The 114,656-nt window shown below is 44.1% G+C and overlaps 2 protein-coding genes across 4 annotated transcripts; one reads left to right on the top strand and one right to left on the bottom strand.

Annotated features, from left to right (window-relative positions):
* Positions 1-5,936: 5,936 nt before the first annotated feature.
* Positions 5,937-79,720, bottom strand: nr6a1a (nuclear receptor subfamily 6, group A, member 1a). 2 transcript variants are annotated; one of them, XM_058070804.2, is made up of 9 exons: positions 79,473-79,720; positions 17,554-17,784; positions 14,032-14,087; positions 13,277-13,437; positions 12,476-12,706; positions 11,228-11,482; positions 8,164-8,285; positions 7,931-8,083; positions 5,937-7,456 (listed from the first exon to the last, which is right to left on the bottom strand). In XM_058070804.2, the coding sequence occupies exons 1-9, from the start codon at positions 79,537-79,539 to the stop codon at positions 7,326-7,328; spliced, it is 1,407 nt and encodes a 468-aa protein (XP_057926787.1). In that variant the 5' UTR covers positions 79,540-79,720; the 3' UTR covers positions 5,937-7,325. The 2 variants fall into 2 exon arrangements, with proteins under 2 accessions (XP_057926787.1, XP_057926788.1); XM_058070805.2 differs by lacking the exon at positions 79,473-79,720 and adding an exon at positions 28,586-28,746.
* A 2,409-nt stretch (positions 79,721-82,129) lies between these two features.
* olfml2a (olfactomedin-like 2A) lies at positions 82,130-110,004 on the top strand. Of its 2 annotated transcripts, XM_078789236.1 has the most exons (9): positions 82,130-82,540; positions 93,625-93,888; positions 95,189-95,296; positions 95,367-95,543; positions 97,071-97,314; positions 101,308-101,601; positions 103,375-103,560; positions 106,641-107,543; positions 107,577-110,004. In XM_078789236.1, exons 1-8 carry the CDS (start codon positions 82,472-82,474, stop codon positions 107,243-107,245), a joined length of 1,947 nt encoding a protein of 648 aa, XP_078645362.1. In that variant the 5' UTR covers positions 82,130-82,471; the 3' UTR covers positions 107,246-107,543; positions 107,577-110,004. The 2 variants fall into 2 exon arrangements, with proteins under 2 accessions (XP_078645362.1, XP_078645363.1); XM_078789237.1 differs by lacking the exon at positions 93,625-93,888.
* The last annotated feature ends 4,652 nt before the right edge of the window (positions 110,005-114,656 follow it).

The raw sequence follows: 114,656 nt of genomic DNA on the forward strand, positions 1-114,656 counted from the left end.
TCATCATCATCAAACCTGATTATGTCAGCTTCAGACCTGTCGCCATATCAAATATTGTCAATTATCAACTTTTTTTTTTTAGCTTGGTCGTATATTCTGGGTCATTTTCATGATGGAGGACCCCGTTAAAAAGCCAAGATTCTACGACACGTAACACCTCGTTTATTAAGGAGTGAACAAAAGGTTTCCCTCGCATTCTGTGTGGAAGTGGTGAGTTTTTGTCTTCCTCCCCACTCCATTTGATACACTTTTATGTTAGGGTTAAATATCGATTTATTTTAAGCACAATATGAAAAACAAGCATGTCGTTCATGTCAATATGGAGTAGGTTTGATGCGGAGGTCTCGTGTTTCAAGATGGCGTCGCCCGAGTCCAACCAAGTTACAGCAGCTCCGTGTCTCCTGCTGCATTTTTAGTGTTTAATAATTATTTTGGTCCTTCTTGTTTTTGGTGCCATACCGACCCTTGAGCAAGAGTGCAGCTGCGTTTGTACGTTTGTAGCTCGCATTCTTGCTCCACACTCGGGAGCAGCTGTTAGCTTTAAGCGCCTTGAAGTGGCGGACAACGGGAGAGCAGAGCGTCAAATGCAGGAGCAAACTTGAACTACAAGTCAACGCACAGCCTGGGTGGCAACAGCCTCCACACCAATAGTTGGGAGCAGAAGTGAACAGCGAAAAAGACTGTATAAAGGTTGCTGTATAAAGACGGCATCAACCGTGTTTACCATCTGTCGTCATGGAGAACGTGAGATGGAAGAGCTAACGGGGTTAACCCGCCTACAAAGAGACGGCCGCGTGTGCAGCATGATTGCACTTATACGTATTACTATATTCACTTCAAAAGTTTGATTTCAGCGCCTATTTTTCTATAAGACTTCCTAAGACTTTTCCATTATTGGTTTATATATCATATGTGATATTCAGCCTAACTATATGGAGGTAGGAGTTTTGGTCCGTATTACCCAGCCCTATTTTAAGTTTAGAATAAGTAGATCTAAAGCTAACACGTTAGCTCCGTAGCTTTCTATGCATGTCCCTTTCTATGTTATGTCCCTGAAGGGATGCCATAGCCTGTGCAATGTGATGTAAACAAAGAACAATGGGAGCGTAAAAGTGACTATAGGGGTGTTAATTCATGTCTACAGGGCTCTAATGTTCAAATTCATATTTAGAGTCATAAAGAGGTTTTCTATGAAAATATTCTGTTAATATTAAATCCTACATTGCAAATTAACTTATTGGGGTATCTTTTTTTTAGATTGAGATTTCGCACTTTGGTCGGCAGTCCTTGAACACATCATAGTTCATTCATTTGACATTTAATGCTTTAAAAGAAAAGTGTGTCAAATATAGATATTTTATGAACGTATCAATTCTTCTTAGCTTTGTGGATGCGCTGGTAGGCGTGGAACCCGTACTTGGTTCCTTCCAGTGTAGTGCTGCCCCTCATCGATTGCAGTCATTGTGTACTTACCGTACTTTGGACACCCCCCACCTCATGGGTTTCTTTTATCATGCCGTGTGATGAAAAGAAAAGAAATGAACTGAAAAGTCAATCAATCAAGGACATCGTGGGTACGCTTGCATAACGTTCACATTTATTTGTTGTTTTTTTTTTTTTTATCTCCTAACACATTCTAAACATGCTTTGAACACATCATGGGTCACATTCTTTACAGGTAGTCAAAGTAACGAGCAGACAAGATTCCCAAGGAGAAAAAACATGACGCGGTTTCATTTGTCTGTTCACAGTAAACAACAGTATTTGAATGAAGGTATTCCCTGAGATGTGTACTCGCCTCACCTCGTACTCCTGTACTACAGGCTCCCACGGCATCAGACCACCGAGGTTGGACACGTTCCACAGGCAGCAAACACGACAACTACATTTCAGTTGACGAGTGGAGGGGACGTCGTTAGCTCTTCCACGACGACGTCATGCTAATATCTTTATCAATAAGTTAAGTCCAAACCCCGTGATAAAGGCACACGGGCCCGTGGTCTCGTGCCACGGTGTCAGGGTCACTCGACCGCGGTGGAAGCACGTCAACGCAAGGAGATGTCAGCGTGACCGCAACTCCATTCCGTGATTATTGATAATTCATCAGATATGATAGCAGCCGCCGCTAGCTTCCATGGCAAACTGGTGAACAAAAGCATTCAAAAAAATACAAACTGAGAAAAGAAGAACAAAAAACGAGGAACGGTACACATTTTGGGGGGGATGAAACACTCGGTTTCCTGCACGCTACGCATTTAAAGAATCAAACACGACATAGGCTAGGCTTTGGCTAGCAGGCGTCATGGTGATCGTTCCGAGCTTGAAAACCTTCCATCGTTAATGAGGAATTTTCATTTCCTAAAAACAAGAAACGCTGTAAACCAGGGGTGTCCCAACTCCAGCCTGGGGGCCATTTCCTCATTTTAACAGAGATAAAATATTACATAATACACGGTAACACTAATATACGGTGGAATTAGTTTTTTATGGATAAAAAACACAAACTATCATGGGTTCATCAAACCAAATGCCCCCCCCCCCCACTCACGGTGTGACCAAATATAACAAGTAACTCAAACGCAATGCAACTTCACCACACCACAATGCCGGTATTGACGCTTACACGCTAATATACATGCAAAATAATACTATCCCACAGTACTCCCTCACCACAAAAATATATGAATTCATAAATCATGCTGAAATACTTTCAAGCATTAAAATGGCTAAGGTATTGAAAAGGCCCATTTTGGTACACCAATCCCTCACACGGGCTACAGTGTGGCCGTAGCTCACGGCAAGCTAAAACTCAACTCTGAGCCTCTGATGTCACTTCCTGTCTGCCCCCCAAGGCTCCCCTAGCTCGCCTATATTGGCCAATAGGAGTGGAAGGGAGGTATTTCATGTCTACTGTTAGAAAGTATTGGGAAGGTGAACAGCTTTACTGTGCTATTGAAATATTTTATTCATGAATGAAGAATCCTACTTCACGGAAATGTCTTTCTCACGACCGAGTATGGAACCAGTTCTCCGCCACAAATGAGAGATTAGCGTAATTAGACTAATTTACAACCCACAAAGCATGCTGGGAAGGATGTTACTCATTATATTTGCTTGCACCCTGAGGGCGTTTGGTTTGATGAACTCCAGTACATAGAAAGCACTTGCTCGTGTAGTACTACAGTACAGCGGCAGCAGGAGGCGCTACTCTGTTGTTTTCACATTCACACGGGACTTTTCATTTGTTCAATTAACTGACAGAAGTTTGGATTTTTCCTTTTTTGTAGTCGTTACCAAAAGGTCACCAAGCAGTTTTACCATCCCCAAAATACTGCAGTGATTGTGGCGTACCGTTACACCCCCGATAATGCAACATTCTTCATCTGTCACGGGGGGGTGCCTGAAAGGAGAAATTCATAATTGGTGTGTTCCAGCCAAAGGTAAGAGAAATTTCAAGCTGCTGCCAGACACACAGCAGCGAGTCTGAGGTAGAGACGTACACGAGGCAACTTGCTGACGTTGGTCGTCAGGTTGAAGCACTTTCGTGAATCTGAGGTGACTGAGATTAGCCACACACGAAGAGAAAATGGACAAAACAATAAATAAGACAAAAAACAATGGAGTGATATGTGGCGTCAGTAAAATGATGACAAAAAGGTAGTTTCAGCGTGTACATTGCAAATGGCATTTCCTGCGTATTGAAAAAAAGTAATCCTGAGAAAACTGCAGCGAGGTAGCGAAGGCCAGTTTTTCAAGCGGCTGAGCAGACGCGGTTTTAAAGGCAACAATCCCCCTGATCTTTGCCCCATTGGCCACTGGGTCCTGGCCAAGGTAGTCCTGGATCAGTCAATGATAGCGGGGCGGCAGGGGTGTCCAAACTATGCCCATCTTTTAAAAGGGGAGGGGCTAAAGGAGAAATAGTTTGAAGTTGTTTCCTTTAAATATGTTTGACTTCTTGGCAGATTGGATGGGGTTCAGCCTGTTTTGCTAAATGTTTCCATAAAAGGTCCGGACACCCCCGTCTCCGAAAACCCCCAAGATAGCTAATTACATTTGATTTGACTTTTTTTTCAACGTTTTTATTTGGCCAACTTGAGTCAACACAGAAAATGAAAGAAATGAACCCATAAGAAGCCAACACTTCAAACGTGTGCCATACGGCTTTGTGCTTGCTCCAAGTCCCCAATGGACACGGAACATGGAAACGTTTTGGACTGGTTGTCATGTGACTATCCGAGGATAAGGCTTCCCCAAAATGGAAGGGTATTATGTACGCCAGCTCATTTCCGGAGTATTGGTTTCTGTTATCCTGCTTTAATGTGGTGTCAGATGTTAAATTCAACTCTTCTTACTGCAGTCCGTCAATGATGTCGTAGAAAACGAGCTAGCAATATATCGCTAACAGGCTCTTCGTCTTCAAATTGCTATGGAAAGCCTGTCAACGTTTGCGGAAAACAATAAAAATGCCAAACTGGTACATTTGTATATATATATATATATATATATATATATACCGCTACTATTAACAAAACATTAGAAGAGTACCGCAACTGCTCGGGTTTACGAGCCAACAAAAGCTGGTATCTTCAACGATGGTAAAGGTCTGCTCGTCCAGCGCCATCATTTCCACGATGGAATCGCAGATGGCTTTAGTCCTCAGGTCGTCGCTGGTAAACATTTTGGGACTTTTCGAACGCTGAGGTGATAGGAACTAGCCCTGGGCGTCATAGCAAAGCTCCATGGTTTTATTTTGCAGAGCATTTGGCAAAACAGTGACGAGTCCCGTGTTCATTTTGTCGGCACAAATGGTCTCCGTGTAATTTTACTTGGAGCAGATTTGGGTGTGGGTTCTTATGGGTTCATAGCAGTAGGAAAGAAATGGAACATGGTGTATGGTATATTACTCCAGGATCAGCACGTAAAAATGTGTCTGACATCACATCTCCTTTCATAACTGGCCGTGCACAACGGGAATGCGTTTTAAATCAAGTCCACCAAAGGTAAAAAAAAAGAGAACTGAGGCTTTCTCCTCATGCCAAGAAAAAAAGACAATGAATACATGAAGTATAACAAAAACCCAAAACATTCACAAAAACTACATAGGTACATGAAAAGGCCTAAAAATCAAAAAGAGGCTAACTGAGCATTTGGAAGGGAAACACGGCGATGAAGAGCAGATATTGGAACGCTGCTCATCGCTATTTCGTCAAAAAGTCTCGACCGCGTTTCGCTTTCAAACCTTCACCTGCATGAAGGGGCAGGATCACGCAAATCAATGTTTTTTCCTACAGCGGACCTACGATGTCCTGTCCTACGTCTACTAACACAACAAGCACTTGAGCAGGTCTCTGAGTAACTCCTGAATGCAAGACATGACACTCACTTTACCCTGTTTCCATCCAGGCCAGTCGGACCTGAGAGAGGAACACACCGGGTGGGCAGCGGCCGAGGTCTCTGAACCTCACCTTTGTGTGCAAAAAAGAGAGTCGTTGCAATGACTGCATTTTTGTCTGCTTGCACATCACAAAACGGATAATCACAAACGACACAAAAAAGTCGAGTAATCAAAGACGATACTTCAAGCGATTCAACACGATCATCTCGTACTTCAAAAATAAAGACCGTATTCTCCAACAATGTGCATATTTGTCACAGAGAGCAAGCACCAGAATGCTCGGAACCCATCGATCCCTCGCTAGAAATCCGACTCAGGTTCCACTGATTATCTGCAAACGCGGCAGGACATTCCTTGCTAGTCACATTCAACTTTACCTGAGACAGTTTGGGCCAGGTCTCACCTAAATCTGCATCTCGGTCTGTGCAAAAGCATGATTGGACCTGGCAGGACCTGACCACAGTCTGACATGCCCACGGTGCCCACGGTAAACACGGTACCCACGGTACCCACGGTGCCCACGGTACCATGCCCAGGTACGAGGCCATCGGCATGACAGTTGATATGAACCGGCTGATCAGTAGGGCTGCAACTACTAACTAAGACTTTTCCTAGTGGCTTCATCTGAAGCTCCTTGTTTGGGTTAAGTCCGTCATCGGGCACAAAATTCCAGACTAAAGGTGCCTTTGAATCCTTGGCTCCCAGTCTACCAAAGTCTTTCCCTTTTCCCTGACAACTGCGCCCTAATGATTGTTTTCCTGGTCCGTTCATCTGAAGCCTGTCGCAATATGAATCAAACACAAACGGCGGTCGGGTCCATCAGTTCTCCAAAGTCAAAGCTCATATTGTTTTGACAGTCGTTCTGCTTTCATGGACGGTGAAAGAAATGAAAAAACCTTCATATTTGAGAGTGTGAAATCAGAGGACATTTTCATATTTCAATGAAAAAACGCTGACTGCAATAGTCGGACATGGTTGCAGCTCTACTGATCAGTTAGTCGCTTCCCCCCAAAACACGCCTGTTGAATGTAAATATGTGTGCAGGTTCAGCAGCATTTGGAAGGGAATCTGGCATATGTTCATCTGTCCATCAGATTGATTGGTTTCTTATCCCGATCCTTCAACGACAAGATTAGTTGTTTTTGTTGAGCTGCAAGCTCCATGCCCGCCGATGGGCATTGAGAAAAAAAAAAAGCATTGCATAACACTTTGGTCAAAAACAAGACAACAAACAGCAAAGCTAGCTACCCTCCAATACCCTTGCAATAAAACCTTACATCCCCAGTCTACGATTGTAAAAAATACCCGTATTCTCCTTTTCCCAAGATCCCAAAGATCCAAATAGCTGTCACCTTAACTCGTGGAATGTTACCTTGACACGACTTCCTCGCGTAAGCAGAACCATCCAAAAAGTCCATGCAGATAAAGTAGCTCTATTTCATACGTTTGCTGGAATAAAAGCGCGTTTTATCCATGTTTGATTTGCACAGCTCTGGTCAACATTCAGCCTGTGAGTGAGGCATCCACTGGGATTCCGTACTGGACTGGACGACTCTTCATTAACACCACAAAAATAGCAATAACATCTTCCTGAGGTAGTCTCAAAACACTTGCCACTCGTGTCTATCTGCCCCCATCTGAATAAAATAAACTCTTTTTTTAAGTCTAGCTCTAACATGGCAACACTGACACATTGAGCAAACTGGATACACACGTGTAAACGCCAAGACCAATGCATCTATGAGCATTTGTTTGTACAGAAGCATGTGCACAGTGGAAATCAGCATACATTCAGCTCTGTCGTGTAATAAATATCACAAGAAAAAAACAAACTAGCTGCTTGTCACATTCACAAAAGGGGCGACCGTTCCCTCGCCGTGGGGGGTGGGGGCGGTGGGGGCGGTGGGGGCGGAGGGGGTCAGGCCGGCCTCTAGTTTCCAGAGGAGGTGGTCACGCAGGGCGACGGGCCAGTCCTGTAGCTGGTCAGGCTTGATTTGCAGGAGTGCAAGACTGCTTTGAACAAGAGAGGGAGCTGCTCCAGCGGGACGTTGACCAGCTTACCTGCGGACGCACCACACGGGATGACAGTGTTAGATTACCTTTCACTCGCCCCAAAGCCACTGAAGGCCGGTCTTGCTGCATGGAAGGATTTCATAGTCAGCCTCTGGGACTTTGCCGGTTCGGCAAACAAGCAAGAGAGATGCTACTACATATGCTAAGTTGGAACGTAACGTTCCACGTATGACCTCTAGAAGCCTTCTTCTTAAGGCGTACTCTCACTCGGCCATCCATGCTGTGCTTCGAAAGCAATATTGATTCTTTTATGTTTACTGTACAGACGGAACTTGAAACTGCCGCCAGGAAAATGACAAACACAAAGTGAGAGCATATTCAAGAGTCAAATGCCATGCGAGTACTATAAATGTGTACATGTTGGCAGGTCTGCACTAAAATGAAAGCCAGGGGGGCCCGCCCCACTGTTTGAGCCCACAGACGAGTTAACCAAGAAAGATATTTGAAACATGCTAGCCTTACCTGCGATACAGCGAATCTCTGGCAGACACATCATGATCTCAGGGAAGCGTTTGGGCTGGTGTGGGTATTTGTACTCCGTGTAATCCTGGCACACATACCAGTAGCGCTTGTTCAGCTGCTCGAGCTGAGAGATGTTTGACAGTCCTCTGATATCTGCAGAAGTGGAACAACATTATACCGCAATGGTAAAATATTCAAATATGCAGAGAGGGTGGTCCTGGTTCTCCTGGTACCTTGATTTAGGAAGTTGATGGCTTTCATGCAGGCGTACTCTTCATTGCTAATCTTCAACTGGTGGAACTTGCGGAACAGATATATCAGCCTCTCCATCACCTCCATGCCGTCCTCACTAAAACTGAGCGAGCACACAGACAGTCCAGCATCAGGCCTTGTTCCACAAAGCCCAAAAGAACCCACACCCATTTCTGCTTTTGTGTGCTTGGACCTACAGATATACTTCCATGTCCATCCATTTTCTATATGTTCACTAGGGCCGCACACACGGCATAGTGACAGCAATCCTTTCTTTTCTTGATAGCAATTCTTTCATTATTCATTCACAGTAATCCCTTGTTTATCCCCGTGAATTGGAGCATAAATAAACAGTTCATAACCTCATAAATACACTTTGACCATTATTAGAACCTTCAAGACACGAAACAACACCCCTATAGGGTGACCTTATAAGGTCACCTTTTATTCTTACTTAAGTCTTCTATTCTCTTATTGTGACCACAAGACACAAGTATCGTAACTGCTTAGAATATCTACAGGGGTTGGTTGTAAAATATGTAAGCATCATGGTGGTGTTTTTTGGTTTTCTTTTGGGGGTTTTCATGCATGTAAGAAGGTGTACACACGCCCGTCCACCGCTGCAGGAAATGAAGACAATAACTTCATATCCTGTCGGTCAATAAGGTCTAAACCAGTGGTGTCCAAAGTGTGGCCTGGGGGGGGGGGGGGTTCTGAAAATATATTTTACAAGAAAACTGAAAAACAAAACAGCAAAAATGAAAAAAATCAGCAGTAGTACAAGAATAAGGTCAAAATATGAAAAAGTCTCAATCGTATGACTATAATGCATTAGAAAAAATAACTTTATAAATAAAAAATATTCCTTTCATTAATTTTTTTAACAAGAGTTGAAATATTAAAAGAAGAAAACAAATTTTTGGAAAATTAGGTTGTGAAAAAAGTACATTACAAGAGTAAAGTCAAAATATTATGGGAATAAAGTCATAGTAAAATTGTTGGAAAATTTCAATTTTACAAATAAAGAGAAAAAAATGTTCTTGTTTGTATAGGAGAGTTCCATATACTTGACATTTTAAAGAAACATTGTATTTTTTTTAAGTTGTAATTTAAACAAAACAAAATCAGTTGTGGTTTTTGTAAAATTAAGTCAGAGAAAGATGTGGGAATAAAGTCAAAACATTACAGGAATTAAACCACACTAAGAAAAGAAAATTTACAAAAATTATACAAGTAGAAAGTTGAAATCTTTGGGGAAAAAACAGCAAAAATGGAGGAAAAAGAGCAGAGTGCAGAATTCATAATAATAATAATAAAAGTTTTCACATGTATCAAAAACATGAGATGCAACTTTTTTTTTTCTTGGAAGATATGTATCGGTAACTTCCGGAACCAAAAAAATGCAAGTGGCCCTTCCATCCTTGGATTTTCCAGTAAGTGGCCCTCGCTGGAAACACTTTGGACACCTTTGGTTAAAACACGTACAATAATACATTTTAATGACAATACATTTTATTTGTATAGCGCTTTTCAGAGTACTCAAGGACACTTTACAGTAGAGAAAAAGAAATAAAAATGGAGTTGTATGACACAAACCACAAAGCTCTTAGCTTTTGGTCATGGCCACTTGCCAGGCGTATCTGCATAGGTTCTGTCGGGGAAGGTAGACTTCCTGTTAAGAAGCATCTTACTAATCATGCTTCTCTTTGAGACAAAGAGCCACTTCATCTAAACATTATCGTTTCTGTCTCCTTCACTTCCCTGAAATAGGAGCCGCCGCTATAAATCCCAAATTCACTCCTAAAGCTCCAGAAATCCAAACTAACCGAGGCGTCAGGCCAGTGTTGTATTTTACGTGGAAACGTGTCACAGGGTTAGATAATCCCAGCCTGATTTACACAGGCGCGACCCCCCCCCCACATCCTTTCCTACCAATAACCAGATAATAACATCACATGGCGGATGAACGGTGCTAGCCGCTGCTCTGCTTTGCCGAGTCCTCCTGTTCACGGACCGCTACGCTGGCCCCCGTCCAATTCCACTCTTGTGCTCCCCTCCAATGATAGGGTACATTATCCAGCATTGGAGGATACAGCGCTAACAGACCGGAACGTCTGGCTGTCTACCTTCATTCTCTGTAAAATATTAGCTGGCCATTATCCCAAAATCTCAAATCCAACATGATCCCAACGATATCTAATAACAGGCGTCGTAAAACATGTCAACTGGGGGCAGCGGATCAAGCTCTCGTGCAGCATTCAGTCTTTGATTTACTTCAATCTCAATTCTATATGCCAAACAAACCCACACACACCCACACGTTCCTGCAAGGTATGCTGGGTAGCTTGTGGTACTTTCACTTTTTGCCATGTTTGTCGCAGTTTTGCTCGATTGCAAAATATGTTGAGGAGGTCATCAGAGAAGTAAACAAGGAGGAGTTAACATCCTCTTCAACGTTTTATTGTTCATAGTTCATATTGTTGCCACTGGGCTACCCAGCATGCCTTGCGGAAATACTAGTTTGAAGTTCGGCGCTTAGCTGTTTTTTATCACCCACCTAGTAGTAGTAGTAGTAGTTGATTTATGTGACGCATTAGCTTTGTTTGCAAGTAGGTCATTCTATTTGATGACCACATACTATATATATACTATATATATATATATACTATATAGTCAGCCCCTCTGCTCATTTGTTTCAGCCAGTGAGGCCCACAAATTTAAAAGGTTGCCCACCCCTGTTCTAAATACAATTTTTAACCATTAGAGCCCTGTAGCCATGAAATAACACCCCTATAGTCACCTTTACACCCCTATTTCCCAACATAGTACACATGATAAGAGAAAATGTGTGCTTCTGTGTGGAAGCCATGTTGGGGGTTCAGAGTTGCGTTTTAGCTCACAGCCGTAAAAGTGGCCCGTGTTAGGGATTATTGTGCCTGCTTTTCAAACCTGCAATAAAAGCCTGTTTTGGTGGCGATCAAGTCTGATGATCTCACATGACTGACACCCGGTGAGCAGTTTAGAATGTTTTCCACAGCCACTTACCCCTGCAGCTCGTCATCAGACGGCGTGTACTTGGCAGTGACGTCAGCCAAGTCGCCAAAGATCTGGGCACTGTAGATGGTGAGGCAGGAGAGCAGGATGAGCTCCTGCCAGGTGGAGCTGAGCAGGCAGGTGTAGTCTTCGATGGAGAGTTCGCAGAAGAAAGGCAACTTCTTGATCCACGAGATCTGGCGGAACAGCAGCTCGTCGGCCAGGCGGCACAGGAGGGCAAACAGCTCCACCTGGGTGACCTTGTAGCTGCCACGCCAGCAGGGGGCCACAAGGTACAGGCGGGATTACAAACACATTTAAAGCACATATCTTGTTTTAGATAATGATGATGCTCTCATGCTGCATGCTAACTGTTAGCATGTTGACATCTTAGCCGTTTCACTCATTGGAAAATAGTGTACACCGTCATCGATGCTGTGAAACCGTTCCAGCGACTGGATGGCTAACCTCCTTCAGTACTTAGTGCTATGTTGCTGTTGGCATGTTAGCATGCTAGCATGTTAGCCATTTGACTCATTTCAAAATGGTGTATGTATACATTCACTGTCAAATCACTTATATCTTTCAGTACTTTGTGCTATCTTGTTAGTTGCAAGCATGCTAATCGTTAGCATTTTGGGCCTTCTAGTCCTTTGACGTAGTAGATACCTCCATGGCATATCATTACAGACTTGCTACCATAAAACGGTGAGCATTCTAGTCTTTTTCCTCAAGTGAGTAAAAAATAGTAGTAGTGCTACTAGTAGCTATGCCATCACATTTTTGGTGCGTCATGCTATCTTGCTGGGTGCCAGAATGCTAACTGTTAGCATTTGAGCCATTACACTCTTTTGAAAATGTCGTACACCTTCACCGATGATGTAAAATGACGAATAAACACACTTAATCTCTTTCAGTACTTAGTACTATCGTTTGACATAGTACATACAGTACTTACATGCCATATTGCGATATCACGACAGAGCTTCTTTATCCCTTTCGGTACTTTTGCTATCTTGCTAGCATGCTAATTCACATTTTTTAGATTTTCCTCATGTGAAACGGAATCTAGCGACTGGCATGATGCCACATCTACGCCATAGAGCCCACATTCTTACGTGGTTACGCGGATGTACAGCATACGTTGACAGAAGTGCAGTGTTGCAGTTACCATAGCAACACAAATGCAACCATGCCGCCCCTAAAATGTCTTCCTCCATACGTTTGTCCAGGTAGCAGAAGTTTCCCGGGCGCACTCACCCATCCTCTATGAGCATCGGCGTGGCCAGGGGGGCCAGGTCTTCTGCAGCCACCAGCTGCAGCACGAGCGGGTGGGACTGGGGGTACAGGCTGCGGGGCTGGGGGGCCAGCAGGCCGGATTGGGCGGCGTAGCTGAAGAGATGTGGTAAAAGCTGGTAATGCGTGGACATGGAGGTGTTGATGTACTGGTCCCTGAGGGCTGCCGTGTAGCCGTTCATTTCCATGGAGCGACTGGAAGCAGACAAGTTCAAAGGTCAAGTGAAGTCAATTGTAATTGTAATTGTAATGAATGAAATGAAATTGTATGATTGCATGCATACTACATGTGCAGAGACCCTAAGGACGGCGTGTAGAAAGAAGGCTTTATGAAATGAACAGAATGTACGGAGCGTGTACTTGCATGCCAGGGCTCGTGCCGCGTTGGCATTTCGTTATTTGTCTTCATTTTGTCTCGGGTTTTATCGGATGAGACAAATATTCTGGTGATTGGCTATCAGCTGATAGCGATAAGACTATTTCTCTAAAATCAGGCTGAAATAAATATTTGTCCTTGCCCAGCGCAGATAGACAACCGGCTCGTCTCCACTGTGAGAAGAGCCGATAGCGCGGCGAGTTCTTTTTGTTTGATGTCATCAAGACGGCTGCAGCGCCACAAACGCAGGCATTCTTGACGCGATGAATACTTTAAGCGGACTCTGGCCAAGATGAATGAGGCATTAGACTGTCAGGGACGGCTCATTATCTGGGCAAACGGCCGACAGGCGGAGACATGCAATGGAGTGGATGAGGCGAGCGACTCACTTGGACGACAGCGTGGAGACGGGGGACGGCTGGTTGCCCTCCGAGGCGCCGTTGCTAGGAGAGCTGTGGTCGCTGTCGCCGTTGTTGCCCCACGTGTGCTCCGGGGCGTCCTCTTTGAACTCCTGGCCTGACATAATGCGTTCAATCTCCTCCTCCGTGATCTAAAAACACCACAATGGCGCACATTTAGCGTATGTCCTCGTCACCAAAAGTATTCCGTGAATTGAGCTCCTCGCTCAGATGTTGCGGCGCAAGGACGCCGCCGCACAATGAAAAGGACAGTCGATGGAGGAAACAAACACCCGTGTTTAGCAACGTGTACTGCACTCATTAAAATGGACAGAAGGCTATATTTAAGCAATGAATATGGCGCGTTGCGTCCATGTGAAACAGCAATGGATTCCTCGTCATAATGGAATAAATGATGCAGCCTTTCAATGGACTGAGTGAATTGACTTGGAATGAATTACAGCACATCTCGGTTGTGTTCCCCGAGATACTTAGCCTCATGTCTCGCATTCTCCTTCCAGACCATTTGCTCACTCGCCAGAGTCAAAGACAAAGCAGCGCTGAATGGAGAAGACTAATGCATAGTGACGAGTCAAGGTCAAGGCCTACTACTGCATCGTGCGTTTACTTCGCCAGCCTCGTCCATGATGGAGCCGCCTTCACTCATCCTCTTCCATCAAACGCCGGAAGCCTGATTTCAATGTTTGTTTACGGGAGAATGCATATTTTACTGTCAGGTGACTTACCTGAACCGGTCCGATGCTTTTGTTCCTCCCTCCTGGCATGCCGTCCTCTCTGATTGCTGCGTGGCAAAGGTAGAGGAGCACTCCATCATTAAGTTCTCCGTGACCATGTGGTGACCATCGTCAATCCCAAAGAAGCTAAACCCTTTTCTAATCCCCGCAAGTCCGTTTTCACTTTTCGAAGAAAACACATCTCATTCACCCAACGTGGGTAATAACTCATAAATACTGTAATGTGGTGGAAAATACAGTTTAACTGGAAAATTATTTTTTTAAAAACAACTGTAAAAATGAACAAATCTTCAGTAATTGTGCAAGAATAAAATCAAAATGTTAAAAGAAAAAGTTGAAATTTACCAAGAAAAACTCGTAATTTTATGAGAATATTGTCATATCAGGAAAAATGAGGTAGTTTTACTTGCACAAACAAATTATTCAAGAAAGAGAAGTTGTAATATCATGAAAAACAAACAAATTGGTATTTTCTGAAAAATAGGTTGGGGAAAATGTTATAATAATAATACAAGAATAAGGTCAACATATTATGGGACTAAAGTCATCATTTTAAGTTGAAATAGTTGAAAAATGTAAAATAATAATAACAAAAAACCCTGTAATTTTAGGAGAATAAAGTAAAAATATTGTGAGAAAAAAATATGTATTCCAACAAGAAGAGTGTCACTATTTAGTGGAATAAACTCATAATATTACGAGGAAAAATGATGTCATTTTAATAGCATAGAGTTGAAATATTAAAGAAAAATTGTGTTGGGGAAAAAGCAATGAGAATGAAGTCAAAATATTCTAAAAAATAAGAAGAACATTTCCAAAACTTATTTCAGAAAAAAGAGAAATAGTTGGAAAGAAACAGCAAATAACCCCTAACCCTAACCCTAACCCTGCTGTAATAAGCATAACGCAGAGGCTTTTACCTTTCCTAAAAGTATTGTCTACATGTGACCTGCCATTAGCTGGCGACCAGACCAGGGTGTTCCCTGCCTGGGTGATGAATATATAATATAGTCAGTTTAACAAGTTTAAAGTCTTCCTACAGGTTTCCCATCGCTATGATATTACTTTTATGACCATGCTACTATCATAATTAATAGCATAGTGATGCTAAGTCATTTATTTCTACCTCAGCACTATCATCAATCCTACTTTCAGATAAAGTACTGCCGTGTGGGATTTCTCCTGCTTTTTATTCCTTCCTGTTTTAGCTGGCAAGACGACAGGGTTTGTCTGTCAGCTAAATTCATAAAACTTCTTGCGATATGTTTCCTTAAAAATGGGAGTCAAGCCATCAGTTTCATGAGTCGAGACAAAAAGAAATGAAATGTTCTCCTACAAATCAGGCTTGACAGGCGTGGCCCACTTGGCCACCGGGGGGCGGTATAGGACCAAGGACCAAGGACCAAGGACCAAGGACCAAGGACCAAGGACCAAGGACCAAGGACCAAGGACCAAGGACCAAGGACCAAGGACCAAGGACCAAGGACCAAGGACCAAGGACCAAGGACTAAGGACTAAGGGAAGCTCCCCTTGGCAGGGCCAGGAGCTGCAGGCAGCATCCCAACATCCCAACATCCCAACATCCCAACATCCATTCCACACATGCGGCTTAAGGCTGGGGAAAATTATGGATATGAATCCATACATGGATGCGCATGCGCGTCATGCGACTTCATGGCTCATTCACTGGTTATGGATGCAATTGACGGTGAAAACTAGATTCATGGCGATGCGTTTGTGGCTATTAAGCGCCGTTTTATTCATGTTCAACCTCACCCCTTATGCTGTTCCCCAGGTGCCATGAATGCACCATCCTTATTTCACGTTTTGTATTGAATACGGACAGAAGCCGTGAGGCACATAAACTACTAGTAACTACTAGTAACTACTAGTAACTACTAGTAACTACTAGTAACTACTAGTAACTACTAGTAACTACTAGTAACTACTAGTAACTACTAGTAACTACTAGTAACTACTAGTAACTACTAGTAACTACTAGTAAAACAGCACGGACGTTCGTAGCAAGCAGCAGCAGGAACTTTCTCTGTTTAACCCCCATGCCCCCCCGCAACGTTTGGACAAAACGTCCGTCGGACGCCGGGAAAAAACCAAGTAAATCAGGTGAGAACAAGTGGATCTTCCGCTTCTTCTTGAATTTGGAAACAATTTTAAAAGGGTAGAAGTTGTTTTACACTTTCTGCTGCTCACTACTGTATAGTAGTACTAGTGTATTACTGTATTAGCCTGCTAGTGTATTACTGTATAGTAGTACTAGTGTATTACTGTATTAGCCTGCTAGTGTATTACTGTATTAGCCTGCTAGTGTATTACTGTATAGTAGTACTAGTGTATTACTGTATTAGCCTGCTAGTGTATTACTGTATTAGCCTGCCAGTGTATTACTGTATTAGCCTGCTAGTGTATTACTGTATTAGCCTGCTAGTGTATTACTGTATTAGCCTGCTAGTGTATTACTGTATTAGCCTGCTAGTGTATTACTGTATAGTAGTACTAGTGTATTACTGTATTAGCCTGCTAGTGTATTACTGTATTAGCCTGCCAGTGTATTACTGTATTAGCCTGCTAGTGTATTACTGTATTAGCCTGCTAGTGTATTACTGTATTAGCCTGCCAGTGTATTACTGTATTAGCCTGCTAGTGTATTACTGTATTAGCCTGCTAGTGTATTACTGTATAGTAGTACTAGTGTATTACTGTATTAGCCTGCCAGTGTATTACTGTATTAGCCTGCCAGTGTATTACTGTATTAGCCTGCCAGTGTATTACTGTATTAGCCTGCTAGTGTATTACTGTATAGTAGTACTAGTGTATTACTGTATTAGCCTGCCAGTGTATTACTGTATTAGCCTGCCAGTGTATTATTGTATTAGCCTGCTAGTGTATTACTGTATTAGCCTGCTAGTGTATTACTGTATAGTAGTACTAGTGTATTACTGTATTAGCCTAGCCGCTAGCGCATTCATATTAGCAGTATGTTTAGCAGACAGGAATATAAATATAGATTCCACTATTGAAAGTGTCACTTTAACTTGTATACTGTATTTTTACAGCAGTAATTATTGTTGAATTGTTTGATTCCACCACTGAAGCACTGCTATTGGAATTGCATAGCCGATGGGAAAGTGGGAGGAAAGTTGTTTTTGGAAAGTTGTTGCTGTTTTAAGATGGCAAAAAGAACGATGAAGAAGTGGCGCATAGTAAAAAAGACAAACAGCACTTTAGTAGAATTTACCGCCACGTGCCGAGAAGGAAGAAAGCCAAAACCTTTTTGGAGGACCATCCTGAATTCCAGTTATTCCCTAATTTACATCATGTTGAATGACATCATATGGCAAGAATTGCACCATATCAGATCAGATTGAATTGCTGTGAACTAAATGGTTATGTCCGGAAAGTTCCAAGTAAGGTTAAAGTACGGTATCGCTGGCAGGGCATGGAGATGAGTACGGAATGGTCCTCCGTGCTGAGATTGGCGGCGTTCCACTTTACCTTTGCGGTTCATCCCCATTTGGAGGCACTTGAGCAGGCGGCAGTACTGGCAGCGATTGCGCTGCTTGCGCGACATCTCGCAGTTCTTGTCCCTGCTGCATCGGTACACGCGCTTGTTGCAGATGCTGCGCTTGAAGAAGCCCTTGCAGCCCTCGCAAGAGATGATGCCGTAGTGCAGGCCTGTGGCTCGGTCGCCACAGATGAGGCAGGTACGCTGCTCCGCTGGATCATCTGAACAAACACATGGAAAACATATTAAAAGGGCAAATGTTGCGTTGCAGTCCTGGGGGTGGTTGGGGCTGAAGTGCTAGCGAGGCGCTTGCAAATCCAGTGGGAGTTTGTGAAATTGGATTTGGTACAAGGACAGAGAACTTTGCATATTTTTATTCATTCTAAAGCTCTGATGAGGAGGCAGCAGCCTCTCTACGTTTTCTAATTCTATAAAAGTGATGAAATGATTGCATTAACAGATCAACTAACAGATGAACACGCGTATAGGAAGCATAGGAAGCATAGGAAGCATAGGAAGCGTAGGAAGCGTAGGAAGCGTAGGAAGCGTAGGAAGCGTAGGAAGCGTAGGAAGCGTAGGAAGCGTAGGAAGCGTAGGAAGCGTAGGAAGCGTAGGAAGCATAGGAAGCATAGGAAGCGTAGGAAGCGTAGGAAGCGTAGGAAGCGTAGGAAGCGTAGGAAGCGTAGGAAGCATAGGAAGCGTAGGAAGCGTAGGAAGCGTAGGAAGCGTAGGAAGCGTAGGAAGCGTAGGAAGCGTAGGAAGCGTAGGAAGCGTAGGAAGCATAGGAAGCGTAGGAAGCATAGGAAGCATAGGAAGCGTAGGAAGCATAGGAAGCATAGGAAGCGTAGGAAGCGTAGGAAGCGTAGGAAGCGTAGGAAGCGTAGGAAGCGTAGGAAGCGTAGGAAGCGTAGGAAGCGTAGGAAGCGTAGGAAGCGTAGGAAGCGTAGGAAGCATAGGAAGCGTAGGAAGCGTAGGAAGCGTAGGAAGCGTAGGAAGCGTAGGAAGCGTAGGAAGCGTAGGAAGCGTAGGAAGCGTAGGAAGCGTAGGAAGCATAGGAAGCGTAGGAAGCGTAGGAAGCATAGGAAGCATAGGAAGCATAGGAAGCATAGGAAGCATAGGAAGCGTAGGAACAGGGACGTCAGTTTCTTTATTTTGGTGGTGGGCTGAAGACGTTTGGGTCAGTCATGAAAAGACGAGCAACATGTCAGCTCTAATTTCCTGGTATTTACATCTGGAGCCGATACACAACTTGGAGGTCGCTCATTGGAACATGTGGCTGACAGGTGTGTCCTACATCACTTGTTCAATTCAATCAATAACTTATTCAATCAATAAATTGCACTGGATGTCTACGCTCTGTTTCAGGTTCTGCTTGTGTAGAATGCATTTTACGGTGAAAGAAACAAAACCAGAGAGCTGTCCATGGGTGAAAAGCAATCATGGGAGAAGATGGAAAGTCAATCAGAAGCATCATTGATCACGGTCACTACTCCATTTGGAATGTAAGAGTAAGACAGGAAGTGAGAGACATGGTGCAGGTAGACGGAGGAATAAATCAGCAGTTGACAGGAACATTGGGAATGCTGGAAAGAAAGAGCCTAAAAGGAGTGTTGGTGACATCAGCAACAACCAGCAGAGGGCAGCAGTGAAGCTTTTTTATGTTGGACTGCTCATGGAAGACTTCATGAACTAAAGTACAATGGCTACAACAGAAGATGCAAAGAAGAATACCAAGGCCTAGCTGGAATTTACCAAAAGGTACAGAAAGGAGCCTCACAAAACCATCAGGCCATAAAGTTGAAGAGCAACATGGCGAGGGATTCCTGTGTGTCGTATGTATTGGATGTGCTGGCCTGCTGGGCTGATGATGAACATGGATATCACTCTCTATCACACTGCTCTCCAAACGGGCGGGACCTTTACCCCCCAGGGGACCCGGGGGCAAGCCAATAACGGTGGCAGACATGCCTGTTTAATGAGTCTTTTCCCTGCGGAGCATTACTTTAGAACGGGGGTGTCCAAACCTCGTCCACGGAGGGCCGCAAATGGAAAACGAGAAAACAAGGATGCGATGGCTACTATGATATATTTTGTTTTGTTAACAGGCTCAAACTAATCCATAGTATTAGTTTTATTTTTTCAAATTAGAGATCCTTTATTTTTGCTTATTCTTCCATTTTTTGCATTTGTAAAATGCTAACTAAACAAGTTAGTGGACAGAAATGATTACTTTTCCTTCCTTCTGTGATGTGTCCATCACTTCTATCCCTCCATGTGCCGCCGTTTACTGTACATCACCCAGATGTACTTCCTGGAGGAACACGGTCCAATGCCTTCTCCAAGTCCCCAAAATACACATAGAATCATTGGGCACCCTCAAGGACCCCCAAGGACCCTGCCAAGAGTGTAGGGCTGGTCCACAGTTACACAACCAAGACGAAACCCACACTGGTCCACCTGAATCCGAGAGACTATCCAACAGATGAACCTCTGCTAGACCTTACCAGGAAGGCTGAGCAGCGTGATCCCACAGTACTTGGAACACACCCTCCTCCGGCCCCTGTTCTTAAAAGGGATGACCACCAGTCCAGTTTGCCAATCCACAGGCATCGCCCTCGATGTCCAGCTGCTATCCTCTACCGAGGAGCCATCACATTGATCAACGTAGAAGCAGGGGAGCTGCTACGTAGCACAAAGGATGTGTTAAGTGGGCCAAGGCGTGCTACAATTGGATGAGTGAGCGTATGCCCTTAATGCTGTTTACCTGGGGGGGGGGGGGGGGGGGTATTATGTGACTGTCACCACTCGTTGGACTGGTCAAACGACACGGTGGTGCACTGTGACTCCAACTATCACTGAAATGAAGAAGATATTTCAGCTTGAAACGAGGGAGCATGCATGAGCAACCAGCCAGCAGGCTCGTGCATTTTGGAAATTTGAATTTCAAATATTTACCAAATTCCAACTCAATACCATAAAAAATCCTTTTGGTGTACAATAATCCCTCACCACTTCATAATTGCCAATTGTAAATAAAAGCAACTTCTAGTTTAGTCAAGTATTTGGATCTATATTTGGATCTATATTTGGATCTATATTTGGATCTATATTTGGATCTATATTTGAATCTATATTTGGATCTATATTTGGGTCATTTCCAGTATCCAAAATGTAACCTTGCTTTGGTAAGGCTGGTGGGCTTCCAGTGCGTCATGTCCTGCACGTGTACAATTGGTTCAGTGTCATGGATGGATGACACTAGAAAACACTGCCCCTTGTGTTTGGGAGGGGAATTGCACACGTTGATCTTTGAAAGCGTGAGGACAGCGTGGGAGGGACGCTGCTGTGACGACACAAAGACATAAAGCCAGTGTAAGCCGCTCTGGGGGGGTGGGGGGGTTGGGGGTTTCATGGAAAGCTGCAAGGTTCATGTACTTAAAGGTAAGCAGAAGGACACCGGGTGGGGGTGGCTCACTCGGGTAGGGTAGGGGGACATATGCTATCAAGTCTTTTGATTGGGGACCTGAGGACTTCTGAAAGCCCAGGGATGGATTAGCATTTAAAAGGTGAGAGCTTTAAATTTGCTCTCCATGCAAGACAATGGGGCATCATAGGGTGACACCATCCTGAGATTACTATTTCTTTCTTTGACTGATTAACGCCATACGGGGGGGGGGGTTAAGCTATGACATACTATAGGCTATCTCCATCTTTCACCAGCAGGATATTCACTCTTGCTGCATCTTCACATAGAAGCAAGAAGCAGGATGGTCTTTGACAACCAGTGAGCATGAACTTATCAGACCATTGAGGAATTACAGAATCAAGGTTAGAACCCCGCTTGGGCACATTTCACTGGGTTTCACCGCACTCTCATCTGCACTCTGGTTCGTTGTACTTCCCCTACTAAAACCGCAACAGGCAACAGAGGATGCGTGATGATGCTGATGCAGTCGGGAGACTGGAACCACTCATCCATCCATCCATCCGTCCATCCACCCATCCATCAATCCATCCATCCATCCATCCATCCACCCATCAATCCACCCATCCATCCATCCATCCACCCATCCATCCACCCATCAATCCATCCATCCATCGATGAATAAACAAGCTCAGCCATGAGAAGACACTAACTTTGGATATCACTCTTTTTGCATATCACTTTTGTTGGCCACACACTGCTCCCCGGCCTTTGCCACTGGTCCAGATCCCCCTGGTCCTGATGCCAGGAACGTGTGTCTGTTTAACCCGTCAAACAGGCAGGAAGGAAGAGAGTTTACTGGTCGGTTTAATACATCACAAAGGAAATGCTGCTTTTAATACAGCCAGCATATCAAGAAATGCTGCAAACGTTTTATCAAAAGTATGAACCGCCTGTGAGAAAATACGTCATACACGGCAATACCACAACTTTACAGATTCTAAGATGACACATGAAAGGGAATATTACATTATTAGTATTTGACATTACCATAACATTAGTGTTTTATTTAGTCTATAAATAAACAATAACATATCTTTAGCTATAGCTATTAGCTTTTTTTTAAATGAATCAATGAATGAATTTTTTGGGCATTGTGTATTTTTTACAAGAAAGAACACGTGTCATCGGGTATTTTAAAGAAGCAAAGGCGCAAGATTAAAGTTGGTACTGAGGGTGAACTAATAGATAAAAGTATTTTTCAGGGCTGCTGGAGACGCCCAGGAAGATGGAATAAATGAGGCGACGCGTCCTCGTTTATGCAGCCGGCCATTTGCCAGCCCTGTGCCGACGGACCCCATGAAAACCGTATATTCCACTAACCTCCCTTTGTGAAATTCCTCTAGCTCTAGCGGCCTTCACTCCGGCTTATTTGCCAAATTTATCACCCCGTCTTTCAAGTGCATGGCCGATTCACACCTTCACACACTTGATCTCAGCGTGCCGGGTCCTGCGACTCCTCCCTTTCCTTCTCAGGACATGACAGTTAAATATTCATGACGTTCACTCAATGGCTCCACTTCCTTATCGTGCTTTCCGAACCGCGTGCTATCGCTTCGCTGGTGCCTTTCACCTCCCGGCCAAGATGGAGAAAAATGGACTCGAGCTTTGACTGGCTTTGGTTTACACCAAAAATACTGCGGATGTTCTCATAGCTTTACAGATGTACAGTCTGTGGGAATACTGTGTTCACAACACCAAATGAAGGGGTTCCTTCCTCCTCGCGGTGTTGGAAAAGGACACCTACAAAGGAACCGCTATTCTGTGAATAAATGTACACACTCTCGTCATATTCCTCGTCGACTGCTGAAAGATCTTACAGTCATTTACATCAAATAAAATCTTATTTACATCATACAGTCGAGAATGTGGATTTATTTATGTACTTTGTCTGCAGAAAAGACATCTCAATCCTAGTTTTTTGACCATTTATAAGTATGGTACATGATAAGGTCAAATGTACACAACACGGTTGTGGAGTGGTCAATAAGAGGTGAGCCGCTCTTATAGGTGAAAAAAAACTAAACAAAGAAAATAGTAGTTGGGAAATTTACAGTATACTTGTACCACTGTTAAAAAAAAGCCCAGCATTTTTACGTGTAAATGTCTTGATACTTCATTCATAATGTTTTTTTGTCAAGCGTTGAGATTTCACACTTTATACAGCAGTCCTTGAACGCACCGTAGTTGCTATCAGACGCAAACGTGAAACTTATACACAGTGTGATTGAAAAGCAACTCCCTATTTTTAGATACTTATTTATTCATAAGCTGTTAATATTTTCTAAATTATTCCATTAATTCCTTAATAATTACTGGTAAGGAAAAAATAGCGATGAGTAGCTATACATTTTATGCTAAGTGTGTGAGGGATATTTAAGGGAGATCTAAAAATTGCATTAGCCACTTTTATTGAAAATGATGATCTGAAATCGAAAGTCAACCTCAAGGTAGCAGGAGAGAAGAAAATGTATATTTTTATGGGATTATTAATTATCAATCGACAGTTTTTCACTATTGGTTGGTGGCCGGCCAAAGAGGAGTAGAAAGAAGCAGAGCTGAGATAATAATGCTCAGCCTTGGTGGGTGAAACAAAGCAGTAGTAGCAGTAGTAGTAGTAGCAGTAGCAGTAGTAGTAGTAGTAGTAGTAGTAGTAGTAGCGGTTACATGGTTAGGATTGACAACTACTCTTTTACATAGCGGATGTTCGCTAATGGAGCACAGCCAAAAGTACACACAAACATCAATGCTAACCAAGTGTACAGTACATACAGTACGTAATACTCACTAATAACCTTAAGATCAAACACCACAAGAATCACTTGTATTTTCCTCCTATTGCACTTCATTCATTCAATGTATTCATTAGATTATGAATATGACTATTATATTATTTACTATTGAATTTATTATTATTATAATCACGATTCCCATTTGACGTTGTAAGCTGTTCAAATCATTTTCCCAGTATGCAACATCCAGTATCGTTGATACTGTAAATACTGTAAATACTGTAAATGTGTCCCGGTGTGGTGTGTCTCCACAGGAAGTGACATCAGGGGTTCAGACTTGAGTTTTAGCTTGGCGTGGGTGACTGTGCCTGTTGTGGCATCATTCAACCCGTGTACAGTATCGTGATTGGAATCAATTGGTATCAATACCGGCCCTGCATTTACTTGGTATTGGAACTATTCTACTACTATTTTTTCTACTATTGATCCGTTAAGAAACGGCGGCGTACTATGTTAACACGGGAAGTGAACAAACTAAATTAGAGTACATAAAAGCTGCTTCTTCCTACTCCTTTTCGGGCATGTTGAAGTTCCTTCATGTAACACGTTGAGCGTGTTTGAAGCAAATAAAGCGTGAACAACCAACGGTGGCTTGGCCAGAAGACGTATACTGTAGTCATTCTCTGGCTAAAAAAACAATAAAGGAGGGAACCTTCCCACACACACGCACACACACACACACACACACACACACACACACACACTTACTACCCCCGAAAGCCATTAAAGGCTGCATTGTTTCCCAGGGGTCAGCCCGGGTTTCATTCCAAACTTTTAACGTAAACCAGGAAATGAAATTGAGCATCTTTAAACTCTTGGCAAGAAAACAACATTTAGTAAATATGTAAAATCACGGTCAAAAATACCTGATGTCCATCTACTAAAATCTCAAATAGATTAGTTAAAATAATCTGAAAAACCATAAAACATAAATCTGACTCTTGGTGGAAGATTATTAGCATACCATTACTATAAGTACAACAATTCATTGATGATCGGTCGATTATCCAAATAATCAACAGCAGTTTTGGCATTCCATTCATGTTTTCCGATGTAAAAAAAACAAATACAAAAATGTCATCCTCACTAAGTGTGTTTCCTTCATGTTGCTTTGGTCCTTCTATGGCCGAACCCACGAGCCCATTTGACTCCATCCATGACCAAAACAACGAGCTTCAGATGAATCGACCAAGGAAACAAGTATTGTGTATTCATTTGTAAATACTACTGTAGTACTTTTGCCTAAAATAAAAAGCAAGGCATTAAAGACGGCCACGGGTCTCGGGCTAAAAGTTCCCGGGTGTGTTCCCACTGAATGGAGATGCGGCTAAACGTCTATTGTCCGACGCTTGGTTTCTGCAGTTTGTGAAAGCTTCATCATGCTGAGAAGACACAAGTACGGTGGGCAAATCTCTCCATTGTCCCCACGGCCAGCACACAAAGGCCAGGGTGTCGTGCAAAGCAGCCTTTTGAGGGGCTGACCGAGCAACAAGGCCTGCTCCTCAAGGGGTTTTGGCTCCAGGTTTTGTTTCCAGCTTTCCATCACAATCATGCCAGGCTGAGACAGGGAGCGGGGGTTGGAGGAATCTTCTGTACTTTTCCACTTCAGGCGCCCTTCCTCCTCCCCCCACCTCCAAGACTCCCCATCCCAACCTTCATATTTCCCTATTCTGCACATTCCATACGGTATCTGCTCCTCACCTTGTGTGCTTCCATAAGCCACCTGGGGGCTGTGCTGTGCTATGCTATGCTATGCTATGGCTGGGGGGGGTTTGGGGGGGTCCTCCCACCCTGACTATGACTGCTATGTACATGACACGGACGCACATCAAACGCATTCACAGAGGCTGAAGGCATCTGAAGACGCTCTGGGACCAGGATCCAGAATTCTTGTCAGGCCGCAGTGTGATGTTAATCTTCTAAGTTATGTGCATGAGCTTGTAGATTGGCTCCTCTAAAGAAACAATGGTGACCTGTTGACACGGCCATCTTGATAATATACAGCCAGGCTTGGAGGCCCAATGATTAGCATTGAGTAATACTACACCGAGCACCGGCTCCATATTAATGATATGTTAATGCAGTCACCTTTGTTAAATAATGGAGGGGGTCTGCCTCGTCTTGGTTGGCGTCTCGGCCTCATTTCAATGTGTGCTTTCATTTAATATCAACTTTAAAATACGTGCTTCATCTTACAATTAGAACGGCCAACACAAATCAACTAATTACTTAAAAACACTTTTTTCCTGAAGTTGCTAGGGTACAATAAAAAACATTCCTACAATATGTTCAAATCTAAAATAATACCAACAATTCTTGAATAGTTTTTCACGTTAAAAATATTACCTGCAGAATTTTTCCAAGTTAAAAATTAATGATTCCTGCAAAATGTTTTTTTTTTTTATTTTTTAGTCTACCATAAAAAAACATAAAAAGAATTCATGGGCAATGAATTTTAAAAAATTGCGAGTTCTGCCAGAGTGTACCTCACATCTTGCCCCAAAACAGCTGGGATTGGCTCCAGCATACCTGTGACGCTAGAAAAGGTTTTAAAGTTTTCTAGACCACCATTTAAAATAAAATATGAAACATATCTGGAATAGTGTGTTTAAAAAACAATTTTCGAGTCAGCATGGTTTCAAAAAAAAACAATTTCTTTAAAGCTAAAATGAAAAAAAAGCTAAAATTTTTATTTTTTATCTACTATTTTTAAGTCTACAATTCAAATTTTTTTTACAATAAAAAAAATCCAGTCTACAATGAAAATAAATCAAAATAATTAATGGATTTAAAAAAAACTTTTGTAGTCAACATTAAAAAACAACAATTTTGTCATGGATAAAGTGCTTCTTTTTTCTAGATGATGCATGGGTATACATTTTTGAAATAATTTTTGCTGACTATTTCTTTTTTAACAGAGCAACACGTTTTGGGCTTCATCATCCTGGTAATGTGATGCAGGATGTGTTTAATTTCTAAAAAAAAAAAACTCAAACAACAAACAAAAACTAGCCGCAAATGCCCCCTGGGCCGCACTTTGGAGCACCATTAGTCTAAACTAACTAAACTAACGCTTGTATGATAATGTTGTACATTCATTCTTTTCCACTTTACTAAGTTGCTATTTTGCAAGCTAATTCCTGGTATGACCGAGCAAACCCTTTGTCCTGGTGAATGTTTGGTACTGGACTGTGAATGGAGTCTAAGGACACTTGCAGACCCAAAGCAACGAGAATAACCGAGCAGCAAGCCACCCTCCAATCTCTTACTGTATATTCCGCCATATTCAACACGAAGGGAATTTGGGCAGAATTGTGGTCAGCACACACGAGACTCGGGATTGGTCAGGTCAGCGGTTAGTCTCTCAGTGAAAGTGATGGAAATGAATGATGAATGTAATCGTTCATTAAATGTTAAATCCTTTTGCAAACCAATGGGAGCCTCCATGACCTCAGCATTGTCCATAAAACATATACAACCTTCCTACCAAAACACGAATGATCTTGGCAAAAACTACATTGATGGGGAATACTAGCAAGCCCAACTGAGAGTTGTGTGTGTGTGTTTGTGTGTGTGTGTGTGTGTGTGTATGTGTGCGCTGGGGGAAGGGTTCAATCCAGTTGAAATAACACACCTTTGGAAGACAAAGGTCTGCAACATGATTGACTTGACGGTTTGGTTTGACAAGTCGGTGGGCCGCATGACGGCTCTGTTTCACTGCAAGTAAGAAAATGAATGAGCAGCTGCTCATCTGCTATTTCTGGGCCGGTATTACGGAGTCCCAGGAATCCCTGACCTCCCCCCACGGTTGCTATTGATCTTCTCACTGCTCCTGTCGCCTGCATCTGCATCACACAAACATCCCTTTCCATCTCCTTTCCATCTCCTTTCCATCTCCTTTCCTCTCCGTTCAGCTGCCTCGCCTTCCGTCTCTTCCAGAACACGGCGCACAATTCCGGACAAACGCGAGCCGCTAGCCTAGTTGAAGGTAACGCAAGGCAAGGAGTTCCGGCAGTAGAAGAAGCGTCTTAGCCGGAGCACAAGCGCCATGGCTGCTTGGGTGGGGGATTAACATGGGGGAGGGGATGAATACAGTAGAATGGTTCTTCCACATGCCACACTAAGTCTCTGGAGGACAATATCAAGCGGACCATTGGCTTCTTCATTGCAAAGCTGGGTGCTGGGTGCTGGGTGCTGAGTTAGCGCTAAGATAAGCGATATCCAATCAATCAAAGAGCGGCTACAAAACCAAATGAAAATCGCCGTCTTGTTTGACAAATACGTCACCTCGGAGTGTGAGGATGAGTGAGGTGGGTAAGAAGGCAGCTTTTCATGAAAAGAAATCCTCATTTAAGAAGCGGGAAAAGTACACGATCACCAAAGTTCAAGACTGTTTTAGCGGAAGGAAAGCGTTAAACCCGGAAAGGAGCGAAAGACTAAGTCACTAGCGTAGTCACTATGGACATCCATTATCAACGCTGACTGTGCGTATGTACACTCCGGAAGTCACCAGCACACGCAATATCCACTAAGACAGCGCATAGAAGCCCTGGTGGTCTACGACTGCCCCGCTGAGCTCCTTAGCGGGGGCCAAACGCTTCAATAACGACTTGGTTTTACATTAGCAAAGACGTTCTGTGTTGTGAACGCGATTTAAACACATCGGTCCTTCAAAGACAAACACAGAGCCGAGTATAAAATGTTGTTGGTCCCCAAGAACATTCCCACAGTATCTTCCGGTCTTACCTTCCCACGTATCCATTTCATGCTTCTCCCAGGTTGCCTGGAACCCATTCAAACATGGACGCTGCTAAATAATGGCTTCATGGCTCTCTTGTGCTTGCCCCGGCAACCTCTTTCCTCGACAGCCTGCTCCTCTCTGACCACAGCCGGAGCCGAGCAACACCACTGGTCACTTTACTGCCTGGTCACATGACCGCAGTTCAAGCCCCCGGGGTCGCAGCTTGGCTTGAGGTCCAATGACAGCCAGGGGTTATCTGAGTGGAACTGATAGTCCTATTTTCACTGCCGTCCTACAATACAAGCCCTTCACCCCCCACCGCCCTTTTGCCCAAATTAGCCCCCCCCCCACGTCCATGCCTGCAGCAGTTGTGGGGTGGACCAAAGTGCGCGTCCAAGCATAAACACAGGTTGAAGCCGACACAACACGGCGGCATGAACTAATTGAAGCCTTCCGTGCCTCAGTTTGGTTACCAAACAGGTCATATGCATAAACGTGTGGATGTAATATGCATGATAAATACATATCATGCTGCTCAATACGGCCTATTATTTCAGCAAATGTCATATTTGGTATCTAAATTAAGCATTTTAAAGCATAAACATGAACTTAAATACAAATATGAGACATTCAGAAGACATTTACAGTAACACACACACACAAAAACTCATCTTATTTATGTCTTAAATAGCTTATTTACGCTTCCTATGTTCACTATATTGGGCAACAAGGTTTCATTCAACTGTGGCGGTCACAAAGCCAATAAAAAAACTACGTTGCCAATGAGGCTGATATCGAAAAAGTAACATAAAAACACCAATAAATACAAAAAACAAACAAACTCAGGGTTATCGTAACTAAATGATCTTAGTCATATGATTGGCTGTAATATGAATTTATATGATGGGACCGTTTCAAAGTACGCCCATTAAATGGGTCACGCTGACCGTTTTTTTTTTTTTTGGAGCTCTGCTAAATTAGCAGTTAGCTTGCTATGATTGAGTGATTGAGAAGGAAGAAGCATATCTTATTTAATCTTACCCCCCCCATCCTTGTCACATGATTGCAGTACATTTATTCTCTTCCTGTATTCCATCTCTTCCCTTTTTAAGACAAAGAAGTAGGAAGTTACAAATAGAAGGTGAACAGTTGGAAAATAATAGTAACGTTTTCCACAGTCATATTTCCCATTTCTATGCAGGATATGCAACATAGAAAATGGATGGTTGGACATTTCGGTCAATTATGTAGACAGATAGAATATTGAAATATATCAGGATTATGGATTATGGTCCAACATGAAATTGTCAAGACAAGAAGATAAAGTCGGAGGGAGAGGGCATGCTTACTCCAACAAAGACACAAATTGAAGCTACAGAAGCTACAGAAGTAAGTCAATATTGTGAAAGTGTATGACAAAGAACCCCCCCCCCCCCCCCCCCCCGGCCGGACATTCTATGAAAAAAAGTTTTAATATGCGACATGACATCTGAGCTGAAATGTATTGGACAGCCATATTTGAACATCAACAAAGTGTTGACAATTACAACTTTATTTAGTTGACAAAGCTCATGAGGTTGACGAGGCTCAGATGAGACTTGATGGAATTATTCAACAATAGCTCTTTATTGTGTATGTCATCGTTCAGTCAGAAGCTAAGCGGTAGCACGGCATGCTAGCGGAGCATTCACTGCACTTCCTGATACGTAAATCCCCCTTTTCACAAACGACCATATTTCCCAAAAACATACTCCCTTTCATCTTGACAATTCCTACTATTTTCACATTTCCATAACGGTGTCAAACATCAGTCCGTGCATTTCCCGGAATTCCTAACCCATTCAAAACGTTCCAGAGTTAAATTAAAAGATCCAGGCTAACAAAGGCTTTCCACATTCCAGAAATAGCAACTTTTCTAGTCATTCCACATTTTCCATGCGGTATTTCAGCTCGGCATTCACACGCAATTACGCAATCTCCACACATTTCCTTATGTGGTTTCCACCAAATGATGAACGATGATCAATGAACGAGGAACGATCAACGAGGAACGATCAACGAGGAACGATCAACGAGGAACGATCAACGAGGAACGATCAACGAGGAACGATCAACGAGGAACGATCAACGATCAACGATCAACGATCAACGATAAACGATCAACGATAAACGATAAACGATAAACGATGAACGATGAACGATCAACAAGGAACAAGGAACGATGAACGATGAACGAGGAACGGCTCAGGTTCAGGTTGGCACATTTCAATCATGGTTTGTGTGCCCTCTAACTCTGACATCTGCCCGCATGCTCGATGTACTCGTACTGTATGTGCTCCATACTGTACGTATCCATCCCATACACAGCGAGTGGGAATGGAGGACTTCTAATGAGTCTAACAAAAGACGGGACCCTTTGCAAGGTTAAGTGGAAACAAGGCGGAAAGCGTTTGAAGTAGTATCACTCACTTCAAAAGACTTGGCAGTTTGTGTAGTATAATCACAAAACACTCCTGCAGCATGGTGGACGTGTATGTCAAGTAAATATGGACGCTTAAACAAACCTCTGGCAAACAATTGGCCTGGGCGTTCCTTGACCTTCCTGATAGACCAGCAGGCCCGTTCAGTTCTTCCATGGAATCGTACTTGTCTTACAATATCAGCACAAATGTCTTGTTTTTGCCATTTCCCTAAACGTCAGAGTAACAAAGGGCATCTCTTTTGTTGGAGCTTCCCCCCTCCCCCTCGACCCCCCCCCCCCCCCCCCCACACACACGTCACACACGACAAAACCTCTCCGCTTCCCAGACAAAGAGCTTCCAGATAAACAGGAACAGACCACACAGCAGCCGTCCTCGTAGGACATTATATGCAGGCGCACACTTTCATTCCACATCGCCGGTTGGAGGACGTATCTATTATTATCTATTATTATCTATTATTATCTATTATGAGGTCATTGGACCTCATATCTATTTTATAGTCGTTACTACTGGTGTCCAAAGTGTGGCCCAAAGGCCGCTCATTTGTTCCTGTGAGGATGTACTTATTCTTTACTGTGAATGCTGACCACTGAACTATCACTATCACAGAAAACATGAAATGACTATTCTCTAGACTTTGATTCTATATGGCTGTCATTTTCTGTGACACTTTTGCAATCTACACTTTAAATCTATGAAATTACAGTAAGAGTCATTTCAGATATTCCCATTGAAAATGAACAGAGAATTTATTTTGCAGACCCTCCCTCGTACTGGGAGAAAATTTGAGATTTGACATTTCCAATGTGCTTCTTCTGCAGGGTGACTGGCTTGTTTGCAGCACAACAAATGGCAGAACGTTCCCGACGTCCTCGCACCGAAACACAGAGATGGGCCGGTGATGCTGAAACCACGGCGACGGAGCGTGCTGATTGGTCGGTCCACGTCTTGCACAATCTTGAAATGTATAAAAAGCCGGGCAGGGAAAGAAAGGGTGCTTTTTGCAGCTGCGCTGGACTAAGACCCGCTTACTGTTGGCATACAGGGAATGCAATTAAGCCCAAATACAGTACACAGTACTGGGCCACAGCAGGTGGCTCCCTCTGCTGTGTACCCTGTTCTTACTGATAGTAGTGACGTGCTAGTAGTAGTAGTAGTAGTAGTAGTAGTAGTATTGCCATCCAGTATTTGATTAAGACAAATCAACAGGTACATTTGGTTCAATCCAAATGTCCGTCTTACCTCCAGGTGTGCACAAACTACAGTTAAGTTGAAATTTTAAAAAGTACTTTTTACCGCTTATCGGTCCCATATCTGTGATATCTGGGAAGCACAGCTTTTTTTGGGATCTGAAAAAAAGATATTCCAATACTATTACATTTTACTTCATTCACATATTTCTACCTTTTCCCACAACCTCATTTGCCAAAGAGTTGAGGTTTGTATTTACTAACAATAACATTACTAATAAAAATGTCATTATTAAATACTAAACTAACAATAATGAATAAATACAATAATATACTGTATATATGAAATATTTAAAAAATTAACCACTTAACTTGTTTTTCATTTTTCATCATAATTGTGATTTTTTAATGGAAAAAAATACATTTTGTTTTAATATTTTACCTGTATACTACAAAATGACATTATTTTTCATCATAATATTTCAAGTTTATTCTCTTGATATTTTAACTTTATTATTTAAAAAAATGGAGCTGTTTTTTTTTCAATTTCCCAAATGTTCTTCTTGTAATTGTGACTTTACTCACATGATTTTTTTGACTTCATTCACATAAGTTTGTATCACTGTAAAAATCAATTTGTCAACACAATCTAGAGTTTTACAGTAAACTCAAATAGCCAAAGACATCGTTTACAATATGATATTACATATAGACATGAATACAATAAGTTCAGACACAAATTATATGACAAATAAATAAAAAAAACATACACACAATTTTTGGATACACTGTAGTAGGAATTAATTTGACTGGGCTTTTAAATGTTCAAGCAAAAACATGAAGTGCTTGACTTATTCCTTCCTGTGTCTTGTCTTGTCTTCCATGGAGGCGGGAAGTGTTTGAATGGCAGTTTGCCTGCAGTACCGCTGGGCCCACAAGAGGGCAGTGTCGTACAAACATTGGAACACTGAGCAGGTCAAACAGCCTGAGAAGCTTCCAGCTTGATGTTTTCTCACTAATGCTAGCAGACTGACTGAAGTGGAGCACTGTAAGATATTATGGGATACCAGGGCGACATTCAATATAGGAATTTGTCAGCGACTTAGCTACTCATCATATCGTGATTTGAATGTTTCTCACCTCAAGTCTCTGCTTTTCTTTTAATAATCATAATCAAATATATTATAAGTATATTATTAATAAGTACATGTATTAATTCATTGTTATTCATTAAATATTATAATAAGTAATGCAACTGCAAGTGCCAACATTTTGATAAAAAAGGTGAGAAAATGATTGTAAAAGTATAAAAACGTGTTTGTTATTAACATTGTTGAGACTTGTGGCGTAACTGTGTTAGTTAAGAAAGATCAGGCGGCTGAGAGAGCTGACCTCTGCTTCCTGTTTCCATGCATCAGCGCGCCATGTTGTGAGCTATCTGGAAAATGTACGCAAACTGAGGCCAAATTTTGGCGTACATTTTTGACATGCTAACCCAAACGTACGCCGAGTGTCCACCGTGTATGGAAAACCAAAGTATCCATAGGTTGAAAATACTATCTACCTTTGGAAAACCATGTCAAAGTATCCATAGGTTGAAAATACTATCTACCTTTGGAAAACCATGTCAAAGTATCCATAGGTTGAAAATACTATCTACCTTTGGAAAACCATGTCAAAGTATCCATAGGTTGAAGATACTATCTACCTTTGGAAAACCATGTCAAAGTATCCATAGGTTGAAGATACTATCTACCTTTGGAAAACCATGTCAAAGTATCCATAGGTTGAAAATACTATCTATGTACCTTTGTCGTTTTGTCTCTGGCCGGTCATGAGTAAATGTGCAAGCAATGACTAATTTACAAATTTCAATTTTGGCTACGTCGACAACCGTTAATGTCCAGGTCAGTCGAAGGGAGGTCGACATAAACAAGTTCTACCGTACTCCTTTTACGCCAACAGATGCCGTGTACGCCAGGCAGATACAAACGCTACGGGGAAACGTGGCGTGACCAGCGGAAAGCCTCTCTTCGTGGTATCTGCGTGGTATCTGCGTGGTATCTGCGTGGTATCTGTGTCACGTTGCTAATAACTAGCTAGGTTGACAGCAGGTGGACACGCTTCCTTTCAAAGAAACTGCTGCTGAGACTGAAGCGGGGCCGGCGATGGTCAAATTATACAGGACTTGGCTCTGACTTGGCTCTGACTTGGCTCTGACTTGGCTCTGACTTGGCTCTGACTTGGCTCTGACTTGACTCTGACTTGGCTCTGACTTGGCTCTGACTTGGCTCAACCCTCCAATCGCGTCAAACAATCCCGTCACTCGGACAAACAAACAAATCCCACGTTCGAGATTTCATGGATTAGAATCTTTCATTTCAATGAAGGACGTGTGTCTAGGAGGCGTTGGAGAACCTCACTTGATTTCATTTCAAATAATAGTACTTCATCTGTTCTGTAGTGGGCAAATACGGTAATCCCTCAATTACTGCAGTTGATGGTTCCAGTCCAGATTGTCGTATGTCAATCTGTGGGATTCCTGGGATTCCTTATTTTTAAACGGAAATGGTAGTCATAGCATTAAAAACCCTGTTTGTAACCTTCTAATCAGAGCTCTCTGCAAATGAACTAACACCCCCACAGTCACCTTTACACTCCCATTAGCCAATATAGTAGACATCGTAACAGAAAACGACTGATTCCTTCAAAGGGATGATTTAGTTCATTTACATCACCTTTATGTGCATGCCCAGTAACGGTTGTCAAGGGTTACCAAATACGCAGATGTGACTGAGAGCGAGATAAGTGGATAAGAGATATTGAAAGTTTAGCTTCCACTGAAGAACAAGCAACGACCACTTAGCTTACAAGAAAAACAAAAACAATATGGCCTTGTTAACAGTATCGTGATATATCGTATCGTGATATATCGTATCGTGATACGTATGGTATCGCCAGATTCTTGCCAATACACACACCCTAGTATGTACACGTAGTACTGCTGTTACACAATAGCAGCTTTGTTTAAACCACAGACAATCGCGCAACGCTATGGCAGTCACAAACAACAAAAGCTTTCAAAATGTGGTTCCTCATGTCGAGTGAGGATAATGGGACACGCACACCCTCTTCATGATGCGTTCGTGGAGCAGCCCAACAATAAAGCTCGAACGCCCAAAGACTCTCGGCATGAGAAGCAGAATCACTGATGGTCACTAAAACGGCTTGCTGCTGTTATCCTGTTTATTCCTAAGAAATAGAATTATAATAGAATAGAATAGAATAGAATAGAATAGAATAGAATAGAATAGAAAACAATACACAGATAAGCAATACTGATAGCCGTGTTTTATAGCATTTTATAGCATTGGATAGCATCATCCAATGCCTTTCATTTGTTGATCATGGCTATAATGATCAACAATAATAAATAAAACACAGGGCAGAGATGTTCAACTAAACCATCAACAAACTTATTTGTGAACCAGTTGACAATAGAGTGGAAGCTCGGTTAACCTGTTTTTCGGTTAGCTTTGAAAATTGACGGCAAAATGTTACCTGGGTTTGTGGTTAGCTTGCAATAGTACACAGTCCAACTATTTTCTGTGTGTATTGTTATCACAAAATACATGGAAATACACAGAAATTCTGAAGTACTTTGCTAACTAACACAGGTACGCCACAAGTCTTGAAAATGTTAACACAAAACACCTTTTGTCAAAATGCCGGCACTTGAAACATTCTTTGGCTGCATTTTGGCTGATTTTGCAGCTGTGATGAAAACAAAAGCAGATACTTCACAGTTGAAGAAATTGGAGAAATAACACCAAGGTGCCTCCTGTGTTGGTCTCCCTTCGACAATCCTGGCTTCAAATGAGGTCAAAGTACCCTGGCACATTTTACCCTGGTACATTTGGTCCTTTCAGCCATCATTAGGCGTGCAACTAACAATTATGTTAATAACCGCTTCATTGGTCTATCATTTGTTGGATTTATTGATTGATTTTTAATTTCAACCGACAGAGCAAATAAGTACACAAACACCAGGTTGCCGCTTGAATATTCTGTTAAAATAATAGTAAATCTTTTTTGTTAGTGAACTAGTTTTAGTCAAATAATAACTGTACACCAAAATACAATCGTGATCATGACAAACTGGTTGTTTGAATTGATGGCGTGCTGGGTTAGACCATCACGGACCAAATGAATAGGAACACTAACACCAACAGTTAGCGGTTGGGTCTGCAACATATCGTATCATGTTCAGTGACGATAGATGATACAGTAGGTGCGAATGTCTTGTTTTGACTAAAACACAAAGACAATAGTCCGCGTTCACGGATGACTCAGGAAATGTGAAATATTAATACAATACAGTGACAGGCTGAAGTGAAAGGATATTTCCATATTGAAATGAAAGGCGCATTAATGGCTCAGCAACATAAATAAAAGATGACACGCATGGCATCACCGTGTCAGGGCCCTGAGAGTAGCATGACCTGGATGTTCACAGACCCGTGATCTTTGTGTTTGGCCAAAACAACAAATTCATACACATCAGCTTGGACTGTGGAAAAGCGACGGCCATGTTGGCGTCTTTTATGACACATTGTGGCCCAAAGCACCAACCGTCTTGATGGGGTTTGTTCGGTGACTAAGTCATGAAAACAAATCGAGAAGATGTCATTAAACCGCGTTTGGTCGGATGCGCGGACAACCAAACGTTGGTTTTTCTCGTCTCCGTGCTAAAAGGCAATCGGTCTCCGAGGCCGTGGACGCCGCAGCCTCTTTGGCTCCAGCCTTCCCCTCCTTTATTCTCATCCCTTCTTTGTCCATATCCAGCTCATCCTCTATTTTTCGCTCATCCAACATACCCCCTCATATTTTGTCACCCTCAACCCCCACCATGCCACTCTATCTCTTAACACCCCTCGTCCTCTCCTCCTTTTCTGTCCAGCCCTCCTCTTCTTGCTCCAGAACTGTCAGATGGCATTAGCGGCTTTCACGCTCATGGCCTGTAGGAATAACAAGCGTGAACCTTGCCGAACGGCGCCATTCTCCTGCTCCAGTTAGCGCCCGGTCGGCACAGGCTGTTGCGCAAATACCGATGTTTTTCCTGTTGTGCCCCTTCGCCCATACAAGGGGCACACGAAAGGGCAAAAGTAGGGAAACGTAGCGGAGAAGGTCATGGCCGGGATCGTATGATGGCGTCGTACTCTCACACATCAGCTTGTCCTGTGACTCAAGGATGGACCCACAGCTTTGCAAAGATCTGGCTCACATGGATCAAAAACCAGATCCACTTCTTATCCACTTCTGAAGCCCATGCAGTTCCAGCTGCAGGGCGACTTGTGGCCGCTATTAGAAGCCCAGGGTGAACGATGTGCAAACGTTACCGAGGTTGGAAACCACGTGAGATGGTGGCATGTCCTCCATTTTAAGTTGACGGTTCTGCTTCGCTTCAATGGCTTTCCCGATTGAACTAGTTCCCGCTCACCGCCCCGTTCCCCATCTCCACGGAACAATGGTGGCACGCCGCTACATGTTATCCACGTCTTTGCCAGTTTAAGGATTTCACCGGGAGGACCAAGGTGTTCTCCAGGCTCTGGATCCTCCTCGGCGCTATCGCTAGCCAAAACCCCAGCCAGAAAAAGGTTGGACTGCGCTGAATCAGATTGGATATTTTCATAGTTAGAGCATAGAAAACCTGTTTACGACCTTCTAAATACGCTTTTTAACATGATCGGAGCCCCCAGAGATTAAATACCAAATATGGTAGACAAACTGTAAAATGTCTTCCAGTGGCTTAGACCAAAAGTGATGTCCATGGTTCGGAACCGAGTTTTACGGCCGCAACAGTAACCATGTTTGGAATTAAAGCCTGTTGTTCCAGCAACACAAGCACCAGTCTGGTGCTTGTGTGTCTCAGCCAACATTGCAGTAACATTACTGCCACCAAGCGAGCGTAGAAAACTACATAGGATCCCATTGTCTTTGAATGCGTCCTCTGAATGCTTTATATTTGGATTATTTATGGATGACAATGCTTCATATGTCGTGAATAATTATTCATTCCTAGATTTTTGAAAAACGTGACAAAGTGAAGCCATGAAATCCAAAGCAGGAAGTGGCGAGGGGTTACTGTACACACTGTACATACGACATGTTCTACCCCACAGACGTGTATTTCACCATGGGAAACATTTTCCACATCAGCTCCTGTAACTTCATCCCAACTGAATCCAAGCCAGCGTTAGCGACCCCATCATGACCACCACGCTGGTACCCAAAAGAAGGAGCCACATCCCTTCAGGTCAGGGGTCTCAGACCATTTGGCATTTGGCCCACGGGCCGTCTGGCGACCCCGGCATTGGATTAGCAGTCAAGCTACAGGCTTGCAGGAAATGATGAGGAATAAAAGTGTAAATACACGTGAGGCTAAAGTTAGGACGCTGCTCCCAGATGGAACTGAATACGATGCTAACTTGCTAATTGGGTCAAATTATTCCATTTCATGAATGTTCGTGTTAAAGGTTAAATAACTGTTATTATATATTGTTATTATATATATACTGTTATTATTATATTATATAAAAAAAATATTTCTCTACCCAACAACGATATGTGCTTTAAGTTTTTCTTGTTTGCGGTTTTATTATTATTTTATTTATTTATGACTGATTGATTGATTGATTTTCTTTATTTACTTTTTCATCTTATTTTGCGGAGAAAAAGTAAAGATATTTGAGAACAGTGGAATGTTTTATCAAAGCTTTTCTTGCGGCAAACCAGAACCAAGGAAGTGAAAAAGTGTAGGCTATAGCAGAAGCTAAAGCAGCGAAGGCGCTTTTTATTTGTATTTTTTCTGTTCTTAATAAATGCGTTTAGTTTTTTTTTTTTAAACCTGAGGCGGCCCAGCCTCCCCCGGACCCGAGCCCCAGTGGCCCCCAGGTAAACTGAGTGCTTTAGGTGAAAAAGTCAACACCTGAAAGCAGCGGACCAAAGCAGCAGAGGACATTCTATTTGCGGTTGTTGTTAGCGTGTCCAAACTGATTATCTCCAAACTTCATCTCATCGTTTGGGGGCTTTTAAAAGCAGAACTAAATGATTTCTTTGCTTTTGTTTGGTGGTTAGCTGACTTTTGAACAATGCCAGATAGCGAACACTATCTCCCAAACACGAGCAAACACTTCCCAGCCGGTGACGGAGAATTGGACTCCTCATATTAGCGCTATGGATGCCGTGATAAAAGGGCCATGAACGCATCGGAAGTGGTCCATAAAAAGTCCAAATATGGCATGTTGCTTATTGAAGACACTGAAAGATTAGCCCTACGTTTGATTTGATGTGCATGAAATGAATATTTAGGCAAAAATAGACAGACTAGCGTGAGAAGTAGATAAGTAATGTCTGTGGGTTAAGGCTGACTCACACAATTAAATGATATGCTTTTATTATTATATATGGCTATATATATATATATATATATATATATATTCTATGGCTTGGTTATCACGCTCAACTGGTGGGGAGCAATGGGAAGTGGTCGGCAACCTTTTCCGTCAAAACAGCCGTTGTGCAGCCGGAACGCTAGCAGCTGTAGTTGAGCTTCCTGCAGCGTTCATTCGCTTCCTGAAAGTATGTTGGCAAAGGGAGCCAGAACCACGAGTTGAAGAGCCACGGGTTGCCGACCCCTGGCCTGGTTAGAGGTTAATAAGTCAGCTCAGATAACACATCACCAGGACTGAGCATCAGAATGAAAACGAGCAATCATCCAATCAGTCAGACCTCTTTGACTCCCACATCGCCATCTTTTCTCCACGTAAAACAGGAAGTTGCATATCAAGTGTGGCGAGGAAGGATGGGTGGAAACACTGGAGGTTCAGAGCACCAGCGTGATCCCTGGCTTGCCTGCCCTGTGATTTAGGCCTTCCAATGACAGGCCCGCCCGTCATCGGGATACGGGCGGAGAGCTAATGACATGCTGCGTGGGCTAACGTGGCTATTAGCCCATTGGAGCCGCAGGAACTGACAGGAACACAATTCTGTCATTACACCCTGACAGGGCAGACCAGAGGAGACCTCTAATCATGGAGGCAGGCCACAAGACGAGGCGACTGACACTCGTGTGGTAGAACAAGGAAACCGTCTTGTTCCGTACAAAACAAGCTTAAAGGGGAAGTGCACCTTTTTATTTTCACAATCCTCATGTGTTCCTCATGAACACATATTTCTTTCCCTGAGGGTTGCGCCTATTGTGCTTATTTGTGCTTATTGGCGTATTTGTCAAAAAAAACACAGTATGGCTCCATGTGTTTTACTCTCGTCTTTTGCAGTTCAGGAGTAGCAGAGTTACCCGAAGAGGACCTAAGGTGACCATATCAGCCTCTGGAGGACCTCTGGAGGACATCATCTGGACAAAGGTGCACATCTACTGGCCCGGTGTGTGTTGCTGTTTGCCCCCGCTTGAGCATCGGCGACACCAACAACGGCGTCCTGTCGGGATTCTTCAACCAAACAAGTCAAGCCAACAGGTCGTTTCGCTTTAGCCGAGTGCCTTCCGAGTTCCTGCCTTCCGAGTTCCTGCCTTCCGAGTTCCTGCCTTCCGAGTTCCTGCCTTCCGAGTTCTTGCCTTCCGAGTTTCTGCCTTCCGAGTTCCTGCCTTCCGAGTTCCTGCCTTCCGAGTTCCTGCCTTCCGAGTTCCTGCCTTTCGAGTTCCTGCCTTCCGAGTTCCTGCCTTCCGAGTTCTTGCCTTCCGAGTTCTTGCCTTCCGAGTTCCTGCCTTCCGAGTTCCTGCCTTCCGAGTTCCTGCCTTCCGAGTTCCTGCCTTCCGAGTTCTTGCCTTCCGAGTTTCTGCCTTCCGAGTTCCTGCCTTCCGAGTTCCTGCCTTCCGAGTTCTTGCCTTCCGAGTTCCTGCCTTCCGAGTTCCTGCCTTCCGAGTTCCTGCCTTCCGAGTTCCTGCCTTCCGAGTTCTTGCCTTCCGAGTTTCTGCCTTCCGAGTTCCTGCCTTCCGAGTTCCTGCCTTCCGAGTTCCTGCCGTCCTGCTCCAAGCGGAACATGCATGTTCTTTCCAGCCACACGGACCCTCCAGCCTCAGCATGTCAGAGCAAGTGTTAACGTTCCACATCGACTGTGGTAAAGCCTTTGGAAATAAGCACCGACATTCCATCTGGCTTGCTCATGAGCACTCATACAGGTTTAGTACAGAGTGACTACGTGACTATAAATAGAATATCGGATTGAACGAGATGAAGCAGTAGAAATTGTGTGAAATGTAGAATGAACGTTGAATTACGTGTTGAATCTATTCAGCGACTGAAGATCCAGTCGGGTTGAGAGATGAACGCTCATGAGCGGACATGACCTGACCTGACCTGACCTGACCTGAGCGGAAGAAGCAGAATGTGTCATCCGGTGTTAAATGTAATATTCATTCCCACCATGGAAATTGGCCATTTCAATGGGAACAATGTCCCACAATACAGAATATTCAGCTAAGGTGGGAATTAAAAAAAGTCCTGATTGGATATAACGGATATCCTGATTGGATATAACGGATACAATCCTATATCCTGAATGAGCTGAACACTCTGACGAGGTTGAGTAATGTGCAAGTAGTACATATACAGTATACATACTGTATATGCAGAGTTGCTGTTTAGTTATAATTAGGAAGTTCATCCATTTTTCATCAAAATGACCTCTACAATAATAATTATATCATATAGAATAATAATTATTATATTATATATATATTATTATATTTTTATATAGAATAATTATTATTTATTCAAAATTATTTAAATTATTTGTGCACTGTACTGTTTACGCTGTACATTGTTGTTCATATTTGATGTCATCTATTTATTCTCCACATTATTATTATTATTTATTATTATATGGGAGCCAGGCAACGACATTTCGTTGGCAATTTCACTGCTGTGTTATTGTGCAATGACAATAAAGGAAGTCTATCTATCTATCTATCTATCTATCTATCTATCTATCTATCTATCTATCACTCAAATGTTACTGTATGTCAACAAAAGCGGTCGACCGTGGATGTCGACATCAAGTAAGCTGACACTTGGGCTAAATGACGACACTGTGGACCAGGACTTGAGGACTTGGCTCTACTGTACATACAGTATGCAGGCTAAACATGTACGAAAGGGTAAAAACGAGTGATAGTGGAAAAGCTGTACAAAGGATGCTGCGCCATTTATCCCCCGAATCTTCAAGGTCACAGAACAGTGCCCCCCCGCCCCCCATCAGCATCTGAACAAAATGCTGGTGACATCCTCACGCTGAGCGCCAGGAGCGAGGCGGCCTTATGAGGCAGATCGTGACATCACACCAATAACAGCTAAACAAAATAGGCCACAGCTGTTTGCTTCTTTGGGCTACAAATTAGACTCAATATGTCAGCCAGGATTAAATCAGCACCGATGACTGAAGAAATGAGGGAATACACACTGATGCCCCCCCAGCCCCCACCCCAGCCCCCCTTCTGCTGGCTTACTTTGCCTGTTCAGTGAGCAATGCACATAGCGACAGAGAATGCTAATTTACCCGAGAAGAGAAAGGAGCAACGGAAGTTGCATTGTGGGTGATGGATGAATTATGGAGAGATTTAAATAATGAATGGGCCTTTTCAACAAAACAGGACAGGCTTCTCTTAAGAGATCTAGGGCATATGAATTATACCTTCCTGGGTCCATTATCGCTGATCAAAGCATCCAATTCATTATTCTGCCAGGGCACCAGTGAACGATAGAAGCATAGAGCAGCGTGCTTGTATATGAAAGCGTACGGATATTTGATCTTGAATCCAGATTTTCTGGTCCCACCGACTCCTTGATGGCGGTGTCTGGTGGGAGGAGCTAACGTGCAAACAGGAGATTGAGTAGCGAGGAACAAGAGAAGGCTGCAATCCATCGCTCCGCATGTACAAACCTACAGAAAGAACCACAACGTGACAGGAGGTTCATGAACAACAAGTCGTTCACTAACGTCCCCATGTCGTCATCACTCTTGATCTTGTTGCTTTGGGTCTCTTCGGCAGCCATGCTTGCCAGTTCAGTAGTCGTGGTGACACCAAGTCAAGTGTGACCCACATAATGGTGGACTGCCTGCAAAGGATGGTCCAAGAGCAACGGTCCCTGGTAGTTCGGGAGTCTCCTTGTCTCCCTGTTTCCAACCAGAAACGGCCATTTGATCCCTGGAAGATTTAGTTACCGTCACTTACAAATGAATGAAGGTCCTGAGACTGGTTTCGCCCCAGGATCGTAATCCTCTGTTCCCTTGGCCGGATGTATCGGGCCATCGCTGGAAGACTCATCACGACCCGGCTTCCGTGTTTTGGATGAGACCCAAGAGCTCAATTTTAGTTTGGCTGTTCCATTGTTGGTCAAGTCTTCAGCGTGAGCAGATTGGCAGGACGGGCGCTCTTTCCATTTCAGACTCTGGTGGGTCACTTTAGATGTACTTGCATGGTACACATGTTTCACAGTACCGTATAAGTACACGTACACGTTTGTCATAGTTTGGCTGGTCCTGTGTCTAATCAATTACATCTAATGAATATGAGGCTATTAAATGATAACATATAGAGATTATGTTACGTGGGAGTGTGGCAATAAATATCAATATAGTGACTGTGTCACATCAGGCTTTGATACAAAGCAGAGTGGGGGTTTGTTTCCAAAGGAGAGTGGGCCTGTTTGTTTCGGTGTTCTCGTGATGTTTTTGTTTGAGTGAAAACATCCAAAAAGGTCGGCCTGGAGATAAGCGGTACACAGCAGGTCCAAGGACAGAGGAGTCTAAGTAAGTACTCAAAAAATGTAATGAGTTCACGCAAACTCCTGGCCTGCCCCCCACCCCCCGCCCCCCCGACAAATTTTCGAAGCCATTTGTTCAGCAAGTGAAAAGGTTTTCCCACCCCGGGATAGACTGTCAAATATAAATACAGCAGGCGTGATGAGTTTTAATAGGATAGCAACTAAAACCACCACAGTAGTGGATCTTTAATAAGATTAAGAGTAATCTTAACTACACAGCAGTAGCACTAGCAATAGAAACGCTACATTAAAAACATGTAACCAATAAATGCACACAACCGAATTATGGTGAAGGAAGATTAAGGCTAGCTATCACCCGGGGGGGCTTTGCTGAGGAGATGGAGTGGTTGTCTCTTGAAAATGATTGCGGGTTTGATCCCCCGGTTGACTTGCAGCCCTCGTTAGGTGTTGAGTAAATGACATAGTAAAAGCACTTTGTGGACAGAAGACGGAGAAGCGCTACATCCAGTAGCTGAAGTCACGTGTGATGCATAAGACCGTGCACAGCGCCATAATCCTTTCCATGTAAACCCCACATAAAAACCACAATCAGCGCGTACTGCGAACACCAAGGAAAATGCGAACACCAAGACACGACCGGTCCAAACCTTCCTGCCAGCTTGACCTTGAGGAGGGCCACGATTCCGCAAACAAGCAAAAATAGTGTCACAAATGGTGGACACCCTGGCAAAGCCTTTTAAAAGAACAACAAATATATGACACATATTATGTATGGTTATTTATTTATTTATTTACTTAAAAGTAAGAAATGTCATTAAAAAATAGCGAAAACCAGTACGGATTTTAGGTTGTTGGCTGTTGTTACGCACAATGTACCGCTGAGGTGTAGTTCTTGCAACTTCTATAATAATAAGACATTCCTCACAGCCCCAATGGTAATATCAGGACTAGGCCTTAATACCCACACAGTGGCCGTGTGTGTGTGTGTGTGTGTGTGTGTGTGTGTGTGTGTGTATAAGGGATGTATAATGAGGATCATCTATAGCTCAGTGTGAATGACACCACTGAAATAGGCCAAATATTTTTCATTTAGCATGAGTTTGAGAGTGTTTCATCAAATTGAGTAAATGACAGCTTTTAATGCGGCATCATTCATCACCACTGCCTCCGACTCCAGCTTCCCTTGATGGAATTTGCCACAGCACAATGGTTGGAAAATACACTTCAAAGGCAAAGACGCATCTAATCTCCTCCACTCTGCACATTGCAAATTTGCTGTGATAATAAGATCCTCCCTTCCAAAGCGTTCCAAGGGTTCTGAGCCGAGGATGAGAATTCCATTTTGATCTCTGCCTCTTTGCCTCTCCTTTTCTCACCATCTCCTTGTGTGGAAACATTGAAGGTGTGCACTTGGGTTGGAGATGGGCTGGAACGCTACGCTTCACTGTGGACTTGAACTTTTAAGGTTCATTTTAGATGCAGCTAAGAAGAACATGCAAATGTTTTGTGTAAACAGCTTGATCAATTCCATCCATCTTCTGGGCTGATGCCAAAATGCTATGCCATCGTTTGTTTCTTACAGAGTCGCCACAGCGGATCTTTTTTTGGCTTGAGCCCTTTATATTCCGGATGCCCTTCCCGACGAATACCGATGGTGCTTATTAGTGGAGATTCAAACCTGAGCCATCCGCTCCGAAGTCCAGAACGCTAACCACTACACCACGGCGGGCCCCACCAAAATGACATCCGATTGACCCACATTACTATTACTATTGCTTATTTCTATATGTGAGTATGATGACTATAGGGATGTTACTTATAGTCTACACTTCTCTAATAATGTTAAAAAGTCATAAACAGGTTTTCCATGCTCGAACTATCAAAATATTCCATCGCAATCGGGACTGGAACCATGGAACCATGGAACCATGGGGAACCATGGAACCCTGACAAACAAGGGAAGACCATACATCCCAGACTGAGAGCTTTTCTCCAACACTAACCCTTCATATACTGTATGGAAGTAATCCTTCCTTCCTGATGCTTGGCAAGAACCAATCCTGCTAAACTGACGGGACAAGTGCAATGACGAAAAGGAAGGGCAAGCGATGCGTTGGTTTAGTGTGACTGCAAGACGTTTGAAAACAGACATTGTAGGTACAGGTGCCGCCGGATATCAGCTTCTTATAACCAACCTTGGGCCGCATACAACGCCACAGTCCCTCCGGGGTATTTACACATGAAGAATATATATACGGTAGATAATAGTCAGAGATGATATCAGATCACACATTAACACAGCAACAAAGAGGTGTTTCAGCACAAGGCCCGCTGGGATGTTTGCTAATTCGTCATAGGCAACTGTGAACAATACAGAATAATATGCAAATATCAATAGATGGCGTTTTAAAGTCCCTTCCATGAATAACTAGATTAAGCCTCATCTAAATCTTCCCCATCTTTGCAACATATTTTTCCTACATTTGGCAATTATTACTTATTGATTTTTAATGTGTGGGAATATGGGCTAATAACTATAAAAGCAATCTTCACCGGCTAAATGTACTGCAAAAAAGGCCAGTAAGGATAACTTATCTAACTAACTTATTTGTAAAATGACAAATACTTCAACTTGCTGATATAGTTCATCTTCAAACAGCTAAAATAATACACAAGGCTAAAAATAAGCAATGAGCTAAAAATGTCATCCAATACTTCTCTACAAGAGAGGAGAAATATGATCTCAGGGAAGAAGTACATTTGAAACACTTCTATGCTAGGACTACGTTATGCTAGCCATAGCATTTCAGTATGTGGAATCAAACTATGGAATGGATTGAGTAAGGAAATCAAACAATGCACAACGATGAGCCAATTCAAGAAACAATACAAGCAGTTGATGTTTGCTAAATACAAGGATGAAGAGTCTTGAACCAGTCATGATGTGCTATATATATCACTATATTGACACGCTCTATGGTAACCATTATGGCATTGGATGCTCATATCACCCAGTACTTCGCTACGGGACAAACAAAAAAACAAAAAAAAAACGTAAACTATATTAGGAAAGCAGGAAGTGAACAAATGTAACAGTTACTGATTGTAAAAGTACCAGACAACGTGGCAACGTGGTAATGGCATGCTAACGTTGTAATGGCATGCTAACATTGTAATGGCATGCTAACATTGTAATGGCATGCTAACATTGTAATGGCATGCTAACGTTGTAATGGCATGCTAACGTTGTAATGGCATGCTAACGTTGTAATGGCATGCTAACATGGTAATGGCATGCTAACGTTGTAATGGCATGCTAACGTTGTAATGGCATGCTAACATTGTAATGGCATGCTAACATTGTAATGGCATGCTAACATTGTAATGGCATGCTAACGTTGTAATGGCATGCTAATGTTGTAATGGCATGCTAACGTTGTAATGGCATGCTAACGTTGTAATGGCATGCTAACATTGTAATGGCATGCTAACGTTGTAATGGCATGCTAACATGGTAATGGCATGCTAACGTGGTAATGGCATGCTAACGTTGTAATGGCATGCTAACATGGTAATGGCATGCTAATGTGGTAATGGCATGCTAACGTTGTAATAACATGCTAACATGGTAATGGCATGCTAACGTTGTAATGGCATGCTAACGTTGTAATGACATGCTAACGTGGTAATGGCATGCTAACGTGGTAATGGCATGCTAACATTGTAATGGCATGCTAACGTGGTAATGGCATGCTAACGTGGTAATGGCATGCTAACGTGGTAATGGTATGCTAACGTGGTAATGGCATGCTAACGTGGTAATGGTATGCTAACGTGGTAATGGCATGCTAACGTGGTAATGGTATGCTAACGTGGTAATGGCATGCTAACGTGGTAATGGCATGCTAACGTGGTAATGGCATGCTTTAGTTTTATTTCAACATGCATCAAGTTACAAAGGAACGCATCACATAACTCAGTTCGCAGTTCGTGTCCAAAAGGAGTAGACTTTGCTTTAAAGGGGACTTATGCTCATTTTTCCACCCTTTGTATCGAGTTGTGGTCCCCACAATAATCCGCACGGAAAACCTTTTAGATTTTCCAGAATCCGCACCTATTCCAGCTGTATTTCCTTGGATTTGACAGTCTGTTTTAATTGATTCCACCCTCGACCCGCCTCCGGGCATGCCCAGTCTGCTGGGATTGGCGACACGCCCAAAGTGCTTCCTACCTATGAACCATATAAGGAAGTCCACCCCTCTGTGACATCACAAAGGGGCAGTTTTACCACGCCTTTTCAAACAGAGCGTTTTGAGCCATCCCAAACTTCTTTCAGGGCTCACTTCCAAATGCGTAAACCTGATTATCTGAAACTTTGGTCTGGTTTAACACGGGAATACAACATTCTAACTACATTTATAGGTCAGAAAAGTGGAAAAAGCACAAGGTCCCCTTAAGGTCAAATTTGGCCGGAGATTTTCTGTTAACCAAAAACAAATGTTTAAGCTTTTATTATTATTATTATGAAAGACAGATAGAAAGCTTTTTCAGTTTATTGTTGAGGTTCCATCACTTCTCCCTCAGGATGCGTTTCCCTTTTCCCACTTTTTGCTTCCCGAGTCACCAAGACTCCACCCACGCTGGCTGCGATACAACAAAAAGCCTTCTCCTTTTTAATGGTCCGAGCGCAAACCAATCACAGCTCCCCCTGCCCCCCCCCCCCCCCCCCCCCGCCGCCCCCTCCGCCCCCTCCGCTCCCAAGCCTTCAGCCAATATCTGCAGCCCTGGCGCCACACATGACTCAGTGTGCCGCTGTCAATCAACCGCCTCATATATAGTGCATGCAAGAAAATGTGGAGCACTTCGATAAGTTGTGTGTGTGTGTGTGTGTGTGCGTGCGCAGAGTGGGGGGTTTGGATGCGAGCGGGAATGTCGGTTCTTGTTTATCTATGTGTCCGTGCAGAAGGCGCGAGAGGGAGGGGGCAGGGAGGGAGGGAGGTATGCAGGGACAAGAAGACCAGAGAGAGACTAGTGAGGCAAACTCCTGGCTGGGGTCCCACGAGCAGCAGGCAGATCGGACTCCAATGTGTCAGGATTGTGTCGGTACGCGTGTCTGGGGGGACGGCGTGCTCAGCCCAACTTTTCAGTCTATATTCCCCCCAAATATGGAAGCCTTTCCTCTTCGTTGGCAACTTTTGGTCCTGCTGCCGGTGAGTATTTCAACTACTTGACCTGCTTTACAACAACCTACTGACTGGTACTATGCAGATCTGGAGCACTTTGGCATGGCTTTCTTTGTTCAGGTTAGTCCCTGAAATATGAACATGTACATGTTGTGATGCTTTCAACAGCATCAAACAGTTTGTGTGATATGAATATGCATGAAAGCAAACAGTTTGTACGTGGGAGAAGTTTGGAGAAGGATGTATGAGAGACAGAGAGAGAGAGAGAAGGCAGACGGAGATTGTGTCGGCTGGACAAAGTGTACAGAGTATGAAAAGTGTGTGTGTGTTTGCTCTGTGGGAATGTGAACTGCAGCCGGCGAGGGCTATGTTTGACTGGGAGGAACTGAGCCAGACCGTAGACAAAAGCAAGCGGGCCAGTCCAGACGGGGCAGCTCAGCCATTCGAGACAGCCAGCCGGCCAGCCAGCCAGCCAGCCGGCCAGCCAGCCAGCCGGCCGGCCAGCCAGCCAGCCGGCCGGCCGGCAAGCCACTGCTGCGATGGGAGGGGATGCCTTGACGTTGGCGATCGCCTGAGGTTGAACGGTTGCCTTTTCGTGGGCAGGTTGCACCAATCAAGCGTATGACATTCCTAAACAGGATTGAAAGAAACCTTCATTTGAGGACGGAGAAATGCAGGACAGGAAGTCTAAATGTGGTGCCGGTTAAATATAGACAAAGAATAGGACCCAATTTAGTTTTCACACATCCTGTATCCCCGTGGTTTCCCCCACCAACTCACACGGGGAGTCACCGGGTTTGGAATGTAGCAAGCGATAGCCGTTCCTATGCAGGCTTTTTTTGTGCCGGTCTGCTTTTGTTCAAAGCTCTTAATCCACCGCAAAAGGCCGACAACAACGTTGCTGAAGATCACAGATGTACGCCAGGCCTGCCGCGTACATAAAAAGGCTTAGCGCCAGCAGACATAACCGCGACGGTACAAATATGTCCGCCTCAATGGGACGCAAATCTTTGAAAACTGTTTTCCCTTCGAGTCGTGGAAAAAGACGGCGTCATATAAGGCGCCAGGAAGTGTGCACAAACCTCAAAGTGACATACATACCTGTACATGTCGAGTCTTGTCACCTCGATACGCATCTTAGCCCGCATTGTCGGTAACGTCAAAGCCTAATTCAAAGTGTCTGATATCAAAGACTTCCCAAAAATGAGGGAATATTTCTTCCAAAACGGGTAAAGTGCTACTCTTACAGAGATCCCCGCTTTTTTGGGATAAAAAAACCCCGTCAGAAACCCATAAAAATGTCGAGATTCGACACGGCTCCTTCCCCCGCCCCAAAACCCTCCTGCTAGCTTAACGTTAATGTTCAGAACCTTCTCTCTTCAATATGCTTCTGACACTTATTAAATACACTTATTAAATACATGACACACAAAATGTGCTAAAGTATTCTTTTGTGAGCTGCTTATTGTGACGCTTGTTGTTTGGGTTAATCCGTTCATCTGTGAAAACCAAAACTACACCAACCAAACACAAACAGCCAGCAGTTTGGTCGGCAACATAGAATATTATTCAATCCAAAACAATTCCTTGAAAACCAAAATAGGTCCATTAATTGGATAATACATTTATTATCGGTTGTTGATAATGTGAGAAGATCAATATTGATGGAACTCTGCAACTACGGTGCGTTCAAGGACCAGAGTACGAAATCTCTACACACAAACAAAACACATTTTTTCCCTCAATGTATGTACATTTTATTTGTATTATCATTCATTTGGATGCCGTTTAATCCTCATTTGGGTTGTGCGGACGTGTATTATCATGGATGTATAAATTATTACTGACTTATGGTGAATGAGACGCGTTTTCCGCGCATCAAAACGGCCTATTTTTGCCGTTGTTTAAGGATTCAGGCTAATCTATGTGGTTGGCAGACATTTTCAGAGGTAGATTATTTGCAGACTTGGTTTTCTACACGATGACGCCATCCTGCAGCATCCCTCGCCAAGGAGCGTGCTCAGTTCAGGGAGGGCAGCAGTTGCATAAGCAGCTCCTGTGACCCGTCAGCTCGGCCCTTCCTCCATTGGGTCGAGTCCTCAAAGAACTTTGGTCCCATGCTTGATGCTCCGTAAGCCACTCTACACGCCTCCTTCCCTCCCAGGAACAGGCCTGTGTCTACCTGGATTTGAATAGAAACCAGACAGCGATGCCCCCCCCCCCCCCCGTATCCACAAACACAATCGACCGTCTACTCCGTCGCTGCTCCCGCATGGGACAATGAGGATTTGTTAGCGCTCAACTGCAAGCCCGCTCATACAAAGCATAGAGCTTCCCACCTCAGTCCTCAGACTGAGAGTGGCGCTAGCAGGGGGGGGGGGCGGGCAGGGTGAGGATTGGGAGTGGGGGTAGTGCGTAGGGGTGGGATTAGCAGACGAGAGCTGTGGGTTGGGGGTTGGGGGATGGGGCCTGAAATGAACAGGAAATTACCGTCTTTGATGAGGTTGTGGCAGATTCACAGAGACTCGACTGCTTCGGGGCATCCCCCCCCCCCCCCCCGCCATAAAAAAACCTGTTTGAGCAGAAGATGCCAGAACACTTCAAGGCCCCCGTGCGTCCCGTCCCTCTGGCCCCAGTGGACGTCATCTGTACACAGGTGCCCAGTAAACACTTGCAAAAGTTCGCACCCCCGACCCGGTTTCTCCTTGAACCCTTCCTTTTCCTCCCCTTCAGACACCAGGCTTGGGAATCCTATTAAGATCAAAGTCCATCCAAACTACTTTCGCCCGCTGACAAATTGTGAATACAGTCCACGATGATGGAACTGCCTCAACTTTGCTAGAATCCTGCGATGAGGCCGTTAGGAGACAGATACCAAGTACATCCCATTAGAGATTCAGCATTCACGGACCCTTTTTTAACACGGAAAACACGTCTTTGTTAATAATTCATATGAGCTGATACAAGTCAAATGTACAGCATACATGTAGCAGTGTAAATGCATGTGTCAAAAATAGACATTTTTATCAATGACTGACGGATTTCAGAGGGAGGGTAGGATCGGAACGCCGGGAAAAGCAGTCTACATTTGAATCTTTGAAAAGTAGGACCCTTGCCATGATAATTCTTCAATATCCTTCATTCAAAGTTCCAATGCAGAAAAGAAGCTGAAATGCATAGAAAGCATCTGACCAACGCAACGGATCGGGGATGAGAACAGAGGTGGAATTTTGGATGCTAGAAAAACCGTTTGTGTTTTTGAGTATGGCTTGAGACGTTGACGTGCGTTCAGTCAACATCAGGCTGGATGAGAGACTTTCATCGGGTGTCGCTACAGCAGATGAGACATCGGCCGCCTCATAGAGCCGATGGAGGCTGCAGGCCACTCGTCTGGCGCCCTGACCCACATTGCTGTGATGTGCACGTCACATCCCATTACTCTGGCAATGGGATGCCAAATCAGCTGAGTGCGCCGTGATCTGCACAGCCTCCCTGCGGGCGTGGCCTAGCTCGCCGCTAGATCCTTGTCATGTACTGACCTTGGCGACAGGAAGTGTGGCGTGAGTCGCAGTGAGGCGATGTCACGGCGGATGTCAGTCCAAGGTGTTTGTGGTACGCTGGTCACGCAAGCTAAATGTTGACCTTGATGCTAACATGAAAAAACATGGAAGCCGTGTCAAGTCGGATGAATCCATCCTTGTGAGCGAGCGCCCATGTGCATTCAGCTTTTTCTCACGACATTTAGTCTTTTGCTTTATGTGTCCCACTATTACTAAGGTTTATTTAAAAAAAAAACAACAGGCCAATAACAAACGAGCTGTAAATGGCCCCTGGACCGCCCTTCCGTAGCGCTTCATCAGGGTTGAGTTTATTGCTTGTTCACTTTGGAGAGGCCAAAATCGGACTATATTTACATGTTTCAATTCAAAAAACAACTAAACACCAAAATAACTGTCGATTGATTGGTAATCGATTAATCATGGATTCATCGGTGGCATCTCTAGTTGAATGCTTGATGTGATATGAACTCAGAGCAACCGCAACTCTTGCCGAAAAAAAATAATGTACAGTAAAATAAAATAAACTTTAAAATATTATTATTTCTTCCTTAACACACCAACAGCAGCGCTCAATTCCAACAGCATATATATATTGCAGCCACATCTCTCTGTTCGGAGTGACACCTCTTCCCGCAAGGTGCATTCACTGACCCGCCGCACTACAAACATCAAAGTCTGTCGTCGGTCAGAAAGTAACAACGACTACTATAAAAGTTGGTGTCCTCTACACGTCCAATGGCAGTTTGATTGGCTAAATAAAAATCAAAACAGAACAGCATTAAATGTTGTGTGTTCAGAGAGTGTAGTTCAATACGTCACTAAATAAATGCTGCTCTTTAATGCAGTTAAAAAAACAGCATTTCAAGAAATGCTCCAAACGTTGACAGACAATAAGAATTGCCTGTTAAAAAACACAAATGCAAAGTGTGAAAGATGACATGAAATACTGCCTTATTATGCTAAGTTATTATATTTGATTATTATTATAAATCGTAACATTTGTGATTTATTTGCTGTCAAAAATGTTGACAGTAATATTGCTTAGCTGCATTTGAAGGACATCAACATTTCAAAAGGCATGCAAATAAACTAAGTTTATCCAGTCAATTGTTTTCATTGTACCGTTCTTAAAAATAAAAGTTAAAGTTCCGTCTCGTCTGATTCTCATGGATTCTCATTCTCATCTCTCAGTTGGCTTTGGTGATTAATCATGATGAATTTAAAGACTTTGATTAGGACTGTTAATCATTTAACGTTTGTGTGCCTCCAAGCAAACAACGGTAATTACAGAGAGAAGAGTCGGAACCTATGGATGCGTTCCAACCAGGGATGCTGCCTTAATGATGCCGATTCCAACAGCAATCATCCAGGACTGAAATCAGCTTATGCCGATACCGATCACATGCATTCGATATTTTTCTATGTATTTATAATGAGTGCTGTTGGCCAGGGTGCCGTACAAAGACGAAAAGTCAGGACAATTCCAAAGTCCCTCGACTGCCGAGGTTAGTAAGTTAGTAATTCATTAATTGGGGGGGGGGGTTCCCATGGACCCACAATTCCTGACTCCACCCCTGCTTGCTACTCGGCTAAACAGCTGAGAAAGGCCGGTCATCTGGCATCCAAGGAATTCTATTCTTTTTCAGGCTACTAGCTTAGCCTTCTGAGCGACACGCGTCCATTAGCAGCCTTTTGACTGACAGCACACCGAGCCTCAGAAAGTCACCATTCGCCATCCATTGTTCTTCAAATGCCGTAGTAAAGCTTTTTAACTGGCTATAGTTTCCGTGGAACGGTGTTTGCCGTGAAGTTCCACACGGCAGACATGATGGTCATTGTTTTGTCGACGGGGAAATGAGAACGCTGCCAAAGACGTTCGTTAGACCGAGACGACACTGCACCAAAGGATCGCGAATGGTCGAGGGCTGCGACAGTGCGAGTCACGGGCATCGGCTTTTGTGATCGGCGTTGAAAGACATTCATCGGTCATTTGCTGATCTTGTGATTTTTCATGGAAATTGTCCGACACAGGTCTGCGGTCCATCGATCGATCAATCATTTTTATTGCAAATGTTGAAGCGCAGAGGTGGACTGTGGACCCCCCCGAACGGAAACACAGAGTAAAAAAGGAGGGGCGTATTCACAGGTCAAAATAGAAGCAAAAGATGATTTGATGGTAAATTAGACTAACGATGTCTGCAGTGCCGTTTGTGCTGCCTTAATTGGGAGCCACTTTTGGATGAAGGCTGGAGATAAAATGCAGATTACAAAAGACGGAATTGGGTATCTCCACGTGTTATCTCCAGAAATACCAAGCAGCAAAAATACCTGAAGCCCGGCAGCATCGAACACTTGCATTTGTATGAAATGGAAGAGTTGTGCCGCCTGACAGACTCGTGTTTGCAGGCAGCCTGAAAGATAATTGGCAGCTATGGAGTGAAAAGCGGGCTCAGCAACAGATAAGGAGCGTGTGGAAAGCTCCGTAATCAGCACGGATTAGCAAATGATAAATCACGGCTTCACAGAAGTATGCTGTCACTGCGAGACGCAGGGGAAAGCAGGGCGAGTGGGATAGAGTTGGAGACAGCCAATCGTAGCGAGGATGTGGATGTTTTTGCTGTAACTCAAAAGAAAGACACAATAATACCATCTAGCAGGTCAGCAGCAGAGACGAGCTGGGGGGGTGGGGGGGGATGAAAAGAGAGAAATTAAAAGCTCTGCCAACACTCTGGCTAATACAATCTTCTGCCTGTCAGATTACCTCCTTTAATCCAGAAAGGTTTAACGCCTCTTAGAAATGTGAAAGAAGACATGAATTCAGCAGAGATTTTCCTCGGCAAAAGAGGAGGAAGGTGCCAGGAAGGAGGGTTAAGTCTCCGAGCAACTCTGCAAAAACACCAGCCTCAACAGTCATCAAAGTGCAGCGCAGAGGATCAGCTCATTTCAACTGTGGCAAAGTTCAAGCGTGCTGACATTCGCTGCCGTTCGCTGCCACGTATTCCTTTAAGTCTCTCCTTTGACCCTGCAAAATAATGCACAGGAGCCCGTGTGGTTCCGTGCTGTGGAACCAAAACCTAACTTTAGCAGAGTTGAGCGGGTCACGAGAACACAAACCTCAAAACGTGTTAAAGAAACATACACGCCCTTGGTTGGAAAATGTAAGGAAAAATAAAGCAGGAAAGGGGAACGCCGTTTGTGTCCGATCAAGTCTATACTACTCCATTACTCTAATTAGGTACGGGCGTATGAACCATATACGGTAGAGACAATATACATTTACCCATCAATCAGCCGAGATTTGCTTAATCGGACAATCTTTATATAGGAACTGACCTGGTCCACCGATCTAATCTGCAAGTCAGGACGGAATCGGAGCATACCACGACAATTGGTGCACCCCCATAAATGTGTCCTGAATTCTATTCATGTTGATGACGCAACCTTGCCGACAGACAAAGCGACACGCTGCCACAAGTCATGAACGTATGCTGCCAATATCAATCATCCATGAGTGACTGATATCGATACCGATACCGATGCCAAGTCGGATATCGAAAACACAACATACTCTGTGTTTGTCCTTCAAAGTATTAAATTAAAGTATTCAATTAACGCTCCACCCTGAAGAGATATTTTTCATGGCATGTTTTGCAAGGCGCAACATTTACGTTGCTCTCGCAAATGGGAGGTAAGTCCCACATGGCAGACATGTTTGTTTCGGGCTTGGCAATGTGAAGGAAATTGGGTCGGGGTGATCGCCGAGGTGGTTGGCTTTTGTGATCTGCATTGAAGGCACACGGTTCTTCACAGAAAACTCATCGGTCGCCTGTTTTCTGCTACAAATAAATGACCAAAAATTTGGATTCTTATGGCAATATGAATTTGAAGCCATATGGACCATCCCTGACTGGTGAAAGGTGCTGGTTATCATAAAGAACTTACGAGGAGTGATTGCATTGCAGACGTTTGATGACTCCGCTACGTTGTGTGCGTTCATTTGAGTGAACCCCATCCCAATTCTTCCAAGTGTGGCCAACAGGGACCAGAGGGCACATGCGTACCTGACTTTAGGAATGAAGCGGGCCCAAGCACCATCCAGTCCGAGCACGTCCTTTGTGGTTATGTCATTATTTTGGGGGGACCGTTGCAGTAATATTTGGACCAAAAAGATGAAGGGTGTGATTGAAATCAACATTTGACCATACGGCCTGACCGTATAACTGCTCATTTGGCTCAGCTATTTAGCCAGAAAAGCTGGTTAGTTTGAGCCACAGGCTCGGTCTGGCAGTCGGGTACAACAGCCTGCATGTGGGCAGAATGAATCAGTCTGGGTTTTCCTTCTGGAACAGGCCGATTTCAAAATGACTCAATTATTCATATCAGAACTGGAATGGTTTTGGCTGTAGGAAGATGATGTTGCAGTATATTACTTGGAGTTTGAAGAGCCAATAGTCGGACTGTCAAAGTTGCAGATAAAAGGAGCTAAATCATCAGCAGACTGGAGATGTCATGGTTCAATTCAGACGACACCCACTAAGGGGCTGCTTATGCCACGCTGGTACAGATTCTCCAAACTGCAGCAAAGAAAAGCGCACAATACATATTCATCACCCTCAGCGTTCATAAAACGAGCCCACAAAGCTTTGGAGAGGAGCGCCGAAGGTGACATGCGGTGTGGTTCTCTCAGGCGCTGCTTGGGTGGAAAAGTCAAGGAGAGCCAGACTGCCATGATCAAGTGCTTCACTACTGAGTTCAAAAAGGTTCGTAGCAGAGACAGACACAAAAAACAGTAAACAGACGGGCAACGGAGGAAAAGCTGAGAGTACTGCCCGCTACAAAGACCAGCTGAGGAGGAGACGAGCAGAGAAAGGTACCAGAATATGCGTGGACGGCGTATTGGACGAAAGTGTCGGCGTTGAGAATCAAGGGTTAATGGTGAGAAGCTGAGAAGCTGAGAAGCTGAGAAGCTGAGAAGCTGAGAAGCTGAGAAGCCGAGAAGCTGAGAAGCTGGCTTGGCTCCAGCCAAGGTTGAAGTGAATGCCTGCGGCCTTGGCTCAATGATCCACGGCACGTGGACGCAGAGTGGTCCTGCAAAGGATTGGCCGTCAGCCTGAAGGAGCGTCTTGACTGGAACCAGGCTGGCCTGGCAAGTAGTCCCTAATTCCATTCATAGTATTCATAACTTCAAAATGGAATTTCATAAAGAAATCCATAGTGGATGTACATGTGGTCCTTATTGGCAAGTGGAATGCGTGCATGTCAATCAAACGGTCCATTCATCAATTTTCTTCTGCTTATTCGGGTTCAGGTCCGAAAAGCCCAGACTTCCCAGTACCAGAAGCATTCCCAGGCCAGCTGCAACCCATAAACCCTCCAGAGTGTCCCGGGTCCGTCCTCATGCCTGCTCCCGGCCACATATTTCAGCCACGTGTATCCACCATCTTTCGCCCGTAGGTGAGGGGGGGGAACAGATCCACTGATTGAGGGCTTTGACTCTCTCTTCACCACAAAAACCGCCAGCCGCATTTGATGATCCGCCAATCAATGTCAGGCTCCAACCTTCGCGACCGCAAGATACTTGAGCTCCTCCACCTGAGGCAAGACGTTTTCCGGCTGAGTCGCGGCCCGATGAAGCCATCGGAACAGAACCAATGACTGACTGACTGACTTGGATCGAGTAGGCTGGACTTGCTGCCGGCAATGAGAACCGGGTTTCTGCTGGAACGGTAAAAGGACCCAATGGCTTGAAGAAGTGTTCAACCCCATACTCACACACACACACACACACACACAGCATGAGGACATGAGGGATATGGCCAAAATGGCATAAGTAACATTGAAAAAAAGTCAAGGTCAAATTCATAAACAATGCACAAAACATCCGTGGGTTGAGGCCAATGCGTTTGTGTTTTCTTTGGGATGCGGTGACTTGATCTGTCGCGTATTTGGGAATGTGAAGCCAAACACTAAATCTTAACACGTTTCTCTCCACAGGGGACGGAACCAAACAGTGGAGGGCCACCAGGATCTGCCACAGGAAGAGCAAACTGAGATACGTGACGCCAGTATTTGATCAGCAATGCTGTCATTCAGGCAAGTATAAATCTATGTACAGATGATGCCTTTATGTTTTATTCATATTGATTTCTACTTGGCGCTCAGTATATTAACTACATGTTTTTGTTGTTTGGTCATTTTAATGCAAGTAATGTTCAAACTGTTGACAAAATAAATCTGTTTTTTGCTGTAAAAATATAAACACAATTAAGTCAAAATTATAAACACATACTTAGTAAATATTAGTAATGATTAATTCATACAAGGTAAAAAGTTATTTACAGTGGGGGAAAATATGTGTTTGAAAATTAAATAAAGTGAGTACTTAAAAATATCGATATTCAACCTAAATATATTGGGATATGGATTTTTGATCACCCAGCCCTAGTATGTAGTATTCTACACTGTTCACTAGGTGTCAGTAATGTCACGGTTATGTTGGGGAGACACACAAGCACCAGACTTGATGGCCGGAACAACAGGCTTTTTTTGCAGGTTGGAATTATCTCCCAACAGGCACAATAATCCCTAACGTGGGCCCCCCCCCACTCAGCATCCGTAGCACTGAAACACATTTACATCAACATCAACACACACTAACACAAGTCCTATTTATATCTTACAGATTATGTCTACTATATTGGGACAGGAGTGTAAAGGTTACTATAGGGGTGTTAAGTCATGTCTAAGATGCTGCAATAATGTTAAAAAAAACATATTTACAAAGGTTAAAAACAAATATATTTCAGTAAGTAAGTAAGGAAGTAATCCTACTTCTATCTCCATCAAGTCTAGAAGCAGTTGAATGCAATAAACGAGGTTGGTAGCCACAGTCGGGGTGTCAACACAATCTGGGATCTCGCAACATTTAACATTTAAATGGGACGAGATTTCGTGTTTGGAGAAAAGCTGGATCGTGAGAACAGGAACAGGGAAGCCAATCAGACTGAACCATGGCATGGATTCTACCAATGATAATACCGGAATATGGAAGTGGTACTGTCCAAGGCGTTATTGTGCTTTAGGTACCCCCTGCCATGCATCCTACCTTGGTCCGAGCGACCTGTGGCTCATTTTGTTCGTACTTGCTGATGTCCAATCAGAAGTAAGTAAGTAAGTAAGTAAGTTTTATTTATATAGCACCTTTCTCAGACAAAAGTCACAAAGTGCTTCACAAAAGGCAAAACACAGGGTTAAAATACACATAAAAAATACAATAAAACAATAAAACAATGTACAATAAAAATAGACATAAAACAGTACATAAAAACAGTATACAATAAAATAGACTAAATAAATATATGATGGTCATAATACCCTAAATCTACTGAGCTGGGTATGCCTGCAAAAACAAGTGAGTTTTAAGGTTACTCTTAAATGCATCGACAGAGTCAAGCGAACGTAGGGAGGGTGGAAGGTCATTCCAGAGCCTCGGCGCAACAACCTGAAAAGATAGGTCTCCTCGGGTCCTAAAACGACTACGAGGGACCATGAGTAAATTTTGATCTGACGATCTCAGCCTCCGAGAGGGGGTATAGGGACGCAACAAGTCTCGTATGTAGACAGGGGCCTGGCCGTGCAAGGCTCTAAAAGTGAGCACCAGGATTTTAAAATTCACACGGAATGAGACTGGGAGCCAATGGAGAGCTTTCAGAATCGGTCTGATGTGAGCCCTTCTGTTGCATCGGGTCAATAACCGCGCAGCAGAATTTTGAACCTGTTGCAGACGAGACAACTCTTTTTTGTTTAGGCAAGAAAACAAACTATTACAGTAGTCTAAACGAGAAGACACAAAGGCATGGATTATCATCTCGAGCTCACCTTTAGATACAATCGTTCGAAGTTTCGAGATTTTTCTTAGCTGAAAGAAACAATTCCGAGTGAGCTGCTTTGAGTGGTGCTGTAATGACATTTCCTTGTCAAAAATTACTCCAAGATTTCTGAGGCTTGACTTACAAGACAGGCTGTGAGCACTCAAATACTGTTTGATCCCTGGAATAACTTCATCAGGGGCAATCACCAGCACCTCAGTTTTATCTGAATTTAGTTGAAGGGAATTAGCGCCGAGCCATTGTTTTATTTGCACTAAACAATTCATTAAAGAGTTCAATTTTTGTATCTCCGAAGCCTTAAAAGAACAGTACAGCTGAATGTCGTCAGCAAACAGATGGTAGGAGACATCATCAAAATCCTGGATAATCTTTCCTAGAGGGAGAACATATAACAAAAACAAAATCGGACCCAAAACAGAGCCCTGAGGTACTCCAAACAACAGATCAGCAGAGTCAGATCGGATCTGGTTAACTGAGACACTAAAACTCCTGTCTGATAAATAAGAAGAGAACCAAGCTAGGACAGAGCCTGACAGTCCGACTAAGTCATGTAGTCTTGTTTGCAAAATCTGATGATCGACAGTGTCAAATGCCGAGGAGAGATCTAGCAGAACAAGGACCGTGCATTTTCCAGAATCTGCAGACATCATGATGTCACTAGACACTTTTAACAGGGCAGTTTCTGTTGAGTGAAGCTTGCGAAAACCAGACTGGAAAGTGTCAAAAATATCATATTTTTGCAAGAAATGTAGCAGCTGTTCGGAGACCACCTTCTCCAAGATTTTAGACATGAAAGGAAGCTTTGATATAGGTCTGTAATTTTTGGGATCGGTGACATCCAGATTTGATTTTTTAAGAAGTGGCTCCACAATAGCATGTTTAAAAGCACTGGGGAAAACACCAGTAGCGAGTGACAGATTGATCACTTTAGTAACCCAGGGGGCAATGACATCAAACACTTTCAAAAAGAGTTTAGAGGGCAGCACATCAGATGAACTAGAAGATGGCTTCATTTTTGTTACCAGAGCTGAAATCTCCACCTCAGTCACAGGTTTAAAAGAGGACCACTCATGGGGTGCAGGCTCCTGAACAACAGGGATACACCCACAGAACACTGGAAGACTGTTCTTAATGTCCTGAATTTTGCTGAGAAACACTTTGAGAAAATCATTGCTATCAGCTTTGCAAAAAACAGGAATAACAGGAGCAGCAGGAGAGACAATAGAATTGATGGTGTCAAAGAGCACTTGAGGTTTCTTCTTATTTGAGATAATCAACTGCTTAAAGTAGTCAGATCTAGCAGTTTTTATCATTTCATTTAAAGATGACACAAGTTCCCGAAGGTGCAATCGGTGGACCTCAAGTTTAGTAGCCTTCCACAGACGCTCAGTTTTCCGACAAAGTCGCTTCAAATTCCGAATACAGTCATTTATCCAGGGACATACAGATTTTTGAGACACCAGATTGGATTTAACCGGTGCAACCAAATCTAAAATTGATTCACAGTGGTCATTAAAACAATTTATAAAATTATCAACATTGTCACATTCCAAGAACAGATGTGGATCAAACAGGACAGAGAAACTACCTGCAGTATTCTCAGAGATGATGCGTCTCTGCGATCTAACCACAGGAAGCACAGGCTGAAGTGTAGGGAGCAGATCAAATAAGACACAACTATGATCGCTCAAATGGACATCTTCCACACAAAAGTTGGCAACATTAAGGCCAAGTGAAAACACTAAGTCGAGAATATGACCTTTTTGATGTGTAGCATGAATGTTGGGACCCGTCCAGGGAATCCAACATGCTCGTACAAAGAGATTCCCACACAGCCGATCTGAGCTCTTATCCCATCGTCATGCTTCACACCTGCTTCATACCTGACATGAAGTTGATGCATTACTTTATACTTTATTATACGTACTATTACCTTTGTAAATGTTGCACTGTCCTGAATACTGCACAATGGAAGCCTGGCTGTGGCCCGGCCGACGACGCAGGCAACCACAGAGCACACTGTGCTCCTCATTGTCCAAGCCCAGGAATGTGCTGACCGTGCAGGGTCCACACTGGTTCACACTGGTTCACACTGGTCCACACTGGTCCACACTGGTTCACACTGGTTCACACTGGTTCACACTGGTCCACACTGGTTCACACTGGTTCACACTGGTCCACACTGGTCCACACTGGTTCACACTGGTTCACACTGGTCCACACTAGTCCACACTGGTCCACACTGGTTCACACTGGTCCACACTGGTCCACACTGGTCCACACTGGTCCACACTGGTCCACACTAGTCCACACTAGTCCACACTGGTTCACACTGGTTCATACTGGTTCATACTGGTCCACACTGGTCCACACTGGTTCACACTAGTCCACACTGGTCCACACTGGTCCACACTGGTCCACACTGGTCCACACTGGTCCACACTGGTCCACACTGGTCCACACTGGTTCACACTGGTTCACACTGGTTCACACTGGTTCACACTGGTTCACACTAGTCCACACTAGTCCACACTAGTCCACACTAGTCCACACTGGTTCACACTGGTTCACACTAGTCCACACTAGTCCACACTGGTCCACACTGGTCCACACTGGTTCACACTAGTCCACACTGGTTCACACTGGTTCACACTAGTCCACACTGGTTCACACTAGTCCACACTAGTCCACACTAGTCCACACTGGTTATTATATTTACATGGTGCACTTTAGCAGCTTTGTCAGAATCATAGCAGTATTCTGTTAAACTGGACTCAAAAGTGCACTCTTGCACTTTCCAATTGCCTTGCGGCAAGGAAACACCCAATTCCAGGCACACAGAGGAAGCCCCTAATGGGATCAATGGGAGAAAGCAGCCAAAGAGTCAAGTGCCAAAGAGGGAAACCTCTTTGCCTGAGCGACTGAAAAAAAGTGAATTTTCAACGCGTCTGTGAATAGAAATACACGGAGGAAGGAAATGCGAGGGACGACATGAGCGTAGTTACGACGTTCATCTGGGAAAGCAGACGTTTGTCCCCTGCAAAGTCCACCCATGCCTTTTCTATACGGCTTGTCCTTGTTAGCCAATCACTGCTGACTTCAGGCGAGAGGCGGGGTGTAAAATACCTAGCGGTCGCGGTCGCGGTCGCGGTCGCAGTCGCGGTCGCCATGGCTCATACAGAAGTCCAAGCATTCATCCATTTATTCCCACCCACGGACAATGTGGGGTCTCCAGTCAGCCTAACACGATGAGGGAATGTGGCAGGAAGAAGGAACAACTCTTGGTGGTAGGCGTATGCCACGGCCTCATTCTGAGGATGAACGTAGATTGTGTGCACAACACAAACATGCCGCGGATTGCACCAACTCCCATTTCCTGCGAGTGATCAAACGGAACACAATTCCTGCAGAGCTGTAACGAACCTCCCGACCACAAAGTGCATCACCGCGGCAGCTCGACGGTGCCTGCAAGGTTTCACCGCCTGGATAAAAGAAGGTTTTCCCAAAATAAGATGGCGAACAGACAGACAATGGTGGTCTACTCGTTTCATCCGTGCTGAGGCAAACAGTCAACACAGGAAAGAGGAAAACGTGTAGCACAGACATCGGCGGCATGAATAAAACATGACTGCATGATTTTCCAACCTCAAAGAAGCAAACACAGGAAGGCGCATTCCCAGAGCCGAAGCTGAGGTTCAGCGTAGGGTAAAGGGAACAGTAATCTCTAACTAGCACAACGCTGCCGTGCACCAAGACACATTCTCTGATCACGCTTACAAGCACTAATTCGCCCGTTTCCACAAGTCAGACTAACATTTTTTGCCCTTTTATTGGTGTCCTGTCAGATGTTTCCCCCCATTCTTTTGTTCCCCCTTTTGCCTTTTGCTGCAGGCTAAAGGAGGCAGATGAGAGTGCTGTTCGTAGTTTTGAAGAACACCAACACATCTGAAGGCCTACAGTATCTCAGGGAAATTGGAGGATCTCGATATGGGCCATTCCGCTGAATCGCTGCCATTGGCATCTCTGGGAAATAAAATGGATAAACGCACCATCAAATTAACTGTAAAATTGTTTTTATGGCGCCAGGTGTCCTTTTGTTAAAATTCGCATTTCCTGTTCCTGTTTCCCTGCCACATTACTCCTTCGGAAAGATGCAATGATTTTACAGAATTTTAGACCTTGATTTTCAAGTCATAATTTTGATTTATGGAAGCGATTTTCCTGTTTGTGTAAAACACTGTCTATGTTCTGTAAATAAACTTGCCTAACTGTATTTTAAGAAGCACAACAACCAAATTAGCCAAAAAATAGCCACATCTCCTCCTGAAATGGTCTGCCTTAAATGTCATTGAAAGCAGCAGAAGGAAGGAAAACAACGGCCAAAATAATCAGAATAATTGATCCTATTAATCAAATTCATCCTAATCAAATGTGCATATCCAGATTTGAATCACACTGATCTTACAAGGACTGTTACCCAGCAGCAAAGAACCTGAGGAACAATGAAGATGAAGCCGAGCTGCCTCCAGCCGTCTTGGTGCACACGGTGAACATTCAACGCTGTCGGTGAGTTTAAACTCAGCCAAAACCATCGACCGTTGACTGTACCCCGTGCGACCCGCAATGTCGTCTGGTAAACATTTGGACTGGAAGGAATTAGCAGTGATTGGAGCCCTCCTGGATCACTGGAAACGCTGCAATAAACATTCATTGCTGTCGGTGGGTTTCATGACAACAACCTACTGATCAATGAATGCAGACTGCGGTTGAAATGCCTCATAGATGCCGACTTGGTTGCCGAGACGCGGAGCTCTGCAGAATACATCAACAACATATTGACAGTCATGGCGTCAATAAGCTGGAAGTAACCAATAAAAGTATAGAACTGGCAGGGAAACAACAAAGCTAATCAACGTCTGATTCTTGTGTTGTGTTGGAAGGTCATGTGATGAGAAGCGCTCGTGCAACTCTAAGCTTTTATTATCCATTGCAGTTCAACCGCACCACAATATACCAAAATGTCTTATTTGTGGCTGTCAAATGATTACCGTATTTTCTGGACTATAAGTGGCATGTTTTTCATAGGTTGGCTGATCCTGCGACTTATACTCCAGAGCGACTTATAAATGGAAAAAAGTGTTTATGTTCCATAAACAGTGGACACCTTTTCTGTTCATGTTTATTTTTTGTGCAGCTGAATAAGCATTGTGTTAGCATATCTTACACCTATTCAGCCTGTTCTCTATTCTTTTATTATTGTTAGAACTTGCCTTCCAAGAGGACCTCATGTCTGTTTTGGTCAAGTAGTTTGGAAAATAAATTACCCCCAAAAAATGCCACTTATACTCCAGTGCGACTTGTATGTATGTTTTTTTACCTAATTGTGCATTGTTGGCCTTGTGCGACTTATAGTCCAGAAAATACGGTAAATATTTTGATCAATTTCAATTCAAGCTAAGAGAGAAAATCTATTAAGCTACACAATAATCCCTCATATCTCACAATGAATTGCTCTCAGACCGACCTGGTCTTGTGTAGAAAATATATAAAATATATAAAATAAAATGTATCATATTTTTGTAGTTCAACTTTTTAGTCCTTATATTCTGCCAGGCACGCCAACCTGTCAACTTAGCAACTCGGGCTTAGCAACCGTCTAAGCCTTTTTGTGGTAGAGCTCGTCTTACTAAATAATTGTGACTGCAAAGCCGGAGGGACATCACAAGTCCATCGTTTTCAGACGCTTTTTAAAGCTCTTTTTTCCACGCTGGCGACGGGGACCATCTTAGCAAATTCCCTTTGATGACGACTGCGACAGGAGAATAACGGACAGCATGCAGCTTCATGCAGTCCTCATATTGGAGGGTTGGACCTTGTTTTAAAGCTGGTCAAAATGATTTTTTTAATGCTCTGAATTCAAAGTACAGGTACCCCCACATTACCCAGATACTGCGTATTCCTTCCTGACTAATTCTTCGACCGCAGACGCTGAAGTCCTGTCACATCAACTGAGGCGCTGGGCTTCTACACCTCCTCTCCTCCGTTGTGACTGCAGGGATGAGGCGGATCCAGCGCAAATCTGGTCTGTATCGATATCAACAATATGGCGGATGGTCGTGCAAAAGAAAAACCCACCTGGATGCAAAGTGTTGCGCTATTTGATTTTGTTTGCCGTGTAACACCGGGAATTTCATTACCATTCCAAGTTGACCTATTTTTCCACGACCATAAAAAACAACAGAAATTTGATGTAAAAGTATTTTTATTATTTTTATCATATTAACTATATTAACTATCATATTAACATATTAAATTATACTTTTTTTTTAGTTTTTTATGAATTCCCTACCATTTGTCGCCTCCCATTTCTGGTGGCCATAGGATAGACTTTAGCCATCATCGCCAATAAATGGAAATGCGGCAAAACAATCCACCTGACAAAGTAAAATTCCAACATGGCGGCGTGGAGGGAGGAGGCAAAGAGATGCCGTTGGCGACATATCTCAAAGCCAAAAGTCTGCTTGTTTATCTCCATGGAGTCGGGCTTTGTCATCACACACTGAAGTTATAGGCACTGACACTGGGAACAGTGTGACCCACTTCTCCCTGACCTCCTCAGACTGACCCCGAGTCAAACACCAATGTGACACGCACAAAGTCGGCAATTCAGCAGAGCAAATCAAATTTAGGCTGATCGTGAATTCTTAAAGGCTAAACGATAAGAAAGCCGAGGGTTGGATCACTCGGATGTCATTAGCCTGCTGGGTGCGACTTTTGGATGAAAGACAAGGAAGCTCAATGAGGAAAGGAGAACTAAATCAAGACAACAGTGGAACGTTGCACTAAAATCCACATGCAGAGGAGCAGAGAGGAGCAGAGAGGAGCAGAGAGGAGCAGAGAGGAGCAGAGAGGAGCAGAGAGGAGCAGAGAGGAGCAGAGAGGAGCAGAGAGGAGCATCCTCAGTGGCGTCAAATGTCGGCGTGTCCTGCTGCCTTGCTCACAGTAAATGAAAACGTTTGGACTCAGACGTGAGAAAGTCAGGCCCAGTCATGTGAAGACAAAGAGAACCCATGAGCCGCACAGGCCAAGTGCTTCCATATGGACCAGAGTTCGTAGGGTCCAAGTGGCGTGTGGGCGCCTATGGGCGCCTATGGAACAGGGACAAACAGCATGCATCTAACGCCCCCTGCTGGCCTTTTTCCACATCAAGAATGCTTTTATTGCACCGTCATTAGCTCGCAAGACATGAAAACAAATCTCACTTTATTACGTACCTCATAAAGACTACAGCCCAAAACACTTTAAGCATCAATGAATAATCAGGATCAACAAATTAATGGCAGAAATAGCAAGTTATTCAATCCATTGGCATCGACGGCACACCAGCACCAAAATCCTGAAGCCAACCAAGTTTGATCCTTTCAGGATGCAAACATTGTCAGTGGGTTTCCAAAGCATCGACAGACAAGTCTCAGTCATCTCTTAACCAATATCTTTAGTTCATTAGAACTTCATCTAAGGTAGCACTCAAAACAGCTGTTGCTAACTCAGCTCTTTGGCCCCTGACCCGGGGTTTTGCTCGCTGAATGAGGGTCTCTGAATTCCCACCCCCGTTCGGACATTTACAAGCCCTGCCTCAGCCTCCCTTGACCCAAGCATCACCCTTGCCCGATACGTGCACCGAGGCGTCCCGAGCACAGAATAGGGCCAACACCAGGACAGCCAGTGGTCACCGGCACAAGCCCACCTCGTCAAGTTTACAGCCCCATCAGGTTTGGACTCATAAATCCACTACTCCTCTGGCCGCATGCAACAATGGCGGCCATTCACACCATGTGCAGGTTTAATAGTTCTTCTCTGACTTCCTCCCACTTGTTAACCCCCTCCCCCCGCCATGTCCGCTCACGCGTTCACAGGGACTGGATGAGAAAGGCCGAGGGGGGGCCGCACACAATCGGGGCAGCGGAGTCACGGCGAGGTCAGCGCTTTCTGAACTGCGGTCGACCTGCGACCCTTCCGACATGCCACCTGGTGCCGCAGTGCTGAACTTCGCCTGACCCTGGACCTTAACATTGGACCATCACTTCACCCCGCCTGGCTGCTCCAACCCGCTTCCTTATAGGGGCGCATCCTGGCCCCCTTAGATCCCCTCATGCTGGTCCGTGTGGACGACCATCGTGGTTCCCGTATTCCATTTACATCCCTGAACCAGTCTTGTACGTTACGTTCATTTGACCTTGTGTGTATTTTGGGGTTCACACTCCCCTCTTGTGGACACTATGTGAAGGTTAGCCCTCATCCCATATTCCACCACTAGGTGGAGCTCTCCATCTAATAATGCCAATGGGGAGCCAGTCCCTGAGATGGGATTCAAATAAATACTGTACACTAATAGTGGGTATGGATACACAATTTCATGTCAAATAAGTACTCCAGGTTTGTGGTAGGAGCCTACACCGGGATCAATCTTCATTTTTGAGCATACTAACACATTTTTACAATTATTTGGCTCCTGGAGAAGTTTACCCACAATCCATCCTTTTAAACGAAGGCTCTTTAACCATACATTTTGTACGATTGGGACATTGGGCTTAACAACGCAACATCGAGGAACATCACACGTTTCCACTTCCACAATCCAACAGTCATGAAGCAAAGAAAAGTACCTGCTGCTGATCATACATTTTTACAAAGGATGTCTGTATTTCCGTTGTACAGTAAATAGCCTATTATGAAATATAGCATCCTTTGTGTTAAGAAAGAATTGAATATGACACCCGTGTTTAACACGTGGGGCTAACAAAAGGGCTAAAATAGTCCAAACTCGGGATTGACCGACACATGGGCCGGCCGATATACGTATCCTCAGTGCGGAGGAGCAGTCATCACATGGATGCTAGTTAAAACGTAAACTACGACAGATATGTTTTGCACATGGATGAATACTTCTTCCTTTTAAAGTTGCTAATGTCGTTTAAATTTGTGTTTAAGAAAGCTGAATCCTAGCGTGTTCAGTCTTTACATTTCAAGAAAGATTTGTTTCAACTTGACACCTGGAATATTTGTTATCATTGTCATTTTTTCATCTAAATTGAGGGAGCAAAAGCAGTATTGGCCACAAATATCGGCCCAAGCAAAATCAGCCATCGGCTAAGGGTGATGGGAAAAAATTGGTATCGGCAACGGCCCAAAAACAACCCATATCGGTCGATCCCTAGTCCAAACCTCGATACCATGCAGAGCTCAGGTAGCGGATGTGTTGTTCATTTAAAAGAAAAACTTCCAACTTCCAAAACATATTTGGAACAAGTGGTTAGCATGTTGGCCACGCAGTCAGGAGACCAGGAAGATCTGGGTTCAAATCTCCGCTTCAGAGTTTGCATGTTCTCCCCGTGCATGCGTGGGTTTTCTCCGGGTACTCCGGTTTCCTCCCACATTCCAAAAACATGCTAGGTTAATTAGCCACTCCAAATTGTCCATAGGTATGAATGTGAGTGTGAATGGTTGTTTGTCTATATGTGCCCTGGGATTGGCTGGCCACCAGTCCAGGGTGGACCCCGCCTCTCGCCCCAAGACAGCTGGGATAGGCTCCAGCATACCCACGACCCTGGTGAGGTTAAGTGGATCAATGGACTATGGGGACCCTCATGTTTCACATGTGAGAAAAAATGTATTCTGTGACTTACCCATGCTGTCATTATGATCAGGTTCCAATGATTGGTCCCCATAAAAGCCTAGAGGAAACGTTACATGTGGGTTAGCAAAGATATTCACATGAATTCATTAGATACACATCATAATATCATAATTACATCATAATTAGATGCATGTTGTATTATGGGAACGCTAACCAAGGTTCCACTGTACGTATTTGCAGAGGACATTTAAACACAGAGTAAAAGATTACCAACCACACCAACCAGATGTAGAAGCTCCGTCCTCCATTTGACCAGCCGACCAGTAACAGTCAGCAATTATCATGAACCATAATCTTGTCGCATGTCGTTGTAGATCCCCAATTATCCAGGTCAAAGGTTGAATCCCTAAGATTTCAGTGGTAAAGATCACTCCAGTTGTGAAACTTTGCAAAAACTGACTGGATCCGAGTTCTCGTTAAGCAACAATGATCAACAATCCGTAACGTCAATATGGGTTCCACTTTGCTGCCTAGAATTACAATTGTCCCCACTGAGCCCCTACCATCCCATCTGCGCACCCACCGCCTGGAGACTTGAGGATCCACTTCTCACTTACATGCCCGCCTGGTGAGCTCCATCACTCACATCCAGGCGGCCACTTAGGGTGGGCTCTCAAAGCATCACGTCCCCCTATCCATGTCAGTGTACCATCCTATCAACAGCTGGAGACCCCTGACCTCGCACATGCCAGCTGCCCCCCGCCACTACCCCCACCTCCCTCTCCCCCCTGTCCCATAGTCCCCCCGTCCCATAGTCCCCATAGTCCCCATAGTCAACACGAGCATATGTTTTCCCTGGAGCATAAACCCACACACAAGCTCTGTTGGACCCACACGTGCCTCAGTGGGCTGCATGAATAGACGTATTGACGTGTGACACACAGCAGCGTGCAGACGCGTGTGCACGCTTTGTGCTACTCAATAGATTTTTTTTATTTGCTTAGCTGACAAAGCAGTCATTGAAATACTTGAAAAGTTTAACCTGCGTGATTACTGAGGTTAGTAACAAGATTTGTTTGGATTTTGTGACCAATATTGTTCACTACAATTGTGCTCCCTGAAGTTGGTCCCGCTTATGTTGACAACCCGTCTAGTGGGTCGACCGATACATCACGTCCTGGTCCATCGTTTTCGTCTGACTGAAAACGTTTAGTTCCAAAAAGTAGTAAAAAAGTACTAAAACGTCATTTTGTGTGGTAAGAGCACGTTCACATGTGTGGTCTCTGTCGCTAATCCTCGTGACATCTTATTGACCATGATAGCCAGAGGCTGAGCAGGCTGAAGAAGCAGCCAATACACGGTCTGCTGTGGCCCTTTGTTGTTGACAAACAAAGGCTGCATCTCTGACCTTTCACCTTTAAAACCCACACACCTCCGTCTCTACCAGGTCCCCATCAAAGTCTAGCTTATATCTCGCTCGTCTTAGATGAGACAAGAATGGGAATTTACAACCGGTCATTGGGTACCGGTCATTGGGTACCGGTCATTGGGTACCGGTCATTGGGTACCGGTCATTGGGTACCGGTCATTGGGTACCGGTCATTGGGTGCCGGTCATTGGGTACCGGTCATTGAGTGCCGGTCTTGAGTACCGGTCATTGGGTACCGGTCATTGGGTACCGGTCATTGAGTGCCGGTCTTGAGTACCGGTCATTGGGTACCGGTCATTGAGTACCGGTCATTGAGTGCAGTACCACAGGCTCTTACTTTGAAAAGTGGGCTGCATGGAATCATTCCGATTGTATGATTTCCATCTAAAAAGGACGTTCAGTCGTGGTGGGAGAGTCTGGTGGGACTGTTGCGTTTTGGACCTTGCCAGAGTCCAGATCTTAGTCATTGTTGGAGTTTGCTTTTCTTTTTAAAAAATAAGGTTCCCTTTTCCCTAACAGCTGACTCAGGAAGGGCAGCTGGGGAAATCTTTTGTGGGATTGCACAATACAGCTGCGGATTCTGTGACATCAGCGCTGGGCTAAATGAATCAATCAATCCTTGACTCCAGTGACCAACTGGAAGATGGACGAGAGGAAATCAGCCACAAACGGATGGTTGTCTTCATGCTACAGCGGGACAGAATGCGTGTTGGTGTTGCTGTGAGGTCAGGATCTGGATCGGCTTCTTACCCCTCAGGCGCCACTCAATCCAACCCCCCTGGAGCCGGGACACCCATGCATGACAGTAAGGAGGTTTAGTTTGCCCCAGAAGGCCTTGCAGGAGCAGATGGGGTCATCACCAAGTGGGAAGATGTTTCCACTGTTTCACAGCCAACCGACGGCTGTACTTGTCATTTTTATTCCTGATATGACGTTGTTAACGTTGTTGCCTGGTTCACACCCACCGTAGTCCGTTTGAACCGGACCAAAAATGACTCTGGTATTATGGTTCAAGCCAGCACCACACTAGCCGGGCAGACCCAGATGATCTGTGAGCCAAACCAGGTGATGGGAAGCGAAAGCCAACAGAAAATTGGCTTTCTGTTGGCATTTTGACTTTCAAAAGTGGATGCAGCAAATGGAGATTCCCAATCATCTCCGTTCTCCTTGCCATTGGATCTTTGTCAAGCTGTTTGTGGTGGTTGTCATGCAGCAGTCTGCCCACTTAAACACCAACCACGGACACGGAGAACCACGGAGAACCACCGAGTCCTGCGGCTTAGTCTGCCAAAGAACTTGAGTCACCTTCAAATAGGGAAAAAATCCTACTCCACTCAGATGATGAATCTTCAGAGTATGGAAGGAACAAATGTTAAGAAAACACGAACAAGATGAACACATGAACAACCCTATGGAGACCTGATGGAGTGATGTTTGTGTAGACGCAGAGCCACATAAAGTGGAATAAAAGGACTCCAGATATCAGAGCAACGCTTTCTTCAAGAGAACAGTGGAATTAGCAGGACCGGGCCCAGACCCACACAGCTCCGATCTGGATCCCATATGATATATTGTGAAGGAACTTCAGGCTTCATGGGCTGCTCTATTGCTATCCCTTTGACCTCTACACCTGACCCTTGACCTCAGTGTGTAACACAGTTCAGTACAATGTCTACTCTGTCTTTCCCGCTGCTTCTGGCTGACGAAGCACCCTGACCCTGTGGTGCTGCATCCCAGGTCCACTCAAGTTCACAGCATCGAGACATCGCTCCGCCGCCTTCATTCGTCGTGTCAATTCAGCATCTGTTAGAACTTCCTTACAACTGCATTTTTTTAACACACAAATGCCTTTTGTACACTAACCGGAAAAGGTATGCAAACCAAGGTAACATCCTGGCATGAATTTTCTACATTAACCAAAACACACACTAACCAGGGCGTACACTAACCGAGGTCCCACCGTATCCCGCTCGGACAGAGACAGGCTCGCTGCTTACTGTACTTAATGCACAGGGAGATCAAACCAAGCCACCCACTCTTTGACACCGCACTGGAAAGCAAAGCATCCACTGGGATTGGGAACAATCATCCAGTGGCATTAAAGGGATTCAACTACTTCAGGATTGCAGTATCTGTGTGTCATTACAAGTACAGCTATAGAATAAATCATTGGCGAGGAACGTGTCAGGATGTTCCCCCCCACTTCAAGTTACAGTTTAGAGTGCCTTTATCCAGTCATGTCCACGGAGCTCATACAATTCCTGCAAGATCAAACAATGGGATGGGGGCCACTTTATTAGCCCCCAGAGTCACACATTCGGCCATCATCAGCGAATGTTATGTTAAGCTAATGAATGTATGTCTTTATCTGCTCTAATCCCGGCGGGCGTCCCGGCGGAGGGTCACGCTGTGGTCACAGGGGTGGGGGCTCCTCCACTGCGACTTGACACGCTCAAAGGAGCAAGTTCCCTTTCATCATGCCAGGGGTCAGAGTTTTACTACCTCACGGAGTCAGTCAGCATACAGCGCTGTGCAAACTCAAGCTCCGGCGACCGTATGATTGGAATCATCAGTTCATACCCAACAAATCATGCCCGACGTGCCAATCATACCCAACAACCATCAAAACAGCAAATACCTGGCATCATGTGTGGAGGATGTTGTTTCCTGTTCCAAATGCAATATCCCTTTCCATTGTGTGATGGCATCGAGTCATGACAGCTCAACTCTTGAGCTTTTTTCTTTGTGTGTGTGTGGGGGGGGGGGGGGGGTTAACCTCTTCAACCCAGGGCTTGAGAGGCTTGCCAAAATAAGACATAGCCAAATTAAATAACATTTATCTCCGCATCGACAAGGCCTACATGGATGACGTGTGTATTATAGTAAATATTTACTGTAGCTGGGTCATTCCACCCAATGGGGGCCATTTGCATCCCCAAGAAATAAAAATGTATGCACAAAATTTGTGTGCACATACATGTATAAATACCATAAATATGCCTCACACACTTGTTGTAAACATTATCAGTTTGGCATGTAGGAAGCTATAAGCAGTGATTTACCAAACGAGTTTTATACTGACTTGTAGGTTTTCAATTTGTACCCACTTAGGGTGAACGAGTTGGGTTTCTGCAGAAAAAGCAGCCTCTTTTTGTAAAAAAAATAAATAAATAAATAAAATAAAAAATAAAATAAAATAAAAAAATATATATATATACGTATATATATATACACGTATATATATTATAGATTAAAAATTGACCAAAAATCAGCAAATTTGCATACGCAAACTGTATATATTGTCTGCCCAAATCTAGCATTTTAAAGCATACAAAATGAAGCAAAATACAAATATAAGAAAATTCAGACGATGCATTCAAATGCATTCCTATATGTAGTATTCCACACTGGTCACTTGGTGTTGTGCGTTATGGTAATGTTGGGTCAGACATGAAGTTTGACCAATCTAACAACAGTATGAGACTTGGGTCTTAAATGTCTTATTTTCCGGTCTACTGTATTTGCTAAGGTGTTAGGGTTGAGGTGTGCATCATGCCCACCTAACCCTAACCCTAACCCTAACCCCATCATGCCCACCTAATCCTAATCCTAATCCTAACCCTAACCCTAACCCTAACCCTAACCCTAACCCTAACCCTAACCCCACCATGCCCACCTAATCCTAACCCTAACCCTAACCCTAACCCTAACCCTAACCCTAACCCTAACCCTAACCCTATTTCATGTCTACAGGGCTGTAATATTGAAAAGCATATTTGTAAAGGTTGGATACAGGTTTTATTTGAAAATATTCCATTTTAAAATAAGGAAACCAACTTCAGGTCTTGATAAGATGAATGCAGTGCCATTAATAATGGATCCTATTTATTTGTACATGTTACATAGTCTTTAATGGAAGTACACAACACTGAGCTCATGGCTGTGTGTGAGTGTGTGTGTGTGTGTGTGTATTTGTGTTTGTGTGACACGGCAATTAGAAGGAAAATGGTTTAGCAGATTCTTGTAAAGAGTCAACGTATGTCGCTGTGTGTGTCTTTTCTGTTGGCTGTGGAATGACGGCGGTGCCTCCACTGTGTCTGCCAGCCAGTTAGCATCATGGGAGGACACGGTGGCCTTCAACCAGCAACCAACAGCCTTTCAGAGTGACAGTGCAGCCGCAGCTGACGTTATCTTGAAATCAGTGTTTTTTTGGACTGCCAAGGCGTGCTGGAAGGCACACGCGTGTCTACACCTGCACGGAATGAAACCAAAACCTGGAAGTCAATCACTTCTTCAAACCTCAAAACCAAAATGTGGACCTGGCTGGTCCATTGTAATCTTGTGAGAAGTGTATCCACCCGTGCAGCAACCTTCACAGGGATTCTAATGGACATACCAAGTTCAGTGTTTTACAGGTGCCTGTGAACTCATCCTCCCCCAAATTCAAGCCCAAACTGAGGACGTTTATGGCCTCTGGCTAACTTAGATGTTGAATATCACAGATGCCTGACAAAGGCACAGCCGCCACCTCGCCAGCATTAAATAGCAAATGTTCACGCTAAATGTGGTTCCTTCCGATGCAACACACGAGCAGCGATTCAGGAAGTGCCAGGATGCAGCGACCAAACGCCTCAAGCGGCTTCACCGCCATGCAGCGTGTAGATCATGGATCAAGTGGAGGCTGTAAATACTTTCCTGGGTTACATGGAGGTCAGCAGAGACCAGGCCATTAATGCTTCAAGAGCAACATCCCACCGACTCTGGTCACTGTTCCCATAGCGCTCCATAGCACCTCCCCCGCGTCACATCCCAAAGGAGGATTTACATCATTCCCAAAGAGTTAGGGATATTGGGGGAAATGTCAGGATCAATTGATACAATTGTTATCCAACTAGGACATTTGATCCATTCACGGATCATAGAACGTCAGCTCACCGTTAGAGGAATGGAAGCGGTGTAACGGTGGACATGTGGATTTTATCTTCAACCCTTTTCCTCAGTCATTCTACTGGAGTTGAATCAAATCTCTTCAACGGCTTGTAGAATAATCCTTCTCCAATTCATTAGTTCTTCATGACTTCCACAGTAACTACTGGATTTTTCTACTTGGAGAAAAAACCTACTTTATCTGTGATTCTATGTGATTAACGCCGAGTTAACTGTGGACAAAATGAGATTAATCACAATGAAATATTTTAATCGATTGACAGCCCCCTTCTTATTTTTATTTAATAGCTTCCTGCTTTTGGTGTTGAATCATATTTTGGGTATGATACAGTATATATCAATACTCTTATTCCATATATCAGATATTGGCTTTTTTTAGCCCCCGATATCAGTATTGGCATCGGCCTCAAAAATCCAATATCGGTTGAGCTGTACTCTGAAACGTCGATGTCACTTCCTGTCCACCCTTCACTCATTTCCCCTCGCCCCCGCAACACAAGAGTCTTATTTATATCTTAAATGTCTTCTCAGGAGTGTAAAGGTGACTACGGGGTGTTATTTCATGTCTAGATTGAAAGAAACCCACAGTATAAAACTGTAGTACTGTAGTCCACACCTCAAAAAATATTATCATATTATATTATTGGAACGCTCGTCAACTGCAGAAAAGGAGGTTCTAGCACAGTAGTGTCAAATGTGGAACACAACCTTGAACAAAAACTGGTTTAATAGGCGCCATTGTATGGCCGCTGTCGTGGTCACACCTCCATCTGACCCCATTATGGCAAAACACACGAATGTGTTGCCAGGAAACAGAGACGTAAAACCAAGGACATTCCACCTTCGCACCTCTCCATCACAGGAAAATCTCTTCCTTCCCGTTCAGGGTCCTGCGTACCAACGCTGCATTTTATTAACATTTCAATGACACTTGCCTTTCTCGTGAAGCAGAGTGTGTGTGTGGGGGGGGGGGGGGGGGGGGTGGGGGGCTTAACGACATTATCGTCAAGTTTGCTAAATTGGCTATGACACATTTGCAAAGAGTGAGTAAAGCCAACTTTATTGCCATTGCAACCCGTTTAGGTTAGGAGGGGATTGGTCCGTGGGTTTTTGTGCCACGACTCAGCGGTCAGCCGAGTAAATACTTCCACACCCTCTACCCCCGACCCTTGTACTGTACTCCCCCTAAATCATCAATTCAAGCATCTCAGGAGGGAGGGAGGGAGGATGGGCGCTTCCTGTCCCTGCTCGACCCACTGCCAGCCGCCCCGTCCATCCTGCCCCGAGGGACGCGACAGATCCTGCAGCCTGCTTCTTCTGAGCCAAGAGAAGAGCTGACAAAGCACTTTCTTTCTTTCAGCCTGCCTGCCTGCCTGCCTGCCTGCCTGCCTGCCTGCCTGCCTGCCTGCCTCACGATGGCGTCCACAAACAGTCCAGGGGCCAACCAAACGACATGCAAGCCTTCTCCCCAACCTGGTCCTTCCTCAGTGAAGAATATCAATACAAATCATATTCACAAACGAGGTTCTCCGTGGAAAAGCTGCATCAGGAGTTGGATTTTGTGAAGGGGGGGGGGGGGCACGGTTGTCGCTGCTTTGTTTGCAAAACAATGTGAGTGACAGGTTAACCACATGGACTTTAACATCTGCAGCAATAAGGATCCAATCAAGGATTCAATATACCTTAAAAGTCAGATCAACCAATCAATCATGTCCGACAAAGTATTGTTAAAAAAAAGAAGACGTTTTAATATGTACAGTATCTGTGTTTGTGTCATTTCACAAACTGTGTGGACACAAAGGAGTTGACAGCTAACTGTACCATAATTCATCCACAAATCAATCATTCATCAATGTGTCCAAAATACAATCAATCAAAACATATTTTGGTATTAGATTAATCGTTTCTTGCATTACAACCAATTATTTCAACAGTTGGGGTACCTTGGAATTTTGGATGATTTTTTTCTGCTTTGAGGAATCGCTTACGTTACCAATGAGCTTCCATCGCCATGCGAGTACAAAGAAGGAAGCGGGAAGAAAGTGAAGGACGAGAAAATATTTCAAAAAACAGACTCAAGTGGAACACCATGACGTTTATCCGTTACGACACAGAACTTCCATGCAACAATAGTGGTCTCCTCCTGGGTCAGTCAGGCAGTGTCCACATCATTCATGGACGGCAAACGGAAATATAAAATATAATAAATATAGCCAATAATTAAATACATAGACCAGCACTATATGTCACCATTTTATTTATTTTCAATAAAAAAGCATGCCCCCAAGAGTACTTTAGTCCGCCCTGGTTTAGATCCTGACCATCTTGTTTGGCGGCATGCCGGACGGGATTTGAACACTAATGGCTCCAGTGTTTCTTCCAAGTTCAAAAGTTCACCTTTTACGACCTCCCAGATCCTGACTGACCACCAAATAAAAACATTCCTACCTCTGTTCAGCAACACTAGCACATACCGGCCATCGGCGTTTGAAAATAATTCACATGAATCATGGTCAAAGTCATGAATAATAATAATAATAATAATAATAATAATAATACCATCACTATCGTCAACAGCTGTTTTCCAAAAATTGGAGCAATGTACTATTTTTATTGGAGAATTGATTCCAGAATGTCCAAAAAGGGTAGGGAGGGTTGACAGCTATGCAACAGGGAGGAACTTTAATGCCTAATAATAAACACAAAGTGTCACATTTTGACATTTGAGATGCGTTCAATGACAGCTAGTCGAACGGAGTTGTTAGCTTACCGGTAACGGACTTGGCGTTGTTTCTCTCCGGGTAGTCGAACCCGTTCGCCCGTTTCTCTACCTCCATCCTCCCGCGGTGCTTTTGATTTTCCTTTTTTCCGCCTCCTGAAATCGTCAAAAGACGCCGAAGGACAAGCCGGTCTTTGCAGCTGCTCGCACTGTTAGCGTCCGTCCGGAGCCTCCTGGCTACTCGGTGCTCGGCGTCCCATGCTTGACTGCTGCCGGCCGGGCTGGGAGCTCACCATTTCACCCCCAGGCGTGCTGCGTTCAGGGCCCGTGCGATAGTCGGACTTACCTCTTTCCTTCCTGTTGAACGTACGTATACTCTGGTTTACGTTTTAGCTGAGGAACCAATTGGTAATGGGTAAGTTTGGTAATTAGATTAGCAAATTGTTTAATGGTTGTTTAAGTTGACCACCCACAATATTACCAAAAACCTGATGTTTCTCTTGGTGATGGTGAGTCAGATGTCATTGATTATCGTGTTTAGCCTCAAGAAAGTCATACTAACCAAAACCTACTCTAACCGAGTCAAATTTTCCAGTAAGAAATCACGTAAATCCAAGTAATTGGTCCCAGAAGCCCCCCAAAAAACATGTTTTTATAGTTTTACAGTTTATAGTTTTTAAATGACAAATGCAAGGATAAAAGCGTTGAAGGCTACTTTTACCATCATTGAAGATATGATTGTGATGTGGTCCCAAAGACTCCATGGGACAGGTTTTTATTCCTTGAAAGGAGTTATTCCTTGAATCCAATAGTATTTTTATTTTCTGTTCACAGCTGCAAGGAAAGTTGCAAGTGCCAGCATTTTGGAAAATAAGATTTCAAAAATATTCTAATTCATTAAGATGCTGGTTGTAGGAATCTGATGCAGGTTTTCAACTCCACCCAAAGCCAGGTAATGATGTCAGTCACAAACCAGCTTTGGCCGTGTCCTGCACCAAGTACACGGACAGGTCTGGATCCCCTTCATCCCACCTCTGGCTTTAGCAGTATTTTTGTGCTTGGAAAAAATCATTTGATGCCACCCGAGTGCGACATGACCCGAGTTGGTGACATGACGGATGCCACGTACCAGCCAACAGTTCAGGTAGCCATAGGACCATACTACCATTTGATTTCATCTGATTCAGGACTCAAATTCTGCACCCGTCCTGATTTCTGGCTGTATTTCTTGAAAGAATCCATACAAAACAAAGTGGAAAAATGTTTGCCTTAAAATGAGTTAGCTTGACGTGACTTTCAGTGCCTGACAAAAGTCTTCTCCAAGACTTCTCCAGGTCGTAGTAGCAATAAATCATTTCACTTTAAAATAGAAATAGCTTATACGAAAAGCGAAAGCCTCTAGATGTATGCATATTTTAGCCAATGAAGACTTGTCTCGGTTGCACAGTGGTCGAGTGGTTAGCGTGCAGCTTATATAGTTAGAAAACAATGTTTTCATTCCAAAAAACTAGTAGTGTGAATGTGTAGTGTTTTTCTCTTTCTGACCAGCAGATGTCAGTGCTTCCTTCCCGTCCAATTCCTAAAAGAACTAAAAGACTCTTAGTCAGGGAAGAGATGCTCAGAGGCACATCGGCTGCTGTAAAGGAACTTGCTCTTTGTTTGGGAAGGCAATAGTAGGCACGGAACCTGCAGTGAGCTAGGTACCCAATATGGATGAAAGAGGGGTTAGGGTTAGGGTAACTACCTGTCCAAAGAACGCTATGGATGACCATGGTGTCAGCAAGAAGCACCAAACAACAACATTAACACGATACGATGAAACCGCTTTACGACCTTCTAATTATGCTTGGGATCATTATTAGAGTCCTCTAGACGGGCTGTATTATGTTGGCATATCAGCATCAGTGGGCCAACAACACGGGGGGGGGGCTGTATTATGTTGGCATATCAGCATCAGTGGGCCAACAACACGGGGGGGGGGGCTGTATTATGTTGGCATATCAGCATCAGTGGGCCAACAACACGGGGGGGGGGCTGTATTATGTTGGCATATCAGCATCAGTGGACCAACAACACGGGGGGGGGGGCTGTATTATGTTGGCATATCAGCATCAGTGGACCAACAACACGGGGGGGGGGCTGTATTATGTTGGCATATCAGCATCAGTGGGCCAACAACACGGGGGGGGGGCTGTATTATGTTGGCATATCAGCATCAGTGGACCAACAACACGGGGGGGGGGGGGGGGGGGCTGTATTATGTTGGCATATCAGCATCAGTGGCCAACAACACGGGGGGGGGGCTGTATTATGTTGGCATATCAGCATCAGTGGACCAACAACACGGGGGGGGGGGCTGTATTATGTTGGCATATCAGCATCAGTGGACCAACAACACGGGGGGGGGGCTGTATTATGTTGGCATATCAGCATCAGTGGGCCAACAACACGCAACAGTGGGGGGGTGGGGTGGGTGGGGGGGCTGTATTAACAACACAACACCTCACTTGGCTAGTTGCTTTCATCAAGCGTTGTTTCCACCTGGAACCTGTAATATCCAAATATGGATCGCTGAAGGCCATCCTGGTCTTTCCGGGACCTCATCTGAACCAGCGATATGACAAATGACCACATGATGGCGCCAGTGATCTGCTCCAGTGATCTGCTCCAGTGATCTGCTCCAGTTCAGATGTTCCAGGACAGCGGCGACCCCATTGTCTTGTTTTGTGTTGTTTTGTGTTATTATTGTTGTGGACGCCGACCCGAAGTGCTCATCTAGCATTCGCCGAGCAGACAGGGCCGCCATTGTGGTATGTGCCCCTCCCAGCAGAAGGACAACGGATGGTGATGTCCTCCAACAGGCGTGGCCCCCCACCAGCGTGGTGCTGAGGAGCGTCGGCTTCACACACCATCCTCCATCCACTGCCTGTGTGACCCCCCCGTCTGAGAGAGACATGAAGTAGTAAGACTTCGCCTTATGGGCCGGATGAACATCTCAAACATCTCTGTGGATTTAGCTTGAGCTTTGACTGCGGTGCCCGGAAGGAAGTATGTGGAGATACACCAACTTGTTTGCGTGCCTGCTGGTTCTGTGTGAAGATGCGGCGTCACAGAGCAAGGTAAGAACCCCCCCCCCCCCCCCCCCCCCCCCCCAAGCCTTTTTAAAGCCATTATTACCACAAGTATCATTCATTGAAGAGAAGGTACATGAGAAGGTACAACCCTTAAACTGCGTGCAGACTTGATGGCACTTGTGTGGGTGAAGGATGGCGCTGCTGATGTCTGACACAGCTGTTGGACTCCGGTAACCCCATTGTCTCCCACTCCACCCAAAGCCTGCACAAAGTTCTCCCATGGTTCATGTCCATGTGGTGTAGATGAATGAAAGCAAAGCATGGAGAACCACCATAGTCCAATTAGAAACAATGTCAATTCCATTCCAGTCAAACCTTGGTTAGTGTATGCCCAGTTAGTGTAGTGTGTTTTCCATTTCATAAATGAGGAATGAACAGAATAAATGAATATTTAAGGTCACGCTGACCTTCAACGAAGACCCGGTGATGTGTTGCCAAAGATCGTGTGGCAGCGGTGTGGCAGCGAGATCAATGCGGACGGCACATTGGTGTTCTATGAATTATTTAGTGTTTCTCACCTTCTTTGTCAAAATGCCGGCACTTTCCTTGGCCCCATGTGGGTTTATTTTGTAGCCGTGATCAAAAGAAAAGCAGAGACTTGAGGTGAAGAAATAACTCACGGCAAAACAAGAAGGTGGTGCCTGTGCTGAGCTTGCTGTCACGCCGCGTCTTTGGCAACAAACACGTCCTCTATGGAGGTAAAAGTAACCCTAAATGTTGATTTATCATTCATCATATGCATCTACATTTTTATGCAAACTGTAATTGTAAAACTGGAACAATTTGATGAGATTGACGTGAAAAAAGGATCTGGTTAGCATACAGAGAGTTAGAATGGGTTCAAACAAGTTAATGACGCTAACCAAGGTTCCACCGCACATTAAAACTGTGGGAGCGCCATGTTGGACTATGATGCTGGTGGGGGGGGTGTTGTGAAAAATAAGGAACAGCCGGAGGACAGAAACAACAAACAGCACCTGCTCCTTTGCTTTCACACCACAGGCCACGTTTGAAATTCCCAATGGTGTAAATGTTAGCCGCCAATGGTTGCTGAGTGATAAAAACATAAAGCACGTGTTAGATTCCAGCCTACAGTCTGTAAAAGGTGGATGGTGGTGTTCTCAAACAGGAACCAGGTGGAAAACCTCATCAAGTGTTTCATGCAAGGCCGTGGGCGTTCTTGGCATTTTTTAATTGTGACCTACCAGGGGGATAAATCCCTCTTGGACAGTCCAGCAAATGTTTCTGTTTCAAAGGGCTGCATGTTTGTTTTGGGTTTTTTACCACGTAGCGCTGGTGCTACACATGTTGATGTTTTTTTTAAATGTCACTTTCCACCTTTAAAAACACACAAGTAGTGGGATTCATCTCCAAAAGGTACAGGAGTCATACAGAAAATGTAGTAAGAAGTAGTAATCCTTTTCTATAAATGGAATATTTTCATAGTTAAAGTACAGAAAACCTTCTAAATACACGTTTTACCATTATATATAAATAACAGTCACCTTTACACTCCTATTACCCAATATGGTAGACATAATAAGAGAAAATAAAACATTTAAAACATAAATAAAACTCGTGTTTGCGTGTGTTGCTTTAAATGTGTTTTGGTGCTTGGTGAGCTGAGTGGGGGGGGGGCAGAGTGCAACAGTACTGTTGCTTGTGAGATCATTCAAACCTGCAATAAAAGCCTGTTGTTCCGGCGATCAAGTCTGGTGCTTGTGTGTCCTCCATTACAGTAGCACTACTGACACCTCGTGAGTAGTATAGAATACGACATATCGTCACAATGCATCTTCTGAATGCCTCGGTTTTTACTTCAATAAGCCGCTTGAAATGCTTAATTTAGACAAAAATATGTAAGATTTGCCTAAATATGCACATTTTTGACTAACGATAGACTGTTTTCGACCTCAAGACAACATGATTTATGAATTCATCGATTTTGAAAAACAGTGATGGAGTGAGGAAGCAAAATGAGGTTTATTGTTCAAGCGTGACTCCACCCGTGTGCACAAAGAATAAAAGATCAAGTCTGAGCGTTTAAGACAAGTTTAGATTTGCATATTGCTATAATATATAGATATACGTATATACGTAGATATTAGATGGGGTGGCAGGATCTCACAATATACGGACTCCAACTGCTGAAAGCGGACAGTCGAAAGTAAATTGCAAGTGACTATGAAGGTATTTTGAGCAAGGCACCGAAACCATGGTTTTTGTGCGCCCCCTCAACTGACACGTCTCCTTGCATGCCTGCGTGTGTGATCTGCTTTAATTGGCCGGACTCTACCTCCCAACTAACCCATCAGCAGGACTTAAGTCCGCTGTACTGGAAAAGAGGTATGTGTGGTGTGCAGCACAACGTATACCGCAGGGTAAATCCAATTTGCCATCGAGGGATTCCAACTGGTACAGTATTGCTTCCAAGATACACGCCGGTGTTGTGACTCGAGCCACGCTGGTTCTGGTACTCGTGCCGGTCACATGAAACAAAGCCCAAGGAGCACCACCGAGCACCGTGGGAACCAGTGCGGGCACCTGCTTCGTGGTTGGCCATAAACAAACCAAGGACAATCGGTGCCAGGCCGGGGGGGGGCATAAAAGAGAGACAGTTGCTCAGTCTGCTGGTCCGGTGTTTTGGCACCGCGGCAAACACTTGGCCTCATTAAACACGACAACTGAGAAGTTCTTCTCTGCCTGGCATCAGAGCCAACATGCGCATGAAAGGACATTTTGTATTTCTGTTGTTTGTCAAGGGGTGTTAACCAAGGCGTGACGCTTTGTCAGCAATGGGAAATTAGTGTTTCCCATACGGTCATCCCTCCACACTTTGAATGCTTCAAATTTCACGGCTTCACTTTGTCATGGTTTTGGAAAGAAAAAAAACACACTTCTATATGTCCGATTTGAGCAGCCATTTCTTAGGGTGATTAAAAAGCATTGATAACCGCCAATCTGATGAGCATATCTCATCAATTGCTTTTGGAATACATTTTTGTTCGTTGTTTGACACTTTGTGGCCACGCTGTATGGATAATAATAGTTCAATCCCCTGAAATCTCTCCCAGGCATCATCTGTGTGGACCTTGGAAGCGGGCCTTTTGGCTCTGCTTTGTAAATGGAGACATCTATGTGCGTGACAAACTATATGTCAACATTAGATCATCCAAATAGCTGTGTATATATATATATATCATAGCTATATCATAGCTATATCATAGCTATATCATAGCTATATAATAGCTGTATGGGGGTTTTCTGTCCTCAACTGTCTTGAGTGTGTGTTTCGGTCACGGCCTGGACGAGAAAGATATTGAGATGTTGTAGATGCTTTGTTATATTATTAGACTGTGAAATGCGAGTAGCTACATTCCCACATGAATAAATAAGAGTACATTTTTTTTTTTCAAGAGAAAAGACACTACAATGTAAAGAAGTCAGTGTACAGCTTGGCTGCCGTGCGCCTCCTTTTACCACAGGAAGGCATCATGCTCTGCTACAAGACATGTCGGCATTCTTGTAAACATGACACACTTGTCAATCAATATGTTTATCTTAGTTTATCGTCAGCTAACTCTTTGCAGGCTTCCTTCTGAGGCGACCGACCAATTTGGGCGTTCATACCTCGACCTTCCTGTTCTGGTTAGAAGCTGTCCTTCGAAAGCGCTGGACGCTCTTCCCAATCTTGTTATAGCCTCAAATCGTTTCATGTAGGACCGTTCCTTTCTTCCTTCATTCTTTATGTAGGACCGTTCCTTTCTTCCTTCATTCTTTACGTAGGACCGTTCCTTTCTTCCTTCATTCTTTACGTAGGACCGTTCCTTTCTTCCTTCATTCTTTACGTAGGACCGTTCCTTTCTTCCTTCATTCTTTACGTAGGACCGTTCCTTTCTTCCTTCATTCTTTACGTAGGACCGTTCCTTTCTTCCTTCATTCTTTACGTAGGACCGTTCCTTTCTTCCTTCATTCTTTACGTAGGACCGTTCCTTTCTTCCTTCATTCTTTACGTAGGACCGTTCCTTTCTTCCTTCATTCTTTACGTAGGACCGTTCCTTTCTTCCTTCATTCTTTACGTAGGACCGTTCCTTTCTTCCTTCATTCTTTACGTAGGACCGTTCCTTTCTTCCTTCATTCTTTACGTAGGACCGTTCCTTTCTTCCTTCATTCTTTACGTAGGACCGTTCCTTTCTTCCTTCATTCTTTACGTAGGACCGTTCCTTTCTTCCTTCATTCTTTACGTAGGACCGTTCCTTTCTTCCTTCATTCTTTACGTAGGACCGTTCCTTTCTTCCTTCATTCTTTATGTAGGACCGTTCCTTTCTTCCTTCATTCTTTACGTAGGACCGTTCCTTTCTTCCTTCATTCTTTACGTAGGACCGTTCCTTTCTTCCTTCATTCTTTACGTAGGACCGTTCCTTTCTTCCTTCATTCTTTACGTAGGACCCTTCCTTTCTTCCTTCATTCTTTACGTAGGACCGTTCCTTTCTTCCTTCATTCTTTACGTAGGACCGTTCCTTTCTTCCTTCATTCTTTACGTAGGACCGTTCCTTTCTTCCTTCATTCTTTACGTAGGACCGTTCCTTTCTTCCTTCATTCTTTACGTAGGACCGTTCCTTTCTTCCTTCATTCTTTACGTAGGACCCTTCCTTTCTTCCTTCATTCTTTACGTAGGACCGTTCCTTTCTTCCTTCATTCTTTACGTAGGACCGTTCCTTTCTTCCTTCATTCTTTACGTAGGACCGTTCCTTTCTTCCTTCATTCTTTACGTAGGACCGTTCCTTTCTTCCTTCATTCTTTACGTAGGACCGTTCCTTTCTTCCTTCATTCTTTACGTAGGACCGTTCCTTTCTTCCTTCATTCTTTACGTAGGACCGTTCCTTTCTTCCTTCATTCTTTACGTAGGACCGTTCCTTTCTTCCTTCATTCTTTATGTAGGACCGTTCCTTTCTTCCTTCATTCTTCATTGTTTCTTCCCGCACGCTGTGAGAGTTCGGTGCCATGTTGAATTCCCCGTGACTTAGAGCGCTAACACCAACACACCTGTTCCCCATTCACACCTAACACCTTGGAACACCAAGCAGTCACATGACACCGGGATGCAAATGGCTAATTGGACCCCATTAGGGTACTAAACGATGTGGCCAGCAGTGTAGACATTCATGGTTGTGTATTTTAGCATCGTTATCCAAGCTGGAGATTGCAGATTGCTTTGGCTCAAGCGTGGATTGTCACCATTATCACCTGCCAATCATAAATGGCAGGTGAACAGTTATGCACCCATCTGTGTTGCTTGTTTAGATTACACACAGCATTTTAGAAAAATATCATGTAAATTATGTATGCAATCTTGTCTATGGAACCAAAGACTAAGATTTGCGTCTTATCTGAGTTTAATAGTAAAAAGTCATCCAGCTCTTTATGTCGTTAACACTCGGGGTCGACTGCCTGACCTTTCCGTTCCATAGCCCCAGGATCTTTTAAGAAGATTAAAATCACTGTCTTCCGTTTAGGTCGGGGGGTACTTTCTCACACGAACGTTCCTTCTCCTCACGATATCCCCAGTCAGCAATTTGGTTGTTTACGTTGATGATGTATACCTGTATAAGTCACTTTCTCATCATTGGAAGAATCTCCAGCGGTATGCCGGTATGAATGATCTGCGTGTACATTGTCACACGTTGGTGCTACATTTTTAGAACAAATTCACGGCATGAGCAAATATGGCGGCCAAGCAAGCCTTAGCCTTAATCTGCAATAAATACAAAGTTAGGAGCAAATAAGAAGAGGAATGTAGATGTGTACTTTGAAATGCAACAAGGGCTCCATATACTTTGCGTTGGGTTAATTAGCATCCCAGTGTCAATGACTGAGTTCTTTGTCTTCGCATTGGTGGGACAACAATGGCTCCTCCAGAAGACCCTCCTTTCCAGGTTGATACATTCAACAAGCCATCCTTAGATGTCAAGCGAGGGACAAACCTTGGCTGGACTCTTTCTGTGAGAAGTGTTAAAGTTGTATTCCTGGCAATCCTGAAGCAATCATCAAAAAGTGATGACTTTTAAGGAAGCTCTTGTGCTTCACACAGCAGAGCGTTTGAGCTTTGTCCCAGTCCAACAGCAGCACCGACGCGCCTTTTTGCCATTCAATTGTCCTCCTAATTACGTGTTGGCAAAGCACCAAAGGCGAGATGTGCTTGTTTACACCACCACGGTTGTACGTACAAAGCCCGGCACAATTCCATTCCTGACTCGTGAACGCACCGTGCATTACATAACGCATGTCGTCGTTTATTGGAAGTTCCCATCATGGCTGTCAGAAATGTTAAAGGTAAAATGTGCAGCAGGTGATGTCATGGCGCTCTGTGGCGCTCTGTTTTCCTCCCATTGTGCAGTTCATGTCTGAGCCTTGTTCCTTTTCACCTCGTACTTGACAGCACTTTAGAGGTCAAAGTCAAAGACTCAAAGGGTGTGTTAAATACACCATACTCTTCATTACTAGCGTCTTCATGCTGCTAGGTCAGCCTGGCAGGAGACATCCAGTTAACCTTTTAAACCGTGGGCTGGAGAAGCTCATAACCAACTTCTTTCTCCGCCAATACAAAGTCTGCTTAGATGATCTTGGAGTAAAAAGCTGAAGCTTGGTGTCGCAATGAATTGAGTAATGTGTTGGTATCAAAAGAGCCATGTGGGTCTCAGCAACAAAGGAAGTGAAAGTGAAGTGAAATCCAGCATAGAACCATATCCCAGGTAGAGCCAGTAATAAAATGCTAGCGGGCTAAGAATGAGCGTGAGCTGCTGACTTGCTATTTAGCTTCCTGTGTAACAACGGGGACTGAAGTCACATCCACATTGTTGTTGGAGCTGGAACTAACTCGCTTTTTTGGACGTGTTGCTCCAAAACTACTCATATTTTCATTCATTCATTCATTTTCTACCGCTTTTTCCTCACGAGGGTCACGGGGGTGCTAGAGCCTATCCCAGCTGTCTTTGGGCGAGAGGCGGGGTACACCCTGGACTGGTGGCCAGCCAATCACAGGGCACTACTCATATTTATATTATCTTAATATATACACTGGTACCAAGGTTTTACTTTTTCCAAAAGGTCAGCTGAAAAACAAAACGTAAAAAAAACCCAAATCATTATTCATTCATTCATTTTCTACTGCTTATCCTCACGAGGGTCGCATGATAAAACAGTGCGCTGCAGGTGCGCTGAAAGCTCGTCACCTCCGACTTGGTCTTGACCCAGGTAAATTTTCTGACAAGGACGCAGTACACCAAAACCACACACGCAGGTGTTAGGCACATTTCAATGCAATAAACAATCACAGCACTATTTAATGCAACCGTCTGAACCAGCACGTCCATTTTTGTATGAATTATCCCATCGCATCTGATGTCAGATCAAAGAGTCCCGCATAATGGGAACTCAACCTGACGGTTGATGCCAACTCATGAGTTGGCAACCACAAACAGCCACAGCATCCAATACAAAATATTTCTTCGGCTTCTGCCATCTCATGAATCTCAAAGTAAACCAAAGCGGGGTGCTTTGGTTTGGGCTCGGCTGGAAGGTTGGGAGAGAGAGGATCAAGCCGTTCCGGTAAAGTTGAAGTTAAGTGAGTGTTTGTCATGGAGACAAAACGTGAAGTACTTAGTAAGCCTAGCTGGATTTAGTCCACATGAAAACAAGTTGAACAGGTGCTGTGGGGCAGTCCGTGTTTGTCTAGGGTAAAACAATACTGCTCAGCGGGGCTGTGGGCGTCGCCTCTGCAAAAGAAGCGTAATCTGCTAATCCACTCTGTTTTCATGTGGTCGTAGCGTCTGTCAACCTGCTGTGGTTTCACTTGACACGGGTCAGGTTGGGTCTGGTTGTCCACACGGAGTCCCGCTTCAGTCCTGCGTCAGATATACCCCGAGCCCCGGTATTTGTACAGGAATGGAGGAAAGGCAAAGCACCTTCCCCCATCATTCAGCCTGCATTCTTTCACTAATGAGCCCCCAAGTCCACTTCTCCCCCTGACCTCCACTAAGCCTGCTGCCGCTCTGCAAATACAGTACGGCTGGAGAGAAACAGTCTTTCTTCTGACTGTCTCTGGACTCCCGTGTGTACAGGAAGGGAACAAATTGCCAACACGCTTCATGGTTTTCAAACAGCTAAGCGGGGCGTGTTGCTTTATTGCTATGGAAGAAACGTTATGCGCTGATATTAAGGTTATACAGGACGATATCACGGCTCCATTAGGTTCCAAGTTAACGCTGTCCTGTGCACCGCTCTGGAGGGAGAGAAAGAAGCAAAGGAAAAGAACAAATGAAACATAGAATTAATAAGATGGATCACAGCACTCTAAAAAAGAGGCCAGTCCAAAAAGAGGAGAACCAGGATGTTGTTTCAACAAAGCAACAAATTGCCAATTTCTTCCAAAAAAAGGATGTGGATGTAGATATCAACACCATAGATACTCGCATCCCATCCCGCTGTATGGAAGTAACAACACCACAGCAGTCATCATCGTTAAGCGTTGCTGAAACAGGGAAAGAAGCTGAAACGTTCAACCAGCCACATGAATGAATGAGAAGACAATGCCACACATTGTCACAGTGTTGTGTAAAACACAACGTTTGCAATGCATTTGGAAGTCAGCACTGGAAGAAATTTGAGATGCCTCAGAACGCTCGCTTTCACAATGTGTGGTAAAACTGCACCTTTGTGATGTCACCGAGGGGCACGAAGCACAAAGCAAAGGAAATACAGCTGGAATCGGTGCAGATTCTGCAAAATCTAAAAAGGTTTCTATGCGAGTTATTGTGTGGAGCTGCTCTATCGGAGTCCACAACTCAACACCAGCAGTGGAAATGAGCATAATAGGTCCCCTGTAAAGAAAATGTCGGCAACAGGACTGTATATCTCAAATATGTAATCAAATGTATCGGGAATGATGGAACTTCCTGTGGACCATGTGACTTGTAAGAATATTCCAAATTTGTTAGAGGGGGGGTAATGTTTAGGGTAACAAGACTGAGTGAAAACCTGGACACTACTTAAGTGTCAATTTTGACAAAACGGTTGTTTCTTTGCTTTGAAGAAAATAAACACAAGTAAAAATACTTGCTACAAGCAATCCCGTGTATTTGAACAAGTCATCCAAGTTGTGTTGTACGTATGTTGTGTGTTGTATGTGTGTTGTGTGTTGTATGTGTGTTGTGTGTTGTATGTTGCGCCTCTACTCTCCAAGTCAAACAATCCCCATCTTAAGGATCATGTTTTGCCCTCCTGCCGTGCGGTCAGCGGCATCCGTTCTTTGCTCACGATGACAAAAAGCAAGACAGACGTGTGGCGTTTTGGCGAGGCGGCCGTACCATGCTTCCTGTTGTTCAGAAGGCCATCATTCTGGCCTGCCAAAGCCGAGCTGACACCAGTGGCGTGCTGGGGGGGTCACGGCTGGTGAGGCATCAGGAACAACAAGGCAGTCCAAACAACAGTCAACCATCCACCAACAAAGCATGCGAAAGCAAAGAAAGACTGAATATCCAAAAATAGGAAAGAAAGTCTAGCGTGGAAGCGATCAAGCAACACCCCAACAGGAAGTAAACAGAGTAGAGGGGAGGAAGCGACCAGAGAGCAAACAGGAACTGGCCAATGCAGACCATGACAAATCATCATTTGGACTGAAGGAAAAGTTGAAAAGGATTGGAATCAACCCTGCACGCACGTCACTGCAGCTCACACACGACACGACCACTCAAGCCAAACCCGTCCGACATCTGATTTGAAGCTTTGAGGCTCAGTTGATTGAATTTTCCCCAAAAAGGGAAAGGCATGCTTTTTTCCCCCCGGGAATGACTTTGTTATCTTTCAATAAAGTATGGATTATTAGTCATGAGATAGATGGTTGCGATGAGACACCGCTGGAAGAAGGACCAGCATACACCGCATGCTCAAAGCTGACATATTCAGAAGATACATACCATGACCATCGGCTTTAATCACAAACATTTTGCCTTCACGTTTTTCTATCTATAATCATAAACACGACTTATATGTTTTTTTTACAAATGTAAAGCCAATTCTATTTTCCAGCAAAAAAAAACATAGGTATGAACATGAGTGTATACTTTTTACTTACAATTTTTCAAGATTTTGCATTTACTTTGTTAATCATTATTATAATATGGAAAACAATTTACCAATACAGTAATAATTTGTTTGTCACAGTTAATTGTTCTCAGACCTGACCGTGATAAATGAATTTCAGCAAAGTAAGATTATGAATGGAATACTTTCATATTTATAGCATACAAACCTGTTTCTTTTTAACATTAGAGCCCTCTAGACATGAAATAACACCCCTATAGTCACCTTTACATTCCTATTACATACATACTACAATATAGTAGACATAATAATGGAAAACAAAACCGCTTAGACATAAGGAAAACATAACATAGGCTCACACGTTAGAATTGACAGCGTACTTCCTGTGGCGACTATTGTCTCATCAATGTAACATTACTGACGCGTATTGACCAGTGTAGAATACTGTTTGGGGTTAAAGTGGACCTATTATGCTCATTTTTCATATTTTAAGACATTTTTTTTTTAGATTTTGTAGAATCTGGCTGTGGTTGGTCACACGCCCAAAGTGGTCCCTAACTATGAATCATATAAGTCCGCCCCTCTGTGACATCACAAAAGAACAGTTTTACCACGCCTTTTGAAACCGAGCTGAATTTCTTTCAGGGCTCACTTCCAAATGTGCAAACCTGATTATCTGGAACTTTGGCATCCTTTAACACGGAAGTACAACATTCTAACTACATTTGTAGGTCAGAAACGAGGAAAAAGGACAGACTCATGGTGCACTTGTTAACTTATTAACAAGCAGAGAATACATGTTGTATGCAGTAAACATTTCCACAGGAGCTGTTGTCGGCCACCACTCCCACCAGTCAGTGGCTGCTTAAAGTCTGCTGTCTGCTGCAAATATGCAGTCTCGTGCATGTTTGAAGCAAATCCTGGCACACAGCAGAGTACATTTGGAATTGTTGCTTGTGACATTTCAGATCTTCGGAGAGACGGAGCCGGTTCGAATGGTGTCTGAGGGCTCGGACTGCCGCTGCAAGTGCATCATGCGCCCGCTCAGCAGGGATGCGTGTTTGCGGCTGCGCAGTGGCAGCGTGCGCGTGGAGGACTTCTACACGGTAGAAACCGTCAGCTCTGGTTCTGACTGCAAATGCTCCTGCACCGCGCCGCCGTCCTCCCTCAACCCCTGTGAGAACGAATGGAAGATGGAGAAGCTGAAGAAACAGGCCCCCGAGTTATTGAAGGTGAGGAGATGAAAGTTGTCACGCAAATCATCAACAAAGTGGAGCTTGGAAGATAAAATGTATCACACCTGGCAACACGCAGGAAAAGATTCCAAAAAGACATTTGGGATTTTGGTGTTTTCCGTGAACGGGCTTTGTAGTTGCCAGGAAAGATACCCATTTTTTATTTTGTTATTTTATTTTTTATCGTGCAAACTCAGTCATCTGTTACTTCCAAAGGCCAAAAGGAGGAAGTCCCCCAATCATCTTGCTCATGGAGCGTATCGGTGACATGCAACATACTTGGGGCACACGTTCACTCCTAACAAGCCGAAGTACAACTCCAGATGTTTGACCCGACTCCACCAAGAACTACAGAGCAGCTTAGTAAATCTCTACCGGATGTCAATAGTTCTAATCCCAGACAATGTCATGCTCAAGGACTGCAGTGCACTTAACCTCTCGTGGTGACTGGATTTTGATTGGCCGCAGCATATCCTATAAATATATAGAAACAAAAACAGCAGCAGCAAAAATCTGCATTTCACAAAAATGAGTGGAAGAAATGAAAACCTGTAAAGAATTTGATGAAAATAACATACGTATTATGAGGAAGCATGAAGTTGAAATATTAAAGACAGACTTTTTAAAAGTTGTGATATTTTGAAAACAAATGAAAGAACATTTTTGGAAATGAATTCCACCAACAGCCCTCCTCCAGGCCACGCCCACTCCACTGTGATTGGTCACACTTAACATCTAGCAGCTTGCATCCCGACACGCCCATATAAGGAAGTCTGGCTCACCGTGTTAGAAACTGTTATTTTCTTTCTATTTTCTATATATGACCACTTAGCATATGCTTTACAAAATATCAAAGTGGCCCTTGCATTCTTTCATTTTTCAGTTTGTGACCCTCACAGGAAAAAGCTATTTGAATCAGGTGTAAAGCACATGGAGGACTTGTTGAGCTTCTTGAGCAGATAATCATAACAGAAATACATACAGTACGTTAGTGCATAATTATAGATAATATTAGTCCAATCAAATATTATAATGGACAAAAAACATTTTATGAGTGCAATAACTCAAAACAGTGCAAGTGCATTAATCTTGCTTTACATGTCTGCTCATATCTCAGCATAACATAATTTATATGAACGATGACACTGTTTTATGTTGCCCATCGTCTGGCCATTGAAATGATTATGTTTTCCATTATGATTATGATTATGACCCATTAAATGTTCTACTCGTGTAAATGTTCTGCTTTGAAGAAAATGATTAATGGTTGCGCTCCTTTTATGGCACCAACCATCAGCTCCAATCTATGGTGGACCTCCTCGAGGGAACACTTTACAGCATGGATCTGATGAAAGTCCACTCGTACATCAACAAGGTGGTCTCTCAGATGAACACCCTGGAGGAGGTAGGAAAAATATCTCCGACAGGTTTATGAGCCAATTGAGAAGAGAATAACAATGTGTTTACCTTCGCAGACGATCAAGACAAACCTGACGCGAGACAATGAATTTGTCAGAAACAGCATGGCCACGCTGACCAACCAGTTTAAGCGATACGAGAACTACTCCAACATTATGATGAGCATCAAGAAAGAGATCTCCGGTCTCAGTCTGCAGCTCCTTCAAAAAGATTCCTCTGAGACAAAAGTGCAGGTTCGAAACACAAATAGAACTCCATCAGATTTGTCTTCATTTTGTTCCCTCACGTCAACAAAACATCACCAGAGGTAATGTTGGTCTCAGATTCACCAGGCACCTTTTCCAGGGTCTTGGGGATCATAAAGATGTTTCTGGCTGGCAACAATGAAATTAGCCTTAATGTTTGCTCAGCAGTGGTTTTGGTCAGCTGGGATAGGCTCCAGCATATCCCTGTGACCCTGGTGAGGATAAGCAGCATAGAAAACGGATGTATGGATGGATGGATTTGGTTAGAGGAGGTTTCGGTTAGAGTCCAACATTGTGGAAGGGATCCCTGAGCTAACCGAGGTTCTACTGTATCTATAAATGAGCAAACAGTGATGATGGCGTACCATTCATGATGGCGTACCATTCATGATGGCGTACCATTCATGATGGCGTACCATTCATGATGGCGTACCATTCATGATGGCGTACCATTCATGATGGCGTATCATTCATGATGGCGTACCATTCATGATGGCGTACCATTCATGATGGCGTACCATTCATGATGGCGTACCATTCATGATGGCGTATCATTCATGATGGCGTACCATTCATGATGGCGTACCATTCATGATGGCGTACCATTCATGATGGCGTACCATTCGATGGCGTACCATTCATGATGGCGTACCATTCATGATGGCGTACCATTCATGATGGCGTATCATTCATGATGGCGTACCATTCATGATGGCGTACCATTCATGATGGCGTACCATTCATGATGGCGTACCATTCGATGGCGTACCATTCATGATGGCGTACCATTCATGATGGCGTACCATTCATGATGGCGTACCATTCATGATGGCGTACCATTCATGATGGCGTACCATTCATGATGGCGTACCATTCGATGGCGTACCATTCATGATGGCGTACCATTCATGATGGCGTACCATTCATGATGGCGTACCATTCATGATGGCGTACCATTCATGATGGCGTACCATTCATGATGGCGTACCATTCATGATGGCGTACCATTCATGATGGTGTACCATTCGATGGCGTACCATTCATGATGGCGTACCATTCATGATGGCGTACCATTCATGATGGCGTACCATTCATGATGGCGTACCATTCATGATGGCGTACCATTCATGATGGCGTACCATTCATGATGGCGTACCATTCGATGGCGTACCATTCATGATGGCGTACCATTCATGATGGCGTACCATTCATGATGGCGTACCATTCATGATGGCGTACCATTCATGATGGCGTACCATTCGATGGCGTACCATTAATGATGTCGTACCATTCATGATGGCGTACCATTCATGATGGCGTACCATTCATGATGTCGTACCATTCATGATGGCGTACCATTCATGATGGCGTACCATTCATGATGGCGTACCATTCATAACAATAAGGATGGAACTATGGAACTTAAGACTGCTTCATGCCTCTTGGCTGAGACGTAAATGAAAAGTTGCCGTGGTTACCCGCGATTGCTGACATGACCTAAATGTTCATGTTTAGGTCACTACCGATGAGAGGACCAAGGGGGCCTTAAAACCACCCAACAAAAAGCCCCCCGTGGCCAAGGCCCCTCCCAAAGCCAAAGAAAAAGTCATCAAGCCCAAGAAGGAGATCATTAAACCTGAAAAAGCAGTGAAGCCCAATCCGACCGCCAAGAGCAAGGTGGTTGGCCACCAGCCCGGGGTGGTAAGGGGCATCACGTACTACAAGGCTGCCAAGACGGACAAGGATGAGGTCAGAGGAGGTGAGTGTTTATCCTGAAGGCTCATTTGATTGAAAGCGAGCCTTTCTGAGCTAAAATAAACATTATGCTTGGAATTTTGCTTTGTTTTTCCTGCCACTCTTGTTCCAGCTGGGCTGCGTCTTGGTTGCTACGCATCGCTTGTATCAATATTCATATGTTATACTACGGCTACGCAACCGTACAATGGCAGCTGAAAGCTCAGATGAACCAGTTTTACAGACATTTCACACCACGGGCCACTAGTGGGCAAATGAAGTCAACAACAGTATGTCATGAATCATTTCATCATTTCACAACACAAAAGACTAATAGAAGAAATTGTGATTGGGCAAAATTGTTAGAATTTGCTTGAATTTGGGTTAGGGTTAGGGTTAGGGTTAGGGTTAGGGTTAGGGTTAGGGTTAGGGTTAGGGTTAGCACAGCACTGCACAATCCTGAGTTATCTGATTATTCATGCATTCATTTTCTACCGCGTATCCTCACGAGGGTCGTGGGGGTGCTGGAGCCTATCCCAGCTGTCTTTGGGCGAGAGGCGGGTACACCCTGGACTGGTGGCCTGCCAATCACAGGGCACATGTAGACAAACAACCAACAACCAAAACCAAGACCTACCCATCAGTTTGTTATCAACTAAGTGGTGGAGAAATGGAGAAAGGGCAGCTTTGGATGGTTCTGGTTCTGCTCTTCATATTCACGAACCCCAACCTTTTATTGACAAAATAAATGGAGACAATGGAATGTCGTGTCAATGGAGCACTGCCACGGCCGGGACATGCTTCAGCTTCCCTCTTCACAACAATGCGAGAGGGACCCTCCACTATGCAGAGAAAACATTTCCTGACTCCTTCCACCCCCCCTTTAAGTCTAGTTCAGTGAATAGGTATGCTGTGTTTGCACAGGGCACACGCACATGATGCTAGCCATGATGCTAGCCATGATGCTAGCCATGATGCTAGCCATGATTCTAGCCATGATGCTGGCCATGATGCTGGCCATGATGCTGGCCATGATGCTAGCCATGATGCTAGCCATGATGCTAGCCATGATGCTAGCCATGATGCTGGCCATGATGCTAGCCATGATGCTAGCCATGATGCTAGCCATGATGCTAGCCATGATGCTAGCCATGATGCTGGCCATGATGCTGGCCATGATGCTGGCCATGATGCTGGCCATGATGCTGGCCATGATGCTGGCCATGATGCTGGCCATGATGCTGGCCATGATACTAGCCATGATGCTAGCCATGATGCTGTCCAGGATGCTGGCCATGATGCTGGCCATGATGCTGGCCATGATGCTGGCCATGATGCTGGCCATGATGCTGGCCATGATGCTGGCCATGATGCTGGCCATGATGCTAGCCATGATGCTAGCCATGATGCTGTCCAGGATGCTGGCCATGATGCTGGCCATGATGCTAGCCATGATGCTGGCCATGATGCTAGCCATGATGCTAGCCATGATGCTGTCCAGGATGCTGGCCATGATGCTGGCCATGATGCTGTCCAGGATGCTGGCCATGATGCTGGCCATGATGCTGGCCATGATGCTAGCCATGATGCTGGCCATGATGCTGGCCATGATGCTGGCCATGATGCTGGCCATGATGCTGTCAGGGCGGGTATTCTGCCACGGAGATGAAGCTCAAAGTGCTCAGCCATGTCTGTCAAATGAGCCAAGCGTTTGCCTGCATGTCCATAATCTCCAGCAAAGAGCAAAAAGAAACTTGGAGGTTGGAAGCACGTTAGCGTAGAAGCTATTTCTGACTGTTACTCTCAAGCTGCCAAGCGCGACCAAAGTAATCTGTTTGACCACGCGGCCACCACAACAGCTGGGGCTCGCAGGCATAGTTGGAAGTAGTTTTACATACTTTCTATATCAGGGGTGTCCAAACCTTTTTGACCGCGGGACAGAGAACATTTGGAAGAGGCAGGGAGGCGACTCTTGATACATTTTTTTCATTAGAGATGCTAAAATGAATCCAATGCTAAACAATCTGAGCACATCCACATCTGAGCTTTGTCTTCCATCGGACAAAGCACGTGTGTAATATCTACGAATATGTCTCACCAATCATGATTTCATTTTCATTTTAGGATATGCAAAGGCAGCTGGGATAGGCTCCAGCACCCCCGCAACCCTCGTGAGGAAAAAGCAGTAGAAAATGAATGAATAAATGAATATGCAAGGGGTCTGTAAAAAATGAGCTGCAGGCCATAAATAGACCCCGGGCCGCACTTTGGAAGTTGGGTTTTTATTGAAGGGCTTTGACAGAGGTGTTTATTTATGTTAGTGGCTGTGGAGGCTGCAATTTGTGGTGCTATATTTATATATATCTACCTATCTATATAAAAATATCATTGCCACAAATTATAGCCGCCCACGAATGGGATCATCATCGGTCAAAATCCAGCTGGGACAGATGTCCCATGTTCCCAGTCCGGTTCCTCCCTCACTGTCTTTTTTAAAGCCAAGTCCAACCTGGAACAAATGTGTACACTTAACTTGACTTCAAGTTGTTTGATTCAACCATGAAAATACTCAATGTCTCGTTCGGGCTTGATTGCTTCACGGTTCGACCCCAGGACGCAGACAGCAGGACCAAATGCAGGTCAAGATATTTATTGCTTGCAATATTAGCAGCAGCGGGCTAAAGCAACTCATGAGGTGACGGACAAATGATAATGATCCCACACGGAGGAGCACACACCTGAACTAAATACCAACACAAATGAGGGACAGGTGAGGGTGACTATGGCAACGAAGGCAGACGAGGCAAAACAGGAAGTCCAATACAAAGTAAGTGTCAAAAACGTAAACCAAAGCCCAGAAGGTAACTCAAACAACCTGCCACGTGGGAACCCACACAGGGCGTGACACTGCAATCCCTCCAATTTATGACACCAACAATTTCAGTTTGAGTAACAGGATTTTTTTTCCAAGGGTGCTGGCAGTATTCATTTTGACTACAGTTTTAGTCGGCCATAGTTCAAACAATTGAATCACCTACAGTTGCGATAGTAATGCACGTCGACTACAAAGACAATAGTTTGGTCCGGCGCACCATTGTGCGCAGCCAATTTGGTAATTTGGTCAATTGGACTGCGCAGAGATGGCGCTGGCAGCGGCCCAGGGGGGGTGCCCACATTTTCAGCTTGGCACAGTGACAATTGTGCGCCAAAGGTGCGCTGGCTGGTGCGCTCGCCAGCCTGGTCTATTCTTCCCCCAGGCGAAGATAGGCGCAGATGATTCGCACACATTTCAGTGGAATAAGAATGACAGCGACCACTATTTAACGTAAGCATGTAGCATCTGCTTTATGAGCATACGTATTGTTTTATTCTGTTTTATTCTCTTCTTCTTTATGCTCTACAAACCATGCAGAGAACCCCAACATGCTGCTGGAAACGTCTTAATCGTAGGTAGTGTGCGACGTTATTGACAAACGAAAACCTTGTGTTATTTGTGAGGGAGCGAGAGAGGAATTTTGACTGATGACTTCCTGTTGGTTAGCGTTACAGGGGACCTATTATGCTTTTTCGACTGATAAATGTTGTCTATTCTAAACGATAAACGATGCCAAATGGGGTTTGTACATTTGGAAGTGAGCCCTGAAAAAAGTTTGGGGGGGGCTCTGAGCACTCGGTTTCCTTGTTTTTTTTATAACGCTCTTTGTGACATCACAGAGTCACAAGAGCAAGCAGTAAATAGCAATTTATCCGTGTCCTAACTGTGTTTATTTTGTGTAAGTCATGGAACAAAAGCGCTTGCCCGTGTAGCATTATAGAGTGTGCATACCGGCTCAGCGATCCCACCACAATCAGCAGGAGAGAGGTGGAGGTTGTTCTCAAGTCAACGGTGGCTTCTTACTACGCAGACATTTGTCTGACCTTACTTGACCATCTCGTCTGTTTTAAAAATATGTTTTGACTTGGCCTCGTCTTTTTATATCACCGAGGCTGACTCACCGATGTTTTTGATCCTTGCCAGACAACCCAGCCAAAACATACGCACGTCCTCACGTCACCCAAACCCAGTCTGAGGACGGAGGAGCCGAAATGGTTCTCGAAACGGCGGAAGCTACGATTGCCGAACCTACCACTCCCGCTGCATTCCACACCACCGTAGCGCCTACCGTCTCCACCAACGCCGCCACAGCACCATCAGCGACCGCGGCACGGACGAGCAGCCAAAGCACAGCGGCCGCAGAGAGGCCGGCCCCCACCATTGTGCTGCTGCTGGACAACAGCAATAACAACAGTCGGCCAACTCTTCACAGAGCAGGTGACGTGTTGAATGCACACAGACCACATGACCACATGACCACGTGACCACGTGACCACGTGACCACGTGACCACATGACCACACTTATTGTTGTATGAATGGCAATACGCAGGTCCATGATGGACCCTCTGCCAATTCATTTCAAAAAGCATATCCATAAATTCATATATTTGTTGCCAAAGATACAATGTGACCGGGCAAGGATAAGAACACCACCTTGGGGTTTTGCTATGAGGTATTTCTTGAATTCAGCAGTGATTCTCAACTGGAGTATTTGATTTTCTTGTGATCACGGCTGCAAAAGAATCCAAAGTACAGGAAGAAAGTTGCAAGTGTCAGCATTTTGATGAAGAAGGTGAGAAACGTTATTAAATTCAAGAAGTAACTCATCGTAAAATACCAAGGTGTCTCCATCGTGTGCCCAGTGAAGGTAAAAGTGACCTGAAACGTGAATTCATGAATTCATCCCTTTTATTCATCATTTTATTGTATTTGTATTTAGAATAGTTTTATGCATGTGAAACTACAATTGGGAAATGATAATAACCTTTTTTGATGGTCTGATGGTTTTGGTGGTCTGAGATCAGTGGTCACGGTCCCCTTCAGACATTTGACCCCAACTCCTGCACACTTAAAAACATCAACTTTATTATGTTCATTTCCTTGATAATTGATTGGTTCCTTCATTTGTAATTGGTAATTACGGGGATGAATTGGAAGTCCAAAATAAATGAAATCTTCAAGATGAAACACGAGTAATCATTCAAACGTATTTATTTGTTGATACGATGCACACAAAGCAAGGAACAACAACCACTCTGACTCCTTCCTGTGCGGGCTCCTCACCTTGTGAGGCGTTCAGGTGCATGCGTAATTGTAAGTATTAGGCGCTAATTGTTTTTCATTTGCTTTCACGTACCCCCTACTTGACGATGATATTGACCCTTGGGAAGCCCTGTCTTCCATACATGCCACATGCATGTTCCATACATGTGGCATAGCGATGGCCTGCATGTTGGTGGCAACAGTTCAGCTTTTTTCTTCTATTTTGACCATTTTGGTTTTTTTGGTTGACTTTTTGACTTTGAGCACATCCTGCTTTTGTGGTTCTTTGTCAGGGTTCAGCTCTGTGTGCAAACCCCAACGCTACACAGCTTGATGGCGTACTGTTTAGGGCGAGGGATGGCGCTTGGAGTAGTTTGATGTTTTACAACAGTCCGCCTTAATGACCCGTGTCACCGCAATTTTTTTTTAGAGGTGCAGCTCTTGCTGGCGAGGGCGTGGCGGTGTGAGCCCAGGGTGTGTGCCTGTTGAGCGGCGAGGCGTACGGGCGTGTCAACATGCTGTTGGTCTCTCCGCAGGGGAAGGCACCCCTTGTTCAGGAGTTTATTTTTGCTAACATCGCGATCGACCAGTCCCAAATTACCAAAGATTAATGGATTGGCCGCTCCTGTTCAAAATAATGGTTATAAAATGCGTGTTGCTACGCATGAGATGTCCTGTTGTGAAAACGAGCCTTGCCACGTGCATGACATCACTTCCAGAGAAGCAAGAGGAAAGCAAATCCAGTCAATGTTTTTGCTAAGGAAGGTGAGAAGAATAGTAACACAGCTGATTAGTGACTTCAATCTGTTCGTTACTACAAATGTTGGACTAACGTCGTTAAGAACGTATTAATAACACAACAACACACTGACAATATGGTACGCTAACTGGAAAATGTACACAAACCAAAGCAAAGTTCATTATCTCCTTAATTTTATGTCTGACAGGTAAAATTCTTAGCTGCGAAGGAACTCTGGCGTCAATCGAGCAGCCGGAGAAGCAGCACAGTTACGGACGCAACGAGGGAGCCTGGATGAAGGATCCCCTGGCCAAAGACTCCAAGATCTACGTCACAAATTATTACTATGGAAACAATCTGGTGGAGTTCCGCAACCTGGACAACTTCAAGCAAGGTGTGTTTGGTTTGCTCAAGTTCCCTTTGAACCGCGGATGATTTTCCACCTTTTCCAAGCGTTCTAACCATTCCAAATTCAAAGGATTCACATTGCAAAAAAATCAAGGTTTTGTCAAAACACCACATTTCCTTACATTCAAATTCCAAATTGGGAAAAAGTTTTTCCGAATCCTACATTTCCCACCCAGTTCGGCCATAACTGCTCATTCAGAACATTGGGCTAACAATTTCCCACCTTCCAAAAAGTCCCACTTTTCCATAATTCCAAACGATTCCAAAAAAATCCAAGGTTAAAATGTTCAGCTCATTGAGGACACGGTGGCTTCCGATCAGGAGTCCACATTTACTGTCATTTCACTTTGGTGTGACAGTCAACCAATTGGAAATGAGTGGGCAATTTATTTGCTGCCCCTATTGGTCAACGATCGTTTGACATTTTCCATGACGTAACCTTCCGCTTGCTCTACATGGCTCGGAGTGCTTGAGTCCCAAATTATTTCCAACTTTCCCAAACTTCCCTCGACTTCTTTCACCTTTTCAGCTTTCAGTCTGCATTTTCACTTGCCAACATCATTTTCCATTTTCCATGACCATCATTGGATGGTTGCTGGTGCTATTCTCGGGTCTCGTGTTTCAACATATTTAAGAATTACAACAATCATTCTCTAGTTTGACATTCCAGCATTTCAAATCAAATTGTTCAGCTCATTTAGGACAAGTAGGCTATCGAGCAAGACATTTCTATGAATATAGTTTATCATATTTTCCATCATTTTCACCATTAAAATGAACGAACAAGTTCAACGTCACCCCCTACTGACGGAAATGAATTTGACATTTAATATGGGGCATGTAACATTCTGCATATCTTCACGGCGGCCCGGCTAAGATCATAGATGGTTGCTGGTTCCATCCTCGGTTGGTGAATAGAGTAGAGAGACACATTTCCATATTTCAACGTTCATTCCACATTTTGGTTCATCTTCAGTATTTCAGCTTTCACATGCGATTTCTACTTCAATTGCTTCAATGAGTTCAGCAAAACTTTCCTTTTCCAGTTGTGGGCCTCAAGAACGCGAGCGTGTGTGAAGTGTAGCACTTCTACAATCCAAGTAAGCTTCTCTGGGCTGGCGCTATAGAAAGGGGCGGCATCTGAGGAATTCCGGGGGGAAGAACATCAACTCCTTTTCCATCTCCAACAACTGAGGAATTGTGGGAATTGGATTATACTCTTTAAAAGACTTAAAGATGACCTCCTCTTGCGGGATTTGGCTTGTTGACGTCGATCTGTTTGGACAATCTGCTCTCCAAATTCACTTCCATGGACGAGCGTCCTGCGGCGATGAGGGCTCACGGTTGTGTGCGGATGACTAGCTGTCTTTACGAGTGGCGGTGAGGCCTGCTGTTCTCTGACGTGGTCTGGCCTCCCCTTTGAACGGGGCTCAGTGGGGAGGGATTAGGAGTGTGGCTTGTCTTTGGTGATGTGGGTGGTGGGGGTCTTCCACTGCACTACTTTTTGTATTGTGTAACTTCCGGATGCCCCCAGATTCCAAAATGTCACCAGACGTCCATAATATATTGGTAAACAAACTGTGGCAGTGTCACGTGATCCCACGACATAAAAGTGTGCACGCCAGTACAACAACAGCGTTGCACCACAGTAACCAGTAGGGTCTTTAACCTACCATGGCCGCCACGGTCCAGTGGTTCAGGCCAAAAGTGTGGCCAACGGTTAGCATCCATTTTCAATTCCACGCTTTTTTTTGTGCACTACAGCCAGAAGACCATGACTGATGCCCAATCTGGAGATGAAATGGAATGTGGCAATTCTCAAATGACACAATTTGAGAATTTGGGAATTTACTGCGGTTGCCTCTCATCGGTCCCACAATAAGCAATGTTATCCCTCCTCGGTGTGAAGCGCTGACTGTATTCTTCCACCTCGCACGTGACCCACACTGCATCCCCGCCCTACCCTGCTGGTGGGAATTCTCAGGAAAGACCAGAATTTTCCATTTTCCAAAACATTTCCCTTACTTCCAAATGGAACTGTTGAAGCGTGTGAAGAGAGAAGTGTGAAAAGTGGCCTGTAAGTTAGTGAATAGTTTGAAACACGAATGAGACGCCACCATGATCCATAACTCTACAATGATATTAAACGTTTGCATTTCACTCAATCAATCCCAGACATATTCCAAAGACGACACCTTCATTCAAGCAGTTGATGTTTGCTAAATCCAAGGATGAAGAGTCTTGAACCAGTCATGATGTGCTATATATATCACTATATTGACACGCTCTATGGTACCCATTATGGCATTGGATGCTCATATCACCCAGTACTTCACTACGTGATCAAAATATATATATATATATATTAGGAAAGCAGGAAGTGAACAAATGTAACAGTTAGTGATTGTAAAAGTACCAGATGGAGGGGTAGGATTTAATAAGCTTTGCTTCTTCCTACTCCTTTTGGACATGTGGAACTGGGAACTGATTATGGGATGCACTCAATTGGAATCTGATGCATGTTCAAATGAAATTAAACCATTACCATTACCATTACCATTACCATTACCATTACCATTACCATTACCATTACCATTACCATTAATTACGGGCCATGTTAGACAGCCATTTTCAAGGCACACAGAATGTTGTGTTCAATGGCTTGACTTCCGTCTTTCAGAAGAAAAAACGTGACTTTCCGCTCTTTCTGTTCTTTAGTAATCAGCAGTAGAATATTGCTTAGTTTCAGGGAAATATCTGGGAAATACCCACTGAAAAACTGATTTTTTTTTTACACAAATATGTTTTTCCTTTTGTGACAGCTCAAGTAAATACCACAACATAAACAACACAAAAAATGGGTTGTTTTACATGAAATAACAATTTATTTACAAATATAAGACCATGATCTATTCCCAATTTTCCCATTTGGAACTGAGCTGCTTTAAAAGAAGTACAAAAGCGTTAAAAGAATCGGGCGTTCCGGATGACAAAAACGTCCAAGTCCATCCTGATTTTGACAGAGTTCACGCCTGAAGTGTTTTTTCTCCCGTTTCCTTGTCCCAGGCCGATGGAGCAACCTTTTCAAACTTCCTTACAACTGGATTGGCACCGGTCATGTGGTTTACAACGGAGCCTTCTACTACAACCGAGCCTTCACCAAGAACATCATCAAGTACGATCTGAAGATGCGGTACGTGGCAGCCTGGACGCTGTTACATGATGTGGTGTATGAGGACACCACCCCGTGGAAGTGGAGGGGGCACTCTGACATGGACTTTGCGGTGGATGAAAGCGGACTGTGGGTGATCTATCCCTCAGTGGACTACGACTATCACCAGCAGGAAGTGATCGTCATCAGTAAATTGGACCCCGGAGACCTGTCCCTGAGAAAGGAAAGCACCTGGAGGACTGGTCTGAAGAGGAACTCTTACGGCAACTGCTTCATCATCTGCGGTGTCCTGTATGCCGTCAACGCGTACAACCAGAAGGAAGGCGAGGTCCACTATGCTTACGACACGCACACCAACACGGAGGCCGTCCCACGCCTGGCCTTCACCATTGAGTACTCTTTCATCACGCAGCTTGATTACAACCCCAAGGAGAAGCTCTTATACGCTTGGGACAACGGCCATCAGGTCACCTATCGACTCAACTTTGTTGACCAGTGACCAGATCTCGTCAGCTCTCGGTCGTCCTGCTGGCATGGACCCACGGTGCTTCCTGTTTGACCGCTAGTTTGACCCAAAACACTAAGAATGTGCCATAACTCTTCGTACCAGTACCCGATATTCAGTGACGTCATCTTCGTGGTCCACAGGTGGAGTTCATGTCGGTAAATCTTCATTGGCGAAATGTCAGCAGGCTGGCAAACTCTGCAGTTCAAGGACGGATAATAAATATAATAATACATCATTATTTATTATAGATAATAAACAAGTAAACAGCAACGTTGGCGTTTGCAGGTGAGCTGCTTGAAGGCCGTTCCAGGCCTTCAAGCAGGCTGGGATTTTACAAATCTACCACTAAAGGCCGCTTCAGCAGTTTGGTGGTCTGAAAGGCGGTCCAGAGGAGGAGGGGCGGGGCAAACCCAAGCATCCACGGCACCGACCTACCTACTTACCTACCTACCTACCTACCTACCTACCCACCTACCTACCTACCTACCTTCCTACCTACCTACCCACCTACTTACCTACCTACCTACCTACCCACCTACCTACCTACCTACCTACCTACCTACCTACCCACCTACCTACCTACCTTCCTACCTACCTACCTACCTACCTACCTACCTTCCTACCTACCTACCTACCTACCTACCTACCTTCCTACCTACCTACCTACCTTCCTACCTACCTACCTACCTACCTTCCTACCTACCTACCTACCTTCCTACCTACCTACCTACCTACCTTCCTACCTACCTACCTACCTACCTACCTACCTTCCTACCTACCTACCTACCTACCTACCTACCTTCCTACCTACCTACCTACCTTCCTACCTACCTACCTACCTACCTACCTACCTACCTACCTACCTTCCTACCTACCTACCTACCTACCTTCCTACCTACCTACCTACCTACCTACCTTCCTACCTACCTACCTACCTTCCTACCTACCTACCTACCTACCTACCTACCTACCTTCCTACCTACCTACCTACCTTCCTACCTACCTACCTACCTTCCTACCTACCTACCTACCTACCTACCTACCTTCCTACCTACCTACCTACCTTCCTACCTACCTACCTACCTACCTACCTACCTACCTACCTTCCTACCTACCTACCTACCTACCTACCTACCTTCCTACCTACCTACCTACCCACCTACCACATGGAAACAACCAAGTAAAAACTGGGGGTGGGCAAATGTTTGAACCAATCCAAGGTTGTTGACGATACCGACACTTTGTTGATCCTGGTTATGATAAAAGTGGTTAGCATGTTGGCTACACGGTCAGGACAACAAGAGGACCTGGGTTCGAATCTCTGTGTGGAGTTTGCATGTTCTCCCCGTGCATGCGTGGCTTTTCTCCGGGTACTCCGGTTTCCTCCCACATTCCAAAAACATGCTAGGTTAGTTGGCCACTCCAAATTGTCCCTGTGATTGGCTGGCCACCAGTCCAGGGTGGACCCCGCCTCTCGCCCAAAGACAGCTGGGATAGGCTCCAGCACCCCGCGGCCCTCGTGAGGATAAGCGGTATAGAAAACGGATGGATGGACGGATGTCTATTGGCTAATATTAGTGTAAAGGTGACTATAGGGGTGCTATTTCATGCCTAGAGGGCTCTAATAAGGTAAAAAAAAAACATATTTAGAAGGTTGTAAACAGGTTTTCTATGCTGCAAGTTTAAAAATATTCAATTTTAAAGTATCGTACAGTGGCGGAAATTCACTTTTCATGGTCAGGTCTGGAATGGATTAACTGCAAAAAACGAGGGATTACTGTATATGGAATACATTTATGATGATTTTTGTAAAATGCTACTAATTACTGTCAGATGTGTGATATTACATACAATATGTGTTACATTGTTCATGGTGTTTCAATGATGTTTCCTCCTTTCCTTTCCTACGGCTTCATGATGAAAAGCAGTGGCTTCAGGTCACTTTCCACTTTCCACTTTCCACTTTCCACTTTCCACTTTCCACTTTCCGCTTTCCACTTTCCACTTTCCAGCCACAATCTATTTGGAGGAATCCCGTTTTGCCGTTGGTCAGGCCCAGCAGCCGCTCTTGCAGCCGAGTCGGGGAATTGCAGCTGCGTTGTTGATCTCCCTTTGAAACGGATGCCAACATTTCACACAGCTAAAATGCTTTGGCTCTAAAGCCGGCAATTGAACTCCACCAATAGGATTTGGTCTTCTGATTGGCCGTACGTGAGAACGGGCCATACGTGTCGCTAAAAAGAAAAAACTGTTTGTACAGGTATGGGTTTTTTGGTTTATATTTGTTTTCTATAACCTGAATTCATTTGACGATTACTATGATATTGTTGAACATTTAGTATGACAGCATTATGGCATTATACTGTATATACACAAGTTGACTGGAAGTATTGAATATTTGACTGTCAAAGTGTAGCCTGTGTAGCCTTAAAGGGCCGGTGTGTAGGATGGGCGGTATTCCCATGACCATGGACTGCCTCGCCAGAAGCCATCGGACCTGCAGGATCAGGGACAAAGGAGGGTTTTTGTCACTCAGCTTCATCCTGAACGTCACACGGACCTCTAAGGCTGTCAGCAATCTGCTTTCGCTAGCTTTCCATCATTTACTCACAAGTCATTTGAATAAAGTTTGCAACAAATGATGTCTGATGTTTGCCGTGAATGAGCTTGACGTCGAACTCGAACTCGCACAACACAAACCAATCCAAAGGACTCCCTCGCTCACAGTGCAACCAAAAATAACAAGCAGTGGAACGTGCTGTTATGGAAATAAACAGTGACACACGGGGGGGGGGGGCTCTGGGAGTACGAGGTATTGGACGGCCTGATGCAGCTTCAAGTCCGAGTCTGCAGCTGGAAGTCTGCATGGAATCTTGTCTGAGGCTGCTGGAAGAAGACGGATGGGTGGACATGACTATGGATGCAAAACAATATTATCTTATTGCAATTTATAACCTGCAAGGCATGCTGGGTAACTTCCTGTGCACGAGGGTTTCCCAGAATGGGGCCACCCCCTGCAAGAGCTCGCATGAAGCTCTGCTTGATCTTGGATCCAAAGTGCACTGCAGGATCTCTTCAAGGCATGGCTCTGGGATTTCCTGGCAAAGGATTTGAAAATCCCGTTCCGTGCGACTCGGGAGAGAGGCACGAAACAAGCCAAGAGTGGAATGGCGGCGGGTGTGGCGGCTCCGTCCATGTGGTCTTCATTTATGACGATCAGCACACCTTATTTCACCTCTGGAACCATCGGGCATCCATTGGGCTCAAAAAGACACGATTGGATGTACAAACATCACACAGCAGTTACCATGGCGACACAAATGCAACCAACTGGGGTTAAAGACCACATTGCCATCTTCCTTCCACAATCTGATGAACATGAACTCCGTCACCCATGTTGACATGCTGTTGTCATGAAACAATGGCGTCCGTAGCAGCTGGAATGATGAACACTGACAATTCACATGACCTATGCTACCGCAGGCCCGGCGCCTCACTGCAACACAAAGGCTCTCCTGTTGCTTAACACATTCAACTTGATTGGCTTTTCATCATCGTGTCATCCTCATGTCCTTAAGCTTAAGCTTAAACTTAAGCTTTAGGCATTCATTTCCTAGTGAGAGCATAGAAAACCTGTTTACAACCTTGGAAATGTGCTTTTTTTAACATCATTAGAGACCTCCATATGTGAAGTAACACCCCTATGTCACCTAAAGACATTTAAGACATAATTAAGACTTTTTATGCTTGAAAAATGTGTAAACAATGCTCAAATTTGTGCATTTTCTTTTAATAATAGCATGTTTTCAACCTCAAAACAGAATGATTTATTCATTAATATCATTTCAAAAAACAGTGAAGGCCCCAAATTTGATATTGCCGGCAAATTGGAGTATTTCAAAATGAGTTTTGATGAGGCTGCATCAGGAAGGGTAAATTGGTACAACCCAAATGGCAACCAAAGGTGGTGGACAGTAACAGTTTGTACTGTCGCCGAGTTCTTACGTTCATTTGCTATGGATGAATAAATTCCATATTTTTCATCAGCCAACCACAAGCTCATAGAACTGTCATGCATGGCCCACTCCATGCCCCCCCCCCACCACAGAGACTGGTTCTGTCAGACGACAATGTGGGTATATTTCAACTAATACACAAACTGAGTTTTGTGTGTATTGTATTTGTATTTAGTGTGTATTTCTGCCAGTGTGGTGTTTTTGTGTAGCTAGAAATGGCCGCCTGGCATGCAATGCCGCATGGCACAGAAAGCAGCTGCAGGAGTCTTCTCGGAAGAACACCGTGTGACCTGAACTGAGACGCTGTGATCCGCGTCCTTCGTTGGTCTTAAAAGAACAGGAGGCGGGCAAAGACAACAACTCTGCAGTAGCTTCCTGTCTAATAAAAACGCCACTTGACTGACAGTTTAGTCTTTTCCTCCGAATGCAACGTCATGTGAAAATACTGAGCAGAAAAACAAAAGACTCAATAACTCAATAATAATACAACAAACTTTCATCCAAAGTCATTTTTTTTCTTTACAGATGAGGGTGCAAGGATGGCTCTGTCAGGACATAACATTAGCATTAGCATTAGCATTAGCATTAGCAGTAACATTAGCATTTTACAGCAGAGGTAATAAGAGTGACGGCTCTTGCATCCCACCCGCAGCATTTTTGGCACGTAGTGGAAAGAATCAGCTCCCACCAGTTCTTTCACTCTAATCTGCGTCAAACTCGTCAATGAGATCAAAATGTCACCCAACATAAACATTTACATTTTGTAACTTTGTCTTATTTTTGTATGAGCAACAAGTGGTTGCTTTGTTAAATATCATCTGCAGTACTTTGGGCTCCATGTGCATGTGTGGGTCCCTGAATGCAGCGGCAACTTGTGTCTGAGGACTTATGTATGCTCCTGAATGCACCATTTTATTTATTTATTTATTTGGAAAGCACCATTTTAGAAAAAGGTACAGCAGCACTGACAGCAGTTTGCTAGTTTGGATTCTGCTTGTTGAGTATGAAGTGTCCATTATCTGACTGGAATCTGTCCTTGGTGTCCCAACTCTAGAAGAACCACTACCCCCTCCTTAATCGGATCTGAAATACAAAAATACATACAACCAAGTCTCATTTTTGGGCGCCAAAAAAGCGTTCCCATGTGGGCAGGGCCTGAAGGGGGTCAGAGTCCGCCCTCCATCACAAGGCCTCTCCCGGTGCCAGACAGCAACTCCTGAGTGGCCAAACATCAACACCTCTTCCAGCTGTTGGAGGTTGGGTGACTGTTGAGGTGTCACCTCTGAAGCAAGTCCACACAGTTGTTGAGAGAATCTCTTATTTTGTGGCTTCACTCTGTCATGGTTTAAATAAATAGAATGATATATTAAATATGTATATTAAACTAAAACATATGCACATTCAGCAATTTTTGGTCTAAATGTTCGACAGTTTTACAGTTTTACTGTATGGATTATTGTGGTCACGAGGCAGCAGTAGTGAGACATGACTGTCACGGTGCAGCTTGAGAGTTGTAAGGTTCGACCCCAGGATGCAGAGATGATGACCCAAATGGAGGTAAAAATATATTTATTGTCGCTATGCAGCAGGATGGCGCACTAGCAGGACAAACTCAAACCAAAGACAATGAACCGACAACGGAGGGAGCGTGCACCTGAACTAAATAGCAATCACAAATTGAAAAAAGGTGCGGGAGAAAATGGAAAGGAGCGGAAAACAGAACAGAGCAGCAGAGGAAGTGAATACAAAATAAGGGCACGAACGAGGAACAGAGAGGAAAGACGAAAACTAAGACAGCTGTCACGAGGGGGTGAAGCCCCATCGCGATAATGACATTAGACATGATAGAATGAAAAATTGTTTTCCTCCCATTCTGTGTGGAAGTGGTAGGGTTTTGGCTTTCTACTTTGTCCTTCGTCCCCACTCCATTTGAAACTGTTTTGCTCGAGTTTAGAATAAAGATACCATATCTTACTTATTGTGTGGAAATATGGGCTAATAACTATAAAGGCAATCTTCACTGGCTAAATGTACTGCAAAAAAGGTCAGTAAGGATAATTCATAATGCCGCCTACAGAGAACATACTAACTCCTTATTTGTAAAATCACAAATACAAGTTCATCTTCAAACAGCTAAAATAATGCACAAGGCTAAAAATAAGCAATGAGCTAAAAATGTCATCCAATACTTCTCTACAAGAGAGGAGAAATATGATCTCAGGGAAGAAGTACATTTGAAACACTTCTATGCTAGGACTACGTTATGCTAGCCATAGCATTTCAGTATGTGGAATCAAACTATGGAATGGATTGAGTAAGGAAATCAAACAATGCACAACGATGAGCCAATTCAAGAAACAATACAAGCAGTTAATGTTTGCTAAATCCAAGGATGAAGAGTCTTGAACCAGTCATGATGTGCTATATATATCACTATATTGACACGCACTATGGTACCCATTATGGCATATCACCTCGTACATCGGTACGTGATAAAATTAAAAAAAAATTCAACTGTATTATAGAAAGCAGGAAGTGAACAAATGTAAGAGTTAGTGATTGTAAAAGTACCAGATGGAGGGGTAGGATTTAATAAGCTTTGCTTCTTCCTACTCCTTTTGGACATGTGGAACTGGGAACTGATTATGGGATGCACTCAATTGGAATCTGATGCATGTTCAAATGAAATAAAACCATTACCATTCCCATTCCCATTCCCATTCCCATTCCCATTCCCATTCCCATTACCATAACCATTCCCATTCCCATTACCATTACCATTACCATTACCATAACCATTACCATTACCATAACCATTACCATTACCATTACCATTACCATAACCATAACCATTACCATTACCATTACCATAACCATTACCATTACCATTACCATTACCATAACCATTACCATTACCATTACCATTACCATAACCATTACCATTACCATTACCATTACCATTACCATTACCATTACCATTACCATAACCATTACCATTACCATTACCATTACCATTACCATAACCATTACCATTACCATTACCATAACCATAACCATTACCATTACCATTACCATTACCATTACCATTACCATTACCATTACCATTACCATTACCATTACCAAAGAAAAGAAATGAAAGAAAGAGTGCATGTGGTCTCCCATCAAAGCCCTTTGGATCATTCCATGTGAGCACAGACGTACTCGACATTCCGCACAAAGCTGGCATCCAGCCGAGCTTTGAGGAATGCTGGCCGGGTGACAGCGGCCACAATCTCAGCCTATGAAGAATATGGCCATTGTGGCCACGCTTAAATCTTCTTCTTCTGTCAAGTGCCAGCACTCCAGATCCCACAGACAGCTGTTGTCTGGGGGATGAAAGCCGTGGC

This window comes from Doryrhamphus excisus, linkage group LG3 (assembly GCF_037039965.1).
Source record: "Doryrhamphus excisus strain RoL-2023G ecotype Guam linkage group LG3, RoL_Dexc_Guam_v1.1, whole genome shotgun sequence".
In the NCBI taxonomy this organism is placed as follows: domain Eukaryota; kingdom Metazoa; phylum Chordata; class Actinopteri; order Syngnathiformes; family Syngnathidae; genus Doryrhamphus; species Doryrhamphus excisus.

Excerpts from the sequence above, each read along its gene's own strand:
- nr6a1a (XM_058070804.2), bottom strand. The coding sequence starts at position 79,539 with ATGGAGGTAGAGAAACGGGCGAACGGGTTCGACTACCCGGAGAGAAAC. Across the intron at positions 11,483-12,475 it reads CCGATGCTCATAGAGGATGG|CTACAAGGTCACCCAGGTGG; the intron begins GTGAGTGCGCCC and ends CTGGCGTGGCAG. Across the intron at positions 8,084-8,163 it reads CATCAACTTCCTAAATCAAG|ATATCAGAGGACTGTCAAAC; the intron begins GTACCAGGAGAA and ends CCACTTCTGCAG.
- olfml2a (XM_078789236.1), top strand. The coding sequence starts at position 82,472 with ATGTGGAGATACACCAACTTGTTTGCGTGCCTGCTGGTTCTGTGTGAA. Across the intron at positions 93,889-95,188 it reads AGGCCCCCGAGTTATTGAAG|CTCCAATCTATGGTGGACCT; the intron begins GTGAGGAGATGA and ends ACCAACCATCAG. Across the intron at positions 103,561-106,640 it reads CCTGGACAACTTCAAGCAAG|GCCGATGGAGCAACCTTTTC; the intron begins GTGTGTTTGGTT and ends TCCTTGTCCCAG.